At 39.7% G+C, this 144,179-nt stretch overlaps 1 protein-coding gene across 1 annotated transcript; it reads left to right on the top strand.

Annotated features, from left to right (window-relative positions):
• Positions 1-18,914: 18,914 nt before the first annotated feature.
• Positions 18,915-23,082, top strand: LOC147614676 (disease resistance protein RPV1-like). The gene is made up of 4 exons (XM_086779959.1): positions 18,915-19,617; positions 19,712-20,888; positions 21,728-22,314; positions 22,399-23,082. The coding sequence occupies exons 1-4, from the start codon at positions 19,031-19,033 to the stop codon at positions 23,051-23,053; spliced, it is 3,006 nt and encodes a 1,001-aa protein (XP_086636085.1). The 5' UTR covers positions 18,915-19,030; the 3' UTR covers positions 23,054-23,082.
• Positions 23,083-144,179: the final 121,097 nt, after the last annotated feature.

The raw sequence follows: 144,179 nt of genomic DNA on the forward strand, positions 1-144,179 counted from the left end.
TGTGTTGCCTGCAAATCATGAATTCTGAAACGCAGTCTCGTATATACACCCGTGCAGAAACGCGTGTATACACCCGTCAAAAAATGCGTGTATACACCCGTCCAGGAACGCGTGTATATCCGCGTGAACAGACTCTGCAGACAGATTACACGCGCTTTTACACGCGTTTCTACACGCGACCTGCGCGAAAAAAAACTTTCAAAAGGACCGATCCCCGACAAAGACAAAGTGTCCTTTTAAAAGGACCATTGTCGCCCCTGTCAGAATCATTCACCCAATCGTGTGCACAGAAGCAAAAGGACGGAGACAAACCCAAAAAGTAAAGAGCAAATAGCATAAACAAATCTGAGGAAAGAGACAAGGCACAGGACAAACTGACTCACCTCTGAAAAAGTGAGTCTTCTCTGCTCCTTCTCTGCTCCCTCCTTCTCCCGTGTGTGCTCCTTTCTCTGCTCCCTCCTTGCTGTTGGAAGAGGCGAAAACAGGCGAAAACGAAAGCAGTGTTAATATGTTAGTTCAAAATATATATTTGGGGAAAGCGGGCTATTTTTAGTTTAAACATACTGTCGCGTTTATAAACGCGTGTATATTCGCATGTATGATATTTTAGCTGCGTTTATACACGCGTTTTGCAGGAATTACCCGCGTTAATACACGCGATTTTTAGGAAGTAGCCGCGTTAATACACGCAATTTTTAGGAAATAGCTGCGTCAATACACGCGATTTTTTTACTTTCATTAAAAACATATTATGATTTTGTGTTTTCTGGTTTGTGCACAGGATGTCATCAACCTCTTCAAGCAGTTCTGGGGAAGATGAGACAATGCGTCATCGTAATCGCGATGTGTGGTTGGGACAACGGATCAAATGTATGTGTAATCGATGTCAAGGATGCATTGTACGAGCACGTCGAATTACCTTGAATCACATCTCCATGTATGGAGAATGGAATCAAACAGGTTTAGAGGTGAGTAGATGTAAATTGATGGTATTCAAATGACTCATGGTATCCAAATTAAATTAATAGAGTTGTAATATATAAACTCTAATTGAAGCAGGATGCAGTACCACACCCTAACATGGTACCCTACGCGCGACGAGAGCATGTAAAGCGTCGACGAGATGATGCTGGAGCTTCGGGATCTATTGTCAGAGATGAGTGGGAAAGGGATGACAATAGCCCTGCACCCCACGAAGTTGTGGAAGAGGAGGTGCTTGATGATATGGTGCAGAATCTTTTTAAGGATGATCCCAAAGGTATGGACGACGATGATATGGAACAAGAGCATCTTTATAAGGCTTCATCGACACCGGTGTTTGAAGGGTGCACATTCTCTGTTTTACGTGCTTCACTTGAACTACTTAATATACAAACAGTTTATGGATGGAGCAATGCAAGTCTTGACGCATTGTTGAAGTAAGCATTCTAACTTACAAATTTGAATTAGTGGTTTAAGGTTTAGGATTTAAGACTAATTATAATTGATGATATTGGATGCAGGCTATTATCAAACATGCTTCCAAAGGAAAATAGACTACCCACCTCAAGAGACATAGCGAGGCGCTATGTGACATCTCTTGGAGGACTGGATTATGATAAAATACATGCATGCGTCAATGATTGCATTCTCTTTCGTGGGACGCATAAGGAGGCTCTACATTGTCCCACTTGTGGTGAAGTAAGGTACAGAACAGATATGAGCAGGTGGGTTACAAGATATGAGGATGCAAAGACAAAAAGGCAAGCAGAAAGAGCTCTCTTTCGGAGGCAACATGGCTCTCGGAAGGCGTACCCTAAGCATCTAGCAACACTTCCGAATGATATCCATGTTGATTGGTTGCATGAGGAAATGGAGAGAGTAGAGAGCGACGAGGGGCTGCATATCACGGCGGAAGAATGGGAGTATGCACGAGGATGCATGTCAAAGGTACATAGAACTAATGTTTTGCATTAGTTGTAAGTGATTTGCTTTTAATATTTATTCACATTGCTTACACAAATATTGCTTCTATTTTGGTCCAATGCACTATGTTCAATGCTATATGGTGTGAAGGCAAGCATTTTCGAACACAAAGAATTGATGAAAAGAGAAATACACAAGATTGCGGTGTCATTAGTAGCTTTGAGGGAGCTAATGGAAAAATGGATGATTATTGTGGCATAATCCAAGACATATTTAGGCTTGACTTTCGTCGCTTCTTTGTGTATGTTTTTGATGTCAAATGGCAAACAAAGAAAGATAGGCTCGTATTGCCACAACAATGTGAGCAGGTATGCATTTTTTTACTAATGTGTTTCATGTACATATATATCTAAGCTCGCGTACCCGTTGACTTTTGATATGCTAATTAATTACTGTACTATGTGTATTTGAGTAGGTTATCTATCTACCAATGGTGCATGACATCAAATGGTGGTACGTCATCCCTATTGCACCACGTTCCAAAGTGATGTATAATACATTCACTGATATGGAGCATATGGAGGATGTAACAAGCCACAATGAAGATGATGTCGAACATGCCATTGAAGATGTTGTGATCGATGATCAAGAAATAAGAGATGATCATGATAATGAGGATGAGCATGCCATTTCTCATGATCATGAGAATGACCCTACCATTGAGGATGATGGTGATGTTGATGAGGATGATCAGGACATCGATACCATTATCAATGGAGTATAGAATATCGATAGTGGAATAAATTTAATCGTAGCCTTACAAATTGATCAAATGGATATTGATGTTGATTGTTTGGCAAGGATGGATCTTATTGAAGATGAGATCGAACCCTAACCAATCCGTCACTGTACGTTCTAAATTGATGACATTTCTATCATCTCATATGCATGATTTATTTTTGAATATATTTCATTGTTGTAAATGCATGTAGTGGGATTGTGTAATGATGTATACTGTAATGTACTATGAGATGGTTTAAAGAAAATAGTTTTTAATTTTGTAAAGGAATTCAGTTTTTCTCTGCCATGCGTGTATTAATCCGTGTATAGTGGCGTGTATTAATCCGTGTATAATAGCGTGTATTAATCCGTGAATATTATCGTGTATAGATGCGTGTATTACTGCGTGTATATAAACGCGTTTATACACGCGTTGATAAATGCAAACATACACGCGAACTTAAATGCTAAAATACACGCGCCCGATTCTATTCAAATACAGGCGCGAGCATACACGCGTTCGTAATTTATCGCGTGTATGAAACGCGTGTATGGCAGCATTGTCTTGTAGTGAGAAAACTGCTGATTAGGTCCTTGATGTTCTACAGTTGCATGAATGGTGGCTTGCTCTTCTTCTTCCATCTCTAAAGTCGGTTCACCAATCATAGAGCAGACATGGGCAGTCACTCCACGACCTCTACCACGTCCACCACTACCTCGTCCAGCGTGGCGGTTATTAGGAATCCCACGACCTTGAACTACCCGGCCGCCTTGTGGAGCAGCAATGACACTAGGATTGAGAGAGGGTCTTGCAAGTTTGGGGCATTCATTCCGGAAGTGGCCAACTTCATTGCAATAAAAGCACCTTTGGTCCCCATAGGATTCTGAAGTGGAATTAGCATAACTGCGGGGGATAAAATTATTGGGGTACTGACCAATAGTGTTATGGCAAAAATTCGAAATTCCTCTGAAGGCACCCCCTTGGGTTAGACTCAGGATAGACTCTCCTCTTTGCGAAAATTCGATTGGTAATTCCTCTGAAGGCACCCCCTTGGGTTAGACTCAGGATAGACTCAGGATAGACTCTCCTCTTTGCTTGACCACTCTTTACTTCTTTAGCCAGAGGTTTGGCTCGGGTAAGAGCATCTTGCAAGGTAGTTGGCCTCATTGCTTCAAGGCAAGAATCCAAAGGTTCATTCAACCCTTAGCAAAATCGGGCCACTTGTTGAGTGATCGACATAGGTGGAGCATATTTGCCAAGTGTGACAAATTTTGAGTAGTATTCCTCCAAGGTTAAGCTAAGCTGCTTGAGGCTGAAGAACTCATTCATCTTAATAGATTCATGAGATGGGGGAAGATAACGGTCCTTCACAGCTTGCTTAATGTCACTCCAGGTTTGGGTATCTTCAGTGACGCCCTTATCTCGGCACCATTGCTTCCACCAAAGTTTGGCATCCCCGGTGTAAGACGGAATCTGGCAAGCATGGGTTGATTCCTAATTCCTGTACCAGCAGCCGAAAAGTAATCGTCCATGGCTTCTATCCAAACTTCTGCATCCCTTTCAATCTTTGAACCTGCCCCATTAAATGAGGGAGGTTGCATTTGTTTGAGGAGAAGCTTCTTCTCCTGTATATCTGTATATAATGCATTGGGAGCAAGAAGTTGACGATCCTGGTTATCAATATGAAGCTAAATTTAGAATCATGTCACTTAGGCGGTTTAATACACATAAGACAATGAGTGTGAAAATCAAAACCTTTTATTCCAAGCTTTAATATTTACAAGTGAACCAAGCCATTTACAAGGATTGGACTAAATCCAATCTTATTTATTTACATGGTAGTCCTCTAGGGAACCTAATAAAGATCTGCGGTGGTAGCATTGAAAAAGTAGGGGGGTTCTCCCATGGTTTCAAAAACTCGATAAGTCTCTGGTAGGGGAGGTAAACCACAACTAGAAAGACGGGTAACGGCTACTCTATCAGGGGATACAACTCGAGTCACACTATCATAAACCCATCGATTTTGCAACATGCGATTCCCATCGATAGTGACATAGGTGTTACGAGGAGTGCCAATAAACCAGAACAGGCGAACCATCCGCAACATCTCGGCATATCGGATCCGCCTCAAGTCGTTGGTGAGATTGCTGACGTGCTCAGCTCAAATGATGAAATAGGTAGATCGACGATGCCAATGCTCAGCTCTGTTCCATCCCCTTTCGATGCGAGTGTAATGAGGAAGGGTTAGCTTGTCTACAATGTGCATCATAGTGTCACGGAACTCAAATTCGGAAGAGCGACAAGTAGTCATGAACATGCATTGGAATACCAGGAAGCGAGAATAGGGATCCATCTCGTCCTCCTGCGTCCAGCCGTAACTACATTAGTTTAACAAGAATTCCTAGAGCAACAAGAGAATACAATATGAAATCTCCCAAGTCTAAACCTGCTCTGATACCACGTGTAAGGTCTGTTGGAGCTCTATATATGGCTCACTCTACCTAACTTGGTCTCACCTATATATATGTATCTTGTCCTCAATATGAATCAGTCTTTGGGAGCGTACATGATGTGTCTCTTGACTTGGCAAGTTGTATCATCAGCAAGATAAACAACACGCTTAACAGGTAAAGAATGATAGTTATGTAGCCACTTAGATTCATATGTCATATTTCCTGTAGCACCAGAATCAATAATGAAAAGTGAACCATCACGAACATGAAGTATTCTGTCTGGGGGAACTGAACATAAAACACAACTTGTTTCAGGCATAACATTATCATGATGCTCGGCTGCATATGCTCGATTTCGATCTACATCAAATCGACGCTTAAAGCACATGGAAGAGGGATGATCAGATTTTCCACAATAATCACAAGAAGAAGAATCTCTAGATAAACGTGGTTGTTTTGTGGTAATGTTGTGTTCTTCATCATATTGACGTGCCCAACAGTCATCTTCAGTATGACCATTCCTATTGCAGTAAGAACAATGCTTGTTAGGAAATTTGAGACGAGAGAAACTACCACCACGACGACCACCTCTACGGTTGCCTCGTTGAAAAGAACGCCTTCGCACATTAAAGGCCCGTTCCAACTGTTGTGACTCAGGCTCCTCTTGTTGTGAAAACATAACTGCATCATGACCAACACTACGTCGTTGTTGACGTTGAGAATACTCAATCAAAGATATGCAAGTTTGGTCAAAATCAAGACCGTCCTTGTTAGAAAGAATGGTAACAATGTTGTCATAAGACGGATCCTTTATCGTATCAAGAAGAATTGTAATAAGTTGCTTTCGTGGAACAGGATCACCCGCAGCAGCAAGTTGATTAATAATAGATTTGAAAGAATCAATATGTCCCGTCATAGCAGTACCAACTTCATACTGTAACTTTGAAAGCAAACCTCTCAAATAAAGTGTTTCTGTAACAGACTTTTTCTGAAAATTTGCTATAAGATACTCCCATACGTCATGGGAAGTAGGAAAGTCATACACATCAAGCATGAGAGAATCACTAAGAGCAGAAAGAATATACCGACGAGCTGCTTTATCACGCCTCTGCCAATCCATATAAGCAAGACGCCATGCATCAAAAACAGGGCCTTCCGTGATAAGAACGTTGTCAGAATTCGGAATAATAGGCTGAGACGGACATAGAGAATTGCCAATAACAACATCTGAGAGCTCATCGCCTTCAAGAATTAACAGCATCTTTGCTTTCCAACCGGGAAATCCTTGGCCTTGAAAAGAAGGAATAGAACGTTGGCCAGAAGGAAAACCATTGACGAGAACAGTCATAGCCATATCTATCTGTGAGAAGACGTATAAGATAAAATCACAAAATCTGCACACCATAGACAAGGACGACTGCAAGAGATAAGAGACGTCAATAAGAAAAGAGTCCTCAAAATAGCGAGACGTGGGATGCAAGATTCATTGGTAGACGTTGGATGAAAAAGCTAGATTGGTCGCTTTGCTAAAAGTAGCAAAATCCGAGACGTGGGACGCAAGATTCATTGGTAGACGCTTGACGAAAAAGCTAGATTTGGCGGTTTGCTAAAAACGCTTGACGAAGAAGCTAGATTTGGGCGGGTTGCTAAAAACGCTTGACGAAGACGAAACCTGTGTGCTCACAAAGAACCTGTTTTGCTGTTTTACAGATGCAGTTTGCCTGAACTGTCATAACTTTTGACTCACAACTCCGTTTGACAAACTTTTTTGATAGGATTCACCAGCACAATACAATCTACGCACCTGCACCTGGTTTTGGTTTTAAGGACGCGATTAAGAAACAACTCTAATTACAACAAGTTAAGCTATAAAATCATGTAGACAACACATAATCAAAGAACAATCTTGTAAGACATGAAATTATAATCATGAATTTAACAAGAAGACATAGATGCTTCCCTCATAGATGTACGCTCTGATACCATGTTGAAATGTAGAGAGAAAGAGACGAGACAAGAGACACATCATGTACGCTCCCAAAGACTGATTCATATTGAGGACAAGATACATATATGGGTTATCTCGTGTCTTCTGGAGTGAAGCTCTCTTGACAGTAGTCTTTGTTCAGAATCATCTTCCTACTACTGCTCCTTCTGGTAAGATACCTATCACAACATGGACAGGTGAAATTCCTTCTGTATCTCATTTTCGAACCTTTGGATGTATTGCTTACATTCATGTTCCTAAAGAAACACGAGCAAAGCTTGATGCTCCTGGCCTTAAAGTTATTTTTATTGGGTATTCTGACACTTCCAAAGGCTACAAATTCTATGACCCGTCCTCCAAGAAAGTGCTTGTGAATCGTGATGCTATTTTCAATGAACAGCTTATGGGCGGTACATGGTCCATGGATGATTCTGATGATACTAAATCTTTGCTTCAAGCTTTTCCATTCTTGTGTGATGATGAATCTTCTTCTATAGAGCAAATTTCCTCTTCACTCGTGTCTTGGCATTCAGATTCAAAGGGATCGCAGTAAAGGTATTTTGTTACTTCGACAGTCAAAGTTTATTGAAGATACTATTAAGAAGTTTGGTTTGGAATCTGCACATTCAGCAACTACTCCTTGTCTTGCGAGTTCCATGAAAAACACTTCTGATGGTGGTGGCCAGCTTGTTACAAATCAACCATATGCTAATTTGGTTGGATGTCTTCAAGTTGTTGGTTTGAACACTCGTCCTGACATTTTGTTTATTGCTAACTATCTCGGGCAACACCTTGCATGTCCTTCTCTTAAGCATTGGTCTTCAGCAAAGCGCGTGTTGAAATACTTGAAAGGCACTATAGATTATGGTTTGGTTTATCAACGACAATTCACATCCGACTCCATTCCATCTCTTTCTCTTTTGGGTTACACAGATGCAGATTGGGCCAGCTCACATTTATCTATGTGATCTACTAGTGGCAATTGTTTCTTCATTAATGGTTGTCTTATTTCTTGGACCAGCAAGAAACAACGTTGTGTTGCAGTTTCTACAACCGAATCTGAATATGTTGCGGCATCACTTGCAGCTCGTGAACTCATTTGGCTTCGACAAGTGTTGACAGATATCGGCCATTCTCCTCTTTCTAGTACACCCTTGCGGTGTGATAATCAGAGTGCTATTAGTCTTGCAAAAGACTATGTCCAACATAACAAGTCAAAACATATTGCTGTGCATTACCATTATGTTCGATACGAAGTACGCAAAGGCACTATCATGATTGAACATTGTCCAAGTGACCAGATGATTGCAGATATTCTTACCAAAGGTCTCAATGAGTCACGCTTCATTCTCTTGCGCTCAGAGCTTGGAGTTGCCTCGGGCTCACTCTTTCTAGATTAGGCTCTTTACTCTTATGGTAGCTTTGTACATATATCGTTGTAATCTTCTAGACACCATGCACTTTGCACATTCCACAATTGCTCACTATGACCTCTTGGTCCTTTTGTATATTTGTACATAGATGCACAATGCACTTTCACATCATTACTTCTCGTTCATATTTTCACATTTGTATAGGGGCTTGGGTTTTTCCCTTGTACTCCCCAAGGGTTTTTTCATCCATAGCTAGAGACCCTTGTTTGAGTGGGGGTGTTGGAGCTCTATATATGGCTCACTCTACCTAACTTGGTCTCACCTATATATATGTATCTTGTCCTCAATATGAATCAGTCTTTGGGAGCGTACATGATGTGTCTCTTGTCTCGTCTCTTTCTCTCTACATTTCAACAAGGTCCCCTACCCGTAGGGCGGGGGAATCCTTTTGATAGGCGGTTAAGTCTCGTGTTATTTTCCGATTGACGACACCTCGATCTCGTAGAAATACGAGGTTACGAGCAAACGGAGGTGCCTAACTCTATCTCGCAGGGGAAGCATAGTCATCCTAAAGGAAATTCTAATCCCCAGCACGGAATGTGCGTGGAGATAGAACAAGACCCACACTTGGTTCAAGGAAGCCAATGCCTTTTTCCCCTCGTATTTCATGAGGCACGGCCGATGGCTCGGTCCCCTAAAACAAGTCTTGTTCGGGACTCTAGTATTCCCTAAGTATCGTAAGTTACGACTAGTAGAAAGCTACCCGACTGATCGGGTCCACCCATCCTTAGAATGGTGTCGTCAGGGCATCCATTCTCCCACTTTCCACACACTCACCCGTTCAATTGTTTTCTAATTAAGTCCTACCACACTGTGGAACACTTAAGAACAAATTCCTTTGTTAATTAATTACACTTGATTCCTTAAAAGAAATCTTCCTTAGCACAACATTGAAATCAACAAAACATACTTACAGTGAAAAATATTTACAAAGACCCTGGAACCGGGCCGATATTCCAATCCAAACTTCATGTCCAAACCATAACCATAACCATAACCACAATCCAATCACAACCACAACCACAACCACACCGATGATCTAGAATTCGATCTTCCAGCCTCAACCAGTTGGGTAAACCTCACGGACCGTCTCCCCTCGTCGTCAGCCAGCCGATGAGGGCCAAGCCGTCCTGTCACCCCCTCAGGTACTGCCGCTTGTACCAAACCCTCTCGCCCTTAGGAGGGGACGTCTCCTCATGAGGTGGGGGTTAAGTCACCGCACTAGCCTGGACCCACAGAACTAGGCAGCATATATACATCACCCTGGTGGTGAAATCCAATTCCCAGTGGCATAGGAGGGGATTGCCCTGGGCCGACTCCCGGCCTCGCTATATCCTCCGCCCGGCTACACAGGCAAGCACGGAGTTAGCTAAGGGGGGGAGAAGCTGTACCTGCATGTTAGCCATAAACCAGTAGTATATCCAATAAAAAGAGACATAGCCTTTATTTAATGAATTCACACATTAACAAAAACCATCGTTTCGGAAAGACAATGATTCAAAAGCAAGATTATTTTCTTATAACTTTACTTAAGAGTAACCATAAGGTATTTTAGGCCATCTATACTAGGGGTTTAACCTTGGTTCCTTTCCTATTATTTCGAATCTTTGCATTAAGCTTCATAAGAGAGAATTTTACTTAAACTTGTTAAATGACCAACCTAGTTATCGTTTTCGTGCCTATTCGCTTCAAGAGGGGCGAAGTCGATTGCAGGGACGCGATTCGCTTCATTCCCTCCTTGGGCAACGCGTGGTTCTTCATTTCGGTGGCGTTTCGGTGCCATAGGAGCACTAGAGTTTTAAGAGGATAGAGAGAGAACGGGGTAAATATAAGAGGTTGGGAACTTGGAGAGAAAAGAGAGAATTCTACTGGTTCAAACGGATTCGAAAACGGAGTCCGTTTGGGGTAGGAAAAGCTTGTTGGGCTTATGGGTAGGAAAGACCTCTCTTGAGAAGAGTGTACGCCTAGGGAGGCCTAGGGAAGAGTAAGGCAAGGGTTGGACAAGCACACTTTAATTCTATTCACACGGAGGGGAGAAGAGTGTAGGACATGTCCTAGAGCTTGAGGGAGGGCTTGCGCCTAGGGCCTTGCTGGGGGCTTGCTCGGAGAAGGGGGCTGGGAGGGTCCTTTTATAGGTGCTGGAGGGTGGACGTCCGGGTGCGGGAAGGTGACACCTGGGTGGTGTAGGTGTCCGGGAGAGAGTGTGGGCGCGAGACACCTGGGGGTGGAGGTGTCTCGAAGAGAGAGAAAGTGTGACACATGGGGGTGGAGGTGTCCCCAAGAGAGAGAGAGCGCGACACCTGTGGATAGAGGGTTCTGGGAGGAGGGGGTAGTAGGGGTGTGCTGGAGGGTGCGTCTAGGCCGTGTACACACTTGGGTGTCCCGGGTGGATTGTCGATCGTTTCACGGGCGGCGCCCGTGGTGGTGGAGCCCACGCCGGCCGCCCGCCGCCGTCGTCCCGGGGGGTCAAAATTTTTTTTTGTCGAAAATGTCCGGCCTTGCCCCGTGACCATGGAGGTGTGTTCCGTTCGTTGATTAGACGCATGGATAGTTACTATTTTAGGTTGGAAGTTCGCAGATTAAAGGCTTAAAAGCTTAATTAAACCCATTCCGGGTACCCGTTTTTAGTTCAGAAAAAAATATTTCAAGCGTAAAATTACGAGTAGATTCCAAATTTGGATTCAAAATTACAAATTTCTAAGCAAAAATGGCTCATTTTCCAAAAATAGAAGTTTTCTGATCGTAAAAATGACAAACTAAGTTATATTTTTCAACTCTGAAGCAAGTACATTGTTATTTACAATGGGTATGTTATATTTTTCAACTCTGAAGCAAGTACATTGTTATTTACAATGGGTATGTTACAACTAGCGCATGCATAGTTCTATGTATACAGAGAGCTCATGCATAAATCTCTATGCATAGAGCAACACATAAAGCAATGCATACAGCTATACATAAATCTATGCACATACATACGTAGAGCCTATGTATGCATAGAGCTTGTGTGTGTAGAGCTTGTGCATAAAGCTCTGTGTGTACAGCAGTGCATAAAGCAATGCATAGAGCTATGTATGCATACATAAAGACTTGCATTTCTTTATGTATCGAGCTATACATAGAGCTATGCATGTATACATAGAGCCTTGTAGCTCTATGCATTCATACATAGTAGCTCTATGCATTCATACATAGAGCTACAAGGCTCTATGTATGCATAGAGAACATGCATAAACCTCTATGCATAGAGCCTTGCATGCATATATAGGGCCTTGTAGCTCTACGTATGCATTCATAGCTCTATGCATACATACATAGAGCTACAAGGCGCTATATATGCATGTATAGAGCTCATGCATAAAGCTCTATGCATAGTGCAACGCACAAAGAAATGTATAGAGTCTTCTAGCTCTATGTATGCTTACTTAGCTCTGTGTATGCATACTTAGCTCTATATATGCATACAAAGAGCTATTGTGTATGCATACATAGAGTTTAAATTCTCTATACATGCATGCATAGCTCTATGTATGCATAGAGCTCGTGCATAAAGCTCTATGTGTAGAGAAATTCATAGAGCTATATATAGAGCTATGTGTGTATACATAGAGTCTTATAGCTCTATGTGTGCATGCAAAATAGCTCTATATGTATACATACATAGAGCTACAAGGTTCTATGTATGCATGCATAATATCTCTATGTATGCATAGAGCTCATGCATAAAGCTCTATGCATAACGCATAAATCAATGCATAGAGCTATACATAAAGCTACGCATGCATACATAGAGCTATGTATGCATGCATAATAGCTCTATGTATACATAGAGCTCATGCATAAAGCAATGCATAGAGCTATGCATGCATACATACATAGAGGCTCGTAGCTATATGTATGCATACATAGAGATATTATGCATGCATACATTGGAGTGTGATTATTTTGTGAGATTTTAGTTCATAGCTTTTTACAAGATGTTTAAAAAAATTTGCAGTTTTTTGTAAAGACACAAACTATAACTAGCTCAAAATAAAAGAAATACTCATCTTACATTAAAGAACAAAACCATACAATATATAGACAAGTTTTTTCTTTCCAAATATCACATCAAGTTTCCACATAGGCCATAAAAAAGTTACATTTTGAAGATTTCACATGCTAAACTAAGGCTTTCCACACTAAAGATATTATCCTAAGTGTCATCATCATCCGCATTGGGATCAAGCTCTTTTGTGAGTGTCGAGTTTGGTGTTGGCACAGTGAGCTTGTTGTCATCGATGTTAAGAGGTGTGTGAGCATTGGAGAATATTAGGTCATCGTCATCGGTAAGGAGTTGGGTTTTGAGTTGTATTTCATTGGTAATTGAACCATTTTAGGTTGCGTCATCTGAGTCATGAGTGCTTATGTTTTGTGGTAGGGATGTGCGCAAGCGCTACGTGTAGAAGGCCTTTGCAAGCTACAAGGATGAATGCGTGATACATAAATAGCCCCTCTATATGGAGGGGGATTCTTATATATCCCCTCGACATCTCCTCTCTCTATTTTGTTCTTTCTCGTTGTCTTTATCTCTCTCATTTAATATATATCTATGAATCTATATATTCATCTTTCTTAAATGTCTCATCATGAGGCTTTCTTATTCTTTCAATTATTCTCATGCATGAACATAAAATAATTGATTGCACAATGTACTTAGTGAACACAAATGTGTTGGCTCCATGGAATAGATACCATATTTGAATGACTTCTTCTGATTCAACTTGCATAAATAATAAAAATATACAACATAATGCATCATTGACCAAACCACAATGCTTTTTCTGAGGACCCCTTTGTGGTTGGACTATGACCATCCAAAAAAAGACAACCAATGAACATACAATACATTTTACTATTTCACGTACAAGAAGCATGAAAAATACTTTTAAGTAGACTTACATTCTTTTCTCAAAAGCCACTATTGTCCCAAATCTGCATAACAGGCAAGTGGTTATTTGGGTCCAAAGTTACATTTCTAACTTACCAAAAGTAATTCATTTCTTAAAATCTGTAAGTGTTTACCTTCTATTTTGCACAAGAGGAAGCATCTCCTCTAAGAAGTTGTAGGGTGATGACCATCTTTGCCATTGCCATCTAAGTCCTGCTCATCACTAGTTACACCTCCATTATCAACCCGGCTAATCTATTGGCCTAGTACTTGGCATGCTTCCATTGATCGAACAATGATAATGTGGAATCTTGATCTAACCATGAGAAAGGTGACAAGAAGGCAACATCTTTTCAAAGCAACCTGCCATGGGTTGAATATTAATACCAGCAATGGTGGAGAGATGGCATTCTATACGACTGGAGAGGGGGTCAACCCTGTTAGCAATAATGCTATGTGGTAAGACTCTCCACAGTGGTTTATCTCGTAGTACAAAGGCAAAAAAAAGAATTGCTAAAAAAAGTGGGTGCTTTCTCCAGTGTTGTGAGCAATTGAAAATTAGCTACTAGGGGGTTGCTAGGGGGTTGCAGCCCACAACTTCTCCCTTCTTTTCCTCAAAGGAACGGGGAACACCCCTCTTTCTTCTCGTTCACAAAAATAGGAGGTTCATGTGAATCAACAAGCTATACCTACTCTTTATTGTGAGAAATGCATAGCTTCAATTTTGTTGCAAGTGGATCTTTGATACTAATTGTGGCATTCTTGCAATGTTGTCTTATATCTAGCATACACACATGCGCATACATAGAGCACACAAAAGGAAAGCAGGAGGAAGACATCTCGCAACCATAGACTCGCTACTCGGAGGCACCCTTGAGATTAGGAAAGGTAGATATGCACCACCATATCATGACTTATGAGACAAACTTGTAGTCAGACCACTACAACACATATCCTATTCGCCTAATGCTTTACATATATCTTTATGTCTATGTATTTGGGACCAACTCGATTAGTAATGTTTAATCTCCTCAATCCCCCATCTACTTTCATGGTATTAGATTCATGGTTTCCTCGCTTTATCCTGAGTGTTGTGGAAAAATAAAAGGAGACCAGGCTATTCCTCTCCTCTCCGGGTGAATATTTTTCCTCTACTTTTATTGTGGCTAGCGCATCTCCTCCCTGCATATGCGATTATCTCAATTGACTCAAAGATAATCTCAAATTTTGACTTTTGTGAAGATGATGCAATGCAACTTATCAATTTCTTGGCAAAAGATCACCACAGCATGCCCTTGGGCTTGATCGATGTGCAACAATTTAGTGCTCCAGATTGCACTATATACCTATTATAATTGACAAAGGCCCTTTTAATCCTCCACCCCAACACAAATTCGAGGATGCCCAACATGCAACTTGCTTGTTGCTAACTCTTGTAATTCTTGGAACCCCACTTTTGATATGTCCTAATTAGGCACAAATCGCCACGAAGACCTGATTCATTTTGATGCAACCCTCCTAGCCCCCAATTTTGGTGCCTCCCTTGCCCCCCTCGATGGGCTCTTATGTGCCCAACTAAGACTGCTTTCTTGGGCTTCCAAATATGCGATCTCCTTCACCAAAGTCAATCCCAGTTTGCCCACTCACCTTGATGCTATAGGAAATCAAGGTTTGGTAGCATAGTAGATAGGAAGCAGGTTATGGAGGGTCGAATATCTCCACCACGTTAATGTGTGTGCACAGAGAGAGAGAGAGAGAGAGAGAGAGAGAGAGAGAGAGAGTAGATTGCACGACTCAAGGTTGATTGTATTGATATTATAAGCCTACAAAGCTACATGCTTTTATAGGCTAGTAGCGAGTGCTCATCATGAAAAACTACTTTTTGAAGCAATGGAAAAACTGCCTACCGAAAAATATATCCAAGATATTTGAGATTCTTTTGAAAAAGGACATCATAGAATTCTGTTCAGTTTTCATGAAGATAAAACACTTTTTTAATTCTCTTTTTAAACTAGAAATCCAAATATGCAATAAACTATTTGAGTAAAAATACTGGAGTGATATACCTCTGTACATGAGAAAAACCTACAAATAATAATAATGAGGTTTATCCATTTTTGTACAAAAATTATAGAATATAATTTTTACATATCATCAAATTCAAAGTATTAGTAGTTTTTTTATTCCTTTAGAACCTCTACCCTTGAGATAAAGCAATGATTGACTAAGTCTTACTACCACTGGAAGAAATTTAAATGGCATTACGAAGTTTAAACGCACACACATCATGAGAAAAAGCTGTCAAGAAAGCAACAACACTGACGGGGACATCTTGCTTGACTCAAAGAAATTACCTGGAAGTAGCCAATCTCTTCTAATGGAGACGAGAGGTTGACATAGCGCTAAGAGAGAGAAGCAGAGGAAGAGAAACGTAGTGGGGGGAGAGAGGGAGAGAGAGACACACACACACACAGAGATGTTCAGGCAGTCTCTTGGCAAGGACGATGACGATCTCGATCTCAGGGCAGGAATGAACAAGCGACCCCGCCTGAGCAGCGAAGTGAGTCCGCGTGCAGTGTTTATCAGCCACATCATGGCATTCACATGAAAGCGTGGATTTGCAAATACACTTTACTATTTCCTGAAAAGCTGTGGGATCAAACCAATAATGCTATGTGGTAAGACTCTCCACAGTGGTTTATCTCGTTTTTTTTTTAAAAAAAAAAGCATAAGCATAAGTGGGTGCTTTTCTCCAGTGTTGTGAGCAATTGAAAATTAGCTACTAGGGGGTTGCAACCCGCAGCTTCTCCCTTCTTCTCCTCAAAGGAACACAAGGAACACCCCTCTTTCTTCTCCTTCACAAAAATAGGAGGTTCATGTGAATCAACAAGATATACCTACTCTTTATTGTGAGAAATGCATATCTTCAATTTTGTTGCAAGTGGATCTTTGATACTAATTGTGGCATTCTTGCAATGTTGTCTTATATCTAGCATACACACATGCGCACGCATAGAGCACACAAAAGGAAAGCAGGAGGAAGACATCTCCCACCATAGACTCGCTACTCGAAGGCACCATTGAGATTAGGAAAGGTAGATATGCACCACCATATCATGACTTATAAGACAAACTTGTAGTTAGACCACTACAATAAATACATATCCTATTCGCCTAATGCTCTACATATATCTCTATGTCTATGTATTTGGGACCAACTCGATTAGTAATGTTTAATCTCCTCAATCCCCCATCTACTTTCATGGTATTAGATTCATGGTTTCCTCGCTCTTTATCCCCTGAGTGTTGTGGGAAAATAAAAGGAGACCAGGCTATTCCTCTCCTGACTTTTGTGAAGATGATGCAATGCAACTTATCAATTTCTTTGCAAAAGATCACCACAAACCCTGTATTTAGAGCTGTGCATGCCCTTGGGCTTGATCGATGTGCAACAATTTAGTGCTCTAGATTGCATAAGCTCCTATGTACCTATTGTAATTGACAAAGGCCCTTTTAATCCTCTACCCCAACATAAATTCCAGGATGCCCAACATGCAACTTGCTTTAGGCACAAATCGCCAAAACGAAGACCTGAATTTTGATATAACCCTCCTAGCCCCCAATTTTGGTGCCTCCCTTGCCCCCCTCGATGGGCTCTTATGTGCCCAACTAAGACTGGTTTCTCCAGCTTCCAAATATGTGAGCTCCTTCACCAAAGTCAATCCCAGTTTGCCCACTCACCTTGATGCTATAGGAAATGAAGGTTTGGTAGCATAGTAGATAGGAAGTAGGTTATGGAGGGTCGAATATCTCCATCACGTTAATGTGTGTGCACAGAGAGAGAGAGAGAGAGAGAGAGAGAGAGAGAGAGAGAGAGAGAGAGTAGATTGCACGACTCAAGGTTGATCGTATTGATATTATAAGCTACAGCAGCTACATGCTTTTATAGGCTAGTAGCGAGTGCTCATCACGAAAAACTACTTTCTGAAGCAATGGAAAACACCACAGAATTCTGTTCAGTTTTCATAAAGACAAAACACTTTTTTAAATATATTTTTAAACTAGAAATCCACATATGCAATAAACTATATGAGTAAAAATACTGCAGTGATATACTTCTGTACTACATGAGAGAAACCTCTACGAATATTAACGAGGTTTATCCATTTTTGTACAAAAATTAAAGAATATAATTTTTACATATCATTAAATTCAAAGTACTAATAAATTTTTCGTCCTTTAGAACTACCTACAACTCTACCCTTGAAGCTGGATATTGGCTTTGAAAAATTACACTAATTGCTAGTTTTTGGTGAGCAGTGCCACACAGCCAGTAACCTTATCTTTTAGAGATAAAAGCAATGATCCTTATGTTTTAGAGATAAAAGCAGTTTCAACGCGCCTTCACACACACACTGAACTGGGACATCTGGGACATCTTGCTTGACTCGAAGTTTTAAAAGTCCGTCTCTTCTAATGGAGAGAGAGCGAGAGAGAGAGAGAGAGAGAGAGATGCACACACACACACACACATGTTCAGGCATGAACAGAGAAGAGACTCCGCGCCCTATTGCTCATCTGCCTTTGTATTCGTCTATCGGCGGGGCACCCATGCGGTGTTTATCAGCCACATCGTGGTATTCACATGATGTTTTCTTTGGGAGCATGACCATTATGCCATCAGTGTATTTTACTTGCCTGACTTGATGCTTCAATAGCAGTAGGTGAGAGTCGCCATTTCTCACACATGTCAAGGTGTTTTGTCGTTTTTTCTTGTTGCACAAGTTTCTTTGTGTGCTTCTGCAAACTTTGCTTTAAGTGAAAAAGATAAGATCTTTCACAACCCATTGATACATTATATGGTCCCCCATGATACACTACTCTACTGGCTATCCAATTGGCACTTGCTTCATCTGCCATGAATCCTGCAAAGCCAGCTGGTGGATAACCTTGTTCTCTTATCACATTATTAAGATTATTCCAAAACAGTATTTGAGAGTCACACCCTCCTCTTTTGTCTTGCATATAACAATCACTATTAACCCTTTCAAGCTTAACAATAAAATCCAACAATCAATGCACTATGAAATTAGCAACCATCTAAAGCATGTATTCCTTTTATGATTGAGTACTACCACTTGAAGAAACCATGGTGAAGTTTAAACGCCGGAGGTTTTGCTTGACTCGAGGAAAGCATTGCGAAAGAAGTTGCCTGAGGTTTTGCTTGACTCGAAGAAACCATTGGGAAGTTTAAACGCGCCTTCACACACACACTGACTGGGACATCTTGACTCAAAGAAACCATTGCGAAGTCTAAACGCGCCTTCACACACACACACTGACTGGGACATCTTGCTTGACTCGAGGAAATTACCTGGAAGTAGCCTGGATTGCGAAGTTTAAACGCGCCTTCACACAACACTAACTGGCTTGCTTGACTCGAAGAAATTACCTCGAAGTAGCCTGGATTGCGAAGTTTTAAGAGCGCTAAGAGAGAGAGAAGCAGAGGAAGAGAAACGTAGTGGGGGGAGAGAGAGAGAGATGTTGAGGCAGTCTCTTGTGAGGGACGATGACGATGATTTTAGTCTCGATCTCGGGGCAGGAATGAACAAGCGGCCCCGCCTGAGCAGAGAAGCGACTCATCTGCCTTTGCATCCGTCTATCGGCACCCATGCGGTGTTTATCAGCCATCGTGGGATTCGCATGAAGCGTGGATTCGCAAATACACTTTACTATGTCCTGAAAATCCGTGGGATCAAAGCATTTCTGGACATGGAGGAGCTCCCTGACGGAGACGATGTTCGCCCTTTCATGCTGGAAGCTGCCCAAAAAGCAATCATTCAAGTGCCCATCTTTACAAGCAATTACGCAGAGTCTCGGTGGTGTCTGGATGAACTTGTGGAGATGTTGAAGAGCACCAAGAGCTCTAGTAAAGCCAAGCTATTTCCGGTCTTCTATGACGACGTGAAGCCAGAAGACCTAAGAAACAAGAATGACGGGCCGTTTGCAAAAGCGATCGAGGACCATCGAAGACAAGGCAAGCACAGCGAAAGCACGATCAAAGGGTGGGAAGATGCTCTGTGTGATGCCTCATGGCTCGAGGGCTTCCGCCTGGAGACCTTTAACAAGTACCAAACTACTTTTGATTTGCAACCGTTTTTTGTAGAGTTAATCTTCTCACTTATATCACTAATCTATGCGATATTATCTAATTATGTGCAGATGTGAAGGACGGTTGCTGGAAGTTCTCGTAGAGAGGATAGCACAGGAGATTCAGGGCAGGATTCCCGTGGAGGATGACCTCAAAGCAGTTGGTTTGCTGGAGAGGGTCCATGATGTGCTCGAGCTGTTTCATTTGAAAGAAAAGGGAAGTGTGTACTTTGTGCTGCTCTGGGGCATGGGTGGCATTGGCAAGACCACTCTTGCTCGTGCTATTTACAGGAGACTTGGAAAGGAGTTTCAAGCAGCAAGCTTTGTGGAAACTTGTCAGGATAAGACACTGAGTCAATTACAGAATCAGCTCCTCGAAGATTTGCTGCATGAAAAGAAGTTCCAAGGGGATGATGTGGGAAAGAAGAAAGGGCATTTAAAAGCTGGATTAAGGGGGAAGGAGGTCCTGATCATATTGGATGATCCAGAGAACTTTGAATCCATCGAGGAAATCATAGATCTGGCATCCCTTCAGCCGGGAAGTCGAATGCTTGTAACATCCAGGAACCAAACAGTATTTCCTCACGGCGGCAATGAGTTCTCTGATGTCATCAGGGGTGAACGCTACGAGGTACAAGGCATGGACCGTGATGAGTCCTTGCAACTTTTGTGTCTGAACGCTTTCAAGAAGCCTTCGCCAGATCTAGGTTTTGAAAAGCTAGCAGAGAAAGTAAGTGAAGCATGCGCTGGTCTTCCCCTTTCGCTGGAGGTGCTTGGTAGGCATCTTAGGGTGAGGAAGGAAAAGAAATTCTGGGACAAAGCAATCAAGACTTTAAGTAGTAGCGCTACTTCAACGTTCAAACGCATAGAGACTTGTTTGAAGGTTAGCTATGAGGCTCTTAGTAAGCATGAGCAGGAAATGTTTCTAGATGTGGCTTGCTTCTTGATTGGTGAAGGCAGGCAGAGTGCCGAATACTTTTGGGAAAGCGATGATTTGGTAGAGGGGTGGATAAGTGGTCTAGAGAGCTTGGTAGACCTCTGTCTAGTGAAGGTGGATGAAAATGAGTGCCTGACAATGCACGATCACTTGAGGGATTTGGGGAGAGGCATTGTCAAACAGTCGGGCAAGTGGAGTAGGGTGTGGGATGATACCGACTTGACGCAAGTGCTGCGAAGTAAGCAGGTGCATATCCACTTCTCTATTTACTTCTCTGTTTTCAGCACACATTTATGTATGCAAACAATGCCGTAGGAAGCAAAGACAATACAAAAATGAAAGACTACAAAGATTCAAATTAGTTGTTGCGAATGCCCAGAAAGCAACTTGTTCCACTGTTCATCCTTAACTTTTTACTCGAGAAACTCTTTTGATTGGTCGCTTTTCCTTTTTTCCATCTTTGCACTTGCACTTGTTGTTTTGAAGCTTTTTTCTGGTGTGGAGGGTGGGTGGCTCTATTGCAGGAGCATAATGCAGATGCTTGTTACAGATCTACATTCACTAATGTAGTTCCCATTGACTCCATAACCCAGACACTCATTAAATATATGGATATTGCCCAAACATTGTAAGATCTACATGATTGATAAAACACGATCCATGCAATAATGGTTTGGTTTATGGTTGCAGGGTCTTGATCAAATCCGGGGCTTGTCACTTACCGGAAAAACTTGAATGCGAGTTTGCTTTCCCAAATGCAATCTTTACGATTGCTTTTTCTGCATGGAACATATCTGGAGGGTGATGATGAGGGGCTAAAAGCATTGGAAATAAGGTGGTTGAAATGGGCTCCTTCTAAAGAATTATTAGACCTGGAGTTTCTTACTGTGCCGGAATTCCGGTACACTAGGAACTTTAAGGTATATAGTCATTATTATTATTTTTAAATGTTTGATTTGATCTTCAAACTTTTATAATTTCATGAGATCTGACTTTAAAAAGTGACTTTAATTTTACAAGAGAGAATTCAATTTAAGAAATCCATGATTGCACACTGACTTCCTTTGAGCAGCTGAAAATTTGATAATGTTAGAAGACTCTGGTCTTTTAAAACTTTAGATGTTCTGAACTTTGATTCATGTACTTTATAGATGAAACTTCCTTCTTCCTTCGGGCAGCTGAAAAAGCTTCGAAAGCTTGACATGGATGAGTGCTTTGAGCTGCAGGAGCTACCGAAAGAGTTTGGGTCTCTTGAAAGTCTAGAAGAGTTTTATGTAGGGAGCCCAGCCATCACGGAGCTTCCTTCTTCCTTCGGGCAGCTGAAAAAGCTTCGGAAGCTTGACATGGATTGGTGCACTGAGCTGCAGGAGCTACCGGAAGAGTTTGGGTCTCTTGAAAGTCTAGAAGAGTTTTGTGTAGGGGACTCAGCCATCACGAAGCTTCCTTCTTCCTTCAGGCAGCTGAAAAAGCTACGGAAGCTTGACATGGATAAGTGCTCTCAGCTGCAGGAGCTACCGGAAGAGTTTGGGTCTCTTGAAAGTCTAGAAGAGTTTTCTGCAAGGAGCTCAGCCATCACGGAGCTTCCTTCTTCCTTCGGGCAGCTGAATAAGCTTCGGAAGCTTGACATGGATGAGTGCTTTGAGCTGCAGGAGCTACCGGAAGAGTTTGGGTCTCTTGAAAGTCTAGAAGAGTTTTGTGCAGGGGGCTCAGCCATCACGAAGCTTCCTGCTTCCTTCGGGTAGCTGAAAAAGCTAAGGAAGCTTGACATGGATGAGTGCTCTCAGCTGCAAGAGCTATCGGAAGAGTTTGGGTCTCTTGAAAGTCTAGAAGAGTTTTCTGCAAGGAGCTCAGCCATCACGGAGCTTCCTTCTTCCTTCGGGCAGCTGAAAAAGCTTCGGAAGCTTGACATGGATGAGTGCTTTGAGCTGCAGGAGCTACCGGAAGAGTTTGGGTCTCTTGAAAGTCTAGAAGAGTTTTCTGCAAGGAGCTCAGCCATCACGGAGCTTCCTTCTTCCTTCGGGCAGCTGAATAAGCTTCGGAAGCTTGACATGGATGAGTGCTTTGAGCTGCAGGAGCTACCGGAAGAGTTTGGGTCTCTTGAAAGTCTAGAAGAGTTTTGTGCAGGGGGCTCAGCCATCACGAAGCTTCCTGCTTCCTTCGGGCAGCTGAAAAAGCTAAGGAAGCTTGACATGGATGAGTGCTCTCAGCTGCAGGAGCTACCGGAAGAGTTTGGGTCTCTTGAAAGTCTAGAAGAGTTTTCTGCAAGGAGCTCAGCCATCACCGAGCTTCCTTCTTCCTTCGGGCAGCTGAAAAAGCTTCGGAAGCTTGACATGGATTGGTGCACTGAGCTGCAGGAGCTACCGGAAGAGTTTGGGTCTCTTGAAAGTCTAGAAGAGTTTCATGCAACGCGCTCAGCCATCACGGAGCTTCCTTCTTCCTTCGGGCAGCTGAAAAAGCTACGGGAGTTTTACATATAGTACTATAAAAAGATACAAATCATTATATACCTTTCTACATATTGATTTGCTTATAACATTTTGTTGAATTTTTGTTTTTTGTTATAAAAATATTTATGTTTTACAAATTTATATGATAAATTTTTTACTATAAAATTTATCACATAAATTTTTACTATAAAGTTTTTGTTCTTTATTATAAAAATATTTATGTTTGATAAATTTATGTGATAAATATTTAGTGGATGTTTTTGTGGACTTCATTTAGAATATTTTGTTACTTTTTCTGGTGTCACACGTAGCGGTGCTTTTAGCAACGTTTATAAATGCCATTGAGTGGTGCTTATAACGATGAAATGTAAAACACCGTTAAATCGGTAAAAAACGTTAAAGTTTATGGAATTCAATTCTATTATACATGTCCACTAGCTTAATCTACATAATCATTAACACTATATGTCCACTATTCATTTTCTCTGTCCTTGATGTTTGTGTAAACACTTTCCAATATCCTTAAGGAGAAAATTAAGCGTGTGAGCTGCACGTGAAAACCATGTTATCTTTGGATGCTTTGTCATTACATTTTGTCTTGCTAATTTGTAATTTGATGCATTATCTGAAACTACTGCAGTTATATTTTTACACCCACCCACACGAGATATTGTGGACCATATGTAATTACATTGAGAATCAGAGATCAAGCTTACGAACTTTTAATTCCTCCAATTGGGAGCACACGTTGCACTTGGATCTATGGGCCTACATACAAGGTGGCTACTATTGGACATAAAGTGGTAAGGTGAGGTGGCACGGTGCTTATGTGGATCCTCTCGAAGCTCATGTGGACATAAAGTGACATGTACATTTAAGATTTGTGCCTACCCAAGGCTCACACATGGCATGATCTCTAGGATTTGAATATTACCAAGCCTAGATTTCCAAACTTAACTAAGATTGGTTTTAGACTTGAAAAAGGGAGATTAGACACAATATGGAAGTTTTCACCTTGGAGGATTGAAAACGGACCTTTCCATACTTAAATTAAGCTAAAATCCACAATATTTTTCATGTTAATCTACTAAAGAACTATGTCTCGGATACTAGTCATATATTGGATGATGAATAAGTTTCTTTTTCTACCTAAGGATAAGTAGAATTGGAACTAGAAGCATTTTTAAACGTGAGAGAAAAGCCTCTCAAAAACATGATTTTAGAAGTGTATACAGTCAAGTGTAAGTTTTTCCCGCCTAGGGATGCCACTTAATAGAAAGAGGAAGAATTAAAGAAAGACTATTCCCAATTCATGTGGGATGAGGAAATCTCATATCATCAAGTGGGGGATGCCAACTAAGGATGCCACTTAGTAGAAAGAGGGCGTATTAAAGAAAGACTATCCCTAATTTGTGTGAGATGAGGAAATCTTAGATCTTCAAGTGGGGGAGAATGTAAGATCCCTCTTCCTGTGCCATAACTATGGTTCTTTTTTATTCAGTCCCACTTTAATGGTTTTATTTACAAGTCATATTGAACATGGAGATGAACTCAATATAAGATGGATAAAGTATCTACATTTGATAAAGTATCTACATTTGGTAAAGTTTTCTTATAATGCCTCTCATCATTAAAGCATCAGAATGAGTTTCTTTAATAATGCCTTTCATTATTAAAGCATCGAGACGAGTCCATTTAAGGCACTCTATGGACAAGATTTCCTAATGCTATTGACTTAGTCCAATCCACTGATCAAAGAGTGGAAGTGTCTAAGTAGATGTTGAATAAGATGGATTACCAAATGTGGTCTATAAAGAAGGACATTAAAGCTGCCTAGAACATACAAAAGCAGTATACTAACCTGAAGCAATCTAACAAGAGTTTAAAGAAAGTGATATCATTTTTCTTGTATACAACCCAAGAGAAATTCTCTCTCCTTGTTGGGAAAGTACAAGAAGTTGTCACCTAAATAATGTGTTGGAAGCTTTAAATATATTATTGCTATATAGATAAATATGAATAAAAAAACATAATTTATATTATAATATATTGCTATTTCATGATTGTGATATATACCAAACGTGCTATATAGTGATCATGTTTACATGCACATATCACGAACGTGCTATATTATGATAAGCAAAAATGTGCAATGCCCCGATAGTGCTATAAAAACATGAACATGATATAATATGATAGTGCTATAGAGAGAAGCATGAACATGCTATATCACGATAGTGATATGCAACGAGAAGCACAAACGTGCTATATCATAATAGTACTACTACAGAAACATGAACGTGCTATATTATGATAGTGCTACAAAAACATGAATGTGCTATATCATGATAGTGCTACAAAGAGAAGCACAAATGTGCTATATCACAATACTGCTACAGAAAGAAGCATGATAGTGCTATATCACAATAGGGCTATAGAGAGAAGAACGAATGTGCTATATCACAATAGTGCTACAGAGAGAAGCATGAATGTGCTATATCATGATAGTGCTACACAAAGAAGCACAAATGTGCTATACCACAACAATAGTGCTATACCACAACAATAGTGCTATAGAGAAAAGCATAATTTAAAACATGTTATATCATGATAGTGCTACACAAGCACGAACATGCTATATTACGATAGTGCTACATAAGTACAAACATGCTATATCAATATTATATCACCATAGTGCTAAAAAAAGAACAAACGTGCTATACCATGATAGTTCTACAAAAGCATAAAAATGATATATCACTATAGTAAAACATGAATGTACGATATCATGATCGTTATATATATTTTCCATGATGTGCTATCTACCACGATCATGGCACGTATATGTTTTATTAAAGTTTGTTTATTTTGTATGTTTAATTTAAATTTGTATATTTTTCGTGACATTCTTTTCGATGCATATTGCTTATACAAAATTGAAGACATTTCTACTGATGCTTAGGGCTAAGAAAAAAAAAAAAGAGTGAGATAACATGGCTATTGCGAGTTTGGTTATCCTACTTTGCAGGCAACAAATACCACTTTAAATGTGATTAAAGTTATGTATGCTGATTTTTTGGAGATGAGGGAGAGAAACAAAGGTAATGCAAAGGGATATAGTAACATACCATTCTTTTTATTTGTCAAGATACAATGAGGTAGCACAAAAATGACATATGCATCTCAAATGGTTTAGAAAAGAGAAGTATAGTGTTTGCTGAAAGGTACTCTTCATCATCACAAAAATGACATCAAAAGTCTACAAAAGACTAACTATATTACGCATCTCAAAAGGTCTACAAAGACATATACAGTGTTGTTTGAAAAGAACTCTTTATGATCATCCGTGTCCTCTTCTCCTTCATTTTCTAAATGATGTCCTCTTCTCCTTTGGCATCAACTCATCAAGGAGGATTAGTGACCCCTCTCTACTTACAAGCTATTGGTCAAATAATGGAATAGAGTATTAGCAAGAGAAGTTGTAGCAATTAAACTTTTTTTACCATAAAAGCCTCAGCCCAGTTGACACCTACAATGCACTCATTTTGCATCCAATTGAGGAGAGCACCCATGTTGTGGGGTGAATGGCATAGCCACAAATATGTGTTGGTGAATGAGGTTACCAAGATTCTACAGAACTTATGAAGTAAGCAAAGAAGAGCCCCAACCATCGCCACCTAGATGCGAGACGGATGAGCTATGGCTCCTTGCCTCTTTCTACTAATTCTACTTACTATGATCCTCATTGGATACAATCCTCCAATCATGCTCACTGATGCCAAGATGCTTGTTCTTACCTTGCTTCTTGCAACCCTACAAGTGTGAGTAGGTGATGTTTCATCGCACCAAGCATCCATTTTTTTCAAATCGTTTTGCATCTACTACTAAATATTCCATGTGGAGCTGTTCAATAATGTAATAATTCTTCTTGTGAAACTGGGATCTCCTTCCAATGCATCATCACCTCATTTTGAAAAGCTAGCCTCAGCAATTGCCTCATCCGGTGTTCAATGACCCCTTTATCAGCATCATTAAGGAGGATCACTCCCCGAGCATCATCAACATTATAAGGAGGTACATTATAAGGAGGTAGATTAGAAGCACGCAGCATATGAGATGTAAAAGTTGTGCACACCTGGGTTTCCTCACAAAGATGAAGGAATGGTTACTTTCGGAGTAGATGTGACACTTTCTTGTGGGGTAGATGGGATACTCATTTGTAGGGTTGATGCCATAGCTCTGTGTGGGTTTCATTATAGGGTAATAAGATCTGGAGTGAATAATGGGTTTCAAGAACTTGAAAGCGATGGTGTTACTGCATCCATGCCAACACATAGGCTACCACAATCACCACCATTGCCACCATGCACACTACTTCTACTCTAACAAGGCTGACCATGTCTCAAGATGCTGGATGCATCACTGTAATGTGATGCCCTTAAATCTTGGATCATCAAGAGCGACTAACAGGGTGGCCTCCAAACGTAATGACTTATTACTCTCGCGAGAGATTCACAAGAATGTCTTACAATTCTTCATCAATGAGATGATCCTGCAAGACAAACCTCTTATACTAGAATGTGTCAGTGGTGTGGCCATAGAAAGAAGGCACATGCACACTTAGTGTGGATGCATTCGGCTCCTTAATCTTGTAAAAGGACTAAGAAAAATCGCAATGAGAAAATATGGAGATAAAGAGAGGGATAAAAATGGTATATAGAAAGGATGAGAGAGAGAATGTTTCTCACATCTTCTTGTTGCATGATGACAATCAAGAGCCATTACTGAACAAGTGACCCAATCTTATAGGTTATTGGGGTTGGTTGTATCCCAATTCTCACAAAACATGGCGACTAAACCACCATGATGGATCGAGAGAGAGAGAGGATCGAGAGAGAGAGAGTGAGAGAGAGAGAGAGAGAGAGAGAGAGAGAGAGCGTAAGATTCCTCCCTCCAGCTTTTGAGGTGTATAGGTGTAAAAACCTTCCCTGCTGATCTTGTAATTATTCCCCTCTCTGAATTAGAAGAAAGATCCTGTTTTACCCTGTTTTGGCCTGGAGAGAGAAAATATATAGAGAGAGGTAATCCAAAATTGAGATATTTTTGGATATAAAAATTCTCATAGTGTCTAAAATGGTTTCCCCTGAGCCAGAAATTCAAAAAGAACTTTCCAATGTGCAATTGGAATTAATTGAAAATGTGTATAAAGGACCTTAGCCTAAGGGTTTAGATTTTCAGAAAATTTTAGATTATGGTCCAATTAAGGTTCCTATGGGCCAATAGGATCAATCCAACTGTGAGGAGGAGATAAATTCAATGAATAAAAGAAAATACCTAAAAATGAGTAAATGCCCACATAAGATGAAGAGTTAACTGAGTACAAGGTTTATTAGTTAAAAACTATGAGATATTACTAAAAAAATGAGATATTTTGGTATAATGATACATTTTTGACACCTTGGTAAGGAGGGGGGAGACTTCAAAGAGCCGCCTATTTCACACATGTGGTGGAGTTTTTAACTCAAAAAAATTGTGATATTTTTATCTCTCCTCTCTCGTGGGATGATCAAACCAAATCAAAAGGGAGCCAAACTAGGTCCAAATCTTATCCAAATTCAGTCAAACTGAACTTGCAAAACTCTAGAACCTAGTTGGACTTGGTTAGAGGCCTCCCTCACCTATAAATAGATCCTTAGTCTTTTGTAAAAAGATCTGTGAATTATACCATGCCAGTATTACATTAAAATAATGATATTTTTATTATCTCTTTAAAATCCTCTACTTTTGGAGAGAGTGGAGCCTCTCTCTCTCTTCAACCATCCTTGGAGCTTTCCTTTCAACACACTAACCAATTGATTGGTTGGGGGCTTCTTCTAAGATAGAGAAGCAAGCAAAAACAAGAGGTAAAGTGTAATTTTATGGTTTTTCTCTACTATTCTCAATGTTTTCACTTCTCAACCCCTCTCAAGATTGAGAAGTTTCTAAATTAACTGTTTATAATGCAAATCAATCTTTTCTTAAGAGTTGTAAAGAGTTTACATTTATGCTTAATTAGGATGCTTTTTATGTTTCTCTCTCTCTCCCCCAAAGAATGGTCATTCCTATGACCAATTCTCTATTCAATTGATGCTTCTCATGGAGAAATTCTCAATTCACAAATCAAACTCTAGGCTTGTGAAGCTAGAGGTTCAGAAAATGGTTTTTTATACTTATATGCTAGTAAATTATGGTAATCTTATGAGTCAAAGAAGGTGGATGCAGACCCTGCAAGAATTTGATTTTGAAATCAAGTACTACCCAGGCAAAGAAAATGTGGTAGCAGATGCCCTTAGTAGAAAAGCCTCCTTGCTTGCAATTACTGTAGTGTCAAATCCTTTGATTAAGAGAGAAGATCATGTAGGATAGATTCTTTGGCCCTATTACTACCCTACTTATGCAGGAAAGCAAAACTCCACAGGAGTTGAACCGAGTTCAAGGGTACAGCCTGGATGATGGAATTATGTATTATAATCGTAGGCTATGCATTCCCAATGATGAGGGAACTAAGGATCAAATTCTGAATGAAGCCCATGATAGCCTTATTGCAGGACATCCAAGTTTCATCAAAACCTACATGTCTGTGGAGAAAAGCTTCTTTTGGCCTGGTCGAAAAAAGGATGTGCTTAATCATGTACGTCAATGTCTGACCTGTCAGAAAGTCAAAGCCAAGAGAGTAAAAATGCCTGGGAAGTTACATCCATTAGACATCCCCCAGATGAAGTGGGAATGCATCAGTATGGATTTTATTACTAGATTACCTTCATTGCAATAAGGTTACAACTCCATCTTCGTGGTAGTTGATAGACTAACCAAAGTTGCCCATGTGATTCCAATAAAAGAAACCTACACTACTGCAGTGGATGTGGCCAGAGTGTTCCTCAAGGAAATCTTCAGATTGCATGGCCTACCCAGAAGAATAGTAAGTGATCGAGATCCCAAATTCACGTCAAGATTCTGGACTGCATTTTTTGAAGCAGTAGGAACTTTCTTGGATCTCAGCACAGCTTACCACCCTGAGATCGATGGTCAAACAAAAAGGGTAAACCAAGTAATCAAAGATATACTTCGGTCATGCTATGGCAGGGAACCCAAGAAGTGGCTAAGCTATCTGCATCTAGTCGAGTTTGCTTACAATGCTTCTTATCACCGAAGTATTGGGATGAGCCCTTTCAAATCTCTAAATGGACAAGATTGCTTAACTCCTTTAACTTGGTCCGACCCATTGATTAGGGTCGAGATGTCAAGACAGATGCTTGACGTCATGGAGTAGCAGATGCAGGCAATTCACAAAGATATAAAAGCTACCCAGGATAGACAGAAGCAGTATGCAGATAAGAAGAGGATAGACAGAAAATTCGAAGAAGCAGATATGGTCTTCATTCGAGTACGCCCTAAAAGAAGTTCTCTATCTCTTAGGAAGAACAAGAAGTTATCCCCCAGATATTGTGGGCCATATCAGATTACAAAGAAAGTAGGTGACTTAGCCTACGAGCTGCTTCTGCCTCCTCATCTCAAAGTACATAATGTATTTTATGTCAACCTTCTTAAAAAGTATGTACCAAGCCCAAATCATGTGCTTGATGATGAAATCTTAACTTCTTCAACCCAAGGGCAGATGGAACTCCAACCTGAAGAAATCCTTGATGTTCGAGAAAAGGTTCTCAAGAATAGAATTCTAAGAGAATTATTGGTCAAATGGAAGTTCTATCCTTTTGAAGATGCCACCTGGGAGAAAGAAGCCGAATTGTTGCGGGATTACCCCCAATTTGCGAGATGAGGACATCTCGTATTTTTCAAGTGGGAGAGAATGTAAGATTCCTCCCCAGCCTCTCAAGATGTCCAGCATCTTCCCCTATAATCAATCCCCTCTTCAAAAATATAAAAGATCTTGTTTCTACTTGTTTTGGCCTAGAGAGAGAAAATATTCTAGAGAGAGATTATTCAGATTTTGAATATTTTTGGATGGAAAAATATCTCTTCTTAGTAAAATAAGTGCCCCCGAAACAGAAGTTCAAAAAGATTTTTAGAAGGTGCATTAGAAATCAAGTATAATCTGTTCAAGAGGCCTTATCTTAGGGGTCCAGATTTTTTGAAAGTTGTAAATTAAGGTTTTGAGGGGCCAATTAGATTCATCCAAATGTGTGGAGAAGATAAATAGAAGAAATAAAGAAAATCCCCCAAAAATGCATAAATACTCACATAAGATGAAGAGTGGACTAAGGACCAAAGGAATTACTAAAAAAATGGTTTTTTGACACCTCACAATGGGGATTCCCCCCCTCATGAAGGAGGCGCCTACTTCACATGTGTGGTGGAGTTTAAAATTATCAAAAATTGAGATATTTCATCTCTCCTCTCTCCTAATTCAAGTCTAGTTCTAAAAAGTAAGCTAAAGTGACCTAAAAATGGTCAAAAATTGACCAAACTGATCTGAAAAATTCTAGAATCAGTTTGCTTGGTTAGGAGCTCACTTTTTCCTATAAATAGAAGCCTCCCCCTTTATTGAAGCTTAATACTGTTTTATGCACTGTTACTCTACTCCTCCTCCCAAGAGCCAAGAACTGTGAATTTCTTAATAATTCATTAGTTTTTGGCCATTCCCTCTTCTAAAGAATTGGTGGCCACTCTTGTTGCAAACAAGAGTAGATCCCTCAAACCATCAAGCCAAAGGAAAGCTCCCGAAATTTCATGTAAGTAAGAAATCTTACTATTTGTTATTTTTTTAAATGGTTTTCTAAATTGTTTGTTATCTTAAAATGATAAACAGATGCTATGCCTTCTTGGAAAGGCTTTCCCCCTCTCTCATTCTTAAAATCAGCCCTTCTTTATCCTAGTTAAGTGATCTAATTGTTGGAATTAAACTTTTCATATTGTTTCTCTCTTAAAAGTGAAAATTGATTAGTTTAGAATGCTTTAAACCAATTGGGGATAATTTCTAAGTAGATTAAGGTTAGAAAATTTAAAAAATGGTCAGCCATATAAAGGAGGTTATGGCAATTTTTTTTAAAAATTTGTGAAATAAATTTCATCTTTTATTAATCAAAAAGAGTAATCTCCATCGTTTGTGTATTCTAAAAGTGTCATTTTCATTCATGCATAGACAGATGCATATTGATTATTTTTATTATAAAAGAGTGATTTTCAAAAGAATTAAGTTCTATGCATAGAAAGAATATTATTTTTTATTATAAAAGAGTGATTTTCAATAGAGTTCTATGCATATTGATTATTATTATTTATTATAAAAGAGTGATTTTCATTAGAATTAAATTCTATGCATAGAAAGATGCATATTGATTATTTTTTTATTACAAAAGTGTTAATTTCATCAAAATGGATTTTTATGCAAAGATAGATGCATAAAAGAATATTTTTTTAATTATAAAAGTGTTACTTTCATCAAAATGGATGTTTATGCATAGATACATGCATAAAAGAATATTTTTTATTATAAAAGTGTTACTTTCATCATTATTGATTTTTATGCATAAAATGATGCATATAAGATTTTTTTAAATTATAAAAGTGTTACTCTCATCATTATTGATTTTTATGCATAAATAGATGCATAAAAGAATATTTTTTTATTATAAAAGTGTTACTTTTATCAAAATAGATTTTTATGCATAAACAGATGCATAAAAGAATATTTTTTTATTATAAAGGTGTTACTTTCATCAAAATGGATTTTTATGCATAGATAGATGCATAAAAGAATATTTTTTATTATTAAAGTGTTACTTTCATCAAAATGGATTTTTATGCATAAATAGATGCATAAAAGAATATATTTTTTATTATAAAAGTGTTACTTTGATCAAAATGAATTTTTATGCATAAATAGATGTATAAAAGAATATTTTTTATTATAAAAGTGTTACTTTCATCAAAATAAATTTTTATGCATAAATAGATGCATAAAAGAATATTTTTTATTATAAAAGTGTTACTTTCATCAAAATGGATATTTATGCATAGATAGATGCTAAAAAGAATATTTTTTTAATTATAAAAGTGTTACTCTCATCAAAATGGATTTTTATGCATAAATTGATGTACAAAAGATTTTTTATTATTATAAAAGTGTTACTTTCATCAAAATGGATTTTTATGCATAGATAGATGCATAAAAGAATATTTTTTATTTTTATGCATAAATTGATGCACAAAAGAATATTTTTTATTATAAAAGTGTTACTTTCATCAAAATGGAATTTTATGCATAGATAGATGCATAAAAGAATATTTTTTTATTGTAAAAGTGTTACTTTCATCAAAATGGATTTTTATGCATAAATAGATGTATGGAAGAATATTTTTTATTATAAAAGTGTTACTTTCATCAAAATGGATTTTTATGCATAAAATGATGCATAAAAGATTTTTTTATTATAAAAGTGTTACTTTTACTAATATTGATTTTTATGCATAGATAGATGCATAAAAGGATTTTTCTTTGATATAAAAGTGTTAATTCCATTGAAGTTGGATTTCATGCATAAATAGATGCATGCAGAAATTTTTACATCAAAACAAGAGTTCTCTTTAATCCCTTGTTTAAATCCCATGAATATGGATAATTGAATTAAGTAAATATTATGTGAAAGAAAATTTTACCGTTTCATATTCTCTAGGATGGTAATGAGAAAATTCAGAAAAACTATCGAAATCGGAATTTTAGATAAATGAGTAATTTATTCCTCATAGGAATTCGTGATTAGTTTTGAATTCAGTTAAGCAATGAAATTCAGTAAAGTATTAATTGAAATATTACCCTTCGATAAGGATAGTTCAGAGAGAACCTTTTATAAGTGTGGAAAGATGTGATGAGATGGAAAATGATGTGATTGGATGAGAATGAATGAAGGATGATGGGAATATATATGATTGGACTTGGATTAAGTAATGTGGATTGATGTGGAACAATGTGGAAAGACGAGAGTTAGGCTGGATGGGGTTAGGCTGGACTGATGGATCCCTAAAATGAGACTCAATTCTGTTATGGTGGTACGATAGATGAAGTAAATGCCAGATAGTCTTGTTCTATGGAAAAGAATAAACAGCTATGCCTCTCAATGAGGAAAAAAGCATTGGTCTCTATGATCCAAGTGCAAGTTTCTTCCTTGATCTGACCAAGTGACTTACAAGTTTGGTCGGATCAGTTTAGTTAGATAAGGCTCTTGACTACGTTAGAGTAAAAATATCCTGGAGGAATCGCCTGTGCTTTCTGGGCAAGGGAATTTTTTCCAGGTTCGGTTTTGGAATAATCGAGGGATTAGTCTCTTGTCTGGATATCCGTGGGTGCGAGGCCCCAAGTGAGAGGCTCTGCCCCGTGCACAAGAAGTGCTACTTCTGTTGCTAGCACCCCCAAATTCGTTGCGCGGAGGGGGCAGAGATCTTTCATGCAAGTTAGCTGCCTTCTTATGCCATTCTTTCTCAATAAGTTCTCAAAAGCATGTGAGGTGTATTCACCACCTCCATCTGTCCTCAAACATTTTATCCAAGAGCCATATTGCTTCTTTGCAAAAGCTTTGAAGTCTATAAACTTTCCCAGCACTTCACTCTTCTCTTTGAGAAAGTAAATCCAAGTCATTCTGCTAAAATCATCAATGAATGTCACATAATACAAGTTGCCTTTAATGGATGGGTTTTGTGCAGGACCCCATACATCACTATGAACAATATCAAGTGGCCTGCTACTCATGTTTCCTTCTTTAGGAAAAGGCAACATTGCTTGTTATCCAAAATGGCAAGCATCACAGACATGCATATTCCCATCATACTTGAATCTAGGCAGCCCACCAACAATGCCTCTTGCCTGCATGTTCTTTAACTTTTGTATGTTCACATGTCCAATCCTTTTATGCCACATTTCAATGTCTTGTACCACATTGCGGCTTTTAGAGAACATAGCCAATTTCAACTCAGGAATCCTAGCATCCAACTTAAATAACCTGCCTTCTTTCTTGCTTTTGGCAATGACTGTACATCCATTTTTGAAATCCTTAACAACGAAGCAACCATGCTCGTTGAAATGAACCTGTAAACCTTGTTCAACCATTTGACCAAATGAGGCCAAAATCTTTGTAATAGAAGGCACATACAAGACATCTAACATAGACTTCGTTTCACCATTATGCATCACCAATGGTACACTCCCAACATGAGTGATAGCATGCTCGGAATCATCACCTGTCTCCACATAGCCTTTCACATCCCTTGGCTTTATATGTTCAAACCATTCGCAATGACAAGTCATATGGTTTGTTGCTCCAGAGTCCATATACCAGCAAGTGTCATCACTGTCGCCATGTGTCATCATAGATCCCACGACATGTTTCATGGCAAACAAGTGATTTGCAATGCCATTATGACTACTTGATGTAAAATTTCCACCATGTTGTGCAAAATTTCCACTATTCGCATAATTTCCACCATGTTGTGCTCTACTCCCTCTCAAATCATTTTGTTTGCGGTAACAATCACGTGCCATATGACCAAACTTTCCACAGTAATGGCATTCCCCATTTTGCATAGATGCTTGTTGGTCTTGCCAACGTCCTCTTCCACGAGGATTACCTCTACCTCTTTGAGGTGTATATCCATGACCACCTCTAGCACCATATGAAGGCTGAAAATTCTATTGTGGTGACCTATCCTACCGTCCACGACCATAACCACGACCTCGTGATGCAAATCTCCCCCTGCCTCCAAATCCCCTTTGTAAATAGAAAGCCTGATTCCTGCCATGATCATCATGGCTAGTAGATGCATCATGAAAAGAGTCATTGAGTTTGATTTCCTCAACAAGCAAGAGTGAAACCAACTCATCAAAATCTGGTAAACCTGTACTCTAAACAGAGATAGATGTATCAAAAGACTTGTACTCATTGCCAATACTACGCAAGGCAATGTCTACCAAATTATCATCAGGCATGGGGGCATTGATAGTTGCCAATGCATCTTCATACTTCTTTATCTCTTGTACATAATCATGAATATTCCTTCCTTTTCGCTTCACATTATGAATCTGTTGTCTCAAACTGAGACTTACGAGCACTAGTATATGTAACAGCTTTACCAAAGTATCCCATGCATCCTTGGGATTCTTAGCATCATGGATATGTATGAGTATAGTTTCCAAGATACATATAGACAAGTGATGCAAAACTTTGTATGCTCTCTCTGACCATTGTTTATGAGCTACAACTTGTTGTTGTGTAGGTTGTCGGGGTAGATTCAGCTCTAGCTCTGCACCTGTAAAATAAGATTCCAAAAACCTTTTCCTTTTAGATTGCTTTTGATCCTATACTTCCATGCCTGGAAGTTCTTTCTATCCAGCTTCTCACCCACAATCTGTACTGGGTTGTCTGACATATTTGCTGCAAATGCACCTTCTGGACACGTCCAATTCTGTAAATGAGCCTTCCTCAGCTCAACCACACTCTAATAAGTGTCCCAAATACTCCAAAGTACTCAACAAACTTCACTGTTTATGTAGAAAATCACACTAATTGCATTCAAATTGAACTGGCATACTCAGTCCAAAATACCCTATTTTGGCACGTTTTTCAAGGCGGCTTCCAAATGCTTAAAATTATAATATAGTGGTTCAATAAAGTGTGGATAAATTGCATTGACACCCAAACAAGCTCAATGTTGCATATTTACACCAACCAAGGTGCATACATATCAGAAATATCAAATCCCCTCCTCCGTTTTGAGAAAAACCAATAAAACCAGTAGGAAAAATGCTCTAATTTCTTCAATTCTTGTCCAAATTGAGGGACCAGACATTCATTAGCTTAGAAATGATGTCTACTAACTCCATGTAAAAGAAATTAGACCAATTGTAAAAGTTGAGAGAGTAATTAGTCGATTAATGACCCTCTGTTTCATTAATCATTATTTACAGCCTTTTTAATCAGCTCATAATTAGCTCCAAAAAGCATAATTTCTCCAAAAAACCACATAGAAACCTTCTCCTCTGTGTGTATCACACTATTGCTAATACAATTTTGAGGTTAATCAACCACCAAGCTAGTATTTGACCTCCACTATGCAAAGCTATGCAATTCTGCCCTGTTTCTGGCCTTCAGGTTGCACCGCCTGCTATTAGGGGGGTTTGGAGAGTTGGTTGTGGCTATTGAAGATATATGTGAGTTCCCAACACTCCTAGGCATATGCACCCAAGCAACGAATTTGTTGATTTTTGCAAAAGACCGGCTCCAATTGCATCAAAATTAAACCTCTATTCTCTGTTTTTGTGAGGGCTTCAAAACAGTATTTTTCCAATCACTTCAATGCATCAAACTTGCTCCAAATTCACTCTAGTAGGGCTTGCATATGAGTTGCCAACACATTCCCATTTCCAGATACATGAATCTTTGCTAGATTTGCAACTATTACATTCACCACTATCAAGCTTCAATGGAGAGCTTGCAAAACAAAAAATTTTCTTTGCTTTGGGCAACTTAAATCTAATATTGTTTGTGATTTTGCACCTGCAATCTACTCAAGGATGTTTAGTGTTCCTTACCTAGTAGGCCAAGCTCTGAGATTTGGTAAAAATCGGTGTGCTCCAAGCTTCACAGCTCCAATGGCAAGCTCCACAGCTTTTCTTCACAGCTTCTTCTCCCTCTTCTCTCGCTCACTCATAAACCCTAATAGAGAGTACCAGGCTCTGATAGCATGATGAAAAACAGGTAGAGGGAGAGGAGACACACACAGAGGAGAAAACCCTAACCATAGAGGGAAGCCATGTCCCATCTCACACAATGCATAAAGCCATAATCCAAAAGCTACAACACACTACTTGTTGTGTCCACACACAGCTAACCCTAGCTACTACTATCCACACAACTATGACCAGCTAGACGCGGTTATTTATGTCTCACACATGCTACTACCTAACATGCCAACACATAGTGAAATTGGCACAAGCTGACATCAAGCTTGAATCTCAATAGAAGGACCCAAGGCTTTGCCCACCAGTCATAGGAGGGTTGGGCAGGCTGTCGACCAACCTAAGGGGCTTGTCCCAGGAAGCTGATAGGCTCTTGGGGGCTAGCTCAGCCAGGCGGCTAGGCATGATAGGCTACCCAGTAGGCAGCCAGTCAGTGAGTGCTGCCCAACAGCAAGGTGTAGTAGCTCAGCCAGGTGGCTAGGCGTGATAGGCTACCCAGTAGGCAGCCAATCGACGAGTGCTGCCCAACAGCAAGGTGCAGTTTTGGATAGCACACAACAGTCTATACACAGACAACGCTTGAAGGGACAGCCATGCTAGTGTGAAATGCTTGTAGAAAAAAATCATTTACTAATGGAACAGGTTCTGGGAATAAAATAGCAGGACGTTGAGCCAGCCAACTAGCATCTAGAAGTGCATAAATGAGCGAAAACATCTCATAGTTCACAAAGGTCTTGTGTATTCCAAGGGCTAGCACAACTAAAGGGAGTGCTCTAGTCAAGGTGAAGAGTGTAGGTCAAGAACCACTGTTTATTTGTAGATTTACATCATTCTAATAAAGAAAATGCATCATTCTTGGTGGGGGCCCTATAGAGGACCTGATACTGTGTCCACTTCCCCCCCCCCCTCTCTCTCTCTCTCTCTCTCTCTCTCTCTCTCTCTCCACTCTCTCTCTCTCTGTCTCTCTCTCTCTCTCCACTCTCTCTCTAAACTCAAGAATATGTAAATACCAAACACAATACCCATTAATCCTCTAATACCAATACCAAGCTTCTCCACTCTCTCTAAACTCAAGAATAGTTGAATACCTGATACAAGACGATATTAGATTAGGAGAAATAGTAGCCTCAGTGACCTTTGATTATGACCCACTTAGAATCCTTAGATACATCCACACTTTTGACCTAGATTGAAAGATGGGAATGGTAGAAGAGCTTGGTGGTGTTATTATAAAGATAGAACTCTCTAGCAAGCTAGTTGTAAAAGCATTTGGACTAGCTTGAAAGATGGGAATGGTAGAAGAGCTTGGTAGTGTTATTATAAAGATAGAACTCTCTAGCAAGCTAGTTGGACTACCAACTAACTTGAAGCATGCCAAATACATGGTAGAGGGAATAAACATTCACAACCATGTCAAAAGTAAGAAAGTGAGAATTACAGGGATTCTGTTTGAAGACATTTTGGATGAAGGCTTGGGGAACACTTGCAGGGCCTTAAATTTGCTCACTCAGGTGAAGTACTTAGATAGATAGACATATCAAGATTTTACCTAGGCACTTCTACTTGCTTGTTCATAAAAGTAAAAGAGGATTGTCTTGTATTTTCATTAATACTATCCTTAACAAGTTGTGCGAAGCATAGTAGCACTCTCCTTGGAGAGAGAGAGAGAGAGAGAGAGAGAGAGAGAGAGAGAGAGAGAGAGAGAGAGAGAGAGAGAGAGAGAGAGAGAGAGAGAGAGAGAGAGAGAGAGAAAGAGGAGGGGGGTTGTGTGTGTTTGAGAGAGATGAGACAAGCTAGGAGTTAGGAGAGGAGTGAAACGAGTTTGTTTTCTCTTGGTTAAGTGGGAGAAAGGAAGGAGTGAAACCAGTTTCCTTCTTAGTTAAGTGGGAATTTCCTTCTTAGTTAAGTGGGAGTTAACTCAAGGTCATATTTTTAGGTGCAACAAATGCAATAGTACTTACCCTCCTTTGTTAATGAGACTCAAGAGTACTAAAAAAAGTCTCACAGGAGTTCTATTCCATTTTTCCTCAGTTAACTTAACTCTTAGTTAACTAAAAGAAAAACTTGCCTCACTTCTCTCCTCTTTCCCAACTGCCACTTCTCTTATCTCTTTCAAACATAAGCAACCTTGTCTTTCTCCACCTCCCCTTAAGAAAGGAAAGGAGAGTACTGGTGAGCTTCACAAAAATTATTTTGTTTGGAAAACAAAGAGACCAACTGCTTTTGAATGGTTATGAACTCCATAACAGAATCCATGACGTTAGCAATATTGACAATATTTAGGTTGGAGAGCTAATTCTCCAAGGCTGCCTTATGAGTAAAGTTCTCACAGTGATACCTCCTCTGAATGGTATCCCACAATTCTTCCATAGTTTCCTCATGATTTCATCAAATTGATGAGAAATAGAGGGTTTTATGTTGAACAAGATAAAGGCATAAGCTCTTGCATCTTTGTGAGCCTAGGTGCAAGAAACTATGGAAGTGTGGTATGTAAGCCTCTCACCTAGAGGAAGCTCATCATAGGGAGCAATACCTAGAGCACTCATGGGAGTCTACACCAACGTGTAAATGGACCCTAACCCCATGTGCCTAGGCCCATCCCCATGTGCACATGCACCACTAGGACACTTTGTTACAAACCATCCCCTCCTAAAATGATTTTGTTCTTGAATTCAAAGGTTGGTCATGCATAAAACATATACAAGAGGCTATGTACAAAATCCCAAAAAAATCACATCCCATGACTGAATGTAGCGGAAGACCCATGCATGAATCATATGATCGCGTGGGTCAAATGGAAAGGATAGAGGGCTCCCGTCCATGATGAGGCTATCTATGAAACCTCTTGGATCAAAAGGAAACCCGAGGCATGAAAAATCCAAGGAAAATGGCTCCATGATAATCTGGTGCAAGTGGAGTAAATAAGGAACCGATGATGACGAATATAGTCGAGTATCCTCCAGGATCAAAGGGATATATACGGTATACACCCTGAACCATCGAAGCTAGAATGGTAGTAGCTCCTGGATCAAAAGGAAATCTCAACTCCAAAGAGATAGTAGCCCCAGGGTCAAAAGGAAACCTCAAAAGCCCATCCTCACAACCACACTATGAATCTAGCATGAAAGGTATCCGCCGAAGAAGCTCGAAACTCCTGGCCAGAATGTCAAGTGGTCTTGGCACAAAAGAATCATCGTGTAGGCCAAGACTGGAATATGTCATAGATGCACTTGAATGTCGAGCCACATATCTAGAAACTATGCCCCTCAAATGGCAAAGAATGCAATCCAAAGAAAAATGTCCTGACTCCAAAGAACACAGGATCGTGTCGACATCCGTAGGAGCCAAATGAACATAGCACAAGGTCGACCTCATGTAGAGTTAAATGTGAACTCATACCTCCGTCATATGTAGCACCACTCAAGAAGTTGAAGGCATGATCCACCATATCTATGTATGTATGAGTATAATCTGACCCATGCACAATATCTCCATGTGTATCACACTCTATATGTGTGTGTCCCTCTAGAATAGAAACTGGATCATCATAAAGATCATCATCACTAAGCAGTGACCAAGTGTCTACACAAGAAATATAAGTGATATCAGTCAACTCACTATCAATGGAATCTCCAAGGCCACTAAGGTCATCCCCAAAGGTATAAACCAACTACATCATTGGTGTCCCTATACAACCTAAATCCCATGATAGATCAATCTCCAATAGTACTGGATCTAAGGAAATACCCAGATCAACTATAAAACTCTCAAAGTCAATGTCATAGGATATGCTAAAAATATGATCAATATGCATAATCCTACGATGTCTCACCTCTATGAACTCATCACTACTCTCATGCACTATCTCTGATTGCTCAATCACAACAACTACTTGAATGCTGCCAGGAATGCTATGAAAACTCGGAGTAGTGGTCGTATCCAAAATCTCTCCACATGTAACAAATCTAGAGGAGTAGCCCAATACATTTAATACTAGAACCTTGGGTCTATGCTCCTCATGGTCTATGATGTGCTCAATGACATGTGAAGTGTCAATCCCATGTGTAACTAAAGATGTCTGACTAGCCGAATGATCATGACTAGTCAAATGCCCATCAAGATCACAGAATGCATCACTATGGTCATCTAATGTATCCCTATGATCATTAGGAATAAAGATAGGTAGCTCTATGATGCTTGTAATGCTCGATGTTCTCACTGCCATCCCTCCCATCCAAATCATGCCCACATGATTTGACTCATGATTTGACTCACCATCACCATGTGCACATGTGTCAACATCAATATCATCATCAACATGATGATCATCATCACCATTCACATCATCATCCACTGAATGCATGTCATAATGATACCCATCCTCAGGTATATAGTCATCTCTGCTCACAAATGTAGGGCACTCAATCAAATTCCCACATACATCATTCCATGCAAGCATTGCCAAACCATCCATGTAAAAATAACCACATAGATCCTCTACAAAGTCACCATGTGTAGAATGTCTAGACCATCTAGCACAAACATCCTTCTCATCAAATAAGTGTCTAAACTGGCTAGGTAATAACATCTAGAGCTCAAACATCCATATGTGACATGAATATGATGTGTCATCATAGCATGATGTAGGTGAAGAAGGATCTAGAGGGCGAAGCCATGATGTGCCAAATGTATGTATGAACTCAGCAAATGATATGTAACTCCTCACCTGAAATGGCAAATCAAGATGACAGCCATAAAGCTAGAGTGATAGGATATGAGGAGATGCCGCACGATTAGCGTTTGGGATGGAGACATAGTGATGTTGATGAACGAAGATGGTGGGTAGCATGGCGATTGTAAATGGAAACTCATGTTGTCCTGCCAAAGCGTGAAAGTGTGGGAACACCTCTAAATGTGTTCAAGAATCATGCATCGCGTGTGGAAAAGGCACCAATACGCTCAAAATGGCCAACCGTGCATGAACAAGGGCTAAGATGCACGTATGAATGCCCAAAATATACTAAATGCACTACAAGACAATGCTGCCATACACGCGTTTCATACACGCGATAAATTACGAACGCGTGTATGGTCGCGCCTGTATTTGAATAGAATCGGGCACGTGTATTTTAGCATTTAAGTTCGCGTGTATGTTTGCATTTATCAACGCGTGTATAAACGCGTTTATATACACGCAGTAATACACGCATCTATACACGGTAATATTCACGGTTTAATACACGCTATTATACACGGATTAATACACGCCACTATACACGGATTAATACACGCATGGCAGAGAAAAACTGAATTCCTTTACAAAATTAAAAACTATTTTCTTTAAACCATCTCATAGTACATTACAGTATACATCATTACACAATCCCACTACATGCATTTACAACAATGAAATATATTCAAAAATAAATCATGCATATGAGATGATAGAAATGTCATCAATTTAGAACGTACAATGTGACGGATTGGTTAGGGTTCGATCTCATCTTCAATAAGATCCATCCTTGCCAAACGATCAACATCAATATCCATTTGATCAATTTCTAAGGCTACAATTAAATTTATTCCACTATCGATATTCTGTACTCCATTGATAATGGTATCGATGTCCTGATCATCCTCATCAAGATCACCATCATCCTCAATGGTAGGGTCATTCTCATGATCATGAGAAATGGCATGCTCATCCTCATTATCATGATCATCTCTTATTTCTTGATCATCGATCACAACATCTTCAAGATCCCACATTCTTGAAGATGTGCATGGGATCAAGAAGATGGTTGATCTTAAGATGGGTCCAATATGGCAGCCGAAAAAAATGGAGTACCTACACAAGGGATTGCTCTATGTGACCTTTAATCCAATTAGAGACTACACAAAACAAGATTGAAAAAACATCACTATACCTGTTCATGCCATCTGGAGGAAGAATAGTTGTAGACTCCCAAATATGCTTCCAATCTTTTGCACGAAGTGTTTGTGGAGGAATGTTACTCTTACTAGCAACATATTTAGGATGATCTGAGGGGAGAAATCGATGATGATTATCGAATATAGTCTTACACAAACCGTCAGCATACTCATGTACTAACGAAGGGCCACAAACAGGACATGCATGTTTACCCGATGTTTTCAAACCTGTTAAAATATAAATAAAAGTTAGAATAATAAAGTCAAACCGTCTAATTAATATATATAGCCAATAGTAATAGAGTAGGGAGGTAATTAGAATTCTTACCAGAACAATCGCTGTATCCTGGAAAGTCATGCATTGTCCACATCAACACTGCTTTTAAGTCGAAGTGTCGAGAGGAGGGAGGCCTACTAATGTCCACCACCGCAACACCTCTCCATAGTTCCTCCAACTCATCAATCAATGGTTCAAGATAAACATCCATATGCTTGACTTTATGTTTCCCTGGAATTAGAAGGGATAACATAAGATGTCCCTTCTTGATCGCCATTGATGGTGGAAGGTTGTAATTCACCAACACAACTGGCCACACGCTGTATGCGGTGCTTTTGAAACCAAATGGATTCACTCCATCCATACCCAAGCCAAGTCTCAAGTTTCTGGGCTCTGTTTTAAAGCTGGGACACTCATCTTCAATATGCTTCCAAGCAGGAGTGTCTGCGGGAATTCTCCACATGCCATTATCCGATCGATGTGAGGAATGCCATGACATGAGCTCTGCTATGGATTTGCACTTGAACATGTGTTTGATGCGAGGAATTATAGGAAAGTGTCGCAAGACTTTACGAGGTACATCAAAACTCTTCATATCTGTTTTGTACCTTGCTTCACCACAAGTGGGATAGTGTAGAGCCTCCTTATGCGTCCCACGAAAGAGAATGCAATCATTGACGCATGCATGTATTTTATCATAATCCAGTCCTCCAAGAGATGTCACATAGCGCCTCGCTATGTCTCTTGAGGTGGGTAGTCTATTTTCCTTTGGAAGCATGTTTGATAATAGCCTGCATCCAATATCATCAATTATAATTAGTCTTAAATCCTAAACCTTAAACCACTAATTCAAATTTGTAAGTTAGAATGCTTACTTCAATAATGCGTCAAGACTTGCATTGCTCCATCCATAAACTGTTTGTATATTAAGTAGTTCAAGTGAAGCACGTAAAACTGAGAATGTGCACCCTTCAAACACCGGTGTCGATGAAGCCTTATAAAGATGCTCTTGTTCCATATCATCGTCGTCCATACCTTTGGGATCATCCTTAAAAAGATTCCGCACCATATCATCAAGCACCTCCTCTTCCACAACTTCATGGGGTGCAGGGCTATTGTCATCCCTTTCCCACTCATCTCTGACAATAGATCCCGAAGCTCCAGCATCATCTCGTCGACGCTTTACGTGCTCTCGTCGCGCGTAGGGTACCATGTTAGGGTGTGGTACTGCATCCTGCTTCAATTAGAGTTTATATATTACAACTCTATTAATTTAATTTGGATACCATGAGTCATTTGAATACCATCAATTTACATCTACTCACCTCTAAACCTGTTTGATTCCATTCTCCATACATGGAGATGTGATTCAAGGTAATTCGACGTGCTTGTACAATGCATCCTTGACATCGATTACACATACATTTGATCCGTTGTCCCAACCACACATCGCGATTACGATGACGCATTGTCTCATCTTCCCCAGAACTGCTGGAAGAGGTTGATGACATCCTGTGTACAAACCAGAAAACACAAAATCATAATATGTTTTTAATGAAAGTATAAAAATCGCGTGTATTGACGCGGCTATTTCCTAAAAATTGCGTGTATTCACGCGGCTACTTCCTAAAAATCGCGTGTATTAACGCGGGTAATTTCTGCAAAACGCGTGTATTAACGCAGCTAAAATATCATACACGCGAATATACACGCGTTTATAAACGCGACGGTATGTTTAAGCTAAAAATAGCCCGCCTTCCCCAAATATAGATTTTGAACTAACATATCAACACTGCTTGCATTTTCGCCTGTTTTCGCCTCTTCCAACAGCAAGGAGGGAGCAGAGAAAGGAGCACACACGGAAGAAAGAGGGAGCAGAGAAGGAGCAGAGAAGACTCACTTTTTCAGAGGTGAGTCACTTTGTCCTGTGCCTTGTCTTTTTCCTCAGATTTGTTTATGCTATTTGCTCTTTGCTTTTTGGGTTTGTCTCCGTCCTTTTTCTTATGTGCACACGATTGGGTGAATGATTCTGACAGGGGCGACAATGGTCCTTTTATAAGGACACTTTGTCTTTGTCGGGGGTTGGTCCTTTTGAAAAAAAATTTTCGCAGGTCGCGTGTAGAAACGCGTGTAAAAGCACGTGTAATCTGTCTGCAGAGTCTGTTCACGCGGATATACATGCGTTTCTGGACGGGTGTATACACGCGTTTCTGCATGGGTGTTTACACGAGACTGCGTTTCAGAATTCATGATTTGTAGGCAACACAACTGACTTGAATGATGATATTTGTGTGAGTCAAGAGACAGCCCATGATGTACATGAAGATGTTTGTTGCAGGTTCTTTATGGATATTCCAGGTTCTTCATCCGATCCATTTGCGTATAGCAATTGGCTGATGGAGATGCTGAATCATTTTGGGCGCCATCCTGGTCCGGTTGAGCTTACAGAGTATATGTATGCCCATCCCCCTCCTTCCCTGCCTGGTGTCTATACCCCTACCGCGAGTATCCACCAGGGCACTCCAGTGCCGTCTATTCCTCCGAGTCCGACGAGACGGCATGCAGCTTCTCCTCTTCCACGTCCACCGAGGAGACATACCTCGTCCCAGACACACTCACGTACACCCTCACAGCCACCATCACGTGCTCCCTCCGAGCCACCGTCACGTTAGGGCTCACATCCACCGTCACGTAGACAATCCCCGAGTCGTGACTCCACCCGCAGCAGTAGGAAGAGTGGGAGTGGAGGATGCGGTGGGTGCTTTGGTGGGGGAGGTGGGGGAGGTGGGGGAGGTAGTAGGGCACGCGGTGAGAGAGGAGATAGAGGGAGAAGAGTTAGAGGAGACAGTTCGGAAGAGGAGGAGATGAGAGAGATGGAGAGAGTGGTCGTCTATGATGTGACGGCCGGATAGGGGCGGGATAGTGATGGATGCGAGGGGGAGGGAGGTAATGGAGTACATGCGTGGGGTAGTATCAAACTCATATAGAAATTGTTTTATTAAATTTAAAGATCAAAATAGCCGATTAGTTGGGGAGGTGATAGAGGCTGTACATAGTCGGTACCCCAATCCCCCACATGCTACATTCTCGGATGTATGGGGAAGGACGCGAATAAGGGAGATCTTAAGTAATAAAAGATCTCACCTTAAAAAACTCGCGTACGATGACCGGCTAAATGTAGCTGCGGGTGGCTATCCTGCCGAGAAACCTGCCACTGCGCACAAACGCGAGTGGAAGGAGGCAAAGAAACGAGCAGAGGGTGGCGTGAAGAGCAGGCAGCATGTGGAGGCACGACGGATCCAGATGGAGACCATTGGATCTTCGCATTTCGGATCTGGCGGCGTCGAGTCATGGGAGGCAGAGTTCGTATCTTGCCACTTTATTTGATTGTTTACTTAATTCATTGATTCTATGATTGTTTTAATCTTACAAATTGTGTTGATTATGATATAGCCGACGGGTTACGGGGAGGAAGCCCACAACCCACGATACTGCGTATGCTCGCCGGCATAGCAGACGTGACACGTGGGCCATCTTCAGAGCCGAGGGACGTATTACGGTCGCGCAGTTTGAGATGGCCATGAGACCATACGGTCGACAGGTACTTGAAAATTCTAAACGAATGATTTTGGTTTATTGAATTACATATATATATACTTATATACTATATATTACTTGAACAGGCACAAGCTGCTGATGATCCACCGGCCGCCACTGCAGAGGGTGGACGTGAGCACTACTCATCGGACATTCCGACCGATGTGAGCTCATCTGAGCATGGAGGGAGCACCGAGTCATCATCTGGGTCTGAGTAGTACTCAGACTTATAGTATCACATTCCATATTGAGGATGTGATTGTATATATTTTTTTGTAAACTGAAGCCATGGGCTACTTCGAGATATGGACTCCCTTGTATACATGTATGAAATTTTGATAGTAATATTGAATTGATTGATCGATAGTATTACATTCATGTCTGTCTTGAATCGTGTATTGACAATGTATGCATTCATGTCGTTCTTGTCTTAATCTCCCTCGTGCATATGTTCTTCGTGGATGGTCTAATGGGATGGTCTAATGCACAAAAAAAAAATCCAGAGAGTGCTATTGGGTGCTGGAATGCTGGAACAGTATTCAGGCACCAAATAGCACTCTCTGGATTTTTTTTTTTGCTCTCTGTTCGCGTGTATAAACGCGTCAGAACTGCTAAAACTCGTGTGTATCTACGCGGATACTCTGTAAAATACGCGTGTATTAATGCGTCAAAACTGATAATTACGCGTGTATAAGCGCATCTAAATTAAAGAAACGCGTGTATAGACGCAGGTATCAACGCGTCTGAGACATCTGAACTGAACAAAACGCGGCTATACACCCGTGTATAAGCGCGTCTAAATTAAAAAAAAGCGTGTATAGCGGCATGTATCAACGCGTCTGTGAAAAGAACGCGGCTACACACCCGTGTATAAGCGCGTCTAAGAGGTGCTATACACGCGCTTTTACACGCATGTCTGTGGCCGCGATGATACACGCGCTGATACACGGGCCCGCTACTTTTTTTCACAAGTCATTTTTAGCGGCTAGGAGCGCGGGTATGAGCCCGATCCCTTGTAGTGATGGCCAAAAGTGTGCACGTGAATGCCCAAAATGCACCAAATCGACCACACGGCACACACTAACCACCTCCACAAGGCTCAAAACATGTGAACAACCCCAAACAAAACATCAACGCATGTGACACACCTCACACGTGTGAACAATCACCTAATATGCCCACACTACACATGAACTATCTCCACAAACTCAAGGCATGAGGACGAACTCCATCACCGCATGTGAACACCCCTAACTCAACGCACAATTATCATGCGTGGGAACCACCACTAGCACAAGTAAGGGTCGGGTGTGGAATGGCTAAACAAGCTGCAAAATGGGCAAGATGGGCTAATGTGAAAAAGAAATGAAGGGACAAGATGTAAAGTAGATGGAGGGTGGAGATATGAGTGAAAATATGGTTATTAAAGTCAAGAAGATGATAGAAGGGATTAGAAAAAACTACACATTCTTCTTTCTTCTCCCTCTCACACAACAGTCACAAACTGCTAGCTGAGACTGCAGCTTTCTGAGGATGGCTGAGAGGTGCAAAGCTCTATGATGCTAGTTTAATCATCTCTTCTCTGACTATTTGTGGGTTGCTGTACCTCGTCTCTAAATCCCATGATGCCTTTAAGAGGCACCTCAAGTGGGATCTACGGCGAACGTGGGCGGAAAGGTCACAGCCGTCAGATAAAGATTTTAAAAAAAGTAAACTAGGGTGCCACCTTGCATGTGGGATTGATGGTGGAGGTGGGTGGGAAGCGCACAACCGTTGGATTAAGATTTTTAAAAAAGTAAACTAGGGCGTCGCCCTGCATGTGGGATCGACGCTGGAGGTGGGTGGAAAGCACACAGCCATCAGATGCAAGTTCAAAAAAAGTAAACTTGGGAAGGTGGCATTGACGGTGGAGGTGGGCGAGAAGGGCACAGTTGTCGCTCAAACCTAGGGAGCAAGTAAACTAGGGCGCATGCTGCGTTCAACAGCCGAGGACTAGCAACCCAGAGGAGCGTTTGAGGGAAATTTCCTAGCCCACATTCAGCATCGTCTGCGCCTCCCGTTTGGTCTAGAACGATTCCACAAGTACCCTCTTACCACAAGTACCCCTTCTTCTTCTTTGTAGCCACTTCTTGACAAGGAAGATTTCTTGTGATTTTACAAATAAATCTCTTGTTTTTAGAGTTAACATTCACTTAACGCTGTGTAAAAGGTTTTGAATATGTGTGTGTGTGTGTAAGAGAGAGAGAGAGAGAGAGAGAGAGGGAAAGAGAGAGAAACAGAGAGAGATGTATGCATCTTTGTTTTTCTTCCTTGGAAACCCTTTGCTCATTGCATGCATGCCTTAATACCATGCATGCCTTAATACCATGCTGGGGTTCACTTATTGCCATGCTTAATGCCTTATTGCCATGCAAGTATTTTAGTAATATGTGATCATGTATGCATGACATACTTAAAGCTTTAGCCTAGTTTACTGCACAGACCTAGTTTATACCTAGTTTACTACACAGACCTAGTTTGAAAAAGGTTTTGAATGTGTGTGTGTGTGTGAGAGAGAGAGAGAGAGAGAGAGAGAGAGAGAGATGTTTGCATCTTTGTTTTTCTTCCTTGGAAACCCTTTGCTTATTGCATGTATGCCTTATTGCCATGAAAGGGGTTCACTTATTGCCATGCAGGTATTTTAGTAATATGTGATCGTGTATTCATGACACACTTAAAGCTTCAGCCTAGTTTACTACACAGACCTAGTTTATCCCTAGTTTACTACAGAGACCTAGTTTGAAAAAGGTTTTGATTTACTACATTTTCCTATCTAGGTCCTAGTTTAACCCTTCTGCACTAGATATGCATAGTTTATCCAAACCCTAGCTTACACATTGTTTACTAATGTATCCTTGGTTCATTTTACTTTAATGAAAGCAAGTCACGATATTGTAGTCCTTGTAGTCTTTCTTTTTGCTAAAAGTATGTGGCACCAATTTGTGTATGCTACTTCTTTATATTGATGGTTCTTTGGTACTCATTGCTATTAGATGGCACATGCAAACCCTCCTTATGAGGAGATTATTCTTCCTTCTATGGGAAACTTTCTTGGCAATGTCGAGTCTCAGATATGTGTCCTAGATGGAACACAAAATATTGTAAGAGAGTTCACATGATTCGCCACTTGACCATGGCTTAGAGGTGGATATCCCACTTCAAAAGATAGGATGCCCCTTGGGTGGTGGAATGCAAGGAGCTTCAAAGAGTGTTGCAAAGCAATCACAGACAAGGTTTCTAGATGCACAACGTAAATTTCAAATCAACATGAAAAACAAAGATAGGAAACAAAGACTTTTGGCCGAAGATGCTTAGGAAAAGAAAGCTCCATCCAACTTGTCCAAGAGAGCCTATAATATGCAAAAGGAAGCATTTATCGAGGGGTTTGTTGCCAAGGGCATGGAACAATACATATGGCGAACAAGGAGAAATGCATTCAAGGGATTGAACAGCGCATTAAAGAGGGATATTCCAAACATGTGAGATTTTCTCTTGTCCTATTAACCTTAATTGTGAAATATATATATATGATGAATATTCTTAAGCTCTCATTTTGCATCTTGTAGCGACACAAAAAAGAAAGTGATGATTATGACAATGATGATGGTGAAGTGGCTTCTCAACGGATGGAAAACCTTGATGAGGACATATTGACAAGCGATAAGGATGAAAATCGAAAAGAGTCTCTTCCTTTGGTATGCAAGAAATGAATTTCTGATATTTTTAGCTTGTTTGTTGTTTGTTTTCTTTACTTTCATAACATGCCACTCAATCCATTTTCCTCCTTCTAGAAGGAAATCATTAATGAGGCAAACCATGAGCATGTGGCTCCATCTCAAGTGAAGAAGAGGCAAAAGTGTGTTGTTTTTTCTCCTTTGAAGGTAAGAGATGGATGTACTAGTTGGTCAGAGGGCTTCTGATGTACTAGTTGGTGAGAGGGCTTCTTTGCAAACATGGTACTAACCTTAAATTGTATTTGCCCATGAAACTTTGTAATCTTCCAATTCAAAAGACTCGATCAAAGAAAAATGTTCAAATCCATGATAGTGAAGGCTCCTCACATGGAAACAAAAATATCAATGAGGAAGGGTCGATGAGAAATGTGGAATTCGAGGGAAAAGCCTCCCTTACAATGGTATGAAAATACTACTCTTCAACCTTTGTACTACTGTATTTCTTGTTTTCCTTACACTAATATACATAAATATGCATTGTTTCTTGTTTCCTCACTTTAGGAGAAAATTGTCAACAAGGAGGCTCATGTAGTGCTCTCTAAAAAAAGTAAGAAATGGAAGAAGGTAAGGGGTGGAAGATGTCTCTTTGTACACAATTTAAGAGTAGGCTTTATTTTACATACCTTGGCTCCTTATGTCAAGTCTTGTTTGTTTGAACTTGAAGGGGATGGCTTGCAATGTAAATGCATCTCATGTTGATATTAGCTCTCCGAGTGAGAGTAAGCCTTCAAATGTAATAATAACAATATCCACTGGTGAGATTAAGATGCACAATGTCTTGGGCATGGTAAAAGATCTAGGTGTGGTATATGAAAGGTATACTTTATTTAACTCTATGGCTTGAATATTGAATTATCTTAACATATGCCTGGTTTCAATCTTAACATGTTTGATTTTTGGTTATGTAGACTTCAACACGGAGAAACTATTCACTTACACTCTACACGTTGGGGATTCATTGCCGAGGTGGATGTGCGACTAGCCGAGTCAATCATGCATGTGGAAGCGTCTACTCGCGTGCTTAACCTATTTGCCATGTCGGTAATTTTTTAATTTTGAAATATAGCTTTTGGATTTGCAGCTCAAAGATGCTTAAAGCATGCTGATTTTGTAAGTGGATGGAAAAAACCCTACCTGTAGATGCTCTGGAGAAGGTTTCATTCGTGGATAGTTTGTGGTATGAATATGTGGCTTCACGGCATCCAAAGAGAAATAATTCATTGCAAAATTTCTTTGGACATATTGATATGAGCAAGCATGTGTTCTTGTTTCTACCTCTAGTACATAGGTAAAGTCAATAGTTTACTCATATTGATGCATGTGTTCTTGTTTTTGTCATTAGTAGACAAAGCACTTACAACTTCATGTTTTTCAGGCACCATTGGACTCTTTTTGTGGTCTATAATTACCACATCATGAAGGTGAGAGGCTTGTCATCGAGAAAAAATATTCTCCTGCACCTAGACTCACTGCATGTAGGGAATTCGGGCGAGTATGTTTCCATTGTGCAACGGTAAGACAAGAGGTTTACTTTGAAGTTCATGAATCCATAATGCTTGGGTAAATGCTAACTAACATTTTACATCTATATATTATTAGAGTTCTTGAGTCAATTTCTTCAAGTTGCACACATGGACCATTACAAGAGTCTCTTGCATGCCCATCCACTGGGTTTGAGTTGAAGTGTATGGAGGTATGTGAAAATTAATTTTGGCTTTCAATATTGTGTCCTTTGTATAGCATGATATATGGCATTTTTTGGATTGGATCAATTGAGACATATGTCGATAAACATTGTAGGTGCCAAAACAACCAAACGCAATTGATTGCAGATTTTATGTAATGGCATTTATCAAGAAACTATTTGATGGGAGCCTTATAGATACACCTCCAAAGCATTAGGTATGCACATGTTTATTAAAAAGCTTCCATACGAAATCTCTTGCTATACGAAATCTCTTGCTATGTATGTGCTTAATGTGATTTTGGTGTTCTAAACTCTAACATTGCTTTTTTTCTTGTGTAGCTATCAAAGAAGTGGTTCGACCATGGATATGTCATGAAGTTGAAGGATGAGTTCAGTTCTTGGCTCAGCCATGTATTGGACGAGCATCTACCCTTAGCATCGTGACCTTCTTAGTTTGCTATGTTATTTTTTTGGGCACTAGATTTGCGAACTTAGTCAATGGAAGGCTTATGCCATTTTATGATATATGACATTGTATGTCTCCACAATAGTGAACATAAGTCTTATTTTGGGATTTTATAGTTGGTACAAAATTACATTTCGAGATAAGTTGTACACTTCTTGAAAGGCTACACTTCCATGGAATGCTAAATCTTTTGGTTGTAAAGATTTTGTATTAGATGAGTTCAATACATGTGTCAATGCAGTAGTTATTTTTGGTTTACTCCTTGGTTATTACTTTATGCAAAACTGCACTTTTTATCAATGTGAGGCTACCTCATTGGCTTTATGAGTCTTCAATATCATCTATTGGCAAACTCAAAGGCAAAGTCCATTGTCGCTTACGTTATAAATATTATGTGAGACTTCCATTTGTACTTCCGCTTGTCCTAGTTTTTGCACAGTCCTAGTTTTACAGTCCTAGTTTACTGCACAGTCCTAGTTTTTGCACAGTCCTAGTTTTACAGTCCTAGTTTACTACACAGTCCTAGTTTATGTGAAAACGCTTACCAACAATGAGAGATCATACACACATCCAATGCTAGAGAAATACTGAAAAACAGGACAGTACTTGCCACCATTTCATAACATTAGTTTCCTTATATATATCACACCAAAGCATTTCAACCACTCTATTCCACATGATTGATATTAAGTGTACAATATCTTAAGTCTAACGCGCGATGCGTATATCTTTTTGAGTCAAAGAAAAGCGTCTCTCCTCATCCTTACAATCACCATATAAACAAGACACGATCTTACATTGCAAGCTTGTACTTCCATTTGTACTTTCGCTTGTCCTAGTTTTTACACAGTCCTAGTTTACTGCAATCTCCTAGTTTATGTGGAAACACTTACCAATGAGAGAGATCATATCATACATCCAATGCTACCACAAATACTGAAAAACAAGACAGTACTTGCCACCATTTCACAACATTAGTTTCCTCATATATATCACACCAAAGCATTTCAACCACTCTATTCCACATGATTGATATCAAGTGTACATTATCTTAAGAAAAGCGTCTCTCCTCATCCTTACAATCACCATATAAAAGACACAATCTTACATTGCAAGCTTGTACTTCCATTTGTACTTCCGCTTGTCCTAGTTTTTGCACAGTCCTAGTTTACTGCAATCTCCTAGTTTATGTGGAAAGGCTTACCAATGAGAGAGATTATACATACACAAATACTAAAAAACAAGACAGTACTTGCCACCATTTCACAACATTAGTTTCCTCATATAGCTTTCACCAAAACATTTCAACCATTCCATTCCACATGATATATATCAAGTGTACAATAGCATAAGTCTAACGCGCGATGCGTATATCTTTTCGAGGACTTGTTCACTTGGAAGAGTCAAAGAAAAGTGTCTCTCCTCATCCTTAAAATCACCATACAAACAAGACATGATCTTACATTGCAAGCTTTGTAATCCATCGCATAATAGCACATCCTTGTTTAGGAGTGTTGAAGGCATAGTTCTCTTAAGTCGGGAGTCAGATATTTAGTAAGTCGGATATGTGCTAAGTCGGATATTTGCTGAGTCAGATATTTAGTAAGTCGGAATTATAAGGTGGTAGGAATGTATGATGACTTTCTTGGGATCTTGGAAGTTACAACATGTAATGGTTATTCAAGAATAACGTTTTGGGAAAAGAGTAACATTTTGAGAAAGGTAGAAAAGAAGGGGAAGCAATGTAATGCAAAAGGAGGAGAGAAGAGAAGAAAGAGAAGAAAGAAAGGAGGAGAATGAAGCAGATTTTTAGGGTTTATCTCTCTTGTGTGACTTTGCTCTGTCAAAGTTCTGTCTGTGCATTTTGTTTCTACTGTGTCTGAATCTCTGTTTTCGCCTAATAAACATGTTTCTTATGGAGAAATTGTATTTGCTTAACTGCTTGGCTGTGTAACCATTAAACACTGGCGATTCATGGTGGTTTCAACCACAATGGTTGATTAGGATGGAGCCTACAATAGGAGCATGCAAAGCAAGTGCTGCAGATTCAGGCACTGCTGCAGATTCAGGAGGCAAAATCAGATTCAAGAGAGGCAAAATCAGATTCAGGAGGCGAAATCAAATTCAGAAGGCGAAATCAGATTCAGGAGGCGAAATCAGATTCACGAGCAGACTACTTTGAACCTGCTGCTGCAGACTGCTCTGAACCTGCTGTGCAGACTGCTTTGAATCTGTAAACTGCTCTGATTTTGCAGACTGCTCTGATCTTGCAGCAGAATACTTAGAACCTGCAGGTGGAGCAGAATCAGAATATGCAAGTGCAGCAGAATCAGAATCTGTAGAGGTGCAGCAGAATTAGAATCTGCATATCCTTGGATGGGATGGTGGAATTCCTTATTCAAAGTGCTACTTCACATTGGAGGTTGACGTGTTCCAAGTAAGCCATCATTCAGATTTTGCATAAAATAATACCTAAAATTCTGATTTTAGAAAGTTTTTAGCAATGCTTGAGCATCTATTTGTCATGAGTGGGGTGGATCTCAGTATAGCACCGTAGCTCTCCATTCCAAGCATACATATGGACTCTATTTGGTGTGCTACATTGAATATGAGAGCTCACATAGCTATCTAATTTCTAACTTCAAATATGGGTAAAAAGAAGAAAAAGAAGTGTTTGATTTGCATGAGTCATAACCATGCAACAAATGAATGCTCATACATGTGTGAGAGATGTTCAAAAGGAGATCAATGCATGAAGTTTTGCATGATTGATCTATGCACAAAATTTCACAAAATCATCAAGCATTTTCATAAAGCATCATCATGTGAGAAGAGGAAGAGAGCTAGAGAGAAGCTAGATGTATTTGAAGGAGTGTTGGAAGATGCATATGAGTATCATAGGGATCATGAGGGTAGAAGATGTAGATCTTGTTCTAGCAAGAAGGGTGTGAGAATGTTGCATAAAGCATGTGAGAATTTGCAAGAGAAGTTTGAGAGTGATGAGAGTAGTGATGATGAGTGGAGTCACCCAATGGAAGTGCCAGTGATTGGAGTGAAGGGAATGCATTCGGGTGTGGGCCAAAGTAGCCAACAACAACCCCTAGGACACCCTAAAACAACATCAGGCACCAACCAAAAAGGGGAATGTCTTCAACTCAATGACCTCAATCACATGGATGATGAGGGGAATGCATGGGAAAGTTGCATTTTAACATTGGAAAACCAAATATGTGATTTTTCTACAAGTAAGTCAATTTAGAATCAGGATCAAGAGGGTCAAAATAACTACTTTGACAATCAAGAAGCTGAAAATGAGCACTTTCACATCCACAAAGTAATTCTTTTTGGAAGTTTTCTTCACATTGCAATGCAAGGTGATAGGAAGAAGTTAGATGAAGGTGAATTTGCTGATTGTGAAGCCAATTTCTCTCAAATTGAAGATCGAGCATCGTTGCCTAAATGCAAAACAGAGCAACCTGATGTGGTAGGTGTTAATTCAAAATTTTCTAGAGTTCAAATTCAGTTTTACAGAAGGCTGAAAGTGGTTCAAAGAATGCTCACATTAAAGAAGAACTCACTAATCTACTTGATTTTGACTCAAATTCAGATTTTTATGATGCTTATGAGGTGAAACATGAGCAAACTGATTTTGTTTTGCCAAAAGCGTGTGAAGAAGAGGCTAATACACCGATTTTTAGCCCTGAATCAAATCAGATTGGGTCTGAAATAGATCAGATTGGCAATTTCATGAATAGGAGAAATCAGGAACACAGGCTTTTGGAGCCTAAATCAGGTTCTGAAGTGAGGGATTCACATTTACAGATGTTGCAAATGTTGAAAAAGCAAACTTGGATGGTTGCAAAAGTATTTTTCAACATTGAACCTTTCTTATGTCACTTTGAAGGGAAATCTGATTTGTCTGAAGTGTTATTTGCTGCTAATTGGTGGTTGAAGATCATTTTGGAGATGTTTTTGGGCTGTATGAGCATGTTTGCTAAGCCTAAAATTGCAAAAGTTGCAAAAGTTTCTAATTTTGGAAGGTTTGAGGATCAAATTTCTATGCCTGAAGAGCAGATTTTTGAATTTTTTATTTCAGAAGTTGAAGATCAGTTTTTGCAGATGCAAGTTGATGAGTTTGATGATTCATTTTTCCATGTTTCATATGGTTTGAATAAGATTTTGCAGATTGATAATCATGCAAAGAGGGTTTTATGCATGATTTTGCAAAAACCTTGTGGATTTGATAGAGATTTTATGTTTTGGATGTTGTTCTTACTTAAATTGCAAAGTTTGATGAGTGGGATGATTCAATCTCAAGGAAGGTGTTGTTTTGGGTCACCAATGCCCAAAATGCTTGATTTTGAAGAGGAGATGATTGTTGTTCATTTGAAGCAAGTTTTCTTTACTTGTTGGGAGCATTATTCTCATTTACAAAGGTGTTTTGAGATTGAATATGCAGATATTTTATGGAATCAAGCTGATTTTCACATGGAGGTGGATATTCCAAAATCAAATTTTTAGGTCTTGATGCCTAAGTTGTAGAAATCTGATTTACAGAACAAGATTTTGATTTTGCAGAGGTTCCAAAGATTGATTCTACTCATGTCTACTCCATTATCTTGGAGAAGGGACATACTCATTGAATTTTGGTTTCATAAATTCATTTTGTATGATGTACATTGGATGTTGATCTATATGAAAGGTTCCCAGCCTTGGCATGTTGCCTTAAAGTGGTTCACATGTATTCACATACTCATAAGGGATGCACAATGGGTATGCACTTGTAATGCCTTTAAGCTACATCTTTTTGAAGAATCAGGGGGGAAAGTAATTATCAAGCTAGTTGTATGTTTAAAGTATAATAAAGCTGAGGAGATAGCAGTCAAATGGGTGGATGTTGTGCCAGAAGTTCTAGTGGAAGATTCAGCGGATGTGACTGATTATCAAGGCAGAAATGCTGACATATGGCTGCGGAGTTGCGGCGGAATGCGGATTGGATCCAGAAAGGAGGATGTTGAGAAGGTGGTAGTGCTGATTGATGAAGACAAGGAGGCGGAGCCGGATTTAGTCGAATGTCAAGCAACGGAAGGCGGAACAGAGGATGCAGTAAGAAAGTCATCGGAGGCTGGCTGATAAGAAAAGTGGCTAAGCGGATCAAGGGATATGTGGATCCGAGTTAGATTTCTTTGAAATCTACCATCGGGACATGCCATGTGTTGAAAGCATAGTTCTCTTAAGTCGTGAGTCAGATATTTAGTAAGTCGGATATGTGCTAAGTCGCATATTTGTTGAGTCAGATATTAAGTAAGTGGGAATTATAAGGTGGTAGGAATGTATAATGACTTTCTTGGGATCTTGGAAGTTACAATATGTAACGGTTATTTAAGAATAATGTTTTGGGGAAAGAGTAACGTTTTGAGAAAGGTAGAAAAGAAGGGGAAGCAATGTAATGCAAAAGGAGGAGAGAAGAGAAGAAAGAGAAGAAAGAAAGGAGGAGAATGAAGCAGATTTTTAGGGTTTATCTCTCTTGTGTGACTTTGCTCTGTCAAAGTTCTGTCTGTGCCTAATCAACATGTTTCTTGTGGAGAAATTGTATTTGCTTAACTGCTTGGCTGTGTAACCATTAAACAATGAGGATGCCTTCAACACCGATGGGAGCATGTCTTTCAGTTAAAGGCAATAAACCATGGCAAGTGTGACAAGAGAGGGTAGAAAGGGGGTCTACCATCAATGTTTTTGTGCAGCAATGTGGGCACCAAATACGTGGTCTTTTATCAAAGTGAATACGATGTCTACCACGTTGATGTTTTCTTCTCAATACACCGGTTACATGAGCTCGTTTGTTGGGGGGACACAATTCAGCTTCCTCAAATGAAGTTGGAATGGTATTGAGAGGCTCTCTTGGCCTTCCATGGCCAAGCCTAGTTGTCATCACATGTGCTTGAATTTGACGAACACTCCCTCTTGTAGGCATGTCAATCTCCTTTGGCTTGATAAGATTTGTAAGGTACTCCTTTGAGGTTTGTAGCTGTGTCAAGAATAATTCTTTTTCTGTAGAGTCCTTTGTGTCCAATTCTTCCTCTATTTGACTTAAAATTCTTCTAAATTCTTCAATGCAGAGATGAATGTCTTCACTTGTGTTGGCCTCTTTCATGTCCATCTGATTACAAGGGCTTGCAAAAGTCTCACAAATCTCGTGATCCATAGAAACCATTCCCAAGGTGCGTGCATTGTCAATAATGGGAAGAAAGTTGTATAACTCAGGAAAGTGATGCCTCATTATCAATCTTATACCATATAAGTGCTTGCAATCACTTGTCCAATCGGGGCAATCACAATAATTAGATTGCATACTCACATGATACCATTGGCTTGAAGAAGAGGTGCTTTGAATCTAAAATGACAAGGCCATTTCATTGATAACTTTCAACGATGAGGGGTCACTTTCAAATCGTTGTAATATTCTCTCCCCTGCATACAACCTTGAAGTGTGCATCTTTGACGATCCACGAATACTAAAGCGCCCAGAATCGGCTAGATCAAGAAGTATAAATGTGGATTTAAGATACTTTAAATGAATATAACAAAAATGTTAAAAGAACTAGTGATATTACCTATTTCTTGCTTTTGCTTGAAGAACTCAAGCATAGTTCCACCCATGCGCCTGCCAGTCTTGGAATCGAGAGCATGTATATAAGTTCAAGCATGGACCGGTTGATTTGTGCATCCAAGAGAGTGTATTTTATGTACTGCCATAGCGCTCCACCAAGTTAGTAGTATCAACATTCCCATAAGAAAACAATCGGCCAAATTTTGGCCATCGCCTTCGCCATACACAAGTAGATCCACACCAACCATTTGTTACATATCGAATGATATTGTCATGTGCATTGTAACATTGTGAGATCCCTGTCCCCACCGCACAACGGATTCGAGGTACTAGCAGCGGAAGTAGCACATCATGTGCGGGTAGGGGTCTCACACTCGGGGCCTCGCCCACGGATATCCGGACAAGAGACTAATCCATCGGTTTGTCCAAAACCGAAACCGGAAAAACTTCCTTTACCCGAAAAGCATGGGTGATTCCACCAGGATAACTCTTTACTCTAACGTAGTCAAGATCATTACGGATCAACTGATCTGACTGCACCTTTAATGGTACTTGGTCAAATCAAGGAAGAAACTTGCACTTGGATCATTGGGATCAACGCTTTTTTTCCCATCAAGAGGCACAGCCGTTGATTCCTATCCATAGAACAATTTCTATCCGGGATTTACTTCATCTATCGTAATAATAGAAATTAAATCTCGATTTACGGATCCATCAGTCCAGCCTAATCCCATCCAGTCCCATGGGTTAGAGCCAACCGCCCAACCACTGTAGTGATGGGATTCAATTAAGAATTTGATTAGGTTTTGTCTCGGGTACCAGGGAAAAGAGTTCCAAGGCCCCCTAGCCGGAAGTTCATGCAAACATAAAACTAGTCACACCACTTACACACCCAATATGAAATTGCCTTTTCCTTAGCATCAACTAGCTTTAAAACAATCCTTTAATAAAACCATTATGTCACTGATGACAATCCTCAAAGTCTCTGGTTGAATCCTTATTTCCAGTCATTCATTCATTTGTATACTTATGGCATCATTGGCAACCAGAACGCTCACCACCTGTTCGCTCAGGGGCCTTTTCCATAGTTCCTAGCTCATAGTAACCGGCAATATATTCATATAATAGAATAGAATCTCTGTGGAAGATCAGCTAGATCAACCCACAGATCCATATAAAAGAGCCATGGACACATCCGTTGAGGACCAGCAAGGTCAATCAACCAGATCCATGCCCGGTTTCAGAAAACAACTCTTACTCCTTGTTCCAATATCTTCCACGACGCACTTGTGGGTATCTTCGGTGACCCAGAGCCCGAGCACCGTATGGTCAGCACCCTCGAGGATCCTTCGCAGGTGACCTAGCGCTTCACTCATAGGCCGCTTCCTTGGTCCCTCATCCACCGTACCGGAAGCTCACCATTTAAATCGAACCGAGGCTGGTCAAGACCTCGATCGACCTTGCTACGCGAGACGTCCTCCATTGACTCTCCGTCAACAGTTGCAACTTTATCAGTTCGGTCTTCATGACCTTAATCCTCAAGACGGTCAAAATGCTTCTCCAGCATTCTTGACATAAAACAGTCATTTACAAACAGTCACAAAATACGGTTTCTATAACGAACTCTTGTCTTTCCATATTATCCACTCTCAGACCACATTACTTATTCCACATTCCATTCAATGTGTACTCGTTCTCATCCATTCACTCATATAGACTACACATTATCTCACATACACCTTCATATTCATTATTCTACATACATATCCATGTTCGTACGTCCACATCATACATACAATTTCACATTCATACATACGCATCTACATGCATACATCCACATCCACATTCATACATCCATACCTCCATTTCCACATCCACACATCCACATTCATATTCATACATCCACATTCACATGCATACATCCATTTTCACATCCTCATTCATACATCCACATTCACATACATACATCCACATCCGTATCTACATCCATACATCCACATCCACCTCTTCATGCACATTCATACATATACATCTACCGAAATTAAAATCAATCTTTTATGCATCTTCTTATGCATAAATTCAATTTGGTAGGAATTACACTTTTAGAATAAAAGAATTTCTCTTATGCATCTAAGTTATGCATAAAATCCATTTATGATGAAAATCACACTTTTAGTATAAAAAGAATATCTTTTATGCATACCTCTATGCATGAAATCCAATATGATAAAAGTAACACTCTTACAATAAAATAATCAACTTTTTTGCATACCTCTATGCATGAAATTCAATTATGATAAAAGTCACACTTTTATAATAAAATAACCAACTTTTATGCATACCTCTATGCATGAAATTCAATATAATAAAAGACACACTTTTATAATAAAATAATCAACTTTTATGCATACCTTTATGCATGAAATTCAAATATGATAAAAGTAACACTTTTGATATAAAAATTTATCCATTATTCATACTTCTATGCATGAAATAAAAATGATAAAAGTAACACTTTTGATATAAAAATTTATCCATTATGCATACTTCTATGCATGAAATAAAAATGATAAAAGTAACACTTTTGATATAAAAATTTATCCTTTATGCATACTTCTATGCAAGCATGAAAATAAAAATGATAAAAATAACACTTTTGATATAAAAATTTATCCATTATGCATACTTCTATGCATAAAAATAAAAATGGTAAAAGTAACACTTTTGATATAAAAATTTATCCTTTATGCATACTTCTATGCATGAAAATAAAAATGATAAAAATAACACTTTTGATATAAAAATTTATCCATTATGCATACTTCTATGCATGAAAATAAAAATGGTAAAAGTAACACTTTTGATATAAAAATTTATCCATTATGCATACTTCTATGCATGAAAATAAAAATGGTAAAAGTAACACTTTTGATATAAAAACTTATCCTTTATGCATAATATAAAAATTTAATTTATCCATGATTATAATTAATTTCTTTCAATTAATCTAGGATGATAATTCCTAGAATATGGTAGGAAGTCCTCTTTTTATGCTTTGAATGAAATTATTTTATGCATAATTTTTATAAAAATTTTACCATAGCTCCGCTGCTATGACTGATAAATCTCAATTTTTCTAAGAGATAAAGCTTATCATTAAGGAAATAATTAAAATGATCTCTAATTGGATCATTAATCCATAATGGATTGAATCATTAATTATTTCCATTAATCCATAATGGAAATAATTAAAATGATCTCTAATTGGATCATTAATCCATAATGGATTGAATCATCAATATACATAAACTAAAAGCATAGAAAAAAGCCATTAATTTGGCCTCAAGCATAGCTTAATCTTGGGTTAAGGAAAAGCTTTATGAAAAGCTTCATTTGGATTGAGAATGGGTCATGAGTACGACCATTTCTTGAGTGAGAGAGAGAAATTACATAAAAACCATTAGAATTTAAACATAAATAGAAATTTATGTAATTCTTTACTATCATTAATTACTTAACTTCAATAGCATTCATCAAATTATGTAACTCTTCACTACTATTCACCAATTAACTTCAATAGCATTTAAAAAAACCATACCAATTAAGCTTCTCAAGCTTGAGAGGGGTTGAGAAGAGAGAAACATTCAGAAATTATAGGAAAGATCAATATTCACTAATTACCTTACAAATTGCTTGATTCTTTGTTCACGATAGAAGCCCCCAACCAATCAATTGGTTAAGTATGTTGATGGAGCCACCAATGGGGATTGAAGAAAGAGGGAAGCTCCAAAAACTAGTGAATTATTAATGAATTCACAGTTCTTGGCTTAGGTGGAGTAGAGTAACGATGCATAAAAACTATATATTTTTTTTCAACAAGGGGAGGCTTCTATTTATAGGAAAAATTGAGCTCCTAACCAAACAAACTGATTCTAGAATTTTCCAACTCAGTTTGGTCAATTTTTGACCATTTTTAGGTCAGTTGAGCTAACTTTTTGTAACTAGACTTGAATTAGGAGAGAGGAGAGATGAAATACCTCAATTTTTATGAGTTTAAAACTCATTCAAGCATGTGAAATATGCACCTCCTTTAAAGAACTCCTCTTCCTTACATATGTGTCAAAATAGAATCATTATACCCAAAATATCTCATATTTTTAATATTGCTCATAGTTTTTTACTAATAAACCTTGTACATTTTCAACTCTTCATCTTATGTGAAATATGCACCTACTTTAAAGAACTCCCCTTCCTTACATAGTGTCAATATGAAATCATTATACCCAAAATATCTCATATTTTTAATATTGCTCATAGTTTTTTTACTAATAAACCTTGTACATTTTCAACTCTTCATCTTATGTGAAATATGCACCTCCTTTAAAGAACTCCCCTTCCTTACATAGTGTCAATATGAAATCATTATACCCAAAATATCTCATATTTTTAATATTGCTCATAGTTTTTTACTAATAAACCTTGTACATTTTCAACTCTTCATCTTATGTGAGCATTTACTCATTTTTGGGTATCTTCTTTTACAGAATTGGATTTATCTCCTCCCTACACATGGATTGATGCTATTGGCCCATAGGAACCTTAATTGGACCATAATCCAAAAATTTCTGAAAATCTAGACCCTTAGGCTAAGGTCCTTTATACCCATTTTCAATTAATTCCAATTGTACATTGGAAAGTTCTTTTTGAATTTCTGTTTTAGGTGAACTTATTTTAATAAGATGAGATAATTTTCTATCCAAAAATATTAAAAATCTGAATATTCTCTCTCTAGAATATTTTCTCTCTCTAGGTTAAAACAGTTAGAAACAAGTCTTTTATATTTCTGAAGAGGGATTGATTACGGGGGAAGATGCTGGACATTTTGAGAGGCTGGGGAAGAATCTTACAAACATTGTAATAAATGTTGATACTTCTGTTCAAATTCCATTTCTGTAACCGAGTGCATGAGATTTGACATTGATGTGTAGATCTCATCTTGTATTTCTTTGGGAACCTACATTTTTCACATTTTTGTTAGAGGTTAAATTATAACAAAAAACTCATATTAAATCAAATATCCTAAGCTACTCTCAATTACGCAGTCCTAGGTTACTGCACAGTCCTAGTTTTCATGCACAGTCCTAGTTTACTATCCAGTCCTAGTTTACTGCATACCCACAGTCCATAGCCTTGAAATATTGCAATCTCTTCCTTGTGGTAACAAATTCTCAACCCAAGCTTTCTTAGTATGGAACCAACATAGGATGACATGGCATGCAACTTGTTGAACCCAACAATGGGGATCTTCGTCAACCACCTTAAGTAATGGCTCTAGTTCTTGTAGACACTTGTTAATGACTAGAGCTATAGGACGAATATCTCCCGTTCTTGAAAAAACCATTTTCATGGTAATCTCCAAGGCAATGCTCTCTTGATGAGAGCCTGGGTCATTAGTGCACATCATACACCACACTGGAATGCCAACTCCAAGTTGGTTTGGTAGTACAGCTGCATATAATGGTAGGCCAAATTTATTCGTCTTGAAAGTACTATCAACAATAGCCCATGAGTTATGCAAGGAGAATCGAAGTGCCATTTGTAACATCCTCGTATCTTGAATAATAAGAATGAATGGTTTGTCTTTGTCTTCCTTTGCTTGAGGATTGTAGGGCTGACAATATAGCACCTATATCCACAAAACATGCAATTAAGAATGTATGGTAAGAAATAAAGGAACTCCAATGATGTCAAGCAAAACCACCAGACTTACCTTGTTTTGTGTCTTTAGTTTCAAGCATTCCATGTACATCAATGCCCAATCATCTTCTGTAGCTTTGTCTGCAATAACATGAATGTCAAGAATATCTATTCACATAGAAAAGAAACCAAGAATGTCAATGAGTATTCAAGAATGCTACCTTGATTGCATACTTGGTATGACAACATGGAGACCTCTTTTGGAATCATGAAAAACCTAAAGATTGTGCGATCTAGGTCTGAAGATTTTTCCATATGCAATCTCTCTTTTGAGAGTGACATCCTTGCTACATGGCGAGAGCTACCAATATCAAACAAATCCTCTATACAATGCTCAATGACAATAGGATGGACTAGCAAATGATATAGATCATTTCGAGTGCCAGGAACATGTCCCTTATGAGAAGCATATAATGAAATAATTGCTTTGTCTTTTGTATTCAAATACTCCACTTGTACCTTAAATGGACAATGACACTTCTTTGAGGTCCTCAATCTCCTTAGTGTCCCCTTTTGACTAGGTTCTCCACCTCTATGGCAAAAGTAATCAGCAACCCTCTTTGATGGCCCTTGGTTTTTTGTTGAGCGAACTTTCACAAGCCTCACTTTGTGCTCTATCATTATCTCTATCAAATGCCTCTCCACATTAGAGCTATCAATATTCAAAATGGTCGTGGGTTCTCTTTTTGGGTTCTTGTGAAGACAACGTGGAATATAATCTCTATCAACTCCTTTTACCATCATGTTTCTGCAAGCACAAGAATTAATGAAGTCCTTTACACAAGAAATAGGGATTCCATGTTGACGAATGTCAACACACCATGTTTCTTTAATGGTTTCAAGGGTTTCCTTTATCCCTCTATGATCTCCACACTCCAATATATTATGACATGTTATGACAATATTTTCCCATTCATCTATGCATGATATCCTTAAATTTGGAAATGACTTTAAGCAAAGCACAAGGGAGCCATCTTGATTTTGATCCAAGCAAAGGTTTTCCTTCATTCGCCTCCATTTCTTCAGATCAAGGATTTCTCTAGAATTGAAAGTCTTAAGACTCTCAATGGTCATCAACAAATCCCCTTGAATAACACTGACCACCATCACATCATAACTTCTCTTATCAAAGGAGAAATATATAGGCGATAGATAAAGCAGTGGATTAAGTGACTCTTTGGCACTTTCTTCAATTTCTTTGCTTTCAACTCTTTGTACAAAGAAACCATCCTCTTCTTGACTCTCACTAGATTCTTGGCTACTTGTATCAGGCACCAAGTATTCTTCGATCGTAGTTTGCTCACTTGGGCCATCTTCGATCCTAGGATCTTCAATCCACAAGCTCATCCTACACACATGGACATATTTAGAAAGTTATTATGCTTGCAAATGATGCACCTATGCCTGTGATACGCCTTCGTGTAAATGGTGCGCTTGCAAATGATGCGCCTGCGCCTGTGATACGCCTGTGTGTAAATGATGCGCTTGCAAATGATACGCCTGCGCCTGTGATACGCCTGTGATATGAGCAAGGGAGCCGCCTACGCTCACCAGCACCATCGTACCTGCTCTCACCAGTAGCAGTGAGAAGCGAGATCTTCTTCTGGTTACGCTCAGCCCCACCGATCTGCAGCACGTGCCCGTCTTCCACCTGCACCTTCATGTCCTCCTTGGAGGCAGGTTGGCCTTGAAGATGGTGGAAAAGCTGGTGAGATCTCAAGAAGAAGCCATCACAGATCGATTTCAGGACTGTGAGAACTACCTTGAGTCACTGCAACAGAGCAGCGAACGAGCTCGCAAGCAGCATGTGCAAGCCGTTGATTGTTTTTCTCAAAGAGCTAAAGGCAGATCATGGTGCAGCCATGGTTGTGTCGAAGCTGTACAGTCTCATAGGAGGTGGACTCCAAGATTTCTGCAGACTTTCAGATGCTTTTCAGTTGCAAATGTGAAGTTAAGGCTCATGTTAAGAGGATTGAGTTCCAGCTGCTGCAGGCTCAGAGACGATGTCACGAGAGGGAGAGGCTATGAGCAGATCTTTAGAGGAGAAGGTAAGGGTATATGTAGCTGTTGCTGCTGTGAAGGTGCACGAGCGGAAAGTGAGCTTTTTCTCTTTCAATTCCTTTTTTCCAATGCTAAATCTTTGCTTTTGACTGCTTGGCTTCTGTGCTTGCTTTTCCAACACCAACTTTTGATTCACCAAGTTGATCAACGAGACTTTTCTCCTCATTACCTCCACTCTTCTCAGCTTGCACACCCTGATACTCTTTCTCAAGCTCGACTAGTGATGCTGTCAATGTCTCCACTTTGTGGACAAGTATTTTATGTCACTACCCATCCTCTTTTCTTTCTCCAAAGTGAGCTCCAAACAGCCCCAACATCATATGTTTCATGGATATGCAGTTGCATATTTGTTGTTTGTTCTGAATAGCAGCAGACACAGTATCACTCATGCTCCTTTGTTATCAAGTGCCGATGTTGAATAAAGTTGGTTGAGTATGAATGGCTGAGCAATGCGCTACGCTTGGAGAAGAGTTGAAACTGTATAGGCACTACAAGTGATACAGCTTTTGCTTGTTACTATTGAACTGTTTGAAATGAATGATAAATGTTTGATGATCCTTTATAGTATAAAGGTAGTTCTTCACTAAATCTGCAACAAGAGATCGTGACTCTCAAGGAACCTTGTATGCAAGTTAAGAGAACCTTGTGGTGTATGGGACACATTGGCTCACACGAGTGGACTAGGTTCAATTCCCAGCAAGGCCATACTTGCAAACACAATGTTAATCAACAAACCTTTTGGATTCTTGCACTCGAAATTGTAACACTTCTATACTTTTGCATCAACTAGTTATCAACGTGCTTTCTGCATAATACTAATGCTGAGATCTATAATAGAACAATATACTGTACATCTTCTTGTGGCAACATTGTGCTAAAATGTTGTAAACAGTATTTTCTCGACACTTTTCTTGTTTCCTTTACTTTTAATAGATCAAGATTTATGCTAATCTTTGTAGATTGTTCTATTCTAATAGGTTTGTAATCTCTGTCTATCTTTTTTGCCAAGAAAGTATCAAGATCAGAAAGATTTGATCAAGAATCACTTATTGGTCTGGTTTTTGTGTCAAGATTTGATTTCAGCATAATAAACTTTGAATAATTTGTAAATTTCTCTGTTCTGCATTGTAGATTTGCACCAATCCTTGAAAATTTATATCAACTGTACATAATCTTAAAATCTATACCAAGATTTTGCAAACTTTCTTTGAAACAGTATCAAATTTTTACATAGCAATCTTGATTTCTACATAGCAAACTGTACTCTGCATAAACTCTGCAATCTGAATATTCTACACAGTCTACACCAGTCTTTGAAAATTGCAATGAAATTTTTACAAAATTGCTTCAGCAAAATTAAACTTCTTATAAATCTGTTCCAAGAACTCTAAGATTTTAGAAAATAGGACATAAATAAAGGCTTAATGAATTATAACTTGGAATTGTAAGCTCTTTAAATAAGATAATGTAAAAAAATCTCAATTTTGGTTGCTAAAATCTTTGTTAATCCTAATTTGAAAATAAAGAAAATCAAGATCAAGAAGTTCAAGAAATCAAACAGTAAATTGGATTAGGGTTCAAAAAATAGTGTTTAATGTAAATTCAAAAATGATTAACATAAATCTCTTTGCTAATCTTGTCAAACAAAAAATTAGCAAATTTAAAAATTGTGTAAAAATTAATTTTAAAAATGATTAACATTAATCACTTCTTAAGCAAGGATCTAAGCCAAGAGCTCTGATATCAATGCAAGAAACTACGGAAGTGTGGTGTGTTAGCCTCTCACCGAGAGGAAGCTCATCATAGGGAGCAATACCTAGAGCACTCATCATGGGAGTTTGCACCATATCCATGGGAACACATGTTCTAAGGAGAATAGATGTCCAAATGTCATAAGGTGAGGAAAAGATCCTAGTACATGATAGTAATCTCCTATTTATATCCTTAGGGACCCATGCCCCACATGTATAAATGAACCCTAACCCCATGTCCCTAGGCCCATACCTTTGTGTATGTGCACCACTAGGACACTTTGTTACAATAGGTATCAATCTCAACCTAAGGAGAAGTAGCATCGGGAGAGGAATTAGTATCAGAAACAATACCCCATAGCCGATGTTATCGAAGAAGAGACTTCATCTATAGTTCCCAATCAAAATAATCGGTTCCATCTTAAATGGATTCCTTTAGAAGTTGAGGAATGGAAGAAGAGATGATAGTAGGTGTAGAAACGATGGAATCCTCCTCTTGAATTTACACCAAAAAAGTTACAAGTAGGTACCAAGGGAATCCTCTTGAATTTACACCAGAAAACTTGCAAGTAGGTACCGAGGGTGGCCCACTCCTCCCTAGATGCTAGGTGAGGTGAGAGAAAGATGTAGAACTATACTCCTATCGGAGATCAAGGCACATGGAAGAAGACAAGATCCGACGATGAAGTAAGGGAGGGAGAGGCTAATGGAGCAAGTACACGGTGCATGTGTGCATGCGTGTGTTCATACGTGTGTGTGTGTGTGTGCGTGAGAGAGAGAGAGAGAGAGAGAGAGAGAGAGAGAGAGAGAGAGAGAGATGTGTGTGGTGTGAGTGTGTGTACATATGTACATACTTGCATATGTAAGTTAGTTAAGCTATACCTTGAAAAGTAAGTAAGAAAGATCAATTAGTACTAAATGTAACCTACTAAAAATATTCAATAAATCCACCCTAAACATAAGTTATTATCCATAAAGATTCAACAACATTCACTTGTGTTAATGAGTGCCAACAATTTTTTAAGCAATGATTGATTTATCATAATTGCTAAATAAGTTTATAAACAAGGGAAAGAAATAGTGATCAGTGGATCATGAGGGGCCTATCATATAGAGAGAGAAAGAGGAGAGAGACGTGAGAAAGAATTGATTAAGTAAAATAGTCTCATTCATGAGTGAGTGGATAAGAAAGTCTCATTCATGAGTGAGTGGATAAGAAAGAAAGCATTCATTAGCTTGGGAAAAGCGAAGTAGTCCCATTTATGATAATTATACCACTCAATGAAATAAAAGAATTTTTTTTTCACCTTTTGGGATTTTTCCCTTAGCAAAAACATATAGCAACCACTATGGCCTTCAGAAGGGCATGCAAAAATGAGTATCCTTTGGGTAAACTACCCCAAAAAAATTTTGTGGGTCACGTATGGGAAATTGGGCTTTTGCCCACATTATCTACTAGGGGGGTCAGAGAGAAAATACCCAAACTTGAGAGAGAGAGAGAGAGAGAGAGAGAGAGAGAGAGAGAGAGAGAGAGAGAAAGATTAATCCATTCTCGTGTCCTTATATAGGCATAAAAACATAAAGGAGTGAAAAGGCATGCCTAAGATGGTCAGCGGTGTGGTTTGCGAATATATAACAAATCTCTTTTAGGGCTTCTACCACCTTCTTCTTCTGTTCATCTCGATTCCTCTGATTTGGTTTCAAGATGAGAAGAGGTAAAGGCTTTTCCCCTATCCTAATAGCCGCTAAGCCAGAGGAACCCCAAACAAAACCTGGTCGGAGTCTCAAAAATAAATGTTGGTTCACAATCTATCACCACGGGTAAAGCCATATAGTCATAGGTACAAGGTTGTGTGGAGCAGCACATCAGTCCCATCACCACGCAGGTAACTCAGCTGGAACGGTAAGGTTTCAACTTGACCCATCACTCTGGATACGGTGCCCACTCCAAGTTAATCATGAGGGAGAAAGGCCCTTCTCAGGATTCCTCTTCTCGTATGCGAACCACACGGGTCACATGCATAAGAATATGTCACAGTGAAAAGAGAGATATCAAGACAAAGCACAATAGACAATGAAATAGATACACAATGGAGAGAATAAAAAACTGTTTTGTTTTTCTACATTTTGAAATAGCTTGCATAGCTTTACATCTTTCTTCTGTTGTGGCTTTTTTGATAGTGAAGATATTAGAAAAGTGTTCCTTGATAATATCAAGGTTCTCCGCTATAGATTATGCACAAACTCCATTTTTATTTTTGAACATAGGAATGTGGTCTACTGCTGCCTTCTTTTTCAGAATGTTGAACATCTCCTTTGCAAGTCTGTCTAACTTACCTGCCCACCATTCTCTAAATAACAGTTTAATATGTTGGCACTATATTTCATCTTCTTTTTTTAATTGTTCTCTTATTCTTTTTGAACATAGGAATGTGGTCTGCTGCCTTCTTTTTCAGAATGTTGAACATCTCCTTTGCAAGTCTGTCTAACTTACCTGCCCACCATTCTCTAAATAACAGTTTAATATGTTGGCACTATATTTCATGTTCTTTTTTTAATTGTTCTCTTATTGTAATCAGACTGTCTTGGAGATGGACCTAGCCTTTGCTTATTCTTTGTTCGAGAGACTAGAGATCTCAAAATTTTTGAAGCCTTCTGTTAGACCTAATTTTGATCACTTCCTTTTTAATGAGCATTTTTTGAGAATCTCTCATTGCATGGCGCTAAGCCTTAGTAGGCAAAGAAAATTTATTGAAGTGAGTAGTCTATATTAATTCAATATTGTTACGAATAGTTGAGAGTTGGAACAGTTTGGGATCCGTATGGTGTTGAGATATCGAGCTCGTCTAGTGAGGCGATGGACACTGATATGCGGCCAGTGGGATGACACGTTGTGTGACAGCCATTCTAGAGACTGGCATAGTTATAGCGCTAGCTCATTTAGTTGGGTTCACACTATAGAGAACCCTTGTATGTATTTGGTTGAGTACCTTTCATATTGTGTGTACTCTTATCTTGTATATGGTGTGTTGAGTGTTGAGTAAAGAAGAAGACGATTTTCAGCCTCTCACCTTGTGTGTTCTCTATTAGGGTTTTGTGAGTGTGTGTGTGCTTGAAAGAGCTCAAGCTCTCTTCCCCCCTGCATCTTTTCATGGTATCAAAGCTTGGTTTGTGCTAAGGGCTGAGCTGCTACACCCTTGTCGGGAGCTCTACAGGAGACACCGACAAACGATCTCTGATTGAGGAGCTTTCTTCGTGGGAGTAAAGGTATAGGGCAACTATACTATCCTATCGGACTGTCGGATAACATTTTTCAGGCCGAAAATGCATTTCGGGCGTATTTGGACCTCCGTTTTTTAGAAAGCAGGCGATTTTGAGCACTGCGGGTAAGTCATCGATTCTCTACAGAACTCTGTTTTAAGAACTGCAGGAAGACAGATTGGCTGTGCAGACACTGTGGGTGCTGCAAAGAGGTCAACAGTTGCCATTGGGTGTATGTATGCATATTGAAGTCACTGGTTGTGACATTTGAGAGTACTACATTACCGCTCTGCAGAAAATACAACAGTTTGTGCAGGATAAACCAGAGTGCTGTTTCTGGTAAAATTGTGTGTCTGGCAAGATGTCAAATGATGGCATAACCCAGATTGTGGCTGAGAAGCTTGATAAGAACAACTTCCATACTTGGAGGTTCAGGTTGACAAATTTCCTGATGGGAAAGGGCTATTGGGACTACATAGAAGGTGAGCATGAAGAGGCACTAGAGATACCGGACATAAATCCGACTGCTGCAGATGTGAAAGAGTTTAAAGACTGGAACCAAGGAGCCAGGAAAGTTATGTATTGGCTCTCCATTAGTATACAGGACACCATGATTGGGCACATTCAGGATGCCAAGTCCCCCAAGGAGGTGTGGGACACCTTGGTAAAACTCTATGAAACAAATACCAAGGCACGTAAAATACAGTTGAAGAATGAACTTCATATTGTGGAGAAAAAGAGCATGTCTGTGAATGACTATGCATTGAAGATAAAGGGTATTGTGGAATCCCTTGCATCTATTGGTGTGTCAGTAGATGATGTTAAGGTGGAAGTCTGTCTATGTGTTCTCGGGCCACAATACAAGGCATTCAAGACATCTATTCAGACTCGGGAAAATATTCCCAACTTTACAGATTTGGTGTCTATGCTGATTATAGAAGAGAAGAGCTTGGGTGAAGACCAACAGTCTTCACAAAACAAAAACAGTTCAGAGCAACATGCTTTCTACACAAGTTCAGGAAGAGGACAAGGTAGAGGAGGCCATGGATGCGGTCAAGGAGGTGGCCGAACAGGTAATCAGAATTATGGTCAGCAGCAGCAACAACAACAATCCTAGAATACACAACAACAACATCAACAACACACAGGTGGAAGAGGCAAATTCAGAGGCAGGGGGAGTCAAAGAGGACGTGGAAATTGGCAAAGGCAATATAATGATGCACGTGAATGTTTTTATTGTGGTGGTAAGCCTGGACATGTGCAGGCAGAATGTTATAAGAAGCAGGCTGACATGCAAAATGGGAAAGTGCAACAGAACAACTATGCATTCTCAAGCAGAAACAATGAGGATAATGAAAGGTTGTTTGTTATGCAGCATGTCGTGAATGCCATGTCTGAAAATGTTGAAGCAGCACAAAAAGATGATGTATGGTATGTGGATTCAGGTGCCTTGAACCACATGACAAGTCATGGGGAGTGGTTCAAGGAGATGAAAAACCTTGAAAGACCAGGTTTTGTGGAAACAGGGGATGACACTGCTCATCCAATTGCCCATGTTAGAGATGTGCCATTGTCTATGCAGGATGGCAAAGTGAAGTACCTTGTAGATGTACTTCACGTTCCGAACATGACAAAGAATCTGGTTTCAGTTGGCCAGATGATTGAGCAGGGTTTGCAGGTTCGATTTAACCCTGAAGGTTGTTATGTTGAAGATTTGAAAGACAAGTGCAGGTTGGTTGCAAAAGGCAACAGAGTGGGCAGAATGTTTACGTTGAATGTAGACATGCCTGAAATGAGTGCTACGATGTTTGCAAATGGTTCAGGAATTGTTGCAGACCACAGACATTTGGCATAAAAGAATTGGACATGTGAATGTGCAGAGAATGAAGTCTATGCAGACTAAAGGAATTGTGACAGGGTTGCCAAAGTTTAAAGTGGAAGGTATGCAGAGAATATGTGAAGCATGCCAATTTGGAAAGCAAACAAAGCATGTATTTCCACATAACAGATATGTGAGCAGAAATGCACTAGATGTTGTGCATTCAGATGTATGGGGTCCTACGAAGACCATGTCTATGGGAGGTTGCAAGTATTATGTGACATTCATTTCATGACCATACAAGGAAAGTGTGGGTATATTTCATGAAGGAGAAGAGTGAGGTGTTCACTCATTTTTAGAATTTCAGAGTTTTGGTTGAAAAGCAAACAGGGAAATATGTAAAGTGCCTAAGGTCAGATGGAGGGGGAGAGTACTTCTCCAATGAGTTCTTTGAGTTTTTGAAGAAGAATGGTATTCGGAGACAGTTTACATGCAGATACACTCCGCAGCAGCAAAATGGAGTTGCTGAGCGGAAAAACAGGCACATTGCTGAGATTGCGCGAGCATTGATGGAAGAGAAGAATATGCCGCATAGCTATTGGGCTAAGGCTGTTTCTACAGCAGTATACATCATGAATAGGACTCCAACTGTAGCCATACATGATGTAACTCTAGAGGAGAGGTTTACTGGCAGAAAACCTGATTTGTCTCATCTGAAAGTTTTTGGATGCATTGCATATGTGCATGTGCCAGATGAGCTGAGAACTAAGCTGGATCCAAAAGTTGAAAAATGTGTGTTTATTGGATATTCCCTTGAGCAAAAGGGATATAGGTGTTATAACCCTGCTACACGTGAGTTGAGGATAAGCAGGGATGTTGTCTTTGATGAGATGAGCAGCTAGTATGCTACTGAACAAGAAGCTATTGGGGCTGATGTCAGTGGAGGTGTGGTTGCACAGAATGCAGGTCAGCAATCACAATCTTTGAGTGGACCAGGAGAGTCCTCATCTAGTGGGTTTGTTGATAGACCATGGAGTGGCAGGCTACGTCATAATACCAGTCCTGCAAATGTGATTAGTACATCACGTAAAGGAGAAGAGAAAGTGGTTGAGCCCCTTGGTATACCTGACATTTCTGCAGGGCATTATCATGTTGATGGAGAGTCTAGGGGCTCAGAGATGAGCCTTGATGAGGAGCTTGGGATCCCAGCTACTACGAGAACACCTGGTGTAAAGAAGGCTATGGAAGCCATGAATGAAAAGCTGCGAAGATCTGGGAGAGTGAAAAACCCTGTGGAGGTCTACCTATGATGGTTATGTAGCTTGAACACTTGTACAAAAGAAGATTAAGGAGAGTATCTCAGAATGTGAAAGTGCTAAGAGAGATAAGAAAAGCACAAAAGGCCACAAACTTGTGTATCTTCAAGACTCCCTTCAAGAGGGTAGTTAGAGCTTTAAGTGAGTCATGTAGTCTCAGGCTTAGATGGTACAACATAGGTTTTGATTTCTTATTAAAAAAGTGTTGAAATTTTATTATTATTATTATTATTATTATTATAAAGAGTGCTTTATTGATGCCATGATGATAGCTGCCAATGCACATAGGGGAAACCTTATGGAGAGAGATACAATGACCCCTGGTATCCTCCTTCAAAAAATCCCTGGAGAGAGACTGCCTTAAGACTTGAAGCATTGATATCCTAGCCATTGACCTTTTCCAAAGCCATGCAAACCTTCTCTTTGTGCAAATTGGAAAAGTGCATTCTAGCACTTTTTCCCCCTCTTACTCCTTTTTAAAAGCTCCTTTTAAAAAGTGCATTCTAGCACTTTTTCCCCCTCCCCTCTTACTCCTTTTTAAAAGCTCTTATTCCTATATGTGTGTGTGTGTGTGTGTGCATGCGCGCATGCGCTCAAATTCTTATTGTCTTATTATTGCCATAAAGTTACTAATGCTTATTTTTCTCTAATTAAGCCAATGTTGAAATCACTTAAAATATGAGATATGGGGTACATCTTGAAAAATGAAGATAAAGATCATAAATTTGATAACTTTTCAATATTTTCAACATACAAGATAAGATCTAAACCAAGCCAAAATTTTAATATATGTTCTATCTATTGTTATATATTAATAAGAAGATTTTGGGAGTAACACCAAATTTATATTAAAGAAAGTTCTCAAGTTATGCTAGAATTTGTGCTCATTTAGAAATACAAGGACTACGAGATGACATGTGGATTTAAGTGTTAGTTCAGACTCATAAGGTACAAAAACAAATACACCTATAGTAAGCATTTTTTGACGAGTCTTTCTAATATTTTGAAATCTAATGTTGCTATTCTTTCTCTTTTTGGGTAATATAGCACTTATTCTCTTTTAATTTTTCTCATTTTTTGGTGATGTGATAATTTTTCTTTGTAAAATAATGTTAGTGCTATCTAAATATAGCATTCAAAGGGTGTTATATGCAAGCATACAACCAAGTAAGTGATATTTTTAATAAAATTTCATATCACTGGGTAACCACTATCCTTATTTTTGATAAATAAATCACATCAATATCAAATTTATGTTGATTTTTTATGTTGTTAGATTTTTTTAAATGTTAAACATAGTATCTGAAAAAATTCATCTCATTGAAATAATTTTTACTTTTTAGCATAGTATATGGAAATTCAAAATGCAATTTTTGAGATGCCAAAGCCTATGGTATCAAAATTTTTTGGCCACCTTGCACTTAGATTAAATGCCTTTGAGGTCTTTCATATTTTTTTAAGATTAAGCTCTAAAATGGGGTTAACTACTCAGAGAGAAAATGGGCTTGGTGTTCTGAAATCATTTGGAGCTGTAAAGCACCAAGCTAAATGAAAGTTTTTATCTAGAAGGTGCTTTGGGGGGCAATCCCAACCGGGGTCAAAGTGAAAGCTAGAGGGTTAGGTTCAGACATCTGTACAGGTTGTAGAATAGCAATAGAGGATTCACTCTCTGTTCTGGAATTGTCGTGCAACAAGGGGTCTAGCTGGCAAAATATGTAAGTGGATAAAGAGAACATGGAGGCTTCCCCTTAAAGTAATGGACCTGATCCTAGGGAGCATCTATTCTCCAAATACTACTATGGCAACAATTGTACAGTTGGTCAGATTTTGTTACCTAAAACAGGTCTGGAAGTCACGAAATATAAGAATTTTTGAGAATAAACCGGTGGTGGCCCAGTTCAACGACATCGTACAGAATAGCACACAGGCAATTTCTATGCTTGGCTCGAATGGGCAAGCCACACATTGAAACCATACTACGACGTGCAAGGGTGATAAGAGTGGCTCTTAAAAGGTGGAAGCTGCTCAGCTGAAGGTATACCTCAGGCCAACTCTTCCTGCTGTCAAAGACTTACGCTCCAATACATGAAATAGAGGATAGGCTAGATTTCTGAAGAAGGTACTCGACGGTTGTATCTCTAGATAAGGTTTTGTTGTTCCATTTCTCCCGCAGTATACTTGAACCCCAAGTTTTGCAAGCAAGGAGTTCCTTTTTGGAAGATTAGCCCCCTTAAGGCACAAGTGGTGCTTAAGGCCCAATGCATATTCTTTGAGAAATCAATTTAACAATACCACTCACTTTTGTGAGTATTTAAAAAAAAGATTAAGCTCTAAAATGGATGTCTTAAGAAACTACCTACATGCTAAGACTTTTCCCAAAACATCAAAAGAACAATTTTATGTCATGTTGAGCTACCAAACTAGTGTTAGTAAGGCACAAAAAATAATATTAGCATTAACATCTTTTTCAAAATGGAGAAAAACTCTTAGGTTATCTTCATGATATCTTTGTGGTAGAACTTTTTTCCTCTTGAATTTCTCTTTTGCAAATATATTCAAGCTTCAAGAGGGCATTATTGATTGTGTTGTTTGCCTTCTGTGAACTTCTTCAAGTTGAAATTTCCTTAGCCCTTCTTTTAACTCTTTGTTCTCATCTTTCTTTTTCCTTTTTAAATTCTATTGCTCCTCACATATCTCTTTTTTACAACATTTTCCCTCGTAATCCTCCCATGGATGTCTATCTCAAGAACTTCTGTGATTTGGATTTGATATTTGGCCTTCTTTGCCAAAGGTACTAGAAGGATGTCTCTCATTTTTTCATTTAACAAAATAAATAGCATGTGAGTAACAATTTTGTTCTTTATTTTTTAAAGGATTCCAAGGGTCATTGTATCTCTCTCCATAAGGTTTACCCTATGTGCATTGGCAGCTATCATCATGGCATCAATAAAGCACTCTTTATAATAATAATAATAATAATAAAACTTCAACACTTTTTAATAAGAAATCAGAACCTATGTTGTTGGCATCTAAGCCTGAGACTACTACATGACTCACTTAAAGCTCTAACTACCCTCTTGAAGGGAGTCTTGAAGATACACAAGTTTGTGGCCTTTTGTGCTTTTCTTATCTCTCTTAGCACTTTCACATTTTGAGATACTCTCCTTAATCTTCTTTTGTACAAGTGTTCAAGCTAGCTCTTCCTTGGAGCGTTCCTTAGAACCTTTTTCTAATTTGAAGCTGCCCCCACAGATGCTATCTTGATTCCATCACTAGTATTCCTTGCTATTTGTTTAGTCCCAACCATGGTAAAACAATTCCTCAATCTAGGTCATGGGTACCTATAGAAACAAGGACAAACCTAATTTTTATTTCCCCATAACCCAAAGTTTCTTCATCATTGATACGTGCCACACTCAGTTTTGTTGGTTTGTTTGTGGTGGCTGATGAGGGTTGGTTTGTGTGTTTGAGTCTAATGGATCAACTTCCTAAAATATATTCCATGGGAAAGAAAGTTGGATTGGTCATGCATCGAACACTGTCTGTTCATGTGGATTCAAGTTATTTGTATGAGAATGGAGAACGGGTAAGTCATAATCTCTCAAATATTTCCCTTTATGTATACATGTTATGTGGTATGCATATCCAAACATAATGTTTTCTCGTTATGGTAGGTGGATACATTGGTGCTTAGTATGTTCGATCGAGTTAAATTGCCATGTCCCTATTATTGATTGAGGCTAGGCAAAATGTTTCAAAGGAGTTATTCAACGCTCAACGAAATTTTATTTTTGAGAAGAAAAAGAAGCATCCATTCCAACGCACGATGGTCTTGGAGCGCTACATTCGAGGTGGTGCAGAAAGATCTCCTATGTTCTCTAGGTGAGACAATTTTCATTCTGTTCATTTTCATAGCTACTTTTTCAAAATACTTAGATGCACGTTTATGATTGCATTTCATTGTAGGTGGCTAGTGGAGACCTTCTCAAATGAAGGAGATGGTGTCTTGGACGTTTTTGCGGGATGTAGAGGCTTGGGACGTGCATGCCAAGAGTTAAAAAGGCACTATATGGGGATAGAGAATGACATGGAGGTAGCCAAAGCATGTCTGGGAGATTTCTCATCAGAGCATAGGTTGAGATGACACGTAGAAGAATGCTATAATTTGTGGATCAAAAGACTTTGTAATCAAGATTGTCATGGTTTGGAACTTTAAAGATCGATATATACATTTTTGATCTTTAAAAGATTGTGTTTTATATTTAAGTAAGTAGGAAAGTATGTATGCATGTATATATGTTAGTGCATAGGTAGCTCTTGTATGTATGTATGTATATGTATATGTACGAGGTGTATGAATTTAGGTAGATATATGTATATATATAATTATATCAATAAGTATGATGTGGATCAAAAGACTTTCTAATCGATATTTTCATGGTTTGGAACTTTACAGATCGGTATATACATTTTTTATCTTTAAAGGATTGTTTTTTATATTTAAGTAAGTAAGTAAGAAAGTATGTATGTATATATGTTAGTATGTAGGTAGCTCTTGCATGTATGCATGTATATGTATATTTTGTATGTGTATATGTGTATGAGGTGCATGAATTTAGATAGTTATATGTATATATGTAATTATATCAATAAGTATGATGTGGATCAAAAGACTGAAATTTATATTGTTGATCTTTCAAAGCTTGTTATTTATATGTAAGTAAGTTCTTGGTCCTTTACAAAGCTCATAGTAAGTTCTTGGTCCTTTGCAAAGCTCGGACTACTTGTTCATTGCTCCAAAAAGCTCGGCAAAAAAAGCTCGCAAAAAAAATCCCCCGTGTCAAGCTAAGGTTACCTATTTTTGGCAAGGCAATCCCATGATTTGCGACGCTAACATCAAGAGCGATTTGCGATGTAAACTTGCAAAAAACGGTTCACGGCGTGAACATTTGCTTGCAATTTCACGTGGAAACTTCCCGCATCGACTATTATGATTTTCGGTGCAAAATATTTATCCAACGGTTTCCAAAATGATTGTGCCGCATCTAAGGAGTGGAATATAAGTTCAAGGCACCATCAATGGTTCCTTATTTTTTTATTTTTGTGAAATAAAAAAAAGAAGAAAACAGAACACCAACCCGCTCATTTACGTTGATGCTTCCAACGATTAAAATATCCAAATTAACTAGAAAAAACAATGAAGCTCTATTCTAAGACCACTCCACCAATGAAGCTCTATTCTAAGACCACTCCACCACATGCATACACAACAACCACAACCAATTTCACTTAATTTCTTACTTCCACACAATCCATTCACTTTCTACACAATGTACTACCAGAATGCAAGGGAAATCATCAGTCTTATGCAATGGGAGTTGAAACTCCAAAAGGAAGAAAGAAACAAAGGTGTTTCCCCAGTAGCGGCACCAAAAATATGGGCTACCACACCTCCAAGAGGGAACTCAATGCATTCACCTAAAGGATGAGCAATAGATCACAACTATCGTAAAGGAACTTACCAATTCTTTGAACTTGAGTCCCTTGAGGCCTCCAAGCTCACTTGTTAAGCTCCAAACCTCCAAGCTCCATCCACACTGTCACCATAGAGTAGCTCGCACCGTCGCATAAGGCAATCACTCTCTCTCACTCTCCCACACAAGCATAGAAGAGGAACAATGCTAGAATGCTCTCTCTCTCTCAATCTCTCTCAAAACACAAAGAAGAGCTCTCTATAGCACAAAGAAGAGCTCTCTCTCAATCTCTCTCAAGACACAAAGAAGAGCTCTCTATAGCACAAAGAAGAGCTCTCTATAGCACAAAAGGGGATTGTGTCTTTTAATTATGAGAAAATGCCTTATATACATTTGGCCCTTATTCACACTTGGACGCCCAAAACTTACTTAACTAGGCCTTGGGTGGCAAATATCTCATAATGTACAACTTTTATAGTGTCGTTTCATGACACTTATTATTAATGTCCTCAATTGGAGGATCATGTTTGTTAATCCAAAATGGGATTAACACCATCTTCCGGTTGAACTTGGGAGACTTCAATAGCTTCTCTTTCCTCACGAGACATGAAGGAAGAACTCAGCCAACCAGCAATCCCCTGACATCGAGCCAATGAAGGTGAGCGAGAACTGTCCAGAGAATCTACTAGAGAGGAACACCATGGAAGGAGACCGTCCAATGACACGAGCGGCATCTCCTTGGCCCACTATGCACAGGTGTAAAATGACAACTGTTGGATTGGAGCGAAGCTCATCCTTACCTGCATCCAAAGCTCATCCTTACATGCATCCAAAGCAGTGAAAAATCCAAAGCTCATCCTTACTACCTGCATCCAAAGTAGTGAAAAAATCCTCCTCCATAAAGTTTTGTCACTTCGTCCCCTCGAAATCATCCAACAATTACTCCAAAGCATAGGCCCTTGTATTCCAGATCCGGAATACTAGGTGCTCAAGGTGCCGACTCCATCTTGTCGAGATAGGCAGATATAGCCTCCTACGTGTCCATGCATATCTTCATGCTGAGAAGCAAATCAATGAGTTGTAAATCCATGACAAATATCAAGTGATCGAGGACCAGGTGAGGGATTTTAGCCCTGTGCAATGAGGGACAGGTTTGGTGGAGCAAGGAGCACAATGTACCCCAATCAACCCAAGTGTAATGAAGAGAACTCAAATATTCACTTATCCCAAACCCAAACTTGTGCACTCTTGGAATCGAAGTGGGCATATGGAACCTGACATGACATATATGTATGGCTAGTGGAGCCGGACATGGTGTGTCTTTGTGGCATATGGAGCCTGACATGATAGTACATGTATGACTCATGGAGTCTGACATGATAATACATGTGTGGTTTGTGGGGCCTGACATGATAATACATGTGTGGTTTGTAGGGCTTGACATGGTGTACATGTATGGCTCATGGAGCTTGACATAATGTGATTCCCTGGGACTAGCTATCCTAGAGATTTTTTGTATTTATGTTCTGGGAAGGTTCTAGAAGGATCATGAGCCTTGGACATTTTAGCTGATATAATTATGTAGATGGATGTTTCTTCCAATCTCGCTACACTCATGTGTGTGTATAACTTTGATTTTACCTTTGGATGACTTGTCTTGTTTTCCTGGACAATGCTTGAGATTTCTGCCTCCATTGTCCACCTGGGCACACTGTGAACATGTATGTGCACACCTGTTTGGGACTGACAGGTGGTCTACATGTGTTTTGTAGGTGGAAAGTTTACCTAAAAACCTAATTTACAGCTTTATGATTTCACACACTAATAATTATGGGTGTAGGTTCACACACACTTATAAGTGACCGGATAACTTATAAGCTATACACATTAGGTAGTAGGACTTATTTAATACACGTGGCGACGAGCTCTAGACAATATTTGGGACATCCATTCTAGACCTAAAAAGCACACATTACAACTATTATTGGCAAAGGAGCTCTACTGTGGAAGGGAACTCCAAATTTATGGTAGTGGGCGCATGCTTTTCTGGATGCATGGGAGCTAGTTGACTAGTTCTATAGGCTTAAAATAGACATCTACTGTGACAGACACCCACCAGGTGTATGGGAGATGCTCACCGACTCCTACTAGAGGCTTCCCTACTACTGGCCGACTAGTTTACAACCCTAAAAAAGGGCTACTCAAGTTATAAAATAGGGGAGAAGAGCTAGTCGAATCATTTGGGCTGGTTCTCTATTGATCTAAGACCTATAGGGTTGTGTACTACTACTGGTCGCTTCCTTTTGTGGCTACTGAAAGCTAGGCGACTATTGTAAATAGCCATTGACTTGTTCTCTGAGCCATGTAGAAGGAAGGTGAAGATGCAGGGTTGTACACCGGGTTGATGTGGGAGCGCTATGGCCTATCCATAGTTGTCCTACATGTGGGTGATTCCGAGAGTACCCTCTTGTGCTGAGGATTGTCATCAAATTCAACATATGTTTTTGTTTTTCTTTCATACTATACTAGAAGAGAGAGGTGCTAGCCAATGGAAAATCCCTGGGCACCATGGAGTTGTATTTTGAAGCAGCCTCCTTTTTGGTAATCTAACCATAAAAGGGGGGGGTTCAGCCCATCTTTTGGCCCCTAGTGTGGTGTATTGTGCAGAGTTGTTATCTTCTTTTATATGGCATGCTTATGTGTATTTTCAATTTTCATGATTGTTAAAATTTTTGTGTTACAATTGCCCTTATATTTATAGCATTTGCCAAAATTGTTGCCATATATATAGGCAGTGATGTGTGTGAACACACTTAGGAGGACCGTAAGGGCACTTTTTCCCTCTTTAGGAGGTTTTTTCCCCTGGCTTGTATATACGCCCATCATTCTAGGGCTAACGTATCTTTGTACATTGACACAATCTAATACACTGTGTGTTGTGTGCATTCTTGCTTCTTCTTGTCCAAGCTTTGTGTGCTTTCCTGCAACCCTAATTCCAACAATTGGTATCAGAGTAGGCATCGGCTCCCAGGGCTACGCCGCTAGCACCCTCTGACTCACGTTCTTCTATTGAGGTGAGCTTTCATAAGCGCTTGCAGGTCTCTATACTCTGCGGAACTGTCGATAGGGCTTTGCGTTCTCAAAAATTGCATCTGAGGTCGTTTCGGGCTCCGTTTTTGCATTACAAGTTTTGTACAGGTGTTTTCGTCACTGTGCAGAAATTTTGACAGTGCAGTTTTTTGCAAAACAGGCATACATATTCTATTGTGGACTGTGCTACATAGCACGACTTATTTTCTGTTCAGTCTTTGATTCATTACAGGTAGCTTTTGCATCAGTTTCAGTCAGTGGCCATGGCTGATAACAGCAATGATGTATTTCGCATGTTATCTGCTGAGATGACAAATTGGATGGAGACAGCAACTACCCACTTTGGGCATACATGATGCAGCATGTTTTGGTTGCAAAAGGAGTGTGGAACAATGTGTAGGGTATGGATGTACGTCCAAGTTCTGTGGATGTAGGATCTGTTGAGGATGTTGCAGGTTCTAGTAGCTCTACTGTTGCTGCTGTTTTACCCACTACTGAACAAGCTCGTTGTTGGGATGGTAAAGATGCGTAGGCTCATGCCTTGATTGCACTTTCTGTCAAACGTAACATCACTCCACATATTATCTCAGCTAAAACAGCAAAACAGGCTTGGGATATTCTAGCTGGTTTGTATGCAGGTCGTAAAAAACGAGGCAAAAATCTCTTACCTGCATAAAGAGCTAGAATCGAAGATTATGCAGGAAGATGATGACATGAATGTTTTTCTTGCTGAGATTAAAGATCTCAAGGAACATCTGATTTCTGCAGGTGAGATTATTCTTGATCATTCTCTTGTGCAGACTGTTCTTGATGCTTTACCTGAGTCATATCAGACTGTTCTTGATGCTTTACCTGAGTCATATCAGTCTGAGTCATATCAGACTTTTGCTTCCACATGAAGACTTTTTTACTGAGGACAGACCTGATGTTGTCAAGTATGATACTTTAGTCAACAAGCTCTTACAAGAAGCGCAATCTAGGCAAAACAGGGCTAGGTAGCGTGCAGTTGATCAGGCATTTATTGCTGCCTAGGAGAGAAGAAGTGGTAAGGCAGCCCCTTCCACTGTTTCTTCTCCTATTAGTAGGTCTGCAACTTCTTCTCCTTCCACAGGTAGCAACAATAGGTCTGAGAAGACTCTTGATAAAGGCAAGAAAAAGATCAGGTGCAACTATTGTAAGGCAACTGATCATGTCATTAAGAATGTAGGATATAGAATGGACATTTAGCATGTATTGCCAGTATGACACATCTGTACATGATGCATGTTTGGCAGTTTCTGTTGACTCTAATGTATGGTATTTTGACAGTGGTGCTACAAAGCACATTACTTCGTATCGTGATATGTTCACTTGTCTGGAGGCTATCCCTAATGGGAATACTGTCACATGTGCTAATAATGCTTCTTACCCAGTGAAGGGCATTGGTAAAATTATGCTTACTACTGCAAATGGCAGTGCTTTCACACTTTCAGATGCTTTGTATGTGCCAGGGATAAAGAAGAATCTATTGTCTGTCTATGTGTTTGCTAGACTTGGACTTGGACTTGTAGTCAAATTTGTGGATGACAAATGTACTATTCATGATTTGACTTCTAGTGATATGATTATTGTATCTGGCACCTTGTTTCGTGGGCTATATAGGCTCAATTCTTATGACAAGTGTGTGGAAGATTCAGCAAATGCAATTTCTGATGAAAAGGCAGTTTCAGATGCAAAACTATGGCATGCTCGTTTTGGTCATCTGAACTTTGCTAGTTTGCTGCGTTTGCAGAAATTTGATATGGTTGCTTCATTGCCCCCTCTTGAGGCACCATTGAAACATGTTTGTGAAGGCTGTATTTTGGGCAAAATGCAGCGTTCTGTGTTTCCAAAGGATGGTTCTGTGAGGGCCACTCGCAAATTGCAACTTGTACATATAGTGATGTATATGGGCCTATGCAAACTCCGTCATTTGGTAAACACTTGTACATATAGTGATGTATGTGGGCCTATGCAAACTCCGTCATTTGGTAAACACTTGTACTTCATGACTTTCATTCATGATTACTCAAGGCATGCATGGGTATATCCACTGAAGGCAAAGTCCGAAGTGTTTGTGTGCTTCAAACAGTTTTTGCTTGTGGTTGAAAATGTATCCAATTGTACTGTGGGCACCCTCCATTCTGATCGAGGAGGGGAGTACATGTCTAAAGAGTTTGATGCATTTCTGGCTAGTCGTGGGATAAAACACCAATGTACAGTGCCGTATACCCCTTAGCAAAATGGTGTTGCTAAGAGGAAAAACATGTCACTTATGGAGATGGCACGATATGGTCAAGAGCCAAGCTTTGCCACATGCGTTTTGGCTTGAGGCTGTCATGTGTGCTGCATATGTACTCAACAGGTGTCCCACTAAGGCCTTGCAGTCTGTTACTCCATACAAAGCTTGGCATGGCAGAAAGCCCAGGTCCTCACCCCGGACTGGGAGCTGGAGTCCTCTCAAACCAACCTCCTCTGCTGTCAGATACATGCTCATAGCCTCACAGCAATGAAGAGAAAAAGAAACGGGGTGAGAGGGCACCCGTGAGACGGACTGATCTGGTCAACTCAAAATTCGGCCCCCGTTCTCCTGCCATCAGCACACCTGGCTACAAGCTATGGAATATAGAGCCGCCACCCCTCGAATCCAAACTGGCTCAAAACCCGTGACCGACTGATCTAGTCAACTCAAAATTTGGCCCCCATTCTCCTACCATCAGCACCTGGCTACGAGCTGTGGAATATAGAGCCGCCACCCCTCGAATCCAGACTGGCTCAAAACCCAAGCAAAGCATAGTGCCCTCTAGGAAACCCCAATCAACTCTATCGTATGCCTTCTCAAAATCGAGAAGCATAACGACCAGGTCCTCGTTGCCAAGAAATCTAGCTCGGGCCGTCGCCTCTCCTAGAAGGTGAAAATGTTGTCAAGGATACTGCGTTCTTTGATGAATCCCGTCTGGGTAGCATGAATCAACTCGCTAAGGAAGGGCTGGATCCTCAAACTCAAGGCCTTGGCCAGGACCTTGTAGACAATGTTGAGAATCGTGATAGGTCTCCATTGTCGAATATCATCAGACACTCCCTCCCCCTTGGGGATAAGAAAGATCAAGCCCTCTGAAAAGCTCTGTGGCATCACCCCAGTGTCCAAAACATACTGAAAGCCCCTGCGGAGGCCTGGCCCCAAAATGTCCCAATAGCGCATAAAAAAGGCAAGCGTCAATCTGTTCTCCCCAGGGCAGCTATGGCACGGAAGGACCCTCAAAGCCTCAACAAGCTCATCCTCTGAAAAGAGGCTCACCGAGAACTGTGCGCATACGATCTTTGACTCTCCTCTGTACATGGGCCCACATAGTCTGTCTGCAAGCATCACGTGCCTCTGTGGTGGCTGGCTCCGCTAAGAGTAGGTCTCAATAGAACTCAGTGGCAATGGCTCTAATCTCCCTGGGCTCAATGGCTAACGAGCCGTCCGGTGTCCTGAGCTGGCATACACCTGCTCGAGCATGGTGGGGTCCGGTAATCTCAAAGAACTCCCGAGCCACTCTATCACCAAGCTGCGTCCACTTAAGCTGCGTCCATTGTGAGGCCTGGCGATGATAGTAGAACTCATGTCTCTGCTCCTCTACCTCTCTAACCTCCTGGCGTGCCTGGCTCAGCTGGGACGCCACCCACTCACATATAGGCTGCTGCTCTTGAAGGCGTTTGAGCGAGGCAAGGCTACGTCTCAAGCGGCGCTCCCGCTCTCGTGTCTCTCATAGCCGTGTCAAGGCTACTGTGTGCAAAAAAGAGCTGAGCTCGATGAGTCCCTAGGCACACTGGCCTGCTACATCTAGGTTAGAGCTTTGACTATCATGCCATATCCTCTCAATGTCCTCAGAAAGACTGGAATCTGTAAGTATCCTCTCTGGGATCCTCAACTGCAAGCTGGTCTCCCGTGTCCCCTCCTCAAGTGTCAAAATAACTGGCGCATGGTCTGAAAAAGAAGTGCCAGTGATAATGCCAACGGAGCCCCCATGCTCCCCGAACTTATCACCCACATAGAAGCGATCAATCCATGATAGATTAGTCCCTCCCTACCGACGATCCGACCGAGAAAAACTAAGACTGTCCTGAGAGCGGGAGAAAGCCTCATGCTGCCATGCATCACTAATCTGCAGTGTCATGCAAAAACGCTCCCAAGCTGCAAGCTCCGTGCCGTGCACTGTAACATGACTACCTCCCACCCTACGAATCTACCCACCCGGTGTGCTGCAAGAATCTTGGATCAGGCGCCAGTGGGCTGTGTCCCATGGCGACTGCCTCCCGCTCAGAGAGAGCAACCTCATGTATACATACATATCGAGGGTCGCGTGCTAGGTCTGCCACTATATGCGAACCACCAAGTGGCGAACCCCAGAGGCATCCGCACTCCCGGAATCAAAGATTCAGTGAGCCAGCTCCCAGAGTCAGCCTATCATATCTGTCACCTCCAGATTGCTCACATGATGAGAAAACTCAACTGCCTGAGTCTTTAGTATGCTAAGAGCGAGATCCAGAGTCCACTCCCTGTCACTAGTGCCACAGAGAGGGAAGGAGAAGGCCACCGCTGAATCAAGTGCCTCCTCCCCTCGGGCTGGAGGTATCACCACATGCACTCTGATGGGTGCTGGCTCATGGGGGCCCTCTGCTCCAAAAAGCCATGTGAAGGAGTAGTCAAAAGCCTCCGAGCGCTGACTAATGTCGAGCCTACTCAGCCGACTGGGAATAGAGGATATCCGTGAAGCCCGAATCGGCATGGTAGGTCTCCTCTGCGGTGCTCATGCAAGGTCGGTGCTCAGTGCCTGCCAGACAGCAGGTGAGCGCCAGGGTACTGCCAGGGCCTCTTGAGGATCTGAGGCGAGCGGAGGGGGAGGGGGGGGGAGAAGGGGGTGGGGAAGGAGCCGCTGACAAAACGGCATAGCGGGAATGGGAGGAGGCGAAGGCGGAAGCGAGGCGGGAGGGGGGGGACAGGGAAGGGTGGGTGGGGGTGGGGGGTGGGGGCAAAGGAGGGGGTGCTGGCATCTCCAGATCCTCAGTCTGCACTGGGGTCTCCTCCTGGAGGGGAGTGAAGCTATTCCTCACTAGAACCGAGTGATGCTGGTCTCTGTGTGGGTAAGCAAGTGTCCCGGAGGCTGCCTGCCGAGCCGCATCTGTGGGTGGGCCATCGGCGGGGGCCTGCTGTTGCGGTGAAGGTCGGGGTCTCCTGCAAGGGCACGCCTTGGCCAACAAATGGCCGACTTGCCTGCATATAAAACACTGGTTCGGGAGCCCCGAGAACTCCACTCTGATCAATCCATCCCCCCCTATCCTAGGTAACTGAATGACCTTCAGAAGAGAGGAGATGTCAGAAACCAGAACTCTGCCGAAGGCAAGCCAATTGCTCTAGCCACACCACTGAAGCTACTGTGGGGCCAGTCCCAAGCACCGAACCCACCAATGCTCCTATTTTAGAAAGGAGCGGAAGGTACTCGTGTGGCGGAGTCTAGGGAAGAAAACTGTGACATGAAATAGGCACTCTCCCTGCTCGGCTATTGGGTCGAAGCCATGCTGCCAAGGTCTGAAGAAGGCCCAAGCACCCTTGATGTCAAGGGGACTCATGGCTAGGACCTGGGCCACGCTCTGGGCTATCTCGAACTCAATCTGGTAGTGTCCACGGCCCAGTAGCTAAACGTCCAAGATCTTGCCCACATCTGTAAGAAGACGGGCCTGGAGAAGATCCCGGATCTCCCCTCTACTGGGGCGAGTGCCGACTGGCAGATGGTGGAATGTGCCTGGAGGCATTCCACCTTTGCGGCGAGGCTCGCTTCCTCTTCTGGCGAGAGAGAAAGCCTGATGGGGGTATCCTCAGGGGCGGGCGAGGGGGCTGCCGAAGAGTCCCTGGGGCGGGAGGAGCCTCCATCAGAGTCTGAAGCTTTGTCGAAAGGCGAAGCAAAAATGGAAAGCCCTGCAAGAAACAAGCTGCACAAGAGGCGGAGCAGGGAGGGGCGGAAGAACAACAGGGGCAGAAAGAAAATGAGGGGAGGGGATTAAAACAAAGGCCGGGGGGCAGGTGAGAAAAAACAAAAAAAGGGAGGGGACGAAGGAGACGGAGCAGGGGGGTTGGCGCGAAAGAGCAGGCGGGGGGGGGGGGGGGGGGGGCTAGTGCGAATGAGCAGAGGCGAGGGGGCTGGCGCGAAAGAGCAGAGGCGGCGGGGCTGGCGCGAATGAGCACAGGCGGGGGGGCACGAATGTGAAGAGGCAGCAAATGTGAGCAGAGAGACGGGGGGGCGTTAATGAGCAGAGACGGGGAAGCAGGCATGAAGGCAGACAGGAGGTAAGGAGGGGGTGTGCGTGCAAGCTGCAATGCGAGCAGGGGGGAGTGGAAGCTTCAGCAAGCTATTGAGAATAACACTTTTGAAAAAAAAAATATTTCCTTTATGCATCTTTCTATGCATAAAATCCAATTTTAATGAGAATAACACTTTTAAATTAAAAATAATTCCTTTATGCATCTTTCTATGCATAAAAATCAATTTTAATGAGAATAACACTTTTGAATTAAAAATAAATCATGTATGTATCTTTTTTAATGAGAATAACACTTTTGAAATAAAAATAATTCCTTTATACATCTTTCTATGCATAAAAATCAATTTTAATGAGAATAACACTTTTGAAATAAAAATAAATCCTTTATGCATCTTTCTTTGCATAAAAATGAATTTTAATTAGAATAACACTTTTGAAATAAAAATAATTACTTTATGCATCTTTCTATACATAAAAATTAATTTTAATAATTAATATCAGTGAAATCCATGCATATTCTAGGTGAATATGTACATGGAGTAATTAGAATATTTCTTTTAGATGCAAAAATGGTGGGAATTACTCTTTTGGAATAACATAAAAACAAACTTTCTTTTTCACAAAATTCTGGAAAATTTTGCCATAACCTCCTTTGTATGGTTGACCATTTCTCATTTTTGTCATTCTATTCTAACTTAAATTAATCCAAATTAGATTCATAGAATTCTAATCTACACAATTTTCTAAAATTCAAGAGAGTAAACAATAAGAAGAGTTTAGTTAATCCCTTAGTTAATCTTTTTAGGATTAAGAAAGGTTGGAGTGTAAAGAAGAGAAGGGGGTGGCCTTTTCATCAACGCATAGCATTTGAATTTATTTCAATTAACTACAAAACATAAAAATGAAGAAAACCATAGATTCTTCATTAAACCAGTAAGAAAATTAGCTTACATGGAGCTTGTAAGCTCTCCTTTGGTTTAAGGGATTGAGGGTTCTACTCTTTTTGAAGCAAGAGTGGCCACCAATTAACTTTGGAGAGGATTAGGCCAAAAACAATTGAATTATTAAAAAATTCAATGTAGAAGGCTCAGGACAGGAGCAGAGTAACAGTGCATAAACACCATTGAGCTTTTACAAAAGGGGAGGCTTCTATTTATAGGAAAAAGTGAGCCTCTAACTAAGCAAACTGATTCTAGAATTTTCCAAATTAGTTTGGTCAACTTTTGACCATTTTTGTGTCAGTTCAGCTTACTTTTTGGATCTAGTTTTGAGATAGGAGAGAGGAGAGATGAAATATCTCATTCAATTGATTTAAAATGGGGGGTAATGATGAGAAAAATAGGTGCCTCCTTCATGAGGGGAGATCCCCACTCTGAGGTGTCAAAAATTAGTTTTTTAATTGCTTTCTTTAGTCCTTAGTCCACTCTTCATCTTATGTGAGCATTTACTCATTTTGGGGGGGTTTCTTTTATTCTTCAATTTATCTCCTCCCTACATTTGGATTAATCTGATTGGTCCATAGAAACCTTAATCCAAAATTTTCAAAAAATCTAGACCCTTAGGCTATGGTCCTTTTTACCTATTTTTAATTAATTCCAATTGCACATTGGAAAGTTCTTTTTGAATTTCTATTTCTGGAGCAGCAAGAGGGCCCCAGCCAGAGCTCCAAAAACAAGAAAACCTTGGAGACTTACCAATTCTTCTATATGATAGAGAGGGAAATGCTACAACTAAAGGGAGCCCTCATGAAGAAGCCAGGAGGATTCCACGTCGACTTGGACCCCAACATCACCAAACCGGAAGTATTGGATTTACTAGAGGAGAAGTTGTAGAGAGCAGATAGAAATGGTAAGATTTCTGTCACTCTTCCTACAAATGTTGTTCAAGAGTGGCAACAAACTTACCAGTCTCCAGGCCCCTATTGGTTTGTGCTTATGGACCAAGAGCCCTAGCTGAAGTCTTAAAGTCTTGGACTAGAAATAACTGGTCCTCCCAAGGCCTGGTAGTCGAGCATACACGGTATTTTTCAAATAACTATTTCTGTTTCCTGTTCAGAGAGAGGAGGGTATGGCTCTTAATGCTTTGGGGGCAAGACAGTGGGTGCTCAGAAATTCCCCTTTGTCTCTCTTTCTGTGGTCCCTTTAATTTTCTCATATCGGGCCCAAAATATCTCTGTGTCCTAGACCCCTCACAAACCTGCAAGTATTCCTCAAGTGAGGAGGATGAGGAAGTTCCAAACACCTAGATCTAGGATAGTGATCTGGAAAAGGAAATATAAGACATGGACTTCCAGGAAATATAAGACATGGACTTCCAGGATGCATCCAAAATCAATCTTGATCAAGGACAATCTCAAGGTGAAGAAGAATCCCTCCCTCTAAGAAACAAAAAAGGTAATCCCAGGTAGGAGGAATGAGTTCCCCGATTCCCATAAAGAAAAGGTCACAAGAGTCGTCTAAACCCCCCCAAAAAATCAAAAGTTATGACTAAGTTCAATATTCTTTCCTATAACACAAAAGGAATAATAGATGATAATAGAGAAAGGACTATAAAAAATTGGTCACCAAAGCAGAACTATGGGAATCTTTAATGCATTTTGTGGATCCCATCATCCTTGTAGGGGACTTTAACATGGTAGAATCCCCATAGGGGAGACTCTCAAACTTGGGTCAAACTGTCAGAGGTTCAAAAGGACACGTTGGTTAGATTTTAAGGGCATTCATACCCTTCATGACATGGCATGCGACTATGATTTCACTTGGGGAAATGGTAGGCAAGGCAATTAGATGAGAAAGGCTAGACTGGATCATTGCTACTCTTCATCAGCCATATGTAACAGCTACTTAAACACTAAAGTGAAAGTGAAATAAAGCATAGCTCTATTAGACCACTATCCAATCCTCTATTCATTCTCCCAAGGAACCCAAAAGGTGAGGTCAGGGTGGTTCCATATGAAAGAATGCAGGGGGGAAGAGAGCTTGAGCTCTTGCAAGCACACACACACTCACAAAACCCTAATAGAGAACACACAAGGTGAGAGGCTGAAAATCTTCTTCTTCTTTACTCAACACTCAACACACCATATACAAGATAAGAGTACACACAATATGAAAGGTACTCAACCAAATACATACAAGGGTTCTCTATAGTGTGAACCCAACTAAATGAGCTGGTGCTATAACTATGCCAGTCTCTAGAATGGCTGTCACACAACCTGTCATACCATTGGCCGCATATCACCCAAGATCTCACCAACCATGCCAGTGGTGTAAGTGTAGGGCCTATCCCCTAGGCGGGTCATCAGTGTCCACCGCCTCACTAGACGAGCTCGATATCTCAACACTCCCCCTCGAGCTCAACTCCATCTCATGTACACCAAGCGAAGCCCTGAATCTGCGGAGCTTCTCTGTATACCCAATGCTTTGGTGAAGATGTCAGCTACCTGATCATGTGTGCTGACATAAACAAGGTCAAGGTCTCCTGCCAAGACCTTCTCTTTGACAAAATGGTAGTGGACCTCTATATGCTTCGTGCGAGCATGAAAAACTGGGTTCCTGGGCCAACTGTATACTGCTAATGTTGTCACAGAAAATGACAACTTGTCTATTCACTGATAGACCCAAATCTGCAACAAGTAGCTTTCTCAACCAAGCTACCTCACATGCTGCCATAGCAGCTCCTCTGTACTCGGCCTCTGTAGTACTGGATAGAGAAATCGTAGGCTGCTTCTTGCTGCTCCAAGTCATAGCAGCACTCCCGAAAGAAAACATGAAGCCACTAGTAGATCTTCTATCTGAGATACTACCAGCCCAATCAGCATCTGTGTACCCATGTACACATATCTCTATCCCAGTCTCATAAAATAGTCCACAATGCAAAGTAGACCTCACATACCTCAGTATGCATCTCAATGCATCCAAATGCGGCTTCCGTGGAACCTGCATAAACTGACTCACCAACCCAACAGCATAGCTCAAATCTGGTCTGGTGATCGTCATGTAGATCAAGCTTCCTACTATGTGCCTATACATAGTAGGATCCTCCAAGATCTCTCCTGAATCTGCACTCAACTTGCCATTATGATCCAATGGCACGAAAATAGGCTTACAGCCTGTCATACCATACTTGGACAACATGTCCAAGCCATACTGTCTCTGCAGTAATCCAATACCATGTGGTGACCTAATCACCTCAATGCCCAAGAAATATTTGAGCTCCCCCAGATCCTTCATCTCGAACTTCTGTCTAAGCAAGACCTTCACATCAAAGATCTCTGCATCATGGTCCCCCGTAATGATCAAGTCATCTACATAGATGACAAGCACAACCCCTCTATCACCATGTCTCACATACAGCGAGAAATCTGCATTGGCTACATGAAAGCCAATAGTGACAAGATATTCAGAAATCTTGTCAGACCATGCTCTTGGTGCTTGTTTTAAGCCATACAAGGCTTTCTTCAACCTGCAAACATGCTCGGGGTGACTCACATCCTCATAACCAGGTGGTTGCAACATATACACCTCTTCTTACAAATCCCCATGCAAGAATGCATTCTTTACATCCATCTAATGTAAAGACCATTGCTTTGATGCAGCCACTGCTATCACAACTCTAACTGTTGCCATCTTGGCAACTGGGCTGAAAGTTTCCTCATAATCAATGCCATATGTCTGTGCATACCCTTTGGCTACCAACCTAGCCTTATACCTGTTTATGCTTCCATCACTGTTATGTTTTACTTTGTACACCCACTTGCATCCAATGGCTTTCTTGCCTTCAGGCAATTGCACTAATCCCAAGTTTCATTTCCATATAGTGCATCCATCTCCTCATCCATAGCTTTCTCCCAACACACATTTCCAATAGCCTCAAATGCATGTGGGCTCTACAACCTGCACAACCTTTGCCATATATGCCCACTGGACATTGATGGATTAGTAGTCCCAGTATTCTTTGGGGCGGATGACATTGACGTCGTAATAGACGAGCACCTTGGAGAGGGAGCCGAGGCGACTGGTCGACTTGCTGATCTTGTGAGTGATGGAGGCGGAAGCGGAAGCGGCGGAGATCGAGGCGGGGGCTGTCGGATTTTCGACACCCATTTACCCCAGCTTCGCATGCGAACCCCTCGAAACCGCTTGTTGCGGCTGCTCTGCCGGAGGAGCGTTGCCGGGAAGATTTGGATGGCCGCCGCCTCAGGTGTGGAGTAGGAGCCCAGCCATATCCTGGACCGCTTCTTGGATCTCATTGTCAAAAGCCACCACGTCCTCCAACATCTGACGACCATAGGATGGCCTCTTCACACCGGAAGACTAATGGCTAGTCTAGCCACCCGGCAGAGCCGGGGATGGTCTGCGCTAGCGCAGACCATCCCCTGGCTCTGTCGGGTGGCTGGACTGGCAGGACCATCCCCCATCGACGCCTCTCAACGAAACCCTCCATTAGAAGCCGCACATGCAAACTCCACTGACAAGGCCGAACACGGAGCACCTCCAGATCCTAGCTCTGACGCGCACGTACGTCCTCTATGACAACAAGCACTGCACGACCCTCTTTTTCATTGTGCATGCCTCAGAAAAGCCAAGCTCCGCCAGTATCAAGCTATCCAAGCACCTCTTGGCTGCTATCTGTGCATGTTGCGAAATCCCATGGCCTACCAAGTGCTAAAGAACGCTGGCCTCCGGGAGCTACTCAGGAGTTACATGCTCCTCTTCGGTGGGGAAGACGGCGCCACAGCCACCACTGAGATCATTGTGCGGCTCCTTGATTGTATGCCTGCATGATAACGCACACGAAAGGAGGTCTCAGCCTCTGAAACACAGCGTCGAAGCGGTGAGGAAGAGATGACGAAAACCGAAAAAATTGCAATTTGATGGAAACAAGCTTGTTGAGATTAATAGAATAACGTTTAGATTAAAATTCGAACTTAATAAAATAATGTTTTACACGATGTCTCTTGCTTGGTTAATTAATGAATACAATTTTTTCATCGTTATCAGTCCCTATTGATAGAAAAATAGCCCATTACTATCCTTACCCGTATGCCACACACCCCATTGTGCGAGCATGATTAAATAGAAGAGCATACTCATTACTATCCATTGTTGCATACCTAATCCCATGAGCTTGTAGAATTTTAAGGATGATATAGTTCTACGCTATATTATCTCGTTAAATATTTAAAATTTGATGCTTAGCCATAACACATGTCTTCAGTCTTCGGATGGCCATGATCCCCTTGAAGCATCCCCCTTTTTTTACATGCAAAGGGTACTACTGACTAGGATAATATAGAGGGCCTACGGCAGGTCGACTTGCCAATCTTGTGAGCCATGGAGGAGGAAGCGGAAGCGGAGACCGAGGCGGAGGTGGAGGCAACCGGAAGACTAATGGCACAGGTGTAGAAAACCGCCACAGAATACCTGTTTTAAGTGTGGGCAAGGTTGGTGATTGAAGACATTGGGTGGCGGAGAAGGGCAGTCTGAGAGGACAACTGATGAAACAGGAAGGTTGTGCAGAGGCATTGCTAGCGTAATAGGAGGCAACCAGCCATCAGAATAGGCGGCCAGGCATAGCCATAGCCACCCCTCTCCGGCCAGTCCACGCACCCAGCAGAGCCGGGGGATGGTCTCCGCTGGGTGCCCGGACTGGCCGGAGCAACGGGGGGCAAGGGGGAGATCACACCTGCCTGGACCACCTCCATATCCACCTCCACCTCCACCTCCACCTCCATCCCCCGGCTCTGCCGGGTGCCTGGACTGGCCGGAGCAACAGGGGGCAAGGGGGAGATCACACCTGCCTGGACCACCTCCATCTCCACCTCCACCTCCACCGCCGCTGAGTTGAGAGTCTCCATTTGGATGATTAATACAGTTGGTTAGATGTAGATACATATAGGATATAAATACAGGAACTCGAACTATAAACCTTGATGTCAATAATAATAATCGTCTACTATTTAAAGTATTTTTCCACTCCTTCCACGTCCTTTAGGGTGTGTTCAGACGATATCTGGGGTTGCTGGAGTGCTTACCTTCTTGGCCCAAGCTCGGAACTGGAGGAGAAGATCTAGATTCTGTCTTCCTTTTCTCTCTCTGGTCTCGGTCTCTCTCTCTTTTTCTCTCTTATTCAAACTCAATGAATACATAGGGCCTATAGACGGTTACATATTATTTTCATTTTAAAGGTTACTTACATATAAAAAACTAATATAAAAAGATACATATAATACTTAGAACCAATAAATGTATAATTTAAAACATACATATAATAAATTAATATATAAAGATACATATTTAACTTAGAATTTATATATATATTTGTATATTTTTTATAAAAAAATTTATCCATGACCATTCTCAATCGTGATTGCTCCACCTTGTTTTATCATTTCAGCACACTATGTGCAAGTGTGTAGATGTGTTGTGTATTACGTAATGCCTCGTGACACAACTATTACAAGAATGATGCTCCACACTGGGCTGCATGAACATCGAGTTCAGCCAAGAACTTCAAGGTCAATGTTGGAGCGCGTGAAAATGTTTGTTTCTCAAGTGTTGAAAGCCCAGAGAAGTGCAGGTCCTCGAAAAATACAGATGGATATTGTGAAGGATATGTTGTTTTCCTCCATGATGAATCAAAATGATGAGCTACCTACTACAAGTATTGGGGATCATGAGCTCTGCAATTTTTTGGAGGAGTTGAGTCCTCTTGTGGAAAACCAGAGGTGAGTATTCATTCTGTAACTTAATTATATTTGGATGTATTTTTCTACATTCGGTCCTCTCTTTATTGTGAAATTATGTTTTTTAGTTTTAGACGCATTATATCCAAGGAGAAAAGAAAATTGATGCCAGCAGGAGAGGGCTTTGATAGCATCCTTCTTATACAGAGAAGATCCCGCTATTTATTTATACAAGGTAGCCGTTTCCCAAGACAAGGTGGCCCTGATGATAAATGTTATGTCTTTAAGATGTCTTTGCGAGGACCAGCATCAGGCATGGACTTGGTGAATCGCATGCGGTGTGAAGAAGAAAAGAGGATTGGTAGTGCCGAGGCCATGACAACGACAGTCCTTAATGAGAGTGCAATGCAGCCGTCCCCCTACTCTATTTTTCATTTGGCATGTGAGAGTGGAGAGGACTATTTTATACACATCAAGGTACAACCTTGGTGTACATGTCCTGATTTCATGCAAAGAGAATCTAGAGGAAAGTCTTACGTTGCATGTAAGCATATCTATTTTGTCTTCTTGTGAGTTTTGGGATTACATAAGAATGAGGATATGGTAATGCATCAACCGACACTATCACCAGAGGATGTGGACATTATATTATCACGTCCTCGAAGCAAGGATGTTTGTGCCTATACTTAAGCTTTAATCAAGCCTCTCATGTTTGTGCCTACTTAAGCTTGAGGAAATGTGAAGTCAATCTTTTTGTAAGAAAATTTGAACCCAATATTTTTGTCTTGCTTTGGGATGGAGTATACTGTCACGTACTCTAAAGTCTTATTGTAGGTAGCTTGCAACGCTATGGTAAAGGAGTTGTACCAACCATATATCTTCTTGTAAAGGAAATGTGAACTCAATCTTTTTGTAAGAAAATATGAACCGGGTATACTTGTTTTTACTTGTGTTGAAATAAATATTGGTCTTTGAGTATGCATGAAAAGTTGAAGTATCCTTGTCTCATAAATTGTATGTATTAGAAGGAAGGTACATAGATAGGTATGTTTGTGTCTATATTTAAGTTTCTTTGACATAAAATGTGTGTTTATATGTAGGAAGGTAGGTAGGTAGGTAGGTATGTAGGTATGTATGTATGCATGCATGTATATGTTTGGGAGTATGCATGCATGTATGTATGTATGTATTGTACACATGTGTGTATATATGTATGTATATATGTAGAAAGGTAGGTAGGTAGGTAGGTAGGTATATATGTAGGAAGGTAGGTAGGTAGGTATGTTTGAGAATATGCATGTATATATGTATGTATGTATGTATGTGAATGTATGTATATATGTATATATGTATGTATGTATGTGAATGTATTTATTTCTCTTTCATAAATACTTACTATATAAAAGCTCACCAAAATGTATCATTTTTGTTATAAGCTTGCATAAACCTATCTTTTCTCCAAAAAGCTCGCCAAATAAAGCTCGCAAAAAAATCAAACTCGCTTGACACCTCTGGTGCCATGAGGTATGTCAAGATTAAGAATCGTGAAAGTTTAGAAAAACTCGTTCATGCCGTGAACTTTTTTAGAGCTCTTCACGGCATGTTCAATTAATCTAGGATGATAATTCCTAGAATATGGTAGGAAGTCCTCTTTTCATGCTTTGAATGAAATTATTTTATGTGTAATTTTTTTAAAAATTTTGCCATAGCTCCGCTCTGCTATGACCGATAAATCTCAATTTTTCTAAGGGATAAAGCTTATCATTAAGAAAATAATTAGAATGATCCCTAATTGGATCATTAATCCATAATGGATTGAATCATCAATATTCATGAAATACATCAACTAAAAGCATAGAAAAAAGGCATTAATTTGGCCTCAAGCATAGATTAATCTTGGATTAAGGAAAAGCTTTATGAAAAGCTTCATTTGGATTGAGAATGGGTCATGAGTATGACCATTTCTTGAGTGAGAGAGAGAAATTACATAAAACCATTAGAATTAAGCATAAATGGAAATTTATGTAATTCTAATCAATTAACTTCAATAGGATTCATCAAATTATGTAACTCTTCACTACCATTCATCAATTAACTTCAATAGCATTAAAAAACCATTCCAATTAAGCTTCTCAATCTTGAGAGGGGTTGAGAAGAGAGAAACATTGAGAAATTATAGAAAAGATCTAAATTCACCATTTACCTTACAAATTGCTTGATTCTTTGTTCACGGTGGTAGAGGCCCCCAACCAATCAATTGGTTAAGTATGTTGATGGAGCCACCAATGGGGATTAAAGAAAGAGGGAAGCTCCAATTTCTTCAATTTGGAGAGAATTTTAGAGAATAGTAGAAATTAGCATTATTTCAGCATAACTCTAGTATAGTAAAATTCTCCTATTTTTTTCAAAGGATTCATGTTCTATTTATAGGAGAGGGAAGCTCTAACCAAAGCTAACTGATTTCTAGAATTTTCCAGATTTCAATTTGGTTGAATTTGGACTAGATTTGGACCTAGTTTGGTTACTTTTTGATTCGGTTTGGTTCCATTTTGATTTGGTTTGGTTCAAGAGAGAGGAGACATAAAAATATCACATTATTTTTGAGTTTAAAACTCATTCAAGCATGTGAAGTATGCACCTCATTAAAGGGACTCCCCTTCCTTACATATGTGTCAAAATGGAATCATTATACCCAAAATATCTCATATTTTTTATATTACTCATAGTTTCTTACTAATAGACCTTGTACATAGTCAGCTCTTCATCTTATGTGAGAATTTACTCATTTTTGGGTATCTTCTTTTACAAATTGGATATATCTCCTCCCCACACATGGATTGATCCTATTGGCCCACAGGAACCTTAATTGGACCATAATCCAAAAATTTCTGAAAATCTAGACCCTTAGGCTAAGGTCCTTTATACCCATTTCCAATTAATTCCAATTGCACATTGGAAAGTTCTTTCTGAATTTCAGTTTCAGGGGAACTCATTTTAATAATATGAGAAATTTTTCTATCTAAAAATATTCAAAATCTGAATATTCTCTCTCTAGGATAATTTTCTCTCTCTATGCCAAAACAGGCAGAGACAAGATCTTTTATATTTCTGAAGAGGGAATTGATTACAGGGGAAGATGCTGGACATCTTGAGAGGCTGGGGAGGAATCTTACAGAGCTCGTGGTTGTCTCATGAGAGTTACATCAAAAGCTTTAACACATGGAAAGTCAAAAGGAAGTGCAAGAGGCAGTGTAGGATCATGTGTCTTTGCCTATATGAGGTGGAGAGAAAAAGCTAAGGGTGAAGCTTAGGAGAAAAGACAATAAGGACAAGAAGCAGCCAAGAACAAGAAGAAGTTGAAGTGTTATGGTGCAAAAGATGGGTTGAAGGATATGGCTTCCGACACTTTGTCACCAGTGGTATCTTCATGGAGGATATGGCTTCCAACACTTTGTCACCAGTGGTATCTTCATGGAGGCTTCATGGGTTTGGAAGGCAATTTCTTTCTATGTTTAGCAGTGGTGATCTACTATGCTTCATTAGGGACTTGTGCTTACTGCTTGGGTGGAGTGCAAGTAGGTTTTGGGTGCTTGAGGATGTATCAGATGAGGCTCAACCAGAAGTGGAGGAACTTGATGAGGTTCTTATTCCCGAGCAGATACTGGCACGTAAGGAAAGAAAGCTACAAGGTAAAGTTTCCCGTCGCTATCTTGTGAAGTTCAAGAACTATTCACCAATGGATGAAGGAGGATGACTTAGCAAATTCACCTCAGGTATTGCAGCTTTATCTTGATGCTTTTGAGTAGGAGTCGACTTTTGCTACGACTCATTCAGGTTTAGCAGAGCTAGGGTCTAGAGCATTGCCTAATGCTCAAGAGGGGGATATCACCTCCGCTTCCTTGTTACAGACACATGCTCAGTTGTCAATACATCTGACAATACATCTACTTATGGGACTTCTATGATATTGTGTACTAGTCACATGAGATGGTAAGGTTGGGTATGGTTCATAGTTGGTCGCTCCATGAACTATAACTGTAACTATGGATGGTTTTTTGCCTTTGGAACTAAGGTATGACTGAGGAAGATTGGGGCATTGATCTTTGTCATATGGTTCTGGTTGTTCTTGAACACAGGATTGGTCAATTAGATATTGAGATGATGCTATTTGTGGAGCTGGTCTCCTATGGAATGGCATGGTTTGGTTGAGCTCAAAGTCTGTGGCAACCTGAGCTAACACTTTGAGACTCTATGGAGGGCGTATGTCTTGCGAGCAATCCTGGAGTTCGTTTGGTTCATAGATATATGGATCGAAATCTATTTGTGCATGTATGCATACACTTTTTGAGGTATTATTGTATTTTGGTGCCATTGGATCCTGCTACCCTTGAGAATACATGGGTAATACTCTCGATTGTGTGGCGTGATGCATGTATGTTTGTATGATACATTAGGTACTTTATTACATTCATGGATGCACCACTGGCCTGTGGGATGGCCATGAGCAGAGTGGGTAAAGCATCAAGAGGGACATATGTGGAAAGTACTTATTGGATGTATTATTTGGATGCATTGAGTGCTTTCTTATGCTCATGTTGTACCACTAGTCGTGACTCCTGCGTGGGATGTCCATGGACATAAGGCTTGCGGTGGGGGCGAGTAGCCCTTAGACTATTACTTTAGAGTAGGTAGAGCATATTGTTTGTGAATGCATGTGTGTCATGCATATGTGTGTCATATGTAGAATGATGCATGGTTTTGTTTTTGGCTAACACAGGTTACGTGTTTCCACCTGGTTTTAGACTTTTGTTGTAGGTTCTGAAGGAACAAGCAAGATTTGTTTTACTTTCACATGATGGTGTGGCCATATTATGCAGGATGATTTTTTCATCACCTAGATGCATTGGAGGGTCATTGCTTTTGTCATATGGGGCATCTTTGCTCATAAGATGCCTTACTATGCCATTGAGTGCAATCGAGGACGCTTGCTATTTTTCAAGAGGGGGGAAGACCACCAAGGATCCCATTTGTACTTGAAAGAGTTCAAGGATAGATTTTATGTCCAGTTTTTCCCTCCAAATGCAGAGCAAACTCTCAGACAAAAATGGGATAGAATTGAGCAAAAAAACAATGAGAAAGTGCAACAATATGTGAACAAATTCTAGAAGATTTTGCTTGAGGTTACTCCTTTTATGTATCTCACTGAAAATTAGAAGAAAAAGACGTTTCTCTCTGGGTTGCAACAACCAGCCTATCGTTTGGGCATCGAATTGCACCCCAAACACACCCTTCAGCAGCTCATAGCATCTACTAACACCATATTAGTGAATTTGGGAATTTCCCAATTTCCATTTTTGAATACTTAAAAAAGGGGACATGCATAACATGTTTGTAAGTTTCTCAAAGCCCTATCATATGACCTATCGTTGGAAAGCGCTTGAAAAATGGAATCTAAAGAGCTATAAAGCGCTCATTTTGGATTAGTGGTGTTCAAGTTATGGTTAATCCAAACTTTTGACCACGTGTCCCAAACTTGTGGAAAATTCCCATATTCCCCAATATGGTGTTTACTCTTGCTACAGAGCAATTGGTGCTTAAAATTACGCAAGATTATGGGGGTTCTAAGAGTAAAAACAGGGCTATCCCAAACTTGCAAAAAGGTGGACAGACACCTAAAAAGAACTTTCGGGAAGCCTAAAAGGGAGGTAAAGCAGAAAATACATCATCTAACGAGATAATGGGCCAAAGAAGAATAAGTTTGGCCTGACTCGCGGGCGGCAAAGGGAGAAATATGTAAAAGAGGAGAAATGCTTTTCTTGTGGTAGTAAAGAGCACATGTCTAGGCAATGCCCTATCCGCAAGCAAAAGCAAGAGGACAAGCCACTTATGACCAATGTGCATGCTTTTCCGGATGTACAAGGTAATACTGAGCAGCATGATGGTAAAGAGAGGGTGGTATGCAAAGCTTGGGGGCCAATCAAGGATTAGCCCACCTTGTTTATGTTTGATGATTGTGCGACGGATAACTTCATCTCTACACAGATGGCAGTTGCCTTGGGCATAGAGATTGGGGACATGGGACCCCATATTGAGGCAGAGGCCGCCTTTGTTGGCAAAGAGGTGCAGGTTACTCCTCTTATTGGAAAGTTCTACTTACATATACAGGGTTATTTCGATCATGAGCACTTCTTGATTGCTCATCTTAATCGATGTGATGTAGTGCTTGGTAGGCCTTGGCATCATAGGCTTGAGCCTTGCAAAGAGTACAAAACAAATAGGATTACTTTTATGCATAAAGGCTACATGCATGTCATTGATGCTGGCAAAGAGGGGGATTCCATCCCAGTTGTATTACACATCCAAATTAATAAGTCAATGAAAAAGAGTCTTTTCGCGTATTTGGTTTTTGTTCATGATAAGATTGAACAAAGTAACGTGAATGCGGATGTATTGACTCAAGATATGCTGAATTTTCTTAATGCATATAATGATTGTTTTGTTGATGCACTGCTAGGAGAGCTACCTCCTGAGAGGCTCAAGGATCATTGCATAGATCTTGTGCTAGGTAGTTCCCCACCTAACAAACCTGCATATCATGTGAGTGATACACAAGTAGAGGAAATTATGAAGCAGGTTAATGAGCTTTTGGATAAAGGGTTTGGTTTAGCTAAGCTCCTCTCACTTTTGTTCTCCCGTGCTTCTTTTACAAAAGAAAGATGGATAATTCTGTATGTGCATGGATTACTGAGCTCTAAACAAGCTCACCATCAAGAATCAATGTTCGATTCCACGTATAGATGATATCTTAGATAAACTTGATTGTTCGGCTTGTTTTAGCCATATTGATTTGAAGAGTGGTTATCGCCAGATTTGTCTGGTACCCCAAGATGTCCATAAGATCGCATTTAGGACAACTTTTGGATTATATGAGTTTTTGGTGATGCCTTTTGGCCTGACCAATGCCTTGACAACATTTAACCGTATGATGGACATGATATTTTGAGCCCATCGTAAATTCACAGGTGTATTCTTTGATGACATCTTGGTTTTATCCAAGAATGAGCAAGAGCATAGGATTCACTTGGCCACAATGTTTGAAGAGTTGTGAAAGCATAAACTCTTCATAAATGCCAAGAAAAGTGACTTCTCTCTCACAGATACACTATTTGGGGTGCATTATATCGAAAGAGGATGTGAGAATGGATCCTGCTAAGGTTGAAACCATTCAAATTGGCCAGAGTTGCAGATTGTACATGAGGTCTATACCTTCCTTGGATTATGCTCTAGAGGTTCATAAGGCATTTTGCCAAGATTGCCTCGCCATTACATGTGCTTACAAAGAAGAAAACCACTTTCAAATGGACTCAGGATGAGCAGGATACCTTCTACCAACTCAAGCATGCTATCATATGTGGGCCTGTATTGATCATTCTGGACTTACAAAATCCATTCGCTCGTGGTGGAATGTGATGCTTATGGGAATCGCATAGGGACTGTCCTCAATCAAGAGGGTCATGTAGTGGCCTATGAAAGCATTATCTATGAAACCGTAGGTTTCATGATTTAGAGACCCATATGGACATCTAGGAAATAGAGGTCTTGGCTATAATTCATGCCTTGAAAATATGGAAGCATTATCTTCTTGGGAATGAATTTATAGTAAAAATCGATCACCAAAGTTTGAGGTACTTTTCATCTCAAACAAAGCTCTCAGAGAAGCAAATGAGAATGGAAAATTTCCTTTCTATGTTCAATTTTCAGATCATACATACTCTAGGAAAGAAGAAGGTAGTGGCAGATGCCTTATCTATAGGAGGCCATACGTGGCTGGCTGTTTCAGTAGCATCACATGGGGACTTGACTGCCATGCATGATTTATATCATTTGGATACTAATTTTTACCATATTTGGGTTGATTTGATGGCTAGTCACACACATGCCACTTATGTGATTAAAGACGGTTATCTCATGAAGGATAATTGATTATGTGTGGTGAAGGATATGCGTCCAAAGGTCATGGAGGAATGTCACGCTCCACCTTATGTTGGTCATAGAGGTATTTTAACTACGACACGCATGATAGAGAGATATTTCTTTTGGCCAAGTATGCGTAAATACATTGACGTTTATATACGTGCATGTATTACTTGCCCCACCAGAAGGACTACGAGCCTCTTTTGGAGGGTTGTATTTGACAACATGGGCACTAAGCTTGAGTTCTCATTTGCTTATCACCCCCAAACAGATGGTCAAATTGAGGCTGCAAATTCTACTATGTTGGATTTGTTGAAGTGTTATGTGGCAGATCAAAAGAGTGCATGGGAGAAGTATCTTCCACTTGTAGAGTTTGCCTATAATAACACGGTACATGCCTCCACAAGAAAGGCCCTGTTTGAGATTATTTATGGCACAGTGATCTTTCCACCCATCCTTCGTAGTACAAAGGATGAGATTTTTATGGATGAGTATGTGCGTGATTTGGATGTCGCCTTTGGTCAGGTGTGCGGACAGCCATTGCACAGTCTTAAGACAAGCATAGAAGGGGCATGCAAGTCAAGGACGGTGATTGATTGGGTATTGTTGAAATTTGAGAAAGCTAGGCTTTGAAAGAGGCCAAGACGAGAGGGATCATACCCTAAGTTTTCTACTTGGTGTTATGGACCCTTCAAGGGTGATTGAAAAAATCAATGAAGTAGCTTACTTTACTCAGTCATTGGAAGATTCACAATGCCTTTAATGTGAGTCTTTTGGGGAAAGTATGTGGGGCCAGATCCTGAGGAGCCCGTTCACAGAAGATCCACCGGAGATTGATAAGCTTGAGGAGATCCTTCAGCTGCCAGAGTAGATTGTGTTTCATAAGGAGAGAAGGCTACAAGTAGGAGAGCTTTCTAGGAGATACCTTGTGAAGTTTAAGAATTATTTACCTATTGATGCAAAGTGGGTAGATAAGCTTTGTTGATTACCCACACCACAACTTTGCTGCACGCATATCATGAGGCTTTTCAGTTGATGTCACCATTTGGTCCATCTCCATTTTTGGCGCCACTCCTATGGCATTGTCACTCCATAGAGTGGCTAGATTTGTGCCATGTTCACACGAGGCCAGGCCAGTGTCTCATGTAAAAGAGGGCCAGTTACTTTGTGGCACATGGATGGGTAACCCGTGTGTGACCAGGATTGTGTCATATGGACAGGAGCCTATGTCGTGCCACATGTGTATAGCCAAGATGGTGTCTTGTCCATGGGACTGTCACTTCATGGAAGGACCCGTATTTGTACTGTGTCTTGCCTATGGGATTGTCACTCCATAGGAAGGCCAAGATTTTCACATTCTCTTGTCATGCAGTTTCGTGCTCGACGAGAATGTTTTGTACAAGTTTCATGAAAGGGAGATTTCGTCCATTATATGTGCACGTGCATCCAACTTTGTATGCTGGATTTGTTTTTGCATGATTTATTTTCATGTGAAAGCCTTTTATGTCGTGCCATTACACTGGATGGGGACATGTTTTATTGCATGTGAACATGTAAGTTTGGCATATCCATTTATTTTAAATGTTGTTATTCTAACCTTTATATTTATGAAGTTATGTATTCACATTCATTAAAATTATTGGCCTTGGGAAACAATAAATGTGGGTACTGAAAAACCATTTGAAGTAAGTTATGTATTTTCCATAAAAGGAACACGATGGATGGAGTACGTGGAGGTGAGAAATTTTGCCAGCCCAATTCTCTCTCTCTCTCTCTCTCTCTCTCTCTCTCTCTCTCTCTCTCTCTCTCTCTCTCTCTCTCCGAAGGAGTCACACTCTCTCTCTTCCATGCTATCAGCATGTAGTTTTCTCCTTCTCATCGGCATATGGAAAGCACCCCGACTCCCTCTACTTGGCGTATTGACGCAAAACTCTTCTTTCTCTCTCTTCGAGGTGTTACAACAAGGACCCGACTGCACTCTCTCTTTCTCCCTCTAGCTTGGATACAACTGTCAAAAGTGTGCAGTGGAAAGCGTGAGACATAGGCATACAGAGGAAGAAAACGAATCTGTATTATGATGAAGAAGCAATGATACAAACAACCCTGTGTGCAAGGGGTGGTCCCCGTAGGTGAGGGCACGATGAACCTGTACTCCCATAAGGGAGGACTCGGGCTTGGAAGCCCCTGTCAAGGTGAGTACGAATGAAATAAGAGCCTGAATTTTATAGCCCCTACAGGAGCTAGCCAACTTGCTCTAAAAAGGACTCACAACTAGCTAATAATAAACATGTGAAAATGGGTGGCCAACCCATTTTCACATGTTTATTGTTAGCTAGCCGACTTGCTCTAAAAAGGACTCACAACTAGCTAATAATAAACATGTGAAAATGGGTGGCCAACCCATTTTCACATGTTTATTATTATAGCCCCTACAGGAGCTAGCCGACTTGCTCTAAAAAGGACTCACAACTAGCTAATATAAACATGTGAAAATGGGTGCCAACCCTACAACCAAGGGTCCTAACCAGAGGGAAAAATATGGTGCTGCTCCGGATAAATCTGGGCACCCCTGATACTCAACTTGGGCACACTACTAAGAGATGAATAATGGTAACATCCCCTCTTAGATTGTGGGAGAGAAACTGGTCCAAGGATCTGGAAAAGGAAACCTCCAAAGCAAGTTGAGAAGTCAATCTGATCCCTCCTTTGCCACTTACTCCAAGAAACTGGTGCCGATCTAGAAGTCAAGCAAAATCCAAAAAATGAACCACTAGATGTTCATATCTCCAACCCAATCTGTATCACACCTGTCACACAATGTGCTCCCTCTTCAACCCAAGAAAGGATGTCGTCTGACTTTCTACCTCCAAGAAAAAAAATCTGCTCCTTAGAGAAAGTGCCAAACTCTCCCTGTTGGCACCCCCTCTAGACACCCTAAAGGCCCACAATGTCTACATCAGCCCTGGTACTCAAGCCTCCAACTCTGAGCTTGTTGAGTACCAATCTCCAAATACAAGGTTTCTAGATCTCCATGTATCCCTCAAGTCGGTCCAAGAATGCCTCTCTGTCTTGCTAACACTCCAAGTGGAAGAAACATACCTCTAGCATTGTAGCTGACAATCCTGCCAGCACCACCTGACCTTTAAAACTTATATCCATAACTTGCCATCACGTGATGGGACTACTACTCACACACCCCTATGAGTCACCCAGTCACATGGCAACACCCCCCCTAAGGTCTTTGGTGTTAACTATGGCACTGAGCTCAAGAAAGCTCTCGTGCCAAAACCCAACACCCCCAGTTGGGCAAGCTCTCAACCAACTAGTCACATGTCCATGTGGAACCAACCATCCACAACTCATCATCCCAAAGCACAATCTGATGTTAATCATCTTCTCCAAACCGCTGCTCCACTAGTATCTACCTATACCCAATGAACGTGTACACTTGCCATGCATCCTGTTTCCCATTTTGCAACTGAGCAACTACCTGCGAACCTCGACAATAGCTCTCATCATCAAATGACCTAGCTTGCCTATGTAGCATGAATGCCAATATCAACCTGTACACCAAGATCCCAAATCAATGTTCATCCTGGTTTCTAGGGATGAAGACTCCTATGCATGTACCCTATAATCCAGAAGACCATCTACTTGGGGAATAGGAGTGGCTCACCTTGCTAAGTAACCACATCCCCCTCTCAACGTGAACACCCTGAGAACCAAACTTATATCCATAACTTGCCATCACGTGATGGGACTACTACTCACACACCCCTATGAGTCACCCAGTCACATGGCAACACCCCCCCTAAGGTCTTTGGTGTTAACTATGGCACTGAGCTCAAGAAAGCTCTCGTGCCAAAACCCAACACCCCCAGTTGGGCAAGCTCTCAACCAACTAGTCACATGTCCATGTGGAACCAACCATCCACAACTCATCATCCCAAAGCACAATCTGATGTTAATCATCTTCTCCAAACCGCTGCTCCACTAGTATCTACCTATACCCAATGAACGTGTACACTTGCCATGCATCCTGTTTCCCATTTTGCAACTGAGCAACTACCTGCGAACCTCGACAATAGCTCTCATCATCAAATGACCTAGCTTGCCTATGTAGCATGAATGCCAATATCAACCTGTACACCAAGATCCCAAATCAATGTTCATCCTGGTTTCTAGGGATGAAGACTCCTATGCATGTACCCTATAATCCAGAAGACCATCTACTTGGGGAATAGGAGTGGCTCACCTTGCTAAGTAACCACATCCCCCTCTCAACGTGAACACCCTGAGAACCTAAAGGAAACACCTGTACACCAACAAAACTTTGCTGAACTGGCACAAACTCATAGACCCCACCCCCTCTACTGTTGAGAAAGGACTAATTGTCTTCCACGCGCACACCTTGAGGATGTGAATCCAAGTGTGCACCCATGAGTCTGAAAACTCTGACAAAGCAAAGATTGGCCGAGCAAGGGCTTCAAGGCCATGTGGGAAGGCACCATTCCTGGAAAAGAACACCTGCCTCCACTGCCTCCAAAAAACGCAAATGAGATAATGCAAAGAAATGTTGCTCTAACCAGCGGGTAGCACGTGTACCAAGAAAAAGAGAGGGAAGAGGAAAACATAGCACCTTGAGCACCTCCTCTAGCTGCCCCAGATTTGCAAAAAACACAGCACCTATATCTCCCCTACTAGTTGCCCCATATCTGCAGAAAATGTAGCACGTGTCTCTCCCCTACTCGGTGCAGGGGCTGCCGTCCACCTCTGACTTGGGGGCATAAAAAACGCAGCCTCTAGGGGACTGATCTTCACCTCTACTAGCTGCCCCTCCACCTCTTCACACAAGGTCCCAGCATGTAGCTATAGGGGCTGCCCACAACACCTTCTCCAAATAAAAATGCAACCATGCTGCCCTCCTTCAGAGAAAAATGCAACCATGCTACCCAGCACCTCCTTCAGGAAAAAACACAGCCATGCTGCCCAGCACCTCCTTCAAGAAAGAAACGTAGCCATGCTGCCCAACACCTCCTCCACAACAAAAAAAACACAAAAATCCTTCTCTCTCAAAAAATGCCAGAACACCTTTTGTAGAAGAGCCTCAACTTGGTGCTCTAATACCATGTCAAAAGTGTGCAGTAGAACAGAGAGAAATAAAATGAATGTGCATAATGATGAAGAAGCAATGATACAAACAACCCTGTGCAAGTGGTGGCACCAATAGGTGAGGGCTTGATGAACAACTACTCCCGTAAGGGAGATCCGAGGCCTAGAAGCCCCTATCAAGGTGAGTACTAATGAAATAAGAGCCTGGCTTTTATAGCCCCTACAAGAGCTGGCCGACTTGCTCTAAAAATGACTCACAACTAGCTAATAATAAACATGTGAAAATGGGTGGCCAACCCTACAACCAAGGGTCCTGATGAGTAGAGGGAAAAATATGGTGTTGCTGGAGATAAATCTGGGCACCCTTGATACTCAACTTGAGCACGCTGTCAGGAGATGAATAATGCTAAAACAACAACGTGCTGAAGTGAACCTGAGACTTGTTGGAAATCCTTATGCACCTATTGTACTTGCTGGAAGCTCTATACAACCCTCTTTGCATGTTGTACTTGCTACTGCAAACCCTGTCGAAAAGTCTACTGTACGGGCTGCTCTTACTATAAAACTCTATTGTACCTACTGTTATCTGCTACACCAGATGTACTTGCTGTGAACCAGCTCTACATGTATCTATTTAAGTGAAGGTTGTGTCTTAGAAAAACATAAATTGCTAGTCATGACATCCTATCTTTTTCACCTGGTAAGAGATGCAAACAGAATGATACAGTAGAGTAATGTTATTATCTTTGTTTTCTTCCTTGATTTCTGTGTAGAGTAGCTGCTACACTCTTTCACTAGGAGTATGTGAGATTATATTTTCCTTGAGCTTGCCCTGACCGTGCTCTCAAGTTTTGAGAGCTAGTGAAGGTCAGTGGGTTTGGGAATTTGGGAGTAAAGTTAGTTTGGGGGGAGTACCAGGTTTTCCTCTGTAAGATTCCTCCCTGCAGCTTTTGAGGTGTAAAGGTGTCAGAACCTCCCTTTCTGTTCTTGAAATTATTCCCCTCTCTGAAATAGGAGAAAGATCTTATTTTACCATGTTTTGACCTAGAGAGAGAAAATGTCTAGAGAGAGGTAATCTAAAATTAAGATATCTTCAGATATAAAAATCCTCCTAGTGTCTAAAATCGTTTCCCCTGAAACAGAAGTTCAAAATGAACTTTCCAATATGCATTAGGAATCAATTAAAAATGATATAAGGGACCTTAGCCTAAGGGTCTAGATTTTCAAAAAAAATTGGATTATGGTCCAATTAAGGTTTGTAAGATTCCTCCCCAGCCTTCGAAGTATGTAGGAGTAAGAACCTCCCTTTTTGATCTTATAATTATTCCCTCTCTAAAATAAAAGAAAGATTCTGCTTAAAAAAGGAAGACCCTTTCCCTAGAATACTTCTCAAGAGTCACGCCTGTTTTAAGGATTCAGAACAATGAGTTCAGAAGTGAAAATCGGTGTTTTGGATACCAAGGTTTTGGTTTTCATTCGAGTACGGCCCAAAAGAAGTTCTTTATCTCTTGGGGAGTATAAGAAGTTATCCCCCAGATATTGTGAGCCTTATCTGAATTCAAAGAAAGTAAGTGACCTACGAGCTTCTTTTATCTCCTCATCTCAAAGTTCTTAATGCCTTCTATAGAAATATGTGCCAAACCCAAATCATGGAAAGACGGTAAAACTTCAGTGGCAAGATATCGTTGGCTTCTAGGTTACGCTAGCTCCTTCCTTCATATAAGTCCTAACTTTTACTTGTCGTTCACAATAATCTTATAACTTCCATCGATCTCCCTTCTTTTTAATCTCCTTCATGGCTTGGCAACAAGAATTAGTTTTATCCACGATGATTTCTCACCTTCAAGACGCAAGCGAGTCTGTGAAAAGAAGGATTTTATAGAACAGTATGAGCGCTCACTTTTTCCTCACTTGGGAACTTCTGTAGCTCAGACCAAATGGCGGACCTATCAAGACATAACTAGGGTAACACCCTGGGGTCAGCAGCACTTTCGTAATAACAATGTCCGCTTGGACATGGTTATTGAAGCCTTGGGGTTGGGTCCCCGATACTACTGCATCATGAGATCAAGGCATCTTGGGTTTTCTGAGCGAGTCTTCTTATACTGGCGTGTTTTCTTCCTCATTAGCAGATATGCCTTTACCCCGTTTCTGGCTTGCCTCTCAGAGGTCCTTTTGTTAGATCACCTCATACCACTGAGATAGGTGCGGCAATAACCAACAGAATTATTCCCATAGATGAGTTACCTTATACGTGTGCAGCTTGTGAGTGCTGCTTTTGTGATCATATGATGGACGGGCTTATGGAAGTGTGAAGAGTTCTTCTATCTTTACTGTATATGTTTCAAGAATGAATAAAGTTTAAATCTTGTTCTTATCTCGAATCTTACTCTCTTTGAGACTTTTTTTTTGTGGTTAATCTTAATTAATTTTTCTCTAAGTCTCATATTCGTGCATCTTGTGAAATTATCCCAAGTTTGCGAGATGAGGACATCTCGCGTTTTTCAAGTGGGAGTGAATGTAAGATTCCTCCCCAGCCTCTCAAAATGTCCAGCATATTCTCCTGTAATCAATTTCCTTTTCTGAAATATAAGAGATCTTGTCTCTGCCTGTTTTGGCATAGAGAGAGAAAATATTCTAGAGAGAGAATATTCACATTATGAATATTTTTGGATAGAAAAAATAACTCATCTTATTAAAATAAGTTCCCTTGAAATAGAAATTCAAAAAGAACTTTCCAATGTGCAATTAGAATTAATTGAAAATGGATATGAAGGACCTTAGCCTAAGGGTCTAGATTTTCAGAAATTTTTGGATTATGGTCCAATTAAGGTTCCTATGGGCCAATAGCATCAATCCATGTGTAGGGAGGAGATAAATCCTATTTGTAAAAGAAGATACCCAAAAATGAGTAAATGCTCACATAAGATGAAGAGTTGAATATGTACAAGGTTTATTAGTAAAAAACTATGAGTAATATCAAAAAAATGAGATAAATTGAGTATCCAAAAATGAGTAAATGCTCACATAAGATGAAGAGTTGAAAATGTACAAGGTTTATTAGTAAAAAAACTATGAGCAATATTAAAAATATGAGATATTTTGGGTATAATGATTCCATTTTGACACATATGTAAGGAAGGGGAGTTCTTTAAAGGAGGTGCATATTTCACATGCTTGAATGAGTTTTAAACTCAAAAATGTTGAAATTTGAGCATAATGATGAGCTAGGGTGGATCATACACTAGAATCAACATGATTAACAAAGTGATTAAGAAATGATTAAGATATAATTAGTGAATAATTAGCAGATAGATTAATGTAGGCATGGATACTCAAAAACCAGCAAATTCTCATTAGGGCTATGCCTCAATTTATAGAGTTTACATCAAGCATCAAATCCCATTGATTTCTCCATGATTCACTCCCAGAATATCTCCACCTTTTGCCTGATTCTCTCCACCTCTTCTCTTTTCCCTGAATATCTCCACACTCCTAAATTCTCTCATGCTACCCTTTATTCTCTCCTAGTAGATTCTTCTAAACTTTTCACAGGTTCTTTCACAATTACATCTCCTCTTTTACAGCCTCTATCCAAGAGCTTGTTCCCACACACACCCTATTCACTTGTATATTTCAACACCTCCCCTCAAGTGAATACTCCTAGTACACCTAGACCCTATACCAAGTTTGCCTCCCCTTACTTGGTAGTCTGCGCGATGACCAGTGTCTACTCCTCCCCTCAAGTTATCTCAGCACACCTGGACCCTGTATCAAGTTTCTCTCTTACTTGACAGTCCGCGACCAGTGCCTCAAGTCCCTAAACTCCATAGTCCTTGACACTCTCTCTCTCTATGTGTCCAAGGCTACTATAAGTGCCCGCGACCTTGACTAAAGTGCTCACACATACATCTACCACTTGGCCTACATCATCGGTGGCTCAGAGGTGGTTTTACTTTATTGGGGCAGGTTACATTGGGTTGTGGGTTCTCTCTCTCTCTCTCTCTCTCAGAGATTTTCACATGGCTCCTCACTCTTTGGAGCCTCACATCTTCTCTTGTCTTCAGTCTTCTTGTCGTGGCAGCTTCTCTCCACGCGTCCGTCTCTTCTTTCAGTCTTCTCGGGGCAGCTTCTCTTCTCGTGGCAGCTTCTCTTCTCATGTCCATGTCTTCCTTCAGGTCTTCTTCTTGGTGTGGATCCTCTTCTTGGAAAGAGATATTCTTCTTCTTTCATGGTTGGGGCCATGAGCTCGTCCGTCAGGTCTTTTTGCTACATGTGAGCAACATGTTTCAATGTTTTGCTGACAGTTCCTTTGGGCTTTTTATGTTTATTTTGTATCATTATGCAATGCAAACCCAAATTTATGCGGGAGGTCTTACCTCTTGCCTTAATCTGGACAAGGGCAGTGTCTGTTCCCATTTTTACACTGATAAAATGTGCCCAATACATAATGCGTATAGCATTCATTCTCATGCACATTCCAAATGCAACTCTGGCTGTGAATAATCTTGAATTTGAGTGAGATTTACAGGCATTAACCAAGGGTTAAATGCAAAATGATGATTTTCACAATTTTATCAGCACAATTTTACCAGAAATTACACTGAATCAAGGGTAACCAATTTGTACGGGATGGTTGGAGTATCAAACCAACTCCGATTTGAAATCTGAAGTTATAGGGATCTGTATCAGATACCTAATGGTTAATTTGAACCCTCAATTGCACCAAAGTACAGTGATTAGCACTAATTAATCACTGATTAGCAAATTAATGCTGTGGTTTGTGTACAGAAAACAGAGTATGCGGGGAGCCCAGATCTGGTGCCTTCCACTTCAAATGAGCTCAAATTCTTTCAAAGGCATCAATAGCAATGAGTCTAGTAGAGGATTAAGCCAAGAAACACAAGATTTGACCAAATAATGAAAGCTTAATCTCTGTTTTACCAAAGTCACCTGCAGATTTGATGAAGAGCTTTGATCTCAATGTAGACTTGATGAAATTGAATTCTGTCTTCACCAGCTTGTAGAGCATGCTTGATTACCCTTTGTGCTAAGAGGAATTAGAAACATTTGAACTGTGCTTGAAGAAATCTCCATTCTGCTTCAGAAAAACGGCGCCTGCAAAATTTATAAATTCAGCTGCTTTCGCCGGCGGTTTGCTGCGTGGAGTAGATGGGCTTGAAGCTAGGGATGTTAGCTATTATGTGCTAGAAGTTCTTGCCCTAATTTTGAGTGTGCTAGATGCTAGAGACCCTCCACTGGCTAGGGGTGAAGGGGAAGATGAAAAACTCACTAAAAACTGATTTTTTTTGCTAATTACTTACTAATCTTGATTAATTCACTAATGGACTCATAAATCTGGTTAATTCTAGGCATGGCTCTGATACCATGTTGAACTTTGAGCATAATGATGAGCTAGGGTGGATCATACACTAGAATCAACATGATTAACAAAGTGATTAAGAAGTGATTAAGATGTAATTAGTGAATAATTAGTAGATAGATTAATGTAGGCATGGATACTCAAAAACCAGCAAATTCTCATTAGGGCTATGCCTCAATTTATAGAGTTTACATCAAGCATCAAATCCCATTGATTTCTCCATGATTCACTCCCAGAATATCTCCACCTTTTGCCTGATTCTCTCCACCTCTTCTCTTTTCCCTGAATATCTCCCAGAATATCTCCACACTCCTAAATTCTCTCATGCTACCCTTTATTCTCTCCCAGTATATTCTTCTAACCTTTTCACAGGTTCTTTCACAATTACATCTCCTCTTTTACAGCCTCTATCCAAGAGCTTGTTCCCACACACACCCTATTCACTTGTATATTTCAACAAAAAATAATGTGATATTTTTATCTCTCCTCTCTCTTGAACCAAACCAAATCAAAATGGAACCGAACCAAATCAAAAAGTAACCAAACTAGGTCCAAATCTAGTCCAAATTCAACCAAACTGAATTTGGAAAATTCTAGAATTCAGTTAGCTTTGGTTAGAGCTTCCCTCTCCTATAAATAGAACATGAGTCCTTTGAAAAAAATATAGAAGGATTTTACTATACTAGAGTTATGCTTAAATAATACTAATTTCTACTATTCTCTAAAATTCTCTCCAAATTGAAGAAATTGGAGTTTCCCTCCTTCTTTAATCCCCACTGGTGGCTCCATCAACATACTTAACCAATTGATTGGTTGGGGACCTCTACCCTGAACAAAGAATCAAGCAATTTGTAAGGTAAATGGTGAATTTTGATTCTTTTCTATAATTTCTCAAGGTTTCTCTCTTCTCAACCCCTCTCAAGCTTGAGAAGCTTAATTGGAATGGTTTTTGAATGCTATTGAAGTTAATTGATGAATGGTAGTGAAGAGTTACATAATTTGATGAATGCTATTGAAGTTAATTGATTAATGATAGTTAAGAATTACATAAATTTCCATTTATGTTTAATTCAAATGGTTTTTATGGAATTTCTCTCTCTCACTCAAGAAATGGTCATACTCATGACCCATTCTCAATCCAAATGAAGCTTTTCATAAAGCTTTTCCTTAATCCAAGATTAATCTATACTTGAGGCCAAATTAATGGCTTTTTTCTATGCTTTTAGTTTATGTATTTCATGAATATTGATGATTCAATCCATTATGGATTATTGATCTAATTAGAGATCATTCTAATTATTTCTTAATGATAAGCTTTATCCCTTATAAAAAATGAGATTTATCAATCATCATAGCAGCGGAGCTATGGCAAAATTTTTATGAAAATTACGCATAAAATAATTTCATTCAAAGCATGAAAAGAGGACTTCTTACCATATTCTAGGAATTATCATCCTAGATTAATTGAAAGATATTCATTGTAAGCCTAGAGAAATTGATTTTTATATTATGCATAATTGATTTTCATGCATAGAGGTATGCATAAAAGATTATTATTCTAACATAAAAGTGTTACTTTTATCATAATTAGATTTCATGCATAGAGGTATGCATAAAAGATTATTATTTTAATATTAAAGTGTTACTTTTATCATATTTGAATTTCATGCATAGAGGTATGCATAAAAGATGATTATTTTATTATAAAAGTGTGACTTTTATCATAATTGAATTTCATGCATAGAGGTATGCATAAGAGATGAATATTTTATTATAAAAGAGTTACTTTTAGCATAATTGAATTTCATGCATAGAGGTATGCATAAAAGATGATTATTTTATTATAAAAGTGTGACTTTTATCATAATTGAATTTCATGCATAGAGGTATGCATAAGAGATGAATATTTTATTATAAAAGAGTTACTTTTAGCATAATTGAATTTCATGCATAGAGGTATGCATAAGAGATGAATATTTATTTATAAAAGAGTTACTTTTAGCATAACTGAAATTCATGCATAGAGGTATGCATAAGAGATGAATATTTTATTATAAAAGAGTTACTTTTAGCATAATTGAATTTCATGCATAGAGGTATGCATAAGAGATGAATATTTTATTATAAAAGTGTAACTTTTAGCATAATTGAATTTCATGCATAGGGGTATGCATAAAAGATGATTATTTTATTATAAAAGTGTGACTTTTATCATAATTGAATTTCATGCATAGAGGTATGCATAAGAGATGAATATTTATTTATAAAAGAGTTACTTTTACCATAATTGAAATTCATGCATAGAGGTATGCATAAGAGATGAATATTTTATTATAAAAGAGTTACTTTTAGCATAATTGAATTTCATGCATAGAGGTATGCATAAGAGATGAATATTTTATTATAAAAGTGTTACTTTTAGCATAATTGAATTTCATGCATAGGGGTATGCATAAAAGATGATTATTTTATTATAAAAGTGTTACTTTTAGCATAATTGAATTTCATGCATAGAGGTAAGCATAAAAGATATGGGAAGTGATAAGGTGTGATAAGATGCATATGAGATGAGTTAAGATTCATATGAGATGAGTTAAGATGTGATAAGATGAGTTAAGAAGTGATAGGATGTGTATGGGATGAGGTAAGAAGTGTATGTGATGGGATAAGATGTATATGGGTTGTGATAGGGTGAGAATATGGATGTGTTTGTGGATGGGTATGTATGGATGTATGCATGTAGATGTGGATGCATGAGTGTGGATGTATGAATGTGAAAATGGATGTATGCATGAAGATGTATATGCATAGATGTGAATGTGGATGTAGATGTGAATGGGAATGTGGATGTAGATGTGGATGTATAAATGTGAATGGGAATGTGGATGTAGATGTGGATGTATAGATGTGAATGGAAATGTGGATGTAGATGTATGTGAAGGTGGATATAGATGTAGATGTATAGATGTGAATGTGGAATGTGGATGTGGATGTATGTATGTATGTGGATGTACATGTGGATGTATAGATGTGAATGGGAATGTGGATATGTATGTATGTGGATGTACATGTGGATGTATAGATGTGAATGGGAATGTGGATGTGGATGTATGTGAATGTGGATGTAGATGTGGATGTATAGATGTGAATGGGAATGTGGATGTGGATGTATGTATGTATGTGGGTGTAGATGTGGATGTATAGAAGTGAATGGGAATGTGGATGTGGATGTATGTATGTATGTGGATGTGGATGTATGTATGTATGTGGATGTGGATGTATGAATGAGGACGTGATAATGGATGTATGCATGTGGATGTGGATGTATGGATGTGGATATGGATGTGTATGTATGAATGTGGATATGGGATGTGGATGTATAAATGAGGAGGTGAAAATGGAGGTAAGCATGTAGATGTGGATGTATGGATGTGAATGTGGATGTGGATGTGGATGTATGGATGTGGATATGGAAGTGAATATATGATATGTGATGTGAAGGAATCTGAAGCGAAGAGATGGAAAATGGTGTAATTGGATGAGTACACATATAAATGGAATGTGGAATAAGTAATGTGGATTAATGAGGGATAATGTAAAAAAATGAGAGTTAATATAGAAACTGTATTTGTAAACTGTTTGTAAATGGTTGTTTTATGTCAAGAATGCTGGGGAAGCATTTTGACCGTCTTGTGATTAAGGTCGTGGGTGGAGACCTAGCTGATAAAGTTGCAACTGCTGACGGAGAGTCAATGGAGGACGTCTCGTGTAGCAAAGCCGGCCGAGGTCTTGACCAGCCCCTCGGTTCGATTAAAATGGTGAGCTTCCGGTACGGTGGATGAGGGACCAAGGAAGCGGCCTATGAGTGAAGCGCTAGGTCACCTGCGAAGGATCCTAGAGGGTGCTAACCATACGGTGCTCGGGCTCTGGGTCGCCTAGGATACCCACACGTGCATCGAGGAAGATATTGGAACAAGGAGTAAGAGTTGTTTTGTGAAACCGGGCATGGATCTGGTTGATTGACCTTGCTGGTCTTCAATGGATGAGTCCATGGCTCTTTATATGGATCTGTTGGTTGATCTTGCTGATCTTCAACGAGAGTCCATCTTGATTTTTATAAGTGATTATATTGCCGAGTATTATGGGCTAGGAACTATTGAAAAGTCCCCTGAGTGGACAGGTGGTGAGCGTTCTAGTTGCCAATGATGCCATAGATACTCTGATGAAGGAACGATGGAAAATTAAGAATCAACCGGATAATTTGGAAGATTGTGATCAGTGGTACTATGGTTTCATTAAATGATTGTTTTAAAGTTAGCTGATGCTAAGAAAAAGGCAATTTCATATTGGGTGTGTAAGTGGTGTAGCTAATTTTATGTTTGCATGAATTTCAGGCTAGGGGGCCTTGGAACTCTTTTCCTTGGTACCCGGGACAAAACCTAACCAAATTCCAAATTGGATCCCATCACTACAGTGGTTGGGCGGTTGGCTAACCCATGGGATCGGATGGGGTTAGGCTGGACTGATGGATCCGTAAATCGAGACTCAATTTCTTTTTACGATAGAGAAAGTAAATCCCGGATAGTAATTGTTCTATGGATAGGAATCAACGGCTGTGCCTCTTAATGGGGAAAAAAGTGTTGATCCCAATGATCCAAGTGCAAGTTCTTCCTTGATCTGACCGAGTATCTTTATAGGTGCAGTCGGCGGATCAGTTTGATCAGTAATGGTCTTGACTACGTTAGAGTAAAGAGTTATCCTGGTGGAATCGCCCGTGCTTTCTGGGTGAAGGAAGTTTTTTCCGGTTCGGTTTTGGAAAAACCGACGGATTAGTCTCTTGTCCGGATGTGCGTGGGCGAGGCCCCGAGTGTGGGACCCGTGTCCCGCGTGAGAAGTGCTACTTCCGCTGCTAGCACCCCGAATCTATTGCTCGGTGGGAACAGGGATCTCACAGTTGGTATCAGAGCCAATTTGGTTAATGAAGATCAACTGAGAAACCAAATATGTCAAAAATTTATCAAGAAGCACAAAAAGGTTGTAATTGTGTGATATAATTGATACAAATTGATATTCAAACTAAAATTCGTAATTTGGTAATTGGGTCTTCAGATGGAAGTACCATAATTATATAGAATCCCTGACTTGCTTGAGGCCTAGACATGATGGTATTTACCTTATAATTCCAAGGGCCATGACTACCCGTATATACCGAGAGTATAACTGCAGCTCTTTACTGACAGTATATATGAGTAAATCTAAGACTTGAAATTATAAGTGTTAATGCTATCCAGATGATGATTTCGAATGTGGTTGATATGATTTTTAATTCTGTTTTTGAATTGATTTGGATTCTGATTGAAAAATGATGATTTCTGAAATTTAGTTGAAATATAATAATCTGAACGAAACCACAATGAGGATGAATGGGACAAGTCCCTGTGATGATATTCATAACTAGAATGATGATAATGATTTCAGCAAATCACTATGAGATTAGTGGGTTGTGCTGTCAAATTGTTACTGTTAACACTTGACCGGTAGATCAAGTTAAGGGATGACAAATTGAGGACTTACTTGACTGAAATTCCCGTGGAGGAATGTTCAGAAAGAAATTTTTTGGTCTAATGGACCATGATTGTGTTAAAGATATGAATGATATGATCTGAATGAATTGTTATTTAATGATGAGTTCTATATAAGGGATATTTATCCCAGTATTCTGTTGGGTTGACCAGAATATAAGGAATCCCAAAATAAAATTGGATCTTAAGAAAAAGAGTTGTCCTCTACCTTACGAGATGAGGACATCTCGCACTTTTTTTAAGTGGGGTAGAATGTAAGATTCCTCCCCAGCCTTCGAAGTATGCAGGAGTAAGAACCTCCCTTTCTGATCTTATAATTATTCCCTCTCTAAAATAAAAGAAAGATTCTGCTTAAAAAAGGAAGACCCTTTCCCTAGAATACTTCTCAAGAGTCACGCCTGTTTTAAGGATTCAGAACAATGAGTTCAGAAGTGAAAATCGGTGTTTTGGATACCAAGGTTTTGGTTTTCATTCGAGTACGGCCCAAAAGAAGTTCTTTATCTCTTGGGGAGTATAAGAAGTTATCCCCCAGATATTGTGAGCCTTATCTGAATTCAAAGAAAGTAAGTGACTTAGCCTACGAGCTTCTTTTATCTCCTCATCTCAAAGTTCTTAATGCCTTCTATAGAAATATGTGCCAAATCCAAATCATGGAAAGACGGTAAAACTTCAGTGGCAAGATATCGTTGGCTTCTAGGTTACGCTAGCTCCTTCCTTCATATAAGTCCTAACTTTTACTTGTCGTTCACAGTAATCTTACTTCCATCGATCTTCCTTCTTCTTAATCTCCTTCATGGCTTGGCAACAGGAATTAGTTTTATCCACGATGATTTCTCACCTTCAAGACGCAAGCGAGTCTATGAAGAAGGATTTTATAGAACAATATGAGCGCTCACTTTTTCCTCACTTGGGAACTTCTGTAGCTCAGACCAAATGGCGGACCTATCAAGACATAACTAGGGTAACACCCTGGGGTCAGCAGCACTTTCGTAATAACAATGTCCGCTTGGACATGGTTATTGAAGCCTTGGGGTTGGGTCCCCGATACTACTGCGTCATGAGATCAAGGCATCTTAGGTTTTCTGAGCGAGTCTTCTTACTGGCGTGTTTTCTTCCTCATCAGAAGATATGCCTTTACCCCGTTTTTGGCTTGCCTCTCAGAGGTCCTTTTGTTAGATCACCTCATACCACTGAGATAGGTGCGGCAATAACTAACAGAATTATTCCCATAGATGAGTTACCTTATACGTGCGCAGCTTGTGAGTGCTGCTTTTGTGATCATATGATGGACAGGCTTATGGAAGTGTAAAGAGTTCTTCTATCTTTACTGTATATGTTTCAAGAATGAATAAAGTTTAAATCTTGTTCTTATCTCGAATCTTACTCTCTTTGAGACTTTTATTTGTGTGGTTAATCTTAATTAATTTTTCTCTAAGTCTCATATTCGTGCATCTTGCGAAATTATCCCAAGTTTGCGAGATGAGGACATCTCGCGTTTTTCAAGTGGGAGTGAATGTAAGATTCCTCCCCAGCCTCTCAAAATGTCCAGCATATTCTCCTGTAATCAATTCCCTTTTCTGAAATATAAGAGATCTTGTCTCTGCCTGTTTTGGCATAGAGAGAGAAAATATTCTAGAGAGAGAATATTCACATTATGAATATTTTTGGATAGAAAAAATAACTCATCTTATTAAAATAAGTTTCCCTGAAATAGAAATTCAAAAAGAACTTTCCAATGTGCAATTAGAATTAATTGAAAATGGATATGAAGGACCTTAGCCTAAGGGTCTAGATTTTCAGAAATTTTTGGATTATGGTCCAATTAAGGTTCCTATGGGCCAATAGCATCAATCCATGTGTAGGGAGGAGATAAATCCTATTTGTAAAAGAAGATACCTAAAAATGAGTAAATGCTCACATAAGATGAAGAGTTGAATATGTACAAGGTTTATTAGTAAAAAACTATGAGTAATATAAAAAAAATGAGATAAATTGAGTATCCAAAAATGAGTAAATGCTCACATAAGATGAAGAGTTGAAAATGTACAAGGTTTATTAGTAAAAAAACTATGAGCAATATTAAAAATATGAAATATTTTGGGTATAATGATTCCATTTTGACACATATGTAAGGAAGGGGAGTTCTTTAAAGGAGGTGCATATTTCACATGCTTGAATGAGTTTTAAACTCAAAAATAATGTGATATTTTTATCTATCCTCTCTCTTGAACCAAACCAAATCAAAATGGAACCGAACCAAATCAAAAAGTAACCAAACTAGGTCCAAATCTAGTCCAAATTCAACCAAACTAAATTTGGAAAATTCTAGAATTCAGTTAGCTTTTGTTAGAGCTTCCCTCTCCTATAAATAGAACATGATTCCTTTGAAAAAAATATAGAAGGATTTTACTATACTAGAGTTATGCTGAAATAATACTAATTTCTACTATTCTCAAAAATTCTCTCCAAATTGAAGAAATTGGAGTTTCCCTCCTTCTTTAATCCCCATTGGTGGCTCCATCAACATACTTACCAATTGATTGGTTGGGGGCCTCTACCATGAACAAAGAATCAAGCAATTTGTAAGGTAAATGGTGAATTTTGATTCTTTTCTATAATTTCTCAAGGTTTCTCTCTTCTCAATCCCTCTCAAGCTTGATAAGCTTAATTGGAATGGTTTTTGAATGCTATTGAAGTTAATTGATGAATGGTAGTGAAGAGTTACATAATTTGATGAATGCTATTGAAGTTAATTGATTAATGATAGTTAAGAATTACATAAATTTCCATTTATGTTTAATTCAAATGGTTTTTATGGAATTTCTCTCTCTCACTCAAGAAATGGTCATACTCATGACCCATTCTTAATTCAAATGAAGCTTTTCATAAAGCTTTTCCTTAATCCAAGATTAATCTATACTTGAGGCCAAATTAATGGCTTTTTTCTATGCTTTTAGTTTATGTATTTCATGAATATTGATGATTCAATCCATTATGGATTATTGATCCAATTAGGATAAGCTTTATCCCTTAGAAAAATTGAGATTTATCAGTCATAGCAGCGGAGCTATGGCAAAATTTTTATAAAAATTACGCATAAAATAATTTCATTCAAAGCATGAAAAGAGGACTTCTTACCATATTCTAGGAATTATCATCCTAGATTAATTGAAAGATATTCATTGTAAGCCTAGAGAAATTGATTTTTATATTATGCATAATTGATTTTCATGCATAGAGGTATACATAAAAGATTATTATTCTAATATAAAAATGTTACTTTTATCATAATTAGATTTCATGCAGAGGTATGCATAAAAGATTATTATTTTAATATTAAAGTGTTACTTTTATCATATTTGAATTTCATGCATAGAGGTATGCATAAAAGATGATTATTTTATTATAAAAGTGTGACTTTTATCATAATTGAATTTCATACATAGAGGTATGCATAAGAGATGAATATTTTATTATAAAAGAGTTACTTTTAGCATAATTGAATTTCATGCATAGAGGTATGCATAAAAGATGATTATTTTATTATAAAAGTGTGACTTTTATCATAATTGAATTTCATGCATAGAGGTATGAATAAGAGATGAATATTTTATTATAAAAGAGTTACTTTTAGCATAATTGAATTTCATGCATAGAGGTATGCATAAGAGATGAATATTTATTTATAAAAGAGTTACTTTTACCATAATTGAAATTCATGCATAGAGGTATGCATAAGAGATGAATATTTTATTATAAAAGAGTTACTTTTAGCATAATTGAATTTCATGCATAGAGGTATGCATAAGAGATGAATATTTTATTATAAAAGTGTTACTTTTAGCATAATTGAATTTCATGCATAGGGGTATGCATAAAAGATGATTATTTTATTATAAAAGTGTTACTTTTAGCATAATTGAATTTCATGCATAGAGGTAAGCATAAAAGATATGGGAAGTGACAAGATGTGATAAGATGCATATGAGATGAGGTAAGATGAGTTAAGAAGTGATAGGATGTGTATGGGATGAGGTAAGAAGTGTATGTGATGGGATATGATGTATATGGGTTGTGATAGGGTGAGAATATGGATGTGTTTGTGGATGGGTATGTATGGATGTATGCATGTAGATGTGGATGTATGAATGTGAAAATGGATGTATGCATGAAGATGTATATGCATAGATGTGAATGAGGATGTAGATGTGAATGGGAATGTGGATGTAGATGTGGATGTATAGATGTGAATGGGAATGTGGATGTAGATGTATGTGAAGGTGGATATAGATGTAGATGTATAGATGTGAATGTGGAATGTGGATGTGGATGTATGTATGTATGTGGATGTAGATGTGGATGTATAGATGTGAATGAGAATGTGGATGTGGATGTATGTGAATGTGGATGTAGATGTGGATGTATAGATGTGAATGGAAATGTGGATGTGGATGTATGTATGTATGTGGATGTAGATGTGGATGTATAGATGTGAATGGGAGTGTGGATGTGGATGTATGTATGTATGTGGGTGTAGATGTGGATGTATAGAAGTGAATGGGAATGTGGATGTGGATGTATGTATGTATGTGGATGTGGATGTATGTATGTATGTGAATGTTGATGTATGAATGAGGACGTGATAATGGATGTATGCATGTGGATGTGGATGTATGGATGTGGATATGGATGTGTATGTATGAATGTATAAATGAGGAGGTGAAAATGGAGGTAAGCATGTAGATATGGATGTATGGATGTGAATGTGGATGTGGATGTGGATGTATGGATGTGGATATGGAAGTGAATATATGATATGTGATGTGAAGGAATCTGAAGCGAAGAGATGGAAAATGATGTGATTGGATGAGTACACATATAAATGGAATGTGGAATAAGTAATGTGGATTAACGAGGGATAATGTGAAAAAATGAGAGTTAATATAGAAACTGTATTTGTAAACTGTTTGTGAATGGCTGTTTTATGTCAAGAATGCTGGGGAAGCATTTTGACCGTCTTGTGATTAAGGTCGTGGAGACCTAACTGATAAAGTTGCAACTGCTGACGGAGAGTCAATGGAGGACGTCTCGCGTAGCAAAGTCGGCCGAGGTCTTGACTAGCCTCGGTTCGATTAAAATGGTGAGCTTCCGGTACGGTGGATGAGGGACCAAGGAAGCAGCCTATGAGTGAAGCGCTAGGTCACCTGCGAAGGATCCTAGAGGGTGCTGACCATACGGTGCTCGGGCTCTGGGTCGCCTAGGATACCCACACGTGCGTCGAGGAAGATATTGGAACAAGGAGTAAGAGTTGTTTTGTGAAACCGGGCATGGATCTGGTTAATTGACCTTGCTGGTCTTCAATGGATGAGTCCATGGCTCTTTATATGGATCTGTTGGTTGATCTTGCTGATCTTCAACGAGAGTCCATCTTGATTTTTATAAGTGATTATATTGCCGAGTATTATGGGCTAGGAACTATTGAAAAGTCCCCTGAGAGTGGACAGGTGGTGAGCATTCTAGTTGCCAATGATGCCATAGATACTCTGATGAAGGAACGATGGAAAATTAAGAATCAACTGGATAATTTGGAAGATTGTGATCAGTGGTACTATGGTTTCATTAAATGATTGTTTTAAAGTTAGCTGATGCTAAGAAAAAGGCAATTTCATATTGGGTGTGTAAGTGGTGTGGCTAATTTTATGTTTGCATGAATTTCCGGCTAAGGGGGCCTTGGAACTCTTTTCCTTGGTACCCGGGACAAAACCTAACCAAATTCCAAATTGGATCCCATCACTACAGTGGTTGGGCGGTTGGCTAACCCATGGGATCGGATGGGGTTAGGCTGGACTGATGGATCCGTAAATCGAGACTCAATTTCTCTTTACGATAGATAAAGTAAATACCGGATAGTAATTGTTCTATGGATAGGAATCAACGGTTGTGCCTCTTAATGGAAAAAAAAGCGTTGATCCCAATGATCCAAGTGCAAGTTCTTCCTTGATCTGACTGAGTATCTTTATAGGTGCAGTCAGCAGATCAGTTTGATTAGTAATGGTCTTGACTACGTTAGAGTAAAGAGTTATCCTAGTGGAATCACCGGGCTTTCCGGGTGAAGGAAGTTTTTTCGGGTTCGGTTTTGGAAAAACCGACGGATTAGTCTCTTGTCCGGATGTCGGTGGGCGAGGCCCCGAGTGTGGGACCCGTGTCCCCCGCGCGAGAAGTGCTACTTCCGCTGCTAGCACCCCGAATCTATTGCTCGGTGGGAACAGGGATCTCACAAGGTTCCTATGGACCAATAGGATTAATCCAAGTGTTGGGATAAGATAAATCCAAAGAATAAAAGAAAATACCCAAGAATGAGTAAATGCTCATATAAGATGAAGAGTTGACTGAGTACAAGGTTTATTAGTTAAAAATTAAGAGATATTACTAAAAAATTAGATATTTTGGAGAAATGATAAATTTTTTGACACCTTGGTAAGGAGAGGGAGACCTTTGATAGAGGTTCCTATTTCACACATGTGGATGAGTTTTTAATTCAAAATAATTGTGATATTTTTATCTCTTCTCTCTCCTGGATCAAACCAAATCAAAAAGGAAGCCAAACTGATCCAAATCTTGTCCAAATTCAGCCAAACTGAAGCTCAAAAATTCTAGAACTTAGTTGGACTCAGTTAGTGGCCTCCCTCACCTATAAATACACCCTCATTCTTTTGTATTCTCATCTTTGAGCTATACCATACCAATATTACATTAAAATAATGATATTTTCTATTATCCCTTAAAAATCCTCTACTTTTGGAGAACTTGGAGCTTCTTTCTCTCTTCAACAATCCTTGGAGCTTTCTTCTCAACATACTAAACCAATTGATTGGTTGGGGGCTTCTTTCTAAGATAAAGAAGCAAGCCAAATCTAGAGGTAAGAAGTAATTTCATGGGTTTCATTAATATTCTCAATGATGTCACTTCTCAACTCCTCTCAAGCTTGAGAAGTTTCTATTTAGTTGTTTTTAATGCAAATCAAGCTTTCTCTAAGAGTTTTAATGATTTTTAAAAAAAAGTTAATCTTTATGCTTAATTAGGATGCGTATATCTCTATCTCCCAAAAGAATAGTCATTCCTATGACTAATTCTTAAGCAAATGAATGCTTCTCATTGATAAATTCTTAATTTAAAATCAATCTCTTAGCTTGTTAAGCTAGAGGTTAAGAAAATGGCTTTTTATGTTTTTATGCTAATAAAATTATGGTAAACTTATGATTTAATTTCATAAATTAGATTTAAGTCTAATAATATTTATTCTATCATAATTGTATTACAGTCTTATTCTCTCTAGAAATATTAAAAATTATCAATAATAGCAACGAAGCTATGGTAAAATTTTTAGAAATTAATACATAGCTCATTTTAATGCATAATGTGAAAAGAGGACTTCCTACCATATTTTAGGATTGGTCATCCTATGCTAAAAGAATGATTTTCATCACATTCATAGAAAACTAATTTTTAGTATTTATGCATAAATAATTAAATTAGAAAAAGAAGAATTTTTAGTATTTTTATTTTATGCAAAAAGAGGAATTCCCATGATAATGGAGATCCATGTAATTAAATGGAAAAAGAGAAATTTTGGTATATTAAAATAATAAATATTTTTATTTAAAGAGAAATTTTAGATAAATTTACTTTATGCATGAGAAAATTTAAATGATAAAAGAGGAATTCCCATGACATTTGAAATTCAATCATTTAAATGGTAAAAGTGAAATTCTTGGCATAATTGAAATAATGGATATTTTTATGAAAGAAAAGAGAAATTTTAGATAAATTTATTTTATGATAAAAGAGGAATTCCCATGACATTTGGAATTTAATCATTTGAATAGAAGAAGAGAAATTCCCATGATATTTGAGATCCAAGAAATTAAATAGTAAAAGAGGAATTTTTAGCATAATTCAAATTATGAGTATTTATCAAAAGTGGAATTTTGAGCATTATTAATTTTATTGAGAAATATGGGTAGAATTGATTTTTGTAAATCCCATGAATATTTTACTCAAAAGAAGACTACTGAATATATTTCACTTGAGAAATTTGAGAAAGAATATGAAAATATCTGTCGAGAAAAAGTACCAAGAAATTGATAGAAATTTAGAAAAGTCCCATTGGTATCGAAAATAGGAAATGTTACTAAATGTTAATAGATGTGAATAAGTTGTGAATGTGATGTGATAAGATGTGAGTGGATCTGATAAGATGTGGTGAGATGTAAATGAATGTGGATCGGATGTGAGGCAATGTAAACCGATGTGGATGTGAATGAAGAGATGAGAATGAGATGTGAGGATATGTGAAAGAATGTGATGTGATGTAAATGGATAAGGATGTAAATGAAGAGATGAGAATGAGATTTGAGGAGGATATGTGAAAGGATGAGATGTGATGTGAATGGATGTGGATATGGATGTGATAAGATGTGATGTAAATGAATGTAGATGTGGATGTGATAAGATGTGATGTGATGTAAATGGATGTGGATGTGGATGTGATAAGATGTGAATCGGTATAGATGTGAATGGATGAGATGTGATGTGAATGGATGTGATGTGATGTGATGTGGATCAGGGTAGATGTGAATGAACAAGATGTGATGTGATGTGAATCGGGATAGATGTGAATGGATGAGATGTGATGTGAATGGATGTGATGTGATGTGATGTGAATCGGGATAGATGTGAATGGATGAGATGTGATGTGATGTGAATCGTGATAGATGTGAGTGGATGAGATGTGATGTGAATGGATGAGAATGGATGTGAATCCGGATATTTGTGAGAATGGATGAGATGTGATGTGAATGAATGAGATGTGATGTGATGTGAATCGGGATAGATGTGAATGGATGAGATGTGAATGGTGTTAAAATTACAGCAAATGTAATGAGCTATGGTGGATCAAATACTAGAATCAACATCATTAACAAAATGATTAGAGGATAATTAAGACGTGATTAGTGAGTAATTAACTAATAGCTTAATGTAGGCATGGATAATAAAAAACAGCAAGTTCTCATTAGGCCAATGCCTCAATTTATAGAGTTTACATCCAAGCATCTAATCCCACTGATTTCTCCTTGATTTTATCCAAGCATCTAATCCCACTAATTTCTCCTTGATTCACTCCACCTCTTTTGCTTGATTCTCTCCACCTCTCCTATAATATCTCCACACTTCCTAAATCTTCTCATGCTACCCTTTATTCTCTCCTAGTAGATTCTTCTCACCTTTTCACAGGTTCTTTCACATTTATAGATTCTCTTTTATAGCCTCTAGCCAAGGGCTTGTTCCCGCACACATCCTATTCACTTGTATATTTCAACACCTCCCCTCAAGTGAATACTCCTAGCACACCTGGACCCTATACCAAGTTTCCCTCTTACTTGATAGTCCTCGACCAGTGCCTAGCACACCTCCGCTCAAGTGATTAATCCTAGCACACCTGGACCCTATATCAAGTTTCTGTCTTACTTGATAGTGCGCGACCAGTGCCTCAAGTCCCTAAACTCATAGTCCTTGACACTCTCTCTCTGTCCAAGGCTACTATAAGTGCCCGTGACCTTGACTAAAGTGCTCACACATACATCTACCACATGGCCTACATCATCAGTGGCTCAGAGGTGGTTTTACTTTGTTGGGGTAGGTTACATTGGGTTGTGGGGTCTCTCTCTCTCTCTCTCTCTCTCTCTCTCTCTCTCTGAGATTTTCACATGGCTCCTCACTCTTTGGATCCTCACATCTTCTCTTGTCTTTAGTCTTCTTGTCTCATGGCAGTTTCTCTTCACGCATCCGTGTCTTCCTCTTCTTTTTGTCTTCTTGTTGCGGGCAGCTTCTGTTCTCGTGTCCCTGTCTTCCTTCAATGCTTCCTCTAGCTTTTCTTCTTGGTGTGGATCTTCCTCTTGGAAAGATATGTTCTTCTTCTTTCATGGCTGGGGCCATGAGCTTGTCTGTCAGTTCTTGCTCCATGTGAGAAACATGTTTAATGACAGTTCTTTTGGGTTTTTGATGTTTATCTTGTGTCATTATGCAATGCAGACCCAAATCTACGTGGGAGGTCTTACCTCTTGCCTTATTCTATACAAGGCCAGTGTCTGATCCCATTTTTACGCTGATGTAATGTAACCAATACAATGCATATAGCATTCATTCTTATGCACATTCCCAAATGCAAATCTGGCTGTGAATAATCTTGAATTTGAGTATGATTTGCAGGCATTAACCAAGGGTTAAATGCAAAATGATGATTACCACAAGTTTATCGCATAATTTTACCAGAAATTACATTAAATCAAGGGTAACCAATTTGTACGGAATGGTTGGAGTATGAAACCATCTCTGAATTGCAATCTGAAGTTAAGGGATCTGTATTAGATACCTAATTATTAATTTGAACCCTCAATTGCACCAAAATATAGTGATTAGCATTGATTAATCATCACTGATTAGCAAATTAATCCTCTGTTTTGTGTGCAAAAAACAAAGTATGCGGGGAGCCCAGATCTGAGGCCTTAGAGTTCAAATGAGCTCAAATCTTTTCAAGGCCATCAAGAGCAATTAGTCTAGTAGAGGATTAAGCCAAGAAACACAAGATTTGACCAAACATTGAATGCTTACTCTCTGTTTTACCAAAGTCACCCCTGCAGATTTGATGAAGAGCTTGGATCTCACTGTAGACTTGATCAAATCAAATTTTGACTTCATGAACTTGTAGAGCATGCTTGAAAACCCCCGGTGCTAAGAGGAATTAGGCTGATTTACCTTGAGTGAGTGTAGGTCTGAGATCTCCTTCAGAAAAATGGTGCTTCTTAATCAGCGAAAATCAGGAGCTTGCGCCGGCAGTTTGAGGTATTTCTTGAATGGGCTGGAGCATAAGTGAGTTAGCTATGTTGGGCTAGAAGCTTTTGAGCTAATGTTGAGCCTACAAGGAGAGGGAGCTCCTCCACTAGCTGGGGCTACAGAGGGTTAGTTGAAAAAGAGGTGAAAAATATTAATTAGCTACTAATCCTAATTAGCCAGGTGATTAGCAAGATAATGGGCTCACAAATTGATGGATTCTAGGCTAGGCTCTGATACCATGTTAAAATTACAGCAATGTGATGAGCTATGGTGGATCAAATGCTAGAATCAACATCATTAACAAAGTGATTAGATGATAATTAAGATGATTAGTGAATTAACTAATAGCTTAATGTAGGCATGGATAATCAAAAACCAGAAAGTTCTCATTAGGCCAATGCCTCAATTTATAGAGTTTACATCCAAGCATCTAATCCCAATTAATAGAGTTTACATCCAAGCATCTAATCCCACTGATTTCTCCTTGATTTACTCCACCTCTTTTGCTTGATTCTCTCCACCTCTCCCAAAATATCTCCACACTTCCTAAATCTTCTCATGCTACCCTTTATTCTCTCCTAGTAGATTCTTCTCACCTTTTCATAGGTTCTCTCACATTTACAGATTCTCTTTTACAGCCTCAGCCAAGGGCTTGTTCCCGCACACACCCTATTCACTTGTATATTTCAACACCTCCTCTCAAGTGAATACTCCTAGCACACCTGGACCCTATACCAAGTTTCCCTCTTACTTGATAGTCCACAACCAGTGCCTAGCACACCTCCCCTCAAGTGAACAATCCTAGCACACCTGGACCCTATATCAAGTTTCTGTCTTACTTGATAGTGCGCGACCAGTGTCTCAAGTCCCTAAACTCATAGTCCTTGATACTCTCTCTCTCTCTATGTGTCCAAGGCTACTATAAGTGCCCATGACCTTGACTAAAGTGCTCACACATACATCTACCACATGGCCTATATCATCGGTGGCCCTCAGAGGTGGTTTTACTTTGTTGGGGCAAGTTACATTGGGTTGTGGGGTCTCTCTCTCTCTCTCTCTCTCTCTCTCTCTCTCTCTCTCTCTCTCTCTCTCTCTCTCTCTCAGAGATTTTCACATGGCTCCTCACTCTTTGGAGCCTCTTATCTTCTCTTGTCTTTAGTCTTCTTGTCTCATGTGGTAGCTTCTCTTCACGCGTCAACAACTGACGGAGAGTCAACGGAGGACGTCTCAGTAGCAAGGTCGGCCAAGGTCTTGACTAGCATCGGTTCGATTTAAATGCTAACACAGTGGACTCTTGTACTATCTGAGTACTACCTTTGCAACTTAGAGTGTCTATGAGACAGGGTTGTTCTTACTCGGTACATAATCATTCCAATTGTAACCACTTCAAGGCCTAGTGGTCTCTCTTCACAGTAAATTCCCTTCTGTAAAGAAAAGGTTTCCACTACTTCAAGGATGCAATAACCCCTAGTAACTCTTTGTCAAAGACAGAATAATTTTGTTATGCATCATTCAACTTCTTGTTGTAATACGCCACTGGTCTGCCTTCTTGCAAAACTACTCCTATGGCGAGATTAATGGCATCGATGATTACCTCAAAAGGGTCATCCCATAATGCAAGTTTTTTAACAACTAGTGCTTCGGAAGCTAGAAAGGAAAGCCTCTAAAGACTTACCTGTGATTGAAACTTTCTATCTTCTAGTCTTCACTCCCTTGAGCAAATCTGTCAATGGTGCTGCAAGGTTAGAAAACCGATCCATATGCGAGCTATATGCTTGGCACAAGCCCACAAAGGAATGTATCTCTTGGGCTCTCTTTGGAACGTCCCAATCGAGGATTGCCTTTATACTTTCAGGATCAAGGCAAATGCCATTGGAATGGATCACATAGCCGAGATACTAGACTTCTTGAACTCCAAATATGCTCTTCTTAGCATTCATGAGAGAGAGAGAGAGAGCCAAGGTGCATGTGCAGCTATAGGTCCCTTTGTTTTTCCACCAATAGAGAGGCACATCTAGCCCTCCTCTGCTTTTTCACCAATAGAGCGGTGCATCTAGCCCTCTGCGTTTTCACCAATAGAGAGGTGCCCCATTGCAGCCTGCCAGCCCCTCTTCTGAAAAAGCACATGCATGGCCCCCCATAATAGCTTATGGGCCACGATCCTTTTTAAAGCTAAGGGTGTTTTTTTAATTTTATTAAATGTTTTTAAGCCTTTTGTCCCCTCCCCTCACATGGGGTAATGAAAAAGGGACCTTTTTTAAAACCTGGAGTCCTTTTTGACTTGCAAACTGATGCCATTCACATTGTCCACCGTGTCCCCATGCACACCTGCATACTGTTCAGAGAAAAACATAGCTTTAATGGTGGTAAATCTGCACACACACACTCACCCCTATGCACACACTCACGTATATATAAAAACACACATATTTACCTCATTTTGTAAGTCTACACACACACACACACACACACACACACACACACACACATAGACATTAATGAACTTACACACACACACACACACACACACACACACACACACAACTAATCTTAAAACTGGCATCATTTGTGCCTCATTTTCTAATTAGTAATCATGTATGTTAATGTTTGGATTGTTGTGCAGAAATGTATATCATTGACAGAACAATAATGACAACTTTGGAACATTTGACTCTATAATCTCTTCATGCTTGTATATACAATTGGAATCCTAGCTAATTTTGCTTAACGGTATTGTTATTTTGCAAGTATACATGTGTCACCACATAACAATCTTTTTTCCTATATGATGTATGGGATGGTATTGCTATAATGATTTATTGTATTGCTATGTGTTTATGTGATTGTGTTTCAATTCTTTGGGGTCTTAATCTTCTAGGGTATTTGGTTTTTATGTAGGCTTTAAAGGCCACATCGTTAAATCTAGGTTTTTTGGTTTTTATGTAGGACTTGAAGGCCCCATCGTTGTCAAAAAGTCCTCTTCTTTTGTATTTGTGTCGGAGCTTGCATACCACTACTTGGAGATGTCGAGTGCCACCAACTACGTTGCTATAGACCATGATTTTGCACCAACTATGTTGCTATAGACCATGATTTTGCACCTGACGTGAGAAACCTTGGATGGGCACCGGTACATGAGCATATGATCAAAACTAAGCTAGAGGATAGAGAGTACATTAGGAAGGGGAGGCCGGTGAGTTGGGTTGTAGATTTTGGCTGTAGATTTCATCTTCTTGGACCTCCTGTTTGGAGGGGTACATCATGACTGACCACACACCCTGTTTGGGATGTGTGTATAGAGGACCATGTGCATTATGGTGTGGGCCTTTTTGCTTTGACACTATCAGACTCTAGTTGGTTTCTTATTATGGCATCATTGGGAGGTACGTCTACAAATTTTGTTTAGAAATTGAGTGTATTTGATATTGTGTCCGCATGAATCATCGCTCCTCTCACTTTTTTACCAGGAGATTCGATAGGGTGGGTAGAGAGGTTATGTCGAGTTTCAGACTTGGTGATAGTACGTTGCATTGTTGTGATTCACCACAACGTATATGGCTACCTTGAGACTGTTGGGCTACATACCGAGGTAAGATTGGTGTGTGCTTGTTTGCATGTTTTGTCAAAAATGTGTTAATTGGAGTCATGCTAATATTCATTATGTTGCTTGACGTTTCAGGCTGACACTTGTGTGCTTTTTATGATGCATCGTTATGGGATGCATCCGCCATCTTACATTGGTGATAGTTTTCCCTACTTTGATTGCTTACGCATGCATCTTGTAGACATGGTGTTGCATTGCCTACATGACGGATGCATATATGGCATTAGCCTCCTCAGAAGAGCCATGGGGCGAGGGAGTCTTGAGAAGATCCAAAGATTTCTTGGTTGTTTTTTGGAGTTTCTATGTCGACGAGGAGGTATTTGCCTTGAATTGGGATGTGGCACAACTCCCATCCTCAAGGCATGTTTCCTTACATGGCATTTTTGTGCATCCATTTACAGGGATGAGAGACTTATGACTTCTTATGTTCAGCCTTTGCTTCGCACTAGGAATCAGCATAGGGAGTATGATTCTACATCTTTTGGAGATGAGGATGTAGACAAAAATGCGGGTGTAAAACCTGTTTGATGATTAGTGAGTCTTGCATCTTCATTAGCTACATGTTTCTTGCTACCTATGGATATTTACGTTAGGGTTTTTATTGTTGGGAGTTTTTGATGTGGTGTATGTTTTGACATATCATGGACATATATGACACGTTTCTGGTTTTGATGCTATCAGTTCGTCTTTTGAGTGGTGATTTTTGAAAGTTAACATATCTTTTGGTTTCTTGGAAAAGTATGTTGCCTACGTATGCTACAACAATGTTAAGATCAATGGTGGATGATGAGTTGTGCGAGAAGGATTTCCAACAACGTCCACTAAGGCGCAATGTCTTCATTGATATGATGAGTGTGACTCATCTTAGCCATTCAGATTAGCTTTTATATTTGTGCTTCAATTTTGTTGCGAGGCGATCTTTTTTCCTAGTATCTCAAGGTTAATTGTTAGTCTTTTGATATACTCACACAAGCTACAAATATACCGAGGGTCTCCTATGTACAATGCATTAAAAAACAAGAAATTAAATTTTATATTGTTATCTTTTGTTGTTGATGCAAAATCTTCATTGGTGATAGGTGCAACCTATCTTTGTCTTTGTTTTTCGGTTTTGTTATATAGCGATAAAGTACCCTCGTATCTTGGTTGATCATGTGTCATTTGGAAAACAAGTCACATTACATCTTTTTTGAACATTGTACTCACTAGACAAAGGATCTAATTGGTATATTATAATTTGTTTTATTCCATCATGACAATTTTTTGGCTCTTCTTTTTAATAATGCAATTTGATGAGTTAGGCTGTTTTCATGGGTTCCGCTCAGTTATTTTGGTTTGCTTAGAAAATCTCGCTTGGTGTTTGGTAGAACTCCATATATATACATAGATGCAAGGGGAACATAGTGATGTGTATGATAAATAAAAAGGTAAAAAATGGAAAAAAATATACATAGATGTAGGGGTAACATAGTGATGTGTATGATAAATAAGAAGGAAAAAAATGGAAAAAAAATATGTGATTTGTACATAAGTTATAAGGTCTAAAATAATACCAATAGTAATGACAAGGTGGTGTGAAATAATTGTTAAAAAAAAGGTTTCTGTAAAACATGTCTCAACATATATACAAATAATTACAATTATACACACGTACTTTTATAGTTAATATAGACTATTAAAAGTCTAACCCACACACACATACACAATTAGTAACTGTCACATCACACCCCCTCCAGCTTAAAAGTTTGTTTGTTCTTCTTGTTATATCCTATTTCTTATATATGTGCCATTTTTTTATGTAGCATTATCCTATATCCTTTTTTTTCAAAAAAAAATCCTTCAATTAGTTAATGAGAAAGCAGCCACAAAGGGCTAAGTACAACCATGAAGGGCTAAATACAAACTCGCCTCATACCTCGCCTCATATAAGGGTAGGAAACAAGTGATCATAAGGGGGATAGATGCTTCTCCTCTAGCTAGCCGCTCTATGAGGAGAAGGCTAACTCATACAGGGGGAGGGGGGGAAACAACCACATAGGTTGTTTTTAGTGCCAAATGGGGTCACCGCCTCTATCTGTGAGGAAAGGGCTAGGCCTCCAAAGTCTCAAGAAGGCTTTTTGTTGCTTCCGCAGAACCTCCTTGCAGCAACCTCCTTGCAGCTTCCCCCACCACTGATCGCAGCAGAGGGTGTGAATCCTAATGGGTACCCTTGAAATGGCCTCGCTACATCTAGCATGCCAGATGTGCTAGGCTACTATGCTTCTACGAATCTCCCACTGTTGGCATGAGCCTAGTCACCAAACACCTATAGGTCTGGCTATGACTAGAACTACTGCAATACGATGGTGGGAGACCAGAAGGGCATGGCCTCCCCCATCCTCCTCGTAAGTCTTGACCACTCTAGCCTCAGTGGCCCAAGCGATAGTACCCCAAGTGATAATCCGGGTCACTGCCCTGTCCATAGAGCAAAGATGCAGAGAATCTGCTGAGCCTTCAGGCAATCCCAAAGGCAATGTCGCTCTGAGACTCATGGGGGTGGCTGCACCTCGGGCAAGCTGCTGGCCGCCCTCCGCCAACCGCCACCAGCAGCCAAGTACCCACTACTAGACTCTTGTGTGCCATCAACTAGAGGAAGAGAGTGATCTTCCTTTGCCAAAAGCTGTCCCAAAGCCTCTTCTAGAAATCTGAAAGGAAGCGCTGTGATGATAGGCTGTGAGACTACCAGTGTGCTGCGGTTGTGCTGGTGTGCCATCTATCTCCGACATCTAGATCTTATGGCCGAGCCTTGTTGTATATGCAAAGAAAGGGGCATCCAGAGTCTCCACCCAGTTTGTGGGATCATGCTATGTCCACTCTCTTGGATCTCACTGCAACTGTGTGAGAGGTCGGCACTCCCAAATCCATAACCGCCGCCAAAATCTCTCCCTAGCCACCATGGCCGGTGCTAGATCTATGTGCCATGTACGTGCCCAAAAACCAATCACTCTCACCCTATGCAAGGTGCAGCCTCTGAAATCCTCTAAGGGGTGCTCTAATCTCTCTAACCTACCATGTAATCCAATAGAAAAAGTGAGCCAACAACTGTCCTCATATGCTCCATAGACCACCACGAGAATATCATGTCTGGTGAGAACATGCCTAGCCACATCCCGGCGGGGGGGTCGGGTCTGGAATAGGAGTTAGCCACTCCGGAGGAATAGCTGAGTCAATGTCAATGCTGAGCTTGTCTCTACCACCCCAGGCCTCTCTCTTGCTCCTCTCTTGAGGTAACTGCCTGTGTGCACCCAATCTTCAAGAGACCTGGTTGGTCCCATGCTCAAGGTGCCCCAGGTTATGTGCGGTCGAGCCCCTATCATGTGGCCACTAGGTAAACGGATCAAGGCATTCCAGATCAAAGGTTGCCGAAGATGCTCCTCTGAGGCCACTGGAATAATATGTCTGAGGACTGCTGGCCTAAGATGATCCCAAGCACGAAGTAGATTGGCTGTGAATCTATCCTCAAAGGTAGTACAAACCACGAGTTTGCATCTCTGTGAAGATCCATCTATGCGGGGGGCTCCAAGGCTCAGAGTGCAAGTTGAAATCCGGGCCAAGAGAAAATCCTTCTAAGACTCACCACTGGGTTGGAGTCCTGTTATGTGCACATTATGTGAGATCCCTGTCCCCACCATGCGACGGATTCGGGGTACTAGCAGCGGAAGTAGCACTTCATGCACGGGCCAGGGACCCACACTCGAGGCCTCGCCCACGGATATCCGGACAAGAGACTAATCCGTCGGTTTGTCCAAAACCGAAACCGGAAAAACTTCCTTTACCCGGAAAGCATGGGCGATTCCACCAGGATAACTCTTTACTCTAACGTAGTCAAGATCATTACGGATCAACTGATCTGACTGCACCTTTAACGGTACTTGGTCAATTCAAGGAAGAAACTTGCACTTGGATCATTGGGATCAACGCTTTTTTCCCCATCAAGAGGCACAGCCGTTGATTCCTATCCATAGAACAATTTCTATCCGGGATTTACTTCATCTATCGTAATAATAGAAATTAAATCTCGATTTACGGATCCATCAGTCCAGCCTAACCCCATCCGATCCCATGGGTTAGCCAACCGCCCAACCACTGTAGTGACGGGATCCAATTTGGAATTTGGTTAGGTTTTGTCCCGGGTACCAAGGAAAAGAGTTCCAAGGCCCCCTAGCCGGAAGTTCATGCAAACATAAAACTAGCCACACCACTTACACACCCAATATGAAATTGCCTTTTTCTTAGCATCAGCTAACTTTAAAACAATCCTTTAATGAAACCATAGTACCACTGATCACAATCTTCCAATTTATCCGGTTGATTCATAATTTCCCATCATTCCTTCATCAGAGTATCTATGGCATCATTGGATACTAGAACGCTCACCACCTGTCCACACAGGGGTCTTTTCAATAGTTCCTAGCCCATAATACTCGGCAAGATAATCACTTATAAAAATCAAGATGGACTCTCGTTGAAGATCAGCAAGATCAACCAACAGATCCATATAAAGAGCCATGGACTCATCCATTGAAGACCAGCAAGGTCAGCAACCAGATCCATGCTCGGTTTCACAAAACAACTCTTACTCCTTGTTCCAATATCTTCCTCGACGCACGTGTGGGTATCCTAGGCGACCCAGAGCCCGAGCACCGTATGGTCAGCACCCTCTAGGATCCTTCGCAGGTGACCTAGCGCTTCACTCATAGGCCGCTTCCTTGGTCCCTCATCCACCGTACCGGAAGCTCACCATTTTAATCGAACCGAGGCTGGTCAAGACCTCGGTCGACCTTGCTACGCGAGACGTCCTCCATTGACTCTCCGTCAGCAGTTGCAACTTTATCAGTTAGGTCTCCACGACCTTAATCACAAGACGGTCAAAATGCTTTCCCAGCATTCTTGACATAAAACAGCCATGTACAAACAGCATTTACAAACAGTTTACAAATACAATTTCTATATTAACTCTCATTTTTCCACATTTCCCTCATTAATCCACATTACTTATTCCACATTCCATTTATATGTGTACTCATCCAATCACATCATTTTCCATCTCTTCACTTCAGATTCCTTCACATCACATATCATATATTCACATCCATATCCACATCCATACATCCACATCCACATTCACATTCACATCCATACATCCACATCCACATCCACATCCACATTCACATCCATACATCCATATCCACATCCATACATCCACATCCACATCCACATCCACATTCACATCCATACATCCACATCCACATCCACATTCACATCCATACATCCACATCTACATGCTTACCTCCATTTTCACATCCTCATTTATACATCCACATCCCACATCCACATTCATACATACACATCCACATCCACATTCACATCCATACATCCACATCTACATGCTTACCTCCATTTTCACATCCTCATTTATACATCCACATTCATACATACACATCCATACATCACATCCACATGCATACATCTACTATCACGTCCTCATTCATACATCCACATCCACATACATACATACATACATACATACATCCACATCCACATCCACACACATACATACATACATCCACATCCACATTCCCATTCACATCTATACATCCACATCTACATCCACATACATACATACATACATCCACATCCACATTCCACATTCACATCTATACATCCACATCTACATCCACATTCACATACATCCACATCCACCTTCCCATTCACATCTATACATCCACATACATACATACATCCACATCCACATTCCACATTCACATCTATACAGCCACATCTACATCCACATTCACATTCATACATATACATCTACATGTATACATCCACATCACATTCATACAACCATATTACATCCATTCTCGTCCTAACACATCCCATATGTATCTTAACACATCCTAACTCATCTTAACACATTCTATCACATCTCATACACATCTTATCACATCTTTTTACATCTCATACACCTCTTATCACATCTTATCACTTTCCATACGCATCTTATCAAATCTTATCACATCTTATCACATCTTTTTACATCTCATACATCTCTTATCACATCCTATCACTTTCCATACGCATCTTATCAAATCTTATCACATCTCATACACCTCTTATCACATCTTATCACATTTCATATCTTTTTTTTTTTAAAAAGAGAATTCTTATATTTGATATAAGATTTCTCTACACATTTATTTATGCATAAATTCCATTTAAGGAGACTAACACTTTCGAAATTAAAATCAATTATCTAAGTTATGCATAAAATCCATTTATGAGAAAAATCACACTTTTAGTATAAAAAGAATATCTTTTATGCATACCTATATGCATGAAATCCAATATGATAAAAGTAACACTCTTACAATAAAATAATCAACTTTTATGCATACCTCTATGCATGAAATTCAATTATGATAAAAGTCACACTTTTATAATAAAATAAACAACTTTTATGCATACCTCTCTGCATGAAATCCAATATGATAAAAGTAACACTTTTGATATAAAAAAATTTTCCTTTATGCATACTTCTATGCATGAAAATTAAAAATGATAAAAGTAACACTTTTGATATAAAAATTTTTCTTTATGCATACTTCTATGCATGAAAATTAAAAATGATAAAAGTAACACTTTTGATATAAAAAAAATTTTCCTTTATGCATACTTGTATGCATGAAAATTAAAAATGATAAAAGTCACACTTTTGATATAAAAAATTTTGCCTTTATGCATACTTCTATGCATGAAAATTAAAAATGATAAAAGTAACACTTTTGATAATAAAAAATTTCCTTTATGCATACTTCTATGCATGAAAATTAAAAATGATAAAAGTAACACTTTTATGTTAAAATAATAATCTTTTATGCATACCTCTATGCATGAAATCCAAATATGATAAAAGTAACACTTTTATGTTAAAATAATAATATTTTATGCATAGCTCTATGCATG

This window comes from Cibotium barometz, chromosome 41, assembly GCF_041138505.1.
Source record: "Cibotium barometz isolate CiBa-2024 chromosome 41, ASM4113850v1, whole genome shotgun sequence".
Taxonomy (NCBI): Eukaryota; Viridiplantae; Streptophyta; class Polypodiopsida; order Cyatheales; family Cibotiaceae; genus Cibotium; species Cibotium barometz.

What these genes read in the sequence shown, in the direction of transcription:
- LOC147614676 (XM_086779959.1), top strand. Translation starts at nt 19,031, where the DNA reads ATGTTGAGGCAGTCTCTTGTGAGGGACGATGACGATGATTTTAGTCTC. An exon ending in CGCCTGGAGACCTTTAACAA is followed by an intron (nt 19,618 to 19,711) that starts GTACCAAACTAC and finishes AATTATGTGCAG; the next exon opens with ATGTGAAGGACGGTTGCTGG. An exon ending in AAGCTTCCTGCTTCCTTCGG is followed by an intron (nt 22,315 to 22,398) that starts GTAGCTGAAAAA and finishes GTCTCTTGAAAG; the next exon opens with TCTAGAAGAGTTTTCTGCAA.